Below are 144,179 nucleotides of genomic sequence, written 5' to 3'. Positions count from 1 at the left end.
CAAAGCTCACCCCGACTGATACAGATACTAATTGATATCTCAGTATTTCAAATGAGGAATAATTTACCTAAAATCCTATATTCAGTCAGTGCTGGATATGTGATGTGAATTCTAATGAGGCTGGCTCCAATTTGCACACACTTCCTGCCACACATGGGGTTGAATCTAAAGTGCAATCCTTGGGCAGAAGGAGAAAAACTAGGAGGTAAGAGAGACCTGATTTTTGGCTCCATATAAAGAGATCACAGCCCTAATCAGCTGACAATAGAAGAGACCTCAGGGAGGTTTCTGCTCCCCATCTCCAAAAGTGTTGAAGCAGAAACTTATCACGGCTTTTCTGGGATGTGGTGGGATCTCTGGAAAATGTTTGGGCTGAAAGACTGGTTCGTTTCCTTCTGGCCTAGAAGTCCTAGGAGACTATACCTTTTAAGCAGGAGATATGCCTGGTGGGCACTTCATAAACACGAGCTGACTGCATAAAGCATTCTCCACCAGGGAGGGGAAAGACACGGCTCCTTCTCAGCAGCTAGGTAACTGATAAATTAAATCAACATTGATGGCCCATACAACCCCGCGTAAGTTCGTCAGGGCCTCGCCGAGTCCTCAAATATTAATTGTAGGCAATGATTTGTCTGCCCTAGGTAGTAATACTGCCTACAACCGCAGGTCAATCTTTATTCTCTAAGATCTCCCCAAAGCAAAATACAATTTTATATTTCTCTTTCATCCATGACTCCCCCTTCCCCACCCACCATCCCCACCCCAGCCCAGGTTAATAAACGCCAATGTTCTGTTGTGACCAGCGATTCTTTCTGCATTTTAAACTCCATTTTCCTTTGGTGGAATACTGAGACCCGTACTCCCCCAGCCTGAAACTCTCAGCCACATATATCATAAAGCAAGGAGATTTTTATGCAAAATAAAGCACTTTCCATGCTTTTTCCCTTGCAATGATTACATGATTTTCCCCTGAAACTGAACAATATATGTTTCATAAATAGATCCCTCTCTCTGTAAGCAAACCTTGGAAATGGATTATTTGTTTGGTTTGCATTTTGTCTTTCGGGGTTGCAGCTACGAGAAGCCAGCTCTCATAGGCTCACCACAAAGAGGAGGGATTGGGAGGGCTGAGAGTCATCATGGAGACTGCCCTTTTCACTGGGGCTTGCTCACTAGATCAAGAGATACACAGAAAGCCTTGAAAACAGTCAATTTCTAATCTCAGAGGGGATGGTTCTCAAATTATCGGGGGGGGGGGGTAGGAAAAAAAAGAATGGTAGGGAAAAATGAAGAACAAATAATGCGTTCTAACATCTGAAAGTTCGTAGCCTTTCTAAGCAGACGTTTATTTTTAGTAGCCTCTTGTCACTTCTGAAAAAAGGAGAGAGTTCAATATTTGAGAGAAGTTACCATTCCCTGCTGAAGGTACCAAACTGTAGGAAGTCAGCAGCTTTCTTTACAGGGTGATGTGTGTTAGATACACAGTCAGCTGGGGCGGCGGGGGGGATGATACCGGCGATTACTTTAAGAGAAAGGGCTCATTTAATACCCGGGTTGTGAGTGCTCAGTTTCAAAACACTCCTGAAAGATAGTTATCCCCCATTTCACGGAGAACGCCTGCAGGACAGAATGACCCCCACCCTGAGAGTGGGGATGGTGTTGGGGTCTCCGGGCTCTCTGACTTCACATGTCCAGAGGCCACGTGAGAGCTAGGGCTCCCTGCCCAGCCCGTCTGAAGAGACCGAGTCATTTGATTCCTAGGACAAAGGGGCCTCATCAGAGTGGATGTGGCCCCGCAGGGAAATCCTGACATCACACAAAATAGAGACAACCTCATTATTCTGGAATGTGAAGGGTTTAAGGGAGAGCAGAGTTGAAAAGTGCCTTTGTACCTTACCTAAATCTGAACGAGCCCGTGAGTTGTCAAGTTATCGTTGAGGTTCCGGTGAATAATTTCATCACCCTCCAACACACGCAGCCTCTGACTCAAAGGATCGGTTTGTCCAGCTCAAGTTAGCCTTCTGTCTCTTCAGAAGGTAATACAGCCTAGTAGCTTCAGAGCAGGGGCCCCTGGTGTCAGGCTGCCCACGCTGAGCTTACTTGTTCTCGTTACCCAGAGATGACCTTGCACAGGAACTTTTTCAGACCCCTTCATTCATCTGTAAAATGGGATAAGAACGGATTGTCGTCGGGGTGTGTGCAGTTCCCGGGCACAAAGTGACGTTATATTCACCACGATCACACCACCGTGATTGTTGTAAGGAGAGATTTCCTAAATATCTCAACTGACCACCCCGTTGCAACTGTAAGGATCCTGATAAGAAAATCCATACATGTTGAAAAGCGCAAAGATCCTAGACACTGGGATTTAAAAAAAAAAAAAAAAAAAAAAAAACCGCCAGGGTGTTGAAAGCCCGAGATCTTTATATTCAAATGCTTCAGTGGGCGTGTTAAAACTGAGTGAATCTCGGTTTCTACCTTAACAAAGCAATAATTATATTATATATTTTGTATTGTATAATTATATTATAGCCTGGGACCAGGTAGGGTGTAAAATAAACAGAGCCGTCTATGTAAATGGCAAGTCCATTCACTCGCAGACAGCATGGTCAGCAAGGTCCTGTCTCCCTGCCCAGCCTTGTCGTGAACTCATATCCAGGATTCGTGTCTTGACAGCCTTTGAGAGTGTGGGAAGGGGGCCCAGGGGCGGCTCACCCCACCTGGCTCTTCCAGAGAAGGGGGCTTTGGAGTGGGGGCCTAACGCCGATATCTGTACCCTCATAACGCTCCATGCCATACTGTGGCTGCCTCTGAGCCTAGCATTAAGGCCTGTCTCCCTTCACCTACTGGACTACAGGCTTTTAGGAGCAGCTAAAGGGCTCATGCTTTTACCCTCACACGCAGCATTCAGAACACAAGCAGTGTGTACACATGCACGGGGATCATTCATTAGGTGCTTGTTGGAGGAATGAATAATAGAACACTGCCTTCCCCCGTCATTGAGCATAGCAAGCCATATTCTATTTGCTGACTTCGTGTCATGTCTTTCCAAGCAGCACCTATATCCTGGTTTTATTTGGTGACATGTCCCCAGGCAGAACACAGTGCCTGGCACACCCTGGGTGCTTAATAAATGTTTGTTTTGTGAATGAATGAAGGAATGAATAAATGAGTAAACCACAGAGTGGCTCAATGAATATTTAATGGTTCAGGCTAAATAAAACATTTGCCATCTGATGACTTGGGTAAATTGGGATATATGCATCAGCTCATTAAGTATATGGCAAAGAATCAGTCATTGAACTTGTCTCTTTGTAAAATATGATTTGGGGGCTGTAATAAACCCAGGATTATGCATGCATGAAATAAAACTTTGGTTGTAGACTTTCCATAATGATTCTGTTCCTCTATGTTCCATTCTGACTTGAAGGTCCTTTTCCTTAAAGCCCGTTGTCTTCATTCCCTATCTTCTCATCTCACCCCTCCTCAGGGACAGACCTATAAATGCCAGCAGACTTTGTTGTCGATTTTTTTTCTGGAGGAAAAAAAAAAAAACAACAAACAAACATTAAATGGCATGTGATTCATTTCAGAGACACAATTTAGCCTTTCTTTTATAAAGTGGAAAAAGCATAAGGGGTTCATCAGAAATAAATGTCTGAACATTACTACGTGCTGGCCAGGATGTGAAAGGAGCTCTCACACCGTGTTGGTGAAGATCTGCGATAGTAAGGCTCCTTTGGAAATGCATTGCAGTTTCTATGAAAACAGAGCACACACCTGCCCTATAATCCAGGATCTATATTCCTAGGAATATTACCCAATAAAAATGGCAGCATATGTTCAAAGCAGACATACACAGAATGTTTCTAGAAGATGTACTCACCTTAGTGAGAAGATAAGTGGGTGTGTTTTCTCCATTCGATGGAATACTATATAGTGGTTAAAAAGAACAAATGACGGGTACAATAGTACTATTCATTTCAAATGCATCTGGAAGGATCTCAGAGATATTTTGGTGAGTGAGAAAAAGTGGACACAAAAGGGCACAAACTATATAATTCCAGTTACAGAAAGATGAAAAACAGACAACACTAATCAATGATAGTGGAAGTGAGAAGAGTGATTGGGACAGGAGACTGTGTTGAGAAGGAACATGGGGAGCCCTCTGGAGACCTGGAGATGCATCGTATCTGGTTGCCAATGGTGAGTGCTTAAGTAGTACCTGCCATCAAAGCCATGGACACGAGATTAGTGAACTTGACGTTCTTGGCTATATGTATATTATTCTTCATTTAAAAAAATTAAATGGCAGCAAATGTCAGGATTCTTTAACTATATACATATTTATTACTTTTTAATGAAAGTTTGTATCCCTCTTTATTCATTAGCACAGTCTTCTTACTTCTTTTAAACTATCAGCAAGCATCTTTGGGTGGGTTTTCGAGGTATTATATTAATAGAGTCAGTTCAGCTACCATGGTGTTTGTCATGTGGACCTCTCGGCTCAGAGGACAATTGCCATAGAGCAGTGTGAGCTTAAACTCGGGAGCCATGAGAACTGGCTTTGCTGTGAATTAGCTGGGAGACACAGTGCTGGACACATTATCTTAACCTCTTCGAGTTTCAGTCTACTTACCTAGGAAGTGGGAATAATACTGGTATGGCCTCACAGGGATCGAATGAGAAAAATGTATGTGGGTAGCTCAGTGCTTGGCACAGTGTAAGGGTAACTAGTCATCATATCAGTAGTATTAGAAGTAGTGGTCGTAATAGTATGAACAGCAATCACAAAGGGAGTAACATTATAGCTGGAGCCACACTGGCCTGTCCAGACCAGAACTTAGATTGCTGGGTTTTGAGGGGAAGACATCGAGGAGGGGCAGGGGGGAAATATGAGTGCTGTGAGTAGTAATGATACTGTGGCCATATCCACATCAGAATGGAAACCTCTGAGCTTGGCTTGGAAAAAGGAGAACACAGCCTACAAGACATTTGTTCCTGGATCTGGAATACCCCATACTTAAAGCAGGACATTTATCCATGTTCCTGGTGTCACCAGAGCCCAAAGTAAAGCCAGATGTGCCTTGCCCCAGTCTGAACCCCAGCCTGTGGTTCGATGGGCAGATGGATCACATAATTCTCTGTAATGATTCTCCCTCAGTGTGCTGCCATGGGACAGTGCATGATTATTGTGTAGAAAAGGAAACCAGGGGTTAAACCTTGGTGGAATCCATGTCTGGTTAGATCATTTACATTCATAATTGCTTTCCATCACCACAGTGGAGTGTGTCTGGTTGTTCATAATGGGAAAAGTGATTTGCTGCGGTGTCCACATGGAGAAGGCTGTGTGACTCACACGTCCAGGCCCAGCTTCGGGAACGCAGTGTGGCTGAGTCCCTGCTTAGACTGATTTAGCCTGAGATGTTGCCACTCTTCCTTGCAAGGCCTTTAACACTCAGAGACAAGAAGGGCCATGTATTCATTCAGAATGTAAAAGATAGGTTGATAATGCTCATGGCAACTCTTGCCTTTGTCAACAGCTGTGGAAGCTGTCACGTGTTTAGCCTCCACTATGAGCTAAGTGCTTTAAGTGCAGTGTTTCGCTATGACCTCACACCTACTCTGACTGTCTAGACTTGATCATCCCCATTTTAGAGAGGAAGAAAAGAAGGCTTATAGCACTGAAGTCAACTTTGTGAGTGACAGAGCTGGAAATCACATTCTTCCATGCCTCACTCCCAAGTCTGGGCTTCCCCAGTGGAATCTGGTAGAGTATTTGAGAGTTGGACTTCAGTTGGCTACGACTGGGCTCTATGCTCAGGCTCTCCTTAACAATGATCTGAGTTCCTTCCTCAAAGGGCTGTGTCAGGATCAAACCAGAGACCCTCCTTGCCAGCTCCCAGTCCCCAGCCCACATATCATATCCATTTGGAAAGCACTGTAAGTTCATGGTGGCCCTTCTTTTTTCCAAGGAATCTGATCCCATGAGGAGTTATCCTCAGGAAAACTTGGGAGTGAGAATAACTCAGTTTTCCCAGGGTAAGTCTCACACATGCTATCAGATTCCTAGAAGACCCCAAGATGAAAAGAAAAGATGTGAAATCTTATATTGTCTCCACCAAAATGTGAAAACAAGTTCCAGTTCACTAGGGTGCCATATTGGTGGAAGCTCGATAACAGAGGCCGATAAATGAGATTAGCTGCTATTGGCTGTCATGCTAGACATATAGGGTATATTTAGTGAACTACAGTAGTTGTTTTTATTCTCATTCTGTAAAAGATGAGCATTAGTTTTCATCTCTTATAGATGAGTTGAGAGACTGCTTACAAGGATTCAGTTTCCGAACAAGACCATAACCCCCAAAGGCATCCCAAATGTCACTGTTTTGCATGAAGGGGAGATTCTACCATTGCCCATGGGCTGCTAGTTCTCTCGGACCAAGTGGAGGACCAGATCTCCCATGGAATCTTGGGAGTAATGTGTCTTCGTCTCACAGGATGGAATCGAGATCTTGATAATAGAGAAGAATACTGAAAAAAATTGGACCCCTGTGTAGGCATTTGCTTATGAGAAGCTAACACCTCTCCTGCAGTTGAATTGATTTTTGTCTGCCCACTCTGGGGCTGCCAGGAGCCATGGTGCCTGGCTGATGCTGGGTGTTCTCCACCAAACCATCTCCAGGTGCATCAGAAGTGCACATACACAACAAACTGTTTGTATGGGGTACTGTGGTTGCCTGGAGTTGTGGCAATGGTGCACTGGGACACACTTGAAGCAGAACGAATGAGAAGCTGGGTGTGTTTCAGTCACATCTCCCAGATTTACATCTGCTTAGAATATTTTTAGCTCAACACATTTCTTGTTACTGAAACTGAGCCGGAGCTGTCACATACAATTCAAGATAGAGCCAGGCTTGACTCTGTTTCCTATTTTCCAACAGCCAAAGGCCCACACTTCAGAACTCATTTGAGTGATTATGGAAAAGATGAAGTCGCTGTAGATTTCATCACCACTAAGGCCTGCCATGTCTTGTAAGTGACTTGATATTTACATAGATCAGGCTTTGAAAATAATGAACTCCCAGGAAATATATAGTGGACGTGCCTCCCTAAGTCACAAAGAAGAAAATGCCTGGTATAAGAGAAGTAGCCAGGGTAGTAGTAGCCAGAGTGTGCACTGTGGAACCCTCCATGAAAAGAGGGCTCTTTTACCAAATAATGGATGTATATTATTGCCCCTTCTTAGAGGTTCCTTAATTATGTGAGCAAACTAAACTTTCTAAAGTCACAAAACCTTTATCTCAGGGTTTTCTGAAAGTCTTTGCTCATGGAAACATTTTCCCCCCACAAGGATCACCTATTGCCTAGAATGTCTTCTAGGAAATAACCAGTCAGCAAAAAAGCATCCACTGTTGCAGAGGTCCAGGAGCACATTTCTTCTTGATCTCCAGGTCCTCAGAGAGATCTCCCAAACAGAAGTCCTGCTAAATAGAATCTAGTTGGCCATAATTATTTAACACTGATCAGATTTTCAGAGAAGGAGCTGAGAGGCTGGAGAAGAATCACCTTCACAAATACAAAAGAAGTTCTGGACTTTTCTTCATGGCCATCTGTCTTGGTCCATTTGAGCAGCTATAACAAAATGCCACAGACTGGAGGGCTTAACCAGCAAATGTTTATTCCTCACAGTTCAGGAGGCTAAGTAGTCCAAGATCAAGGTGCCGGCAGATTTGGTGTCTGGTGGGGGCTCACTTGTTAGTTCTTACATGGTCATCTTCTTGTTGTGTCCTCACAAGGCAGAAGGAGTGTGAAAGCTATCTGGGGTGTCTTCTATAAGGGCATTGATCCCATTCATGAGGTCTGCTCCCTCATGCCTAATCACTTCCCAAAGTCCCCAACCACCTAAAACCATCACCTCGGGGATTAGGTTTCAACATGTGAATTTTAAGGGAACACATACATGCAGTCCATTGCACCATCTAAGTTAATCTCTTGCAAACTAAGTCAAAAGTTCAGGAGGGAAACCAATATTGACCTTGATAAAGTCATAGGCAGGACTTTGGTTCTTGATCTGAGCTCTGGAGTCCTTAGAATAACATCTAAGTCCCTCTTCCTTATTAACTATGGTGTGATGTTAGGCAACTCTCTTCACTTCTTACACCCTCAAAATCTTGATCTTTAAAGTGAGGACAATATAATAATAACAGTAGCATCTGCCTGTATGAATCTCCTGAGGATGAAATGGTGTAAACCCTGGACCTGTTAGAAGCCTCCAATAAATGTTGGCCATTAGATCTCTTTGCTATTTTTCTGATTCTCTTGTCTTCTCATAGTGATGAACACTGAAGCCCTTAGACAGTAAAATCATCTTATTCCAAGGCAATGAATACAGAGCAACCCCACCCCCAACTGAGGGGAATAGGGACCCTGCAATGCAGAGTCAGTGGTGGCCGCCCTGGAATGGAAAGGAAGCAGGCCAAGGGGCTGGGACTTGTGCCAAGACGAAGAAAGAAGAGCACAGAAGCAGCCCTGAGGCCGAACAGTCACATACAAAAGGAAGGGACCTGATTGCCGCCAAAACAAACTTGTAAAACATGGCCACAAAATGCCACTGAGCTACCTATGAAATGTTGGCCATACCTTCAGGGAAAAGTAGAAACAGCTATGCGATTTGGTTGCTTCATTTTTCTCTTGCATGTCTGGTTTAGTTGTGCGGGTTTTTTCTTTTAACAGAACTTTGCTATTGTCTGGGCCTACAAGTTTTTCAAGGATAGGCAGTCCTCTCCATTATTTACATTACACAAAACCTTGGCACGCAGGCCTGAAAAAATGGGTGCTTGCCATCTGTCAGGAGTCTTCAAGAGTGTGTATGGGGCAGTGGGTGATGAAGTCAGGGCTGGACTCCTGCATTTGTTTCCTGAGGCTGCCATGACAAATTACTGCCAACTGGGGACCTTACAACGAGAGCTGGCAGTCAAGAGTCAGCAGGCTGTGCTCCTTTAGAAGGCTCTGGGGAGGGTCCTTCCTTGCCAGTTCTGGTGGCTTCTGGTGCTCCTGGTGGCTTCTGGTGCTCCTGGGACCTTTTGGCTTGTGGCCACATAACTTCAGTCTCTGCCCCCATCTTTACATGGCCTCCTCCCTATGTGTGTCCTCTCTTCTTTGATCAGGATACCTTCATTGGCTACAGGGCCCATTCTTATCAAGTCTGATCTCATCTCAAGACCCTAGATGAATTACATCTGCAAAGACCCTGTTTTCAAATAAGGTCACATGCTGAGGTTTCAGGTGGACGTGAATGTGGGGGAACATCCATATTCAACACACTCCCACTTGGGACCCTGCGGCAGAAGTTACTGAGGGACATGGTGATGGGCTAAGGGAGGAACTGCACTCAGTAGGAAAAGGAATATTGAAATAGTAAGTGGAGCCCCTGGGTGCCCCTTGTGCTGTGTTCATGTATTATCTCACTGGGGGCTCACAATAAACACGTGGGGTGAGTGTTGTTGCTATACCTGCTCTGCAGGGGAGAGGGAGTGAGGGCTCGGTGATGCTGTGGGACTTGCCCCTGCTCACACATCTAATGAGTGGCTGTCAGCACTAGAGCACAGGTCCGTGTGCCTTTGGCACCCATGCTCTGTGACTTTGTGCAGAGAAAAGCCAGACAACACAGTTCTTTGTGGTTGTGGCCTGTTGCAAATAATGCAGAAGACCCAATGCTAAATATTTGGTCAATGTTTGGTTAACTGTGTAAGACTGTGTGATGCTCACCTATAAAGCATTTTCTTTATGCTGCTCAAAAGCTCCCCACCCCTTCTTCCACACCATCGCCAACAAACATTTCCTCTACATCCTCCATAGGCCTAGCACAGAATTTATGTTTTCCAGAACATTCTCTAATTTGAGATGAGCCCTTGAAAGTCTGTGTGAGTAGCACCAAGGCAAAAAAAGAAAAGGAAAAAAAGAAGGGAAGCAAACAAACAAAGAAGCAAATATGCTGTTTGGGACAGGCCATCTGGGCACCAGACTTGGGGCTGTCCCTGAGGTGTGATGCAAATTCTTCCAGGTCTCGGGGTTTCTGTGTCCTCAGGTAAAAACCAGCGGCTTAGACAAGAGTTTTCCTGAAGTCTGGCCCAGCTCCAACCTGCTGTGGCTACCTCTGCTCTCACGGCTGTGGTATCTCCAACAGGAAGCAATCTGGTGTCTCAGAATGAAACTGGCTCCCAATTCTGTCTGGCCCTGCTGGCCACAGGCCTTTCTTCTTTGCTTTTCTCCTCCCTATAGACCTCTCAGTATCCAAAGAAAACTCACAGTCACGTTGATAGAGAACTTCCCTTTTCAGTAGGATATGGACTTTCTCTATATTTAAGATGATTCTGTATTACAGTGTTCTCACCCTGCTGTCCCATGCTTCACATGCCTGGCCTTACCAGACCTCAACAAGTGGCAGGAACCAGGGATAGAGCTGGCTACCAGGAACTGTCTCAGCCTTGATCATGATGATTTAGTGCACAATGGATTCTATTCCAGATATTCTGCTAAGACTTCAGTCCACTTGTAGCTCCCCTGGTCTGAGCTCAGGTGCAGGTCTCTGAGCTGCTGTGAGGGAACAACAGCACATTCGTTCCTGGACCAAGCTCAAGGCCCTCTGACGGCGACAAGTGATTCTTCCAGCAGGTGCCACATGCTGCCTCATCTCCACCTCGGACTTTCTATTTTATTTTTAGTTGAAAAATGATTCATACCCCCACCTCCCCCATCTCCTGTGGATCTGATGCCCCTCAATCATTAGGAGTTGGTAGACTGTCCACTCTGTATACAGAATTGGCCACCTAGAATAAGCAGAGTGATCCCTGGAAGTGGAAGTGGAACAAAGAAGGGCCCTGTGAAGGTGAAGGTCAAGTCTGGAAGGCAGTCACTATAACTGTTCTTGCCATGCACAGCACCACCCTCCTAGGCAAGGTACACTGGGAAGGCAAGGGCTGGGTGGGCAAGCCTGGGAAAAATTTCTTGGATGCCTGATTCCAGCTACCTCTTGGTATTTGCTTAGAAGAGAAAATGGGGGAAAGGAAGCAGGTAATAGTAGCTGAGCCTCCTTGACATCTCTTTGGCCTGAGTGTTCTCTGCCATTTTGTGGACTGAAGCACAAGGGGCCAGGGTGACTAGAACCCGCATGGATTTGAGAGGAAGGCATTTAGAGAAGACAGTCTGTCCAGTAGTAATTGAGTCATAATCTATCCACTGATGGACTGACCCGTCTATCTAAAATACTTATCAGTAGGTCATATGCTGAATTCTGAGGTCATTGTATAGGTGAGAGATACACAAATATTTTCTGTAAAAGTCTGGAATGTGAGTATTTTGGTCTGTGGGTCATAAGATCTCCATTACAACTCCTCAACTCTGCCATGTAGTGCAAAAGCATTCAGAAAGGATGCGCACAGATGAAGGTGACTGTGTTCCAATAAAGCTTTATTTATAATTATACATAGCAAACTGGATTTGGCCATGCGCCATAATTTGCTATCCCTGATGTACATGAGTAGGCTAGGGCCCATATTAATTGGGGAAGACATCCTATTTTCTGGCCATAATTTGTTGTGTGCTGAAGTAGGTAGAAAAATGAGGGAGTTAAGAAGCAAGAGGAGCAGCGACAGCTTCTCAAAAGAGGACATACTTTAGCTGGGTTTTGAACAATGAATAGTAAATCACCAGGCTAAGGAAAGGATACATTTGAGACACACAAAAAAACATTAAATGAGAGTCTAAATGTGTGAAAGAGCATGACCTCTTCTAGGGGCCAGATGAAGCTCTTGATGCACTTGGAAAGACGGCAGAAAAGAAAGAGGTATTTCTGTAGCAAGTGCATTTCTGTAACAAGACTGATGAAGTTCTTGTCTTTCCCTATTGTGTCAAAAAGGATAAAACCATCCTAAATCCAGGGGTAGGAACCCCATGCTCAAGCTATCAGGACAAAGGTCTCAGCATTGATAATGATAATTTGATGCACAGTTAATCCTGATGGAGATACCATATAAGACTATAATCCATTTTTAACGTTCAATCCCTCTGAGGACACTATGAAGATAGTATTATCAGACCCATTTTACAAGTAAGGAAACTGAGGCCCATATTGATTATATAATTCATGAAAATTCACATAGGTCTTCAGTGGCAGAAGATGGGTTTAAATTCAAGTCTGAGCAACTTCAAAGGTTATGCTCTTATGAACTAGCTCAGCTACTCTCAAACTTAAATACGCATAATAAGAACCTGGGGGTTGTCCATCAAATGCAAATTCTTAGACCAGCCTCCAGATGGTTTTAAACCACAGGTGTGGAGCAGAGCCTGGGAATTTGCGTTTTAGCCAGCTCATCCAGGTGATCTCAATGCAAGTGGTTCTTGGGAATGACACTCTATACCATAAGTTACTCTACCTCCTGAGCTCACATCCAAGATAGGATGGCCAACTGTCTGGGTTTGCACATACAGAGTCCCTCATACCCCAGGAACTCAGGACAGCTGATGAGCCTACATGCCTCACTCAGTCCACACACATCATTCCTACCTCGATTCCTGGCACGTGGTCGACGCTTGGAAAATATTTGTGGAGTGAATGAATGAACACAGCTCACAGCAGAAGCCCAGGGTTGATTGGCAGGGCTTTCCTGCAGCTGGGAATTTGAGGGAATCATCCAGGGCTAACTCAGAGGGACAGCTTCTCCCGCTCCCCTGAGGAGTTAGTCACAGCCCTGGAAAAAGTGATGCCTCATCATATTCCTATTTGTGCTTACGTGTTCAGGCGACGCTTGTCCTTAATGCGAGAAGAAAGGAGAAGGAGGCAGGCGTAAATCTTTTCTGTCATGACTACTCTTTCTGCCTTTCTTTTGTCCTCTCCCAAACTCACAACGGTCCCTTTCCCCTCCTGAGAGAGACCTACCCACTGGGCTCTGGGGTCTGTAGGAGACACCATGATGGTGAAAAACCAGATTGTGACATTTCGCCCAAGGCCTGCTTCCCAACTGTTGATAGCACTCCTTGGCAAGATGATGACACCCTTAGGACCTGAAAAAGGCACATAAAGTTGGGGGTACCAAGACCGTTTCTTGGGAATCTCATTGGGCTGGCCTGCGGTGCCTGCATGTGGACAGGGCTATGCAGAACAGAGGCAGCAAGGCTCAGATAATAAAATATATTTTTATCATAAATATCTGTCCATTCATCACTCGCCTACTTAGTGGGTATCCTGCGCTCCTGTTCAGAGGCAAGAATGGCCACAGGCTTCGGGGATCTCACTAGTTTAGAACTTAAGGGGTGTGTGGGGGTGAGTCAGGCATGTATTGAAAAATCACATTCATAGGGATAGAACTGCAGTCATTACAGTCATGAGAGAACTCACAAAGGAAAGAACAGGGCTTTGTCAGATCCCATAACATGGGGATGTGGCCCAGTCTTGGGGTTCATGGAAGGTATCCCTGAAGGAATAGCACTTAGGCTGAGGTCCAAAGGTGGAGTCAGAGTTAGCCGGATGAAGAAAGGGAGGAACGGCATTCTAAAGCAAGAGAACAACATGGGCAAACACGTGTTTACAAAGGGCAGCAGAACTTTCTAGCATAACCTTTCTTGTCTTCCTTTCTCACTCTCCTCTCTTCCTCCTCTGCTCTTTTTCCCCCCTTCTCCTTCATCTCCTCCTAATACTTGTCTGATCTTCCTTCTAATGTGGTCGCTGTGTGTATCGATCTACGTGCTGCTGTTATGGAATAGGTATCATTCCCCAGGCTAGAAACAGGCTCCCAAACCCCCCAAGGGCTGTATGCTTTCCTTCCAGACTTCCGTCTCTTGCTGGCCCCACACAAATGCAGGGGTTCCGTGGTGTGAAAGAAAAGCAAAAGCCCCCGGGGAACTCCTCACTCTGTTGCAAATCGCCCTAGAACAGGACTGACGCCCTGCCCTTGCACAGCCCCAAGCCCTCTCTGGGCTCCTGGTGGGCCCTGGGGTCTCCAGGTGGGCCTTGCAGCCACCGTGGATCTGGCTCAGGCTGCACATTGGGTGAGAGTTTGGAAGACGATTCCCCAAATGCAGAGACAAGTGGCATCTTCAGGGAGAAGCCAAGCTCTTTTCACATAGTTCGCTCTGATTTGTGCTACATTAAAGCAAACCTTCCGAGTCAGCTTCTGGTGCGAGCCCTAGGACTCTTCTAAATGTATTGTTTTCACAAAGACGTTTTCATTGTTAATCAACGGGGCGCCATGGATTTGACGCTCTGGAAGTGGAGGACAGGTTTTGCAGCTATTTATTTACCGAGAGGGAAACAGAACAGTGGTTGCATTTGCCACTCCTGAATTTATTGTCAGTCCTTCTGTGTGGTGTAAAATTTGTCCTCGTCTTCAACAGCCCTCAGAAATAAGCATTCCAAATATATTCGCCTACTGTACAGAGATGTGCTGATGCCTCTCCTTGCGATTTTGCAAGAGAGGATGGGAAATAGTAGATCTAAGTAGTAGGAAATGATTCTTGGGAAGAAAAAAAAAAAAAAAAAAAAAAAAAACCTGGGGCCTTTATAAAGCCTAGGAAATGCCAGGAATCACAAAGCTGCCACCTGGGGTAGCCCCTTCCGAAGGACCTGGGTTAATACTGCAGGCCAGGGGGACCAGGAAGGAGGGTGTCCCAGGACTATAGTGAACCGGTCATAGGACACACTTTCTCTGCAGGATAATCACAACCGACGGTCAGGTGATGGGCCCATCGGGTCTTCCAACCACACCTACTACCTGGCAGCTCACGCCTTTCTCCCTCCTCTGCCAACACAAAGGGAAATATTGGGACTTAGGCTGGAGAATGAGGATTGTGTCAACTTATGCAATCTGGAAGTCCCCAAATCTTCGTGCCCAGATGCAAGAAGCTTCCTGAAAACAAACAGGAAATGAATCTGGTTTCCAACCACTTTACCCGCGGGCCAAAGGTACACTGGAGCTGGAAGGCCCCGCCCCCTGCTGCGGGTGGAGCGCATCTCTCCCCAACTCCATGTGAAGTCAGCCGTGGAGGGAACATTTTCACCAGGAAACTGCTCATGGCTACAAATCAGGACTTCTTCTTCTTCTAAATTTTTTTTTCAGTTTGTCAGCACAGGGATGCCGAATACCACGCTATTATCCATTCTCTCTCCCCAAATGGCACACCCATTAATTTATTTATTCACCCAAGCCATATTTATTGAGCGATTATGTCCCAGCACTCCGGAGTAGGAAATCCAGTTTCCTTTTTATCGGTGTGAAAACTGAAGGTCAGAGAAGTGAGCCGATTCAGGCAGAAAGACTCTGTGCCAGCTCTCTGCCCAGCACCGGGCATGAGGGACCAACAGAGAGGCAAGTCCCTGCCCTCGCAGACTTCATATTCTTTCCACTTTTTACTCTGCGTGTATTATATAATTACTCATTTACAACTTTTATAAAAGACGTAAAGGCATGCGAAACTGTATCAAAGCTTCAGATCAGTGGAAAGAAGCAGTGCGGTTCCGATGAACTAACGGCCCCTCCCCCGAAGCAAACGCATTCCGTAGGACACTGGGAGGAGGAAGTGTCTTATTGTAGGTTTGCTTTCCACTCATATCACTGATGATCAGAAAGCATCATAAGTCAACGCCTGGAGTCGGAGTTCTGGCTCCCCTTCATGCAGGAGGAACCTGTAGAGGCGAACTGGAGGAGGCAAGGTTACTTCTTCAGGAAACGGCGTAGGAGTAGACCTTGCTGCCCAGAACCCCAAATGGGACTATGTAGTCCCAGGTGCTTTGTAAATAGGGAGGTGCTTTCCAAAAGCCGGCCTTAACCTCCATGATTGTTAAGTCTTTAGTGTTACTATTACTATTATATTTAAAAATGAAAGCATATGACCTTGTAATACCTAACACAATCCTGGACTTGCCTTTCTGGGAGAAAGAGCTCCTGTAACCTTTCAGGTGTCCCCTTCCCTTTCTGCCCTTCTGACAGTCTCCCAGGGGAGCGGCGTGGGGCCAGAGGGGATTTCCTACTCCAGGGGGCCAGAGAGCCCGAGTCTGCAGCTAGTACCACGGCGAGGCAGTGGCTGGCATGATAAGCCGGAGAAGATTTCATCGGTTCCCCGAATCCAGTCATTAGGCTTTAGCCAAATCAGAGCTATCACGGGACCCTGAACAAGAGATGAGGCACATCTGCTAGAAATCGAGGCTTCTCGCCCTGTCCACACAGTAAACCACTCTCCCTAGCAAAACAAAATGTTCCCGTTTATAATTATCTATTTTATTTATTTATTTTTTTTCTTTTTTAAAGAAAGTCATGCGAGGCACTAGCGTGGTGCCGAAGCCGGTTGCGTTCAAAAACTCCAAAAATGATAACAAATGTTTTTATTTTATTTTCCAAACCATATGGACTTGCCAGCTCAATGCATCACTGCTTGTTTATTCTAGAGCAGCTGTCGGCACCCTGATAATGCTCTAGTATCGTTCGAGTGCAGACTGCCAAGCCACAGTATATGGAAGTCATCTCACAAATTGAAGGAAAGAAAAAATAATAAAACCCCACTTCAGATTCCAACGGCGAACTGCTGCGAGGAAGAGGGTCGGGTAAGGGGTGTGGAATCCTATAAATAGTCTCAAAACCCAGCATTGTTTTCAGTAGGATAAAGTGTGACTCGTCTGGTTCATCGCAGCTAGCATTTGACCTTTACAAAGGTACAACTTGTGTGTCATTGCCAAGTGCAACTTGGTGTTTTCTTCTTTTAATTACTAAACTGTGATTCGAAAGTCAGCAGGCCACAAGAACACAGTTTAGAAACTTGATTCCCTATAGGTTTCAGGCACTTTTTATGTATTTATTTGTTTTGACCATGATAAAACAACCACTCATGACAGGGGTAGACAGCCAAACACACATCTCGGCCTTGTGTCCTAGGATCACCCGAAAGTTTTATTAGAGTCAGTTGATGGAGTCTGGCCCCTGTGTCCTGCATAGAGGAGAGTAAGTTGAGCAGAGAAGTCCTAACTCTCAGCGGGGAGGAAGTGGCTCTGCCAGGATGCATAGTGTTGTGCCTTCATTGGTACTGTGGACCCAAATTCTACCTACTAGGACTTCCTTCATTGTTCACATATGACACTGGAGGCAGCTGGCTAGAAAGGAAGAGAAAGACAGGTCCTAGGTAAGCCTGGGGCGTACAAGGCACTGAGCCTTACCTCACCTAATCCCCAGCAGACCTCAGTGAGGTAGGCAAGATTATCCCCCTTTTACAGATGCAGAAGCTGAGCCTCTAAGTCAGGGAGCAGCTAGTCCAAGACCATAGTGGGTTGAACTGTGTCTCCAAAAGGGATGTGGACTCCAAAAGTCCTCACTCCGGTACCTGAGAATGTGACCTCATTTGGAAAAAGGATTTTTGCAGACATAATTAAGATGCAGGTTAGGATGAAGTCACAGTGGAGTAGAGTTGGCCCTTCCTCTGACAAGACTGGTGTCCTCACAAGAAAAAGGAGAAGAGGCACAGAGACAGACACACAGACAAGTGCCACCTGAAGACATAGACCCTCAGAGGGGAGATGACGTGAAAACCCGCGGGGAGAATGCCAGGGGACCGCGGAGGCAGAAATGAACAAGGGAAACCAGGGATGCCTGGTCAGCCACAGCAGAAGCCACGACAAAGCCACAGAACGGATCCTGCCCTGGAGCCTTCAGAGAGAGCAGGACCCTGCCAGCACCTTGCTTTCAGACTTCGAGCTCCCAGCACTGGGAGAGAATAGATTTCTGTTGTTTTAAGCCACTTTGCGGGAGTTTGCTTTGGCAGCTTCGGGGTACGAATACGAAGGGTTCGTATGGTTTAGACACCTTCCTGTGGCTGGTTATCCTTTACAGTAAGTGATAAAGAGGAATGCATTTCGAAGAATCCCAAAGATAAATGGGAAACACGACATGGGGATGGGACAGGTGAGGAAATCCCCGCCTACATCCAATTCCCCCTCACAGACTGAATGTTTCCTCCACACCATGCATTCTACCAGGTGCCCGGCATTCAGAGATGAGTCAGCCATGGTCCCTGCCTCGGGGAGCAATGATCCAGCGATGTTAGCATTATTATCCCCAACGTACAGACAAAGTCCCTAAAAATGGAGATCGAATCATGAAGGAGATCAATAGAACTTGGATGCCCAACTTTTTTTTTTTTTTTTTTTTTTAGAATAAGGCAGTGTTGAAAGCAGTGTGCGATGGCCATCTGGGGTTATATCAGGGAGAGGAAGGGGTGGCAACTGAGAAACTGCTCCAAATAAGGATCTCTGGCAGTGATGTCCTCGCTGGGGAAGTCGGAGGGCACTGATGAGAAAGGCTAGCTGCTGCAGAAGCCATGCATTGGCAAGGACGTCAAGCCTTGAGACTCCCTGTAGGAAGGCCTTGAACAGCACTATGAGTAGTTCTGCGGGGTTCTGGTAGTCCACCGCAGGTTTTGCAGAGGGGAAAGACATGCAGGGTGTCCTGGCTGGTTCTAAATGACTAACCCCACGGGAGAGGAGTTCCAGCAGCCCACAGCTATGCCCAGACTCTCACATGGGCAGCGGCTTTCTCATATCAGTTAATTCCTCTAGAACCGGTCTAGACAGTCTGGGTCCTGGGTCTCCACTACCATGTGGCTAAACCTGTGGGCCCCCAAGTCTTGATATATCTATTCTCTTATGGGACATGACACCACCTAAGCACCAGCACAGATCATTTTGATCACGTGCTCCAATATCTCATTTGGCAAGAAAAATCCAGCTAAGGAGAAACCATACCCCTGCCTGTGGGGACCTCTGGGTAGTGAGTTTCAGGAATGAAGAACCATTTTTCTCATGTAAAAAAAATTCTTTGGGGTTCTCCAAAGTCTTAATATTTACCTAACAAATAAAGCGCATTCCTCAGTGCGTGTTGCACTTCTGATTTATTCCGGATTTAAGTCTTGCACCAATTAGTGTAAATAGTTAAATCTCCATGTTTTTCAACATGCTTATTAAGTGTCTGGCTTATGTCATTTCATGAAATATTTATTTTGTCAGACACTTAGACTTTTACACATTTTGCACATTTGTATCTCATCTTGTTTAATCCGAATAGTGTCCAGGATTATGATCCCCAGTTTGCAGATAAGGAAACTTAAGGCCCAGTGAAGGCAGAGGACTCCTGCAAAGTCAACTAACTGGTTGGTCTCCAATACTGGCATCTTGATTCCAACACCTGTTTTGTGACCCACTACGTTACTCTTCCAAAAATCAAAAAGGTCAATGATGTCCTTTTTTTCCAGGACCATAAAGGAACAGACCCATACTCAGTTCATTTGTTGGCTTAGAGAGGGAGAAATCTCCCTCAAAACATCCTGGTCCTCTGACCCCCACCTTTGCCAAACACATATCTACACACAAACACCCACAACTGAACCTATAATAACATCCTCGCCCTCGAAAAGGGCCCCAGACACAGCTTGAAATGAAGATTGCCGGTCCCTCAATGCTTTGATCTAAGAACATGTGGTGGGTAGAATCTTTGCAAGGCATTCCATGTAGTGACCCTGCAGGTAGCTCTTGCTCTAAGTAGTGATCACTTTGCTGAAAAGTTGCATGTAATTGATTATTGGTAAATCTATGTGATTTAAAATTCAGTTGCAGAACTTCTATTGAAAGTTGTTCTGGGGATGCCTGGGTGGCTCAGTTGGTTATGTGTCTGCCTTTGGCTCAGATCATAATCTCAATGTCCTGGGGTCCAGTTTCCTGCATCGGGCTCCCTGCTCAATAGGGAGTCTGCTTCTCCCTCTCCCTCTGCTCCTCCATCTAACTTGTGCTTTCTCATGTACTTGCTCTCTTTCTCTCAAATAAATAAAATCTTAAAAAAGAAAAATAAAGTAGTTCTGCAGCATCTTGGTTTATATAATGAATCGTCCTTTTGTAACTTATCCATTTACAAATTACAATTTGTTAAAACCTTAGTTGCAGGGAAGTTGTGACTACCCATCTACCAAAAGGGGTTGATCATTTTTTTCCTTCCCCTCCTAAGATGCATCTCTGATTTGAGGTTTATCAATTCCCAAAGATTAAGAGATGTAAAGCTTCTAAATCTATCAAACATTTAACATAAACTCTCTAAAAAATTCACCTCCATGGGGTGCGCGGGTGGCTCAGTCAGTTAAGCATCTGCCATCAGCTCAGGTCATAGTCCCGAGGTCCTGGGATCAAGCCTCACACTGGGCTCCCTGCTCAGCAGGGAATCTGCTTTTCCCTACCCCTCTTCCTCTGCCCACCACCCCCTGCTCACGGGCTCTCTCTTATGCTTTCTCTCATATGCACACTCTCTCTCTCTCTCAAGTAAATAAATAAAATCTTTAAAAAAAAAAAAAAAAAGCTAAAAAATTCACCTTCAGTTAGGTCTGTGCATTCCAAATGTTTGAGTCTCAGTTTTCTCATGTAAACAAACTGAACTAAATGCTCTATGCCTTCTGCTTCTGAAAATCAAACACTCTCCCATCTCCCAGGCTCTCTAAGACAGAGTTTGTGGATTGTGGAAGGCTAGCATTAAGCTAGAAATGATGAAGAGAGTCCCTCTTTCCAAACACATGAAAACAATGAATTCTAGCAGGAAAGAGAAAAGAAAATAAACAGATTACTGACCAGTATGTCAAGCTGTATGGGTGTCATTCTCTGGAGTCCTCACTAAGAACTTCAGCTACACCCAGAGAGGGACAATGAATCCATGCAAATAGCAGCCATTAAAAGATAATCCCCTTTCTGTACTTGACCTGACTCCGGATGGAGGTGGTGGACAACTTGAAGGAGCGGTTTTTGGGGGAGGAAAGAGTGGTCTTCCCAAAGACAGATTAGACCACACCCAGGGGAGTGTTAGCTTACAAGCAGCTCCACACTGACCACTGACTTCCCAGATGCTGGTAGCTTACCACCAGGAACCAAACACAGGGCAAAACACATGAAATTTCAGACTTGGTTAGGATTGCTGGATGAGACTCCAAAGACTGATCAGCTCCACCAAAGACTGACCCAGAGAGTGAAGGCTTGAGTTTTATTTAATTCTTTAGCTGTGCTCAATTTTTATGTATTTGTCTTCTCTGAAATAGTTAAAATTAATGGTAAAAGGAAAATTCCATGCTTTAGTAAATATATGTCTTTCAGAAAATTTCTAGAATTCTCTAAACCTCCCTTTTCTCATCTGAAGAAAACAAATTGTTGTATGAGGATTAAATAAATACACATCAAATACTACATCTGGTCCACAGAAAGCCCACCATAATTTGGATGCCCTTGTGGTCTTGGTTGTAGCAATGCTGAGGGTGGTGCTGATGGCGCTAATGGTGGTGGTGATAATGATGGTGATGGCAGTGATGGTGATGATGGTGATGATGGCAGTGGTGATGATGAGGGTGATGATGATGGTCATGGTGATGATGTTGATGGTTATGGTGGTGGTGGTGATGATGGTGGTGATGGTGGTGGTAGTCATGGTGACAGAAGCTGTTGCTGTGACTAGCATTCGAACTAAGATATTTTCTCACTCCTTGAATCTCACTGACTCCTTGATTCGGTATTCACTCTCCCATTAGTCTTTAGATCCACTCAATCTCTAACCATCATTCTTTTCTTGGTGTCTGCATATGTCTATTCACCTAATACGTCTATCTTGCCATCTCTCTTTCTGCCTATTTTCTTCCCAAGTTGAGTTCTCCAATCCCAGTCCCTCTCTACATGCCCCACTAAGCCCAGACATTATACTAGTAGCTCTATTTCTCTGCCATGTGTCATTTTTCTACTCCTTTTCCTCTTTTAGAGCCACTATGGCTCTTTTCATTTCTAATCAAATCATGCCACTGACTCCTAGGAGATAGCTGGTATGACAGAGGTAGTTCTAGCTATGCCCTTATGGTGTCTCACAATGTACTATGACCCACTACATCCTGGTATGGGCCACCTTCATGATGACCCCTGGGTGTCCTACATCAGCATTTTACATTTCCACGGGGTCTCTAGCCCAACTAGAATAGTAACAATCAATATCTGCTGGTGGCAGTCATTTCATTTTGGTTCCTATCACATTGATAAGCATCCTATGAACTTAGGACCCCTGGCTGAGAGCAGCCAATGGTATTTAGAACAATACCATATATGACAGTACAAGCTTTGAAGTCAGGCCAAGAGTTCCATTCTGATCCTGATGCTATGGGATGACCTTGACCTTGACTAGTTTTAAACTCTAAGGAACAGTTTCCTCATCTATATGGTAGAGATACCAGAACCAACCTCTCAGGGTCAACTGAAAATTAAATGAAACAATATGTTTAAAATGCTGACATTAGCACCTAGCATATAACAAATGTCCAGCAAATACTGCCCACAGTTATTTCTCCTTGGCTTAAAAATTGAAAGTATAATCCAGCAATACCTCATTAAAGGTCATTCTTCTTGTCTAACTTCACAAAGATGCTGAAGGCCAAGGTGACTTCAGATGACAGTCCCAGCAGTGGAGGTCCCAAATGAAGATCCTGAGGCCTCTGTGATAAGCAAAGGCAAGGAAATGTACAGTACATGGAGATGAGATCTAGAAAAATAAGAAAATTAGGCCCCGTTTAAATTACCTTTACCCAGCATTAATCACGATGAATGCAGCATCTGGTCTATTTTTATACCAACATTAGAGGTCAAAGCCAGTGGAGATTTTGAATTTTTTTCTCCTTCTCAAATTACTCAGGTCTCAAAGTGGAAAAGATGACCTGTTGGTTTGCTGACTAGATATTTTAGACAAAGTCATGAGGCACTGACTTTTCTCTCCCTGGGACGGAATAAGGTGATGCTTTGTCAACCACCTGGCTAATTTCATTGCTGTTGACAGTTGATCCTAATAATGTGGTCAGCAGAGTAGGCTGGGGGCTCCTATATGATCTACTCTGGCTCCTGGATTTTCCATACAGGCTGTCTCCATTGATCAGATATAATCGAATAATGGCTGAAATTCTGCTTCTCGATGGGCCCTATAGGCCATTTCTTTATGACATGACCAAATTGGCCATAGCGCATTCAATTTGTTTTAATGGCCAACACAGAGGCAATTAAGGGGATTGACCGTGCAGCGATCCAAATTGTCCATTAAGAAGGTGGCCAAAACAACTGGACCAAAGGCGTACGCCCCATCCACTTACTTGGGGATGTCTAGACTTGGCTGCACCTTTCATTTTCTTAAAACCCCTGTTAACTAGTTCTCCTAAATGTTGACACTACAGTTCTCTAGAATGAAGCAAAGCAGTTTGGGAAAATAAAGAGGGATTTCTTAGGATGATCCTGAGCCTTCTGATCTGAGAGAGGTAATGGGAAGTAAGCACCTCATTCGAGCTCTGAAGATTTACAAGGATATGCAAAATTAAATGCACTGGTGCAGATTGCTACTAATACTCATTTTATGAGGAGGGATTTATCTTTCCACTTAAGCAGCCCCCAAGGTTGTGATCCGTCTCTGTAATATGTACCTGCATTTGATCCATTGACAATTGACTTCATCTGTTCCTACTTTGCTAATTCACACAGCAAAGGAAAACTACTCTTGCAGGAATTTTAAAGATGAGAAACACACTCATTATTATTGAATACAATTGATCTTTGAGTATGCTTGCATTTAGATATACGCATTTGATTCCTTTGTACGAATATCAGAGACACCCCATGCCGGAAGGCATGTGCACTAGGCAAGGGTAAGAACATGTCTGCTAAGATGTTTTCACCAAGAAGTTTAGCAGTGGAGGACAAGTTTAATTACCAGCAGAAACAGGCAAAGATAGTGGGATCACCCAGAACAATCCTCGACTTCCATACTGCATACTGTGCCTGTCAAAAGTTCCTATCTTCCATTTCAGTTGGCACTTCTCTTTTATATATTCATCATCAGTAGTCACTGGGCAAAATCAAAAGAGAGCGTGTCAAAGTAGAATAAGCAGCGAATGAATAAATACATTTCAATTTTATTCGAAACAATAAATTTCTCCCATTTGCTAAAATTAAGAGTATCTTAAATGGATGTTGTGTATTTTGGCTTTCAATACACATTTTCATTACAGTTTCATTTTATTTTCCAAGGCTCCTCCCCAGTCAAGGGGGGCCCTCTCTATTTGGCTAATAGTGCTTTACTAAGGTAGGATGGTTTTTAGTGGCAAACAGAAGAACCCAGGCTGTTGGCTCAGAGCCTGGCGTTTACCTGGGTCCTCTGGCTTGGTAGCTATCTGACTGATGTTAAGGAATGACTATAGTCACACTGACCATCTATGCCAAGTACTCACAGTCTTAGAGGATGGCAGCTCATCTCAGCCACCACACCCCAGTGTGTCAGTTCCTCTGAGCCCACACAATTTTCTCAGAGGCAATATGGTGTCAAGGTTGAAAGTGAAAAATACTTGAATCTGAATCCAGTCTTTGCCATTCGTGAGCCACATCTCAGTCCCTCCTTTCCCTTAGCTATAAACTGAAGATAACAACAGTATCTGCTTCGTGGTTGTTGTATGTTACCTCCTGACCGGGTTTGTGATATCTCTCCTGTTGGATAGTGATTGGACCACCGTGAATACCCAGCCCTCAGTAAATGTTTGTTGAATGAATGAATGAGGCATAAATGAGATAAAAATGTCAAGTGACTGGCATATGGTCATAAATACTCAATACACATTCATTATTAGTAACAAGACTTTTAGTAATAGATTATATCAGAGTGATAGAGAGACCTAGTGTCTGCATTTCTAAAACGGACAGAAAGGTATTGCTCTCTGAGGTTTGTTGGGAATATTGTAGACAAATCTGTGAAGGATTTCTCTCATGGTATTTATTCTTGGTGTTACTGTAGGCTCTGATTATGATTATTATTTATATGTTCTGGGATCCCTTGAGACTTTGCATATGAGCAGAAAAATGGAAGAATCTGATAGTATCCCTAAATGTTCACCATATGCCATAAGTTTAACCTACAAGCAATAACTAGCCTATGTAAAGAGCATTGACATTCCCATTTGCCAGTCATTGAAACTGAGGCTTAGACCTCTACAAGGTCATGGCCAGTGGGACAGGGGTGCCAGTCTGCTTTTCTCTAGTGTTTTCGCTTTTTTAAGACCACATGTCAGCTCAGCTAGTTGCTTCTGTCCCTTACCACTTTGCTGCATCCTTTTTCTCTAGAATCAAAGGGAGAGAGAATTCTGAGTGCCAAGGCCCATGTGAGGACAAATCTAGTGGCTTCCCCATTGGTTTGAGGAAATGGCCGGAACTAGCATCCTAAACCAGCAAACAGCAGGAACTCACTAAGTGTCTCTTGATTGAGTGGGTAGAGCCTTCCTCAGAGGCAGTGTCAGAGGCTCAGAGTCTTAAGGCCTGGTCACATTCCTTGGTCCCCACACAAACTCTCAGAGGCTCCATAAGAAACCAGCAAAGTAGATCCTTGTTACGCTATTGCTACCGTAAATACTTTTGAGGAGTTATCTCATATTTCTTATCAATTTAGAGAGAAAGATCAGTTTTGTGGCCCAAAGTTAACACTGTCCTTGGTCCATTCGACATTCGAACAGCCCCCTGGTTGGTCCCCATTTATAGTCTACAGCAAATCTAATAATACCTGTGAAACACGAACCACTTTATCTACCCCTCTCTTTTCTGTGATAGCACAATTAGCCAGATGATAAAGCTCTTTAAAATGAAAGAAAACACTAAAAAATATTGATTTTCCTCAGAGCCATAATATTAAATGTATCATTCCAAACTGAAGTGGGCACTAATTTAGAAGGGATGCATAAATCTAAAACTATCTTGGTGCAGTGACATTTTTTTAAAAAGTGTAGCAAAAAATTATATATATGGAAGCTTGTCTATCATTAAATTACTCAGTTTGAATTTCCACTAATAAAATATAAGGACTTGTTACTATATTAGGCAAGTCACTCCCATTATTAATTTGCTAGATAAATGGCTTCTATATCTTGGAACTTTAAATGAAATTGAATTCACTAATCCGAATTGCTTTGCCTTCTACCAGAGGTTTTTTTTCCCCCATTAGTTCAGCATAGTTGTGTGTGTGTGTGTGTGTGTGTGTGTGTGTTGTTATTGTTGTTTTTTCTCCTCGCTCCCCCTTTTCCACTTGAAGACAGGAGCCTTCTTCAACTTAACGCCTTAGGGTGTACTTCATGGGTTTATTAATTATCAGGTATTCATTCAGAGGGGTTAATTAAGCAATAACTTTCTGTTGACTACCGTATACAACAGACAAAAGGGTTGGCTTTGCCCGCTGACGAAGCCCCAAGTGATTGTGCCTTCGTGTCCCTCCCTGTGGTCGGACGGAATGCAGATCTTTGACCAGTTCTGGTCTTGGGTTGCCAAGCCGCTCAGGAGGCCAGTTAAAACCAGTTTATGTTTATAGTTCAAGCCACCTTGACATCATCCCAAAAGGAGTCAGGCCTCCTATTCCTTGGGGTTTCCGAGGGGAACTTTCATTCCCGGAGTCTTCTGCAATAACCACTATTCTTTCCGTTTCAGCCCCAAACTTAACCATTCGCAGATTCCCTCCTTTCAGCTAATTACTCAAGACACTTTTTTTTTTTTTTTTTTTTTTTGGCATAGCTTCAAATAATCTGTGGCATACCTTTGAGCAGCAGGAGGTAAAGAATGAGTATCTTCCCTCTCCCTAGGGAGTTTGGTGGAATCAAATGAGTCAACAGGATAACTCCACAAACCAGGCAGTGGTGGTAGTATTTTGGAATTTTTATCTATAATTTTAATTTCAGAGTACATCTACTAAGGTGTATGCTCAGTGGTTGTAGTTCCCAAAAGCAAAAGCAAAGTAGTGACAGAGGCACCCCACAGAGGCAGGGACAGTGGGCTCCTTAAAGGCTGACCAACAGATCACCAAGCAAAAGAAAGACATGAGTGTCCACTCCTATAGCTCGATTCATCCAGCCTTTAGTAGGGAAGAAAAGGAAGCACTACTGTCATTGCCAGGGTCTTGGAATGTTCTACAGTGTTCCTTTGGGAAGGCACAAAAAGTGCATGAAAACCCTATTCAGTAGAGGCTTCTAATGCTCTAAGGAACACTACCTGTGTATTAGCTGGCCACGGGAGATGGGAAAAGCCGCACCTCTTCTGTCTTCCAGAATAATTCAGACCAGATGACACCTTATCTGGAAAGACAGAGAGCATATAGGTTAGTGGTCACAAACATGGATTTGGCATGGTTTGCACATGGATTCATGCCATGGTTCTGCCGTTTATTAGCTGAGTAACTGTGGGCAAGTCCTGAAGCTCAGAGACCCACACACATATGATCTCATTTCTTCCATGTACTATCTGATGACATAGGTATTTCTCCATACAATAGAGGAGGAAAAGGAGGCACACAGAGGTTAAGTAAATTATCAGAAGACACAGAGGTATCTGAAAGGTTGATATGAAATCAAGTAAGAAGTTGGTAAAATCCTTGGTATGGGACTGAACCAGTCTGAACAGCTGAATGTGTCCGTGGGTGCTGTCATTGTTCATGATGCTTGTCAATTTAGCCAACGTGTCCCTAGCTCATACTCTCTCTTTCTAGAGAGAGAGGGAGAGAGAAGAAAAAAAAAAAGCCTATATATGGTAACTACACCTTTTTGTTAAGCTACAGAAATAAATCTATTAAGTTTTCCTTGTGTAAAATTCTGACCTCCCAACATATACACACACACACTTCAAAATCCTTCTCATAACATTCTCTGTGTTTTACCCAACTTACAGAGCAGCAGAGTAGTCAAACGAGGCATCTGTCCTCTGTGTGTGGAGCTGTACATGCCGAGAACCACCAAACTATTGCTGCCATATACACCCTCCAGAAAGGACTTCACCACACCCATGTTGGAGAACAACAATAGAGATGCCAGAGGGACTCTCTAGTTCTCAAGAGTGCCATATGGCAAGAAGGGCACAAGTCAGTGTGGGGGGGACCCTGACAAACACAATGTCAGCCAGGTTGTCGACGGCGGTGTGAGCAGACATAAGTCATGTGCCTTCGGTGTGATACGATGTGCTGAAAATGGCACTTCGCCTCTGGGGTCTTCCTCCCCCTAATCCATGGCCCCAGTGTAATCATGAAAAAAACATCAGACTAATCCCCACCAAGGGACATTCTACAAAATACCTGAGCAGCACTCCTCAAAACTGTTCAGGTCATCGAAAACAAAGAAAGGTCTGAGAAATGGTCCACAGCCAAGAAGAGCCCAAGGAGAGTGATACTTAAATATAACAGGGGATCTTGGAACAGAAAAAGAAGGTTAGGTAAAAACTAAGGAAATGTGAATAAATTATGGATTTTACTTAATAATAATGCATAGATAACAGTTCATTGATTGTAACAGATGGGTTATTCTGGTGTGCAGTGCTAATAGGGAAACTGCATGCAAGAGACAAGGAAAAAGGTCATCTGGAAGTTCTGTCCTGTCTGCTCAATTGTTCTGTATTTCTGAAATCGTTCTTAGAGTCTATTAATAAGGATATATTAAAATAAATTTATAATGTTGAAAATGTATATAACAAATAGCCCTGCCTTGCTGACTATGTGGCACGCTCTCGCCACCATGCCTATACCAAGGGGGTGGGGGACCACAGTCACACAAACACAGGAGGATGAGCATTCGAGCTGACGGTCCGCTGCATGTTCACTCCTCGATCTGTCCACATTCTACCCCTCGAGCCCATTTTGCCAATGAGAACATCCATAGCTTTAGGGTCCCCAGAGCAAATCTGGCTTTTTTGGAAGAAAAGAGTCAACCTTCTCTCCAGGTGTGTGTCCTTCTGCCGTGCCTCTCGACTCTAGCACTGGGTTAGAGAGGCTGAGAAAAGAGGCCTTGCTCATCTATGAAGTATTATAACAATAGTTGTTAAGTGGTTACTCTGTGCCGGGCTCTATGTTTGGAGCAACTGACAACTTCAGGAAGCTTCCAGTCTCCTGGAGAAGACAAGGAGGCTGCTGCAGTACTAGTGAACACCAAAGCCTTAATCTGTAAGGAAGGCCAAGAGACTGAGCAGGGAAGGGCAGGAGGGAAATATACATCCCCTTAAGGACCAAGGAGAAGGGTCTAGAAGAACAGTTCCCATTTGGGGTCATTGTGATACACAGAGCTGGGGTCCCTCCCGGGAGCCCACAGCCCTTCTTCAGATGCCTCATTCCAGGCCGATGGGGAAAAAGCAAGCCTCAGTTCAGCGTTTAGGAGAGAACAAAGGAGAAGCAGTGGTGACCCAGAGACTACAAATGTTTTTGTTAAGCAACCACAAGGGACAGCCTCTTTGGTGAGTGCACTTACCAGATGGCTGGGGCTTGTCAGCTGCTTCCAATCAAATCTTGCACCACTGAGTTGGTGCATCCCACACACTCAGCAAGATTCTGCTGAGTGGAGGAATTAAAAAAACAAACAAAAAAAACACTTATTTTGCTCCATACCTAGAAAGTGTGCTCTTGGGGTTTTGGGGGACAGAATCCAAAACCAACAAGAAAGTATCAGAAGAAAGCAATAGAAACTGAAGACAGCACCTTGTCCTGGGCCATGTGTTTTAAGTTTCCAGTGTTGGAGTAAAGGCGAGGAGAGAAATTGGCTCTTCCAGTCTAAGTTGGTGTGGGCAGAGCCAGGCAGGAAAGAGCTGGAACAGGCCATTAAGGCCCTGCTTGAGGAGACACAAAGGAGGAAGAGAGGGAAGGAGAGAAGTGAGGACCATACAAGACATTCACGAGGTTGACAAGGCGCAAAACTTCAATTTATTATTGCTATTTTGCAAATTACAACTCCTCCTGCCTAACTGGAAGTATGAAGAAAAGCAGGGACTGAATTCATTCAGTTACATATATATGAATGTCATAGTTAGGGTTATACATCCATATCGGTGTATGACACACACAAATATACATATAAATAATATATAAATTATATAAAGACACGTCTATAAAATCAGTGCTCACCATAGGAACTTCGGAATATACACTTTAGTGGAAATTTTCTAAATCCTACATATGCTACCTCCCTAAAAAGAAAGTGGTTTCCCTGTAAAGAAAGTGCTGGAACAACTGTTTTTCCAAAAAGGGAAGGAGGGCCTGTGAGGGATGAGACAATTTCTTGTGAGATGGTTGAATATGGTGCTGTTGGGTTTTTTTGTTTTGTTTTGTTTTTGTTTTTTAAGATTTTATTTATTTATTTGACAGAGATCACAAGCAGGCAGAGAGGCAGGCAGAGAGAGAGAGGAGGAAGCAGGCTCCCTGCCCAGCAGAGAGCCCGACGCAGGACTCGATCCCAGGACCCTGAGATCATGACCTGAGCCGAAGGCAGAGGCTTTAACCCACTGAGCCACCCAGGCGCCCCCGCTGTGGGGTTTTCACGCCTCCCTGCTCCCCCCACCCCCCAGCCCACATGCAATAAAACACAGCTCCTGGATTTGAAATGCTCCCTCTCCTTCTCGGTCTCAATGACCTGTTTTACTTTCTTCCTAGAAACAGAACATCCTTTGGGAACTAGGACTGCGCATGCTGAGTGAGACGACGCCCCCCCCCCCCCCCAAATAAAACAGTGCACAGGCCCTTGTGAACTGGGTTCTGCAAAACTGTCCAAACTTGCTGGGGGCGACCCGTGTCCTCCAGCTCTGCGCAACTAGCCGCGTCCCGCAGCCGCCAGCCTGGTCACACTTGCTTCTCCTATGGACACAGAGCAGGCATGTCTGTCCCTACAAGACACTCAGGGAAAAGGAAAGGCAAAGAAAGCTCCGCTCTGGAAACCAGTCTTGGCCCCACGCCCAGCCGTTCCTGCCCACCACATCACACACACCCGAAAGTGAACCCCAATAATCCTCTACGAATGCAAGAAAAACTGATTACTTAGATTGGCCGCCTCCTGTCCTTCAAAGCTCTCTCGCAGACCCTGAGACGGAAATCCCTGAAGTTTCCGCATCTGTAAAATGGGAGGCAGGATCCCGGCTCGGAGAGCGGCAGGAGGCCCGAGGCCCAGGTGAGCCGCGCAGGACGCCCGGAGCTCGCGCTCGCCCCGAGTGCGGTGCGCAGCCCTGGTCCCGCAATGTGGCTCAGGTAGAACAGAGTTGGGGGAGGTGGGGCTGTGACATTCCCAAGGTCTGCACTTGGGTCCTGTCGGGGGAGAAAATTAAATGGCGTGCATCTGAGGTGAAACCCAGAGCTCAGGAATGATCTGGCAAAGAGAAGCTTGGTTTGGAAAAGGGCTTCTTAGTTCTTCCAGCTAGCCGGCGTAGAGGCGCCCCCAGAAAGGATCAGACGCGGGACATGCTGAGGTTGAACACGACTATTTGGGGAGCAAGTGGCAACTTCAGGAAGCTTCCAGTCTCCCGGAGAAGACAGGGAGGCTGCCCTAGGAGGTAACGCAAATCTCCGTAAGGACCAAGGGGAGAAGTCTGAAACCATCCGGAGCCAAGTAGAAGCGCTGGACCTTGGGAGCACACACTTTTGGAGGACAGACGAAGGTGGGGCCCAGGAGAGCCAGAGGTAAGCCTTGCTCTTTCTGGGAGCTGGAATGGAACCGCGCCTTCCAAATCCCGCAAACTTCTCTGTCCCTGGGGCGGGGGGACTTTGGGTCCTGCGCATTCTCACATCCAGTGGGCAGCTAGAAATCCATCCGCATAATGTGACCAGAAAGCTGTAATTTTCCCTCGGGGAAGATTGCCCCCATTGTGTTGAGATTTTGCTTGTTTGTTTGTTTGTTTGTTTTTATTCTAGTAAGATGCTAAAAATAGCATGCTGCCGGTTGACAAGTGTAGAGAAATGTTTCTAAATCGGGATTTCAATGAATATTGCTACCCTTATATGTGAGCTTTTTCTTGAGAAAGAATAAGTGGGGTAAAAAGGGCCAGGACGCAAATATCCTATCTTGTTTATTTCAGTTCAGTTCAGTCAAGACCTCCCCCAGTCGTTTCAGCCTGCCAAATTTGCATTTTAAAATATTACAAGAGCCCAGTGTATCTATATTATTATTCTTCTTCACGGGGTCCCCAGCGCCTTTAGGAGTGGGGTCCTGGTTTGTGATATATGGCCAAGTGTGGAAAAGGATAAAGGAATGTCTGCATGTGGGGATGATGGAATTAGCGGGAAGTGGTTCCAAGGTTCTAGCAGTTTCTCTCTTCATCCCACGACTCAAAATGGCTTCCTAGAAAATACTCAAAAGTGACAGGTGAGCCTGGTTTTAGGCAACCGCTAGGCTAACACTGGTTTCTCTCCACAGTGCTCCCTGCCCCTTTCTCCTACAGAGTTTTCAAACCCCTCTGATCATAAGAATCACCTGGGGTGCTTACTAAGCACACAGCCTCCCAGGTTCTTCCTGTGGATCTCAGCCTTGGTTGCACATTAGAATCAGCTGGGGAGCTCTTAAAACGGCTGATGACCAAGCTGTCTTCCAGACCAGTTCTATCAGAAGCTCGGGGTGTGGGATCCAGGCATCCGTAGCTTGAAAGCTCCCTGGGAGATTCCTGTGTGCAGTCAGGGTTGAGTACCACTGTCAAGGTAGTAATTCAGCAGGTCTGCTTTGGGGCCATGGGGAATGTATGCCAAGCGCTCTGGGTGATCGTCTCCATCGTGGAGGGATTTGGGAAATACTGGGTTATAGTCTAGGGGCTGGATCAAGCACTGTTTCCAAAAGGCCAGTCCATTTCTCATACTAGTGGTCAGTTGAAACTCACTCCCCTGTGCACGGTGTCAAACACCTGCCTAAAATCGCCGGCCCAATCACATTCTCCCACCTGGTATACTGGAAGGTGAGGCACTCGGCAGCAGGTGGTATCCTTTGTAAGAAAAACATGTAAAGTAGATTCGGGATGGCCATGTTTTGCCCGTTGCATGGTAACACTGGCAGAAGAAAGGAATGAAAACATGGGCAGACCCACTGGGGGAAGAGAAGATACCATGAGAAGAAATAGGGATGGAGAAGGAGAAAGAGAGAGAGAAAGAGGTCTCCTTAGATCCTGAAAGCTTTCTTTCCATTCCTGGTTCCTGATCCTCATGAGGCCCAGGCACCTGCTCTACTCATAGGTTCCTGAAATACTCATTTTTTTTAGTGTGTTCTATGTGTCTCCATCTATTTCTTTATATTTTTAGATTAGGTGGGGGTTTTCTTTCCACAACCACAAGATGCCTGGGACACCAATTGCCTGATAAGCGAGATTCACCAGTAGCAGAGTCCAGTTTGAAAATGCAGGACCAGGAAGAAGTGCATGTCCCAGAAATGTCCCCTGTGCTTTCCACAGCCACTTCCAGTCCTGTTTTTGCTAAGTCTTTCCTGTTTGATCATTTACAAAGCTTCGAAGGTCAGACATTGGAGATAGATGACTCACGAGCTGTATAGACTCGAACACATTACTTGGTGTCTCTAAGTCTCCATTTCTTCTAAAAATAGTGGAGTCTACCTCATCTCATCATGGAAAAGATGGAACAGGATAATAAATAGGAAGTGGTGAAAGCAGGCCTCAGTTTACAGCAGATCTTCCTCAGATGTTACTCTGTTCCCTTCTGCAAAGTGAGTCAGAAGCAGTTTCCCAGAGGTTAACCTGCAGTATAATAATAGTTTTATGTGAGAAAGTCAAATAAGTGAGGGGAATGGTAGATTAAAGGAAGCAGAAACAGGTTTCTTTCCTGCAGTCCTTTTCAGAGCACTTAGATGCTAGTGTGCATTGGGGATCTCCAAGACGGGGATGTGATAGGTAGAGTTGCCGCATGTTACTTAGCATTACAGAACCTTCTCACCCATGGAACAGTTCAGGGCCTGGTATCCCACAGGTCACCCTCTGGGGTAGTCTCAGCTAGGCCTGGCATTTTCAGACTGTGCTCCATGGAGCTTAGAAATCCTAAAGAGTAACATGGAGGAGGTTTTCAAGGAGCATGTGGATGGCAGCGATGACCGTGTTGAATAAAGCTCTAATGCGTGTACTTCCACTGGGAAATATTCCCACCCCACATCAGGAATGTAGCTTGCAAGTTTGTAAAAATTTGAAGGAAAAGATATGCTTATGTTTAAAAATCATTGACCTTCACCGGAGCTTTCCAATTCAGAAACAATTGCGATGAGACACAGTCACCTTTCTTCCCAAGGTCAAATGAACAGTGTTTCCTTGTGTATCTTCAAGCTCCTTTCTCCTAATCACCAAGGCTTTGTTTTGATTTTTTTTTTTTCCCAGTCAGGCTTACCGAGCTGTAATTTATAAGCAATAAAATTAACGTTTTGTGTTCCTTTTATGCACTTTCACAAATATGTGCAGTCATGTCGCTACCCTTATACCCAAAACATAGACTATTTCCATCGCTCGAAACCGTTCTCTTGTGCCCTCTTTCTATCCCTAGCTTTTGGCATTCACTGGTATGTTTCTCTGTTGCTTTAATATTGTTTTTCCTTTCCAGAAGGTCATGTAATTGGATTCATACAGCAGGTTTGCTTTTGAGTCTAGCTTCCTCTGCTTAATGCAGCAGAGACCTCGTTCGTATTGTTGGCTGTGTCAGAAGCGCGTTTCTTTTTGCCGCTGGGTTGCGTTTCGTCACATGGATAGACCGTAATTTGTTTATTCCTCCTGCAGCTGAATGACATTTGTGTGTTCTGTTTTCTGGCGATTATGTATAAATCCACCATAAACATTTGGATGCAGGCTTTCGTCTAAAAGCCTACGTTCCTTCCTCTTGGGTAAATACCGAGGGATGGAGTTACTGGATCGTATGTAAGTTTATGTTTAAATTTATAAGGAAGTGCCAACTTCTTTCCAAAGTGGCTGCATCATTTTGCAATGCATGAGAGTTTCTGCTGTTGCCGGTCTTGCCAGCACTTGGCATTGCCAATTTGATTTTTTTAAATTATCCCAGGCATTGTGATAGGCAGTGTTGTCTCGTGGTTGTAACTTGAATTGTCCTAAGGACTAATGAGGTTAAACGTCTTTTCATGTACTTACTTATTATCTCTGCCTTCCTTGGTAAAGTGTCTTTCAAATAGTTTGCCCATTTTTAAAATAATGTTGTTTTCTTATTATGGAGTTTGGAGGGTTCTTTGTAGATTCTTAATGGAAATCCTTTATCAGACACTTCCTTTGCAAATATTTTCTCATACCTTGTGGCTGGCTGTGTCTTCTGAAAGGAAAGACATTTCTAATTTTGATGGCATCCAACTTATAAAAATAGATTGTACTTGTGTTGTATCAAAAAAAAATCTCTGCCTAACCCATCCTTTCTTCAGATGGTTTGCATTGAGGTCTATACTCCATTTAGAGGTAATTTTTTTTATGTGGTGTAAGGTATGGACAAATATTCATTAATTTTACATATGGATTCCCCATTATTTTCCAAAACCATTTTTTGAAAAGACTGTCCTCAATATTAACTCATTATTTATACTTACTTAACTATTTTTAGTTTACTGTATACATCTTAAAATTATGATAGTCAACCTACAAATAACATTTTAACCCTACATGTATAGTGAAAGAACCTTATAAAAATAAACTTCCATTTCTTCTCTAAGGTAGGCCTGTGTGCCTGGGCCTCGAGGGTGGGTTTGCTGGATGTCCCTGCTTCCCTTACCCATGGTAGCCAAACACCACCTTGAGTCTATGGTAGGCAGTAAACTGTCCCTCACCCAACAACAGATCACTATTATGCCCTGTTGGTAGAGGGTGTGGATCCCAGAGCTCTTCCACTGCCCAGATATAGAAGGATTTTCTCTTTATCCTTCCCCAGTCTTAATGGGTCTTCACCTCTGCTCTGAATATTACAGGGCTTGCTAGTCTTCTCCAAGCAGCTTAAGAGGGTCCTCAGGGCATTCCTGCCTTCCGTGGTGGCAGGCCGCCCCCCCTCCAGGCCTACACCACCAAAGGAGGCCCATTCGGTCTAGTGTTTGCCCCCAGTCTTACTTGTGAGCATCTGGTGGAGGTCTATATTGAAAATCCTGCAAGCATGTGAGAGCTCGCATTAGGTCTACAGCTTCTGTGTCTCTGGTCCCACACTCTCATGCTAGCCTACGCTTAATCTCTAGCAAGCCATTAAACATTTTAAGATGCTCTTGGTGTTGCATCTTCCCATGGCCTGTCCTATGGAAAACTTGTGCTCCTGTCCCAACTACCCCCAGAGAGGCCTGTCTTTACTTGGGAATTGCCCGGTAACCTCAACTCTCTCATGGACTCAAGGAAAGTCTGTTCATCTGCATTTTTCTTTTCTTTTTTTTTTTAATAAGATTTTAAAAACTTATTTATTTGAGAGAGAGAGAGAGAGGGAGCATGAGTGAGGTGGAGGGGCAGAGGGAGTAGGAGAAGCTGACTCCCTGCTGAATGGGCCCAACACGGGGAGCCCAACACGGGGCTCAATCTCAGGACACCAAAATCATGACCTGAGCTAAAGGCACACTCTTAGCCATCTGAGCCACCCAGGTGCCCCTGGGTTTTTCTTTGTTAGGTTAAGAGCAAAACTCTGTCCAGTTTTCTGTACCCAAGGTTAAAATGGGATCCCTCCTTCTTTACACAAAGATTTTGAGCTTCTATCAAATAACCCCTTCTATCTTAGACACATACAGAATATAGACCAGGTCAGCAAGTTTCTTCAATATCCAGTCAGCCATTCACAAGCTAATCAAATTAAGCTAAATCTTTCTGAATTATGTACACAACTACTGATGGGTTGACCCTCATGAACTATTTGTTGATAAACAGATATACAAATCTCATTTTCGATATTTCTTCGAATACATTTCTAGACAGACAATTTCAGCTTAGAATTCTTCTAATGCTCTTTTAATGCTTTTGTCAATTGTTTCAAGTATGGTAAAATAATTTAGGACTTGTATTCATTTCTTAGGGCCAGGATAAATCTTCATGAACTAACTTGGCCTCGAACAACAGAAATTTATTCTTCCACGGTTCCAGAGAAAAGCAGTGCAAATGAGGTGTGGGGAGGGTTGGTTGCTTTTGGAGGACCCGGAGGGGAGATTCAATTCCCTGCATCTCTCCTAGTGTCTGGTGCCGGCCAATGATCATCGGCATTCCTTGGCTTGTGGGTGCCCCGCTCTGGTCTGCGCCTCTACCTTCCCACCACCTCCTTCACTCTGCCTCCGAATCCTCTCTCCTAATAAGGACACCTGTCATTGGATTTAAGGGCCACCTTGAATCCAGGATCATCTCATTTTGAGGTCTTTACCTTGTTTACATCTACAAAGACCCTTTTTCTAGATAAAGTCACCTTCACAGGTTCTGGGGGTTGCAACTTGGTCGTGTCATTTTGGGGGCCCTACGGATTTGAGTTTACCAGTTTGCACACGTGTTGTTTTTACAGTTGTAAGTTTTGTGTTTCCCTGAGTCACTCTAGCTTGATGAGCAGGGGAAGGCTGGAGGAGGTACTGGCTGTGATGATGGCTGTCCAATATTTGCCAGTTTCACCTAGAATTAAATGCTTGACTCAGTGAGGCCATGTGCCAGTAAATGTTTTCTCTGAAACATCAAGCAAATCATTAGACTTATATTTTGCCTGGACTGAGCTTTTCAGTCCTCCTCAAATGAGCTTCAGGTTGGTCTGTAGCTTCAAAATGAAAGGGGCCCATCATCACCAGAGAGCCCACCAAAAATTGAAACAAAACTGAATTAAGAATAATTAATAACCCAAAGTTAGTTGAATCATGACCACAATAGACAACTTCTGTTTGGAAGGTATAGATTCATTTCTTTAATTTTTCACTGTCATTGAAACAAACCTCCATGGGACCATGACGATTTGAGTAATTTAATTCTTCCACTCAGGAATTAGGAAGAACTGAATTCATATCTTGGCTACTCCATTTACAAGCTGAGAGACCCTGGGCAAGGGATACCACAACTCTGTGCCTCACTTTTCCCATCTGTTCAATGAAAATAACATCCCCTCCCTTCTTTCAGTGTTGTCCTGAAGGTTCCATTAATTGAGACCATGTAGGCAAATCTGGGGCAAACGCCAAGCCCTGCCAAATGTTAGTGACCCCTTTAACCCCATATTGCTATTCATTAAATTAACAACCTCTCCCCACTTAAACTGGTGATATAATGCTTCATACAAAAATAAAAGCAAGGAGGAGGCCTGGAATGGAAGTCAGGAGAAGTAGGTTCTGACCTAAATATCACTGCCCCCCAGCTGCTTAAACTGAAGTAAGCAGGCTTAGTTCTCTGGGCCTCAGTTTCTTTAAAAACAAAGTACTCCACTGTCACTGGCTGTCTCAAAAGCCCTTCCATCCCCTACAGTGCATGATTTGCATCTTGGTTGGCAAAATAAGTGTCAGGGACACATCCAGACTCCCTTCTCATTTACTCCAGACTTTCACACCATTGGTGATTCATGGATAATCTCTTAACTCAGAGAGTAAAATCAGCACAATCCAGAGAATAAAAACCAGGCCTCTCCTTGACAGGAAAGAAGACTTGGATTTGGGAAGGAAACAGATGCAAGAGTATGTGGTTTTTCTGTCAGGCCCAGTGGAGAGTGCATTCAAAGCTTGTCCCCTCCCGGAGGACTTGGCACCACACCAACCTCACTCTCACACAGACCAGCGTTTACGGCCACTCTAAAACCTCCCAAGTATGTATTTCATAAAAGCAGGGCCTGGTTCAAATCCCCTGTAATGTCTCCAAAGGGAAAGAATCGAGTCAATAATCAAGGCTGTGTCTGTGTGTCGTAAATTCCCCAATCCCCTATTCCCTGGCCCGGCTAGCACACACAGGCGCACGCACACACATAAACACAGCCATAAATATATACACTCCCATTTAATAGACCAGGGATTCAAATTACAGTTACAGTGTAATAAAACTGACTAATCTGCAGGGTGTGTGCAGAAGTTTAAGTGTGTGTGTGTGTGTGTGAGAGAGAGGGAGAGAGAGAGAGAGAGAGAGAGAGACTTACAAGCTTCTTCCTATACTTGAAGTCTAAATCCCCCTAATGTGAAATTCCTCCGAGACATTTAAATAAGCTGTCTTCACAGAACTATCCTAGACACCCTTATATCTGGATTCAGGGCTGGCTACGTAATTTGCAGGCCCAGTGCAAAAAGCAAACAGAGTTTCTTTTTCAAAACTCATTAAGAACGTCCAAACAGCCACCAGAGAGCATGAAACCAAGTGTGAGGACTTCTGAGCGCAAGGCGCCTTGTGACTGTGCTGGTCACACGCCCATCAAGCCCGCCCAGGCTTGGTCACAAGCAGGCTGTTCCGATCAGCCCCCTGCCACATCTCCGTTTCTGTAGGACCCATCCTGGTGAAACGTGCCTGGGGAGGCTGTGACAGCGTGGAAAGGGGTGCTCTGGACCAGCCTGGGTTTGAATGGTGCTAGACCCGTACTAACAGTCTCCTGGGGGACCCTTCCGTTTGTCATTTTGACCTTCAACTTCCAATCTGTTAAAAAGAGACAGGGAGACCCGAGATCATTTCCTGGACTCAACAGGAGACCAGCACCCCCTCCCCCTAGGGATAAAACCCTGGCACACGACAGGCGTTCCTACAGCCCTTCCTTTGGGCACAGATCTTACAGATCTGTTCCAGCGAAACACACTATATGCTAAGAGTGGAGCTGCTGTGGCTGAGGATCGCGAGTGGTCGCTGGTGGTGAGGTCCGAATGGGACCTGAAAGTTTGTCCTCTTTTTCCTCTAATGAGAGCCCCCCCGCTCCCCCCCACACACCCCTGCCCTTGTGTGGGAAGAGCCGGCCTTCGGGAAAGGGGGCTGAGGCCAGCATCAGCGGAGAGAGAAGCTGCCCCGGGAAGGGGCTGGGGGAGGGAGAGAAAGAACGCGAAGTCCGAGCTGGAGTTTGGAGTCCCGGGTCTGTTTTTTTGGCAGGCGCAGGCAACTTCTTGGCAGCCAAGTGGCCCGAGCGGGCGGAGGCTGCGCTGCCCTTATTGGTCCACCCGCGGCTGTTGCTACGCGGATGGACCAATGGCGTGCGAGGAGGAGTTGGGGCTCCTCCTCCCCCCGGGCCTGGTGGGAGAGCCCCGGGCCGCTCCTCCTCTTCTGCCCTGGCCGGTGGCTCCCCTGTCTTTCTTTTTTTTTTTATTATTCTTTTCTTTTCTTTTTTTCTTTTTCCTTTTCTTTTTCTCTCTTTCTTTCTTTCTTTCTTTCTTTCTTTCTTTCTTTCTTTCTTTCTTTCTTTTTTTTAAGGAGGGGTGGGGAGTGAAGTGGGGGCACAGCCCGGGGCGGGACAGTCGCCTCCCGGCCTCACCCCGGGAGGTTGGGCGCCCTGGGGTGGCTCACCTGTCAGACTCGTTCCTCCTCTCCCCGCTCCCTCGCCCTCCTGGCTTTGCACAGCCTGGAGGTAAAGGGCTGGACGCGCCGGGTTGCTTGATTTTATGCATTTTTCCCCCCCGGCCTGGTGCATGTGTGTGTTTTATGTTTTAATAACTTTATCAACTCGGTGAACTTCCGCCAGTGCTGTTGCTGCTTCTCTTGCCTCCCTCCTTCCGCGTGTGTAACTGGCTGCCGGGACACCTCCCAAGGTTGAATCCCTCTATCCTGCGTGCACCCTCTCTCGTGGGATAGAGCGGTTGGCACTGAAGGGCTCCCTAGCTGCAAAGCAGGGCCTCCGTTGAGAAAATGGGCATCGTCCAGGAGAAAAGAGAACTGAGAGATAGGCGCAGCTCTGGGTGCTTTAGGTCCATAATAACAGTTAATAAAGTATTAAGAAGAAGAGCTATCATTTGCTGCACCAGACGCTGTACTAAGCAGTTACAGTTCTTCACGCTGTTTAAAGCTGGGTAAGACCAGTGCACTGAAGCAAGGGCAGCGCAACACTGCTGAGTCAGGTGGCAAGGCCCAGGCAGGGCTTGATCCTGAGTCTGTCTCTGGCTCCAGAACCCTAGGTTCTACCTACTTGCTGGTCTTGGTGCCTAAATCTAGGACAGCGCAGGTGGTGTGGAGATCCTTAGGTCCCCCAGTTGGGCGTGTGTCTCAGTAGAGTCCCATGGGCAGCTAGCAGGGCTCCCAATAGGGACTTCTTCACCCTAGGCCTGTCCCTAATTTTAGTGTTTGCATGTTACGTGGATCTTTCTTAAGAATTCAAGAATCTAGTAGAAAAGACGTATTCTCTCTCTTGTAGAGAATGTCTTATCTTCATGCCACTGGACACATCTGTCTATGCAACTTCTCTTTAACTGGCTCAGGAACTACCGCTCAGAGAGGGAAAGTGACTTGATCAAGGCTACGCAGCTTGTAACTCAGCATGTCCATCGCACATCAAAGCCAGCTGTCTGCACAGGAAAGAAAGCCTGTAAGAGTGCTGCTCTGAGAAAGGGCTGCAGATTTACATAAACTCAACTGCATGCCGAGAGCCACTATTTTCAAATTTTGTGGACCACCATCTAGTTGGGCATATGTAAAAAATATGTTTGTTTTTCCAAAAGAGTTTCCTTTTGTTGTTGTTGTTGGGTTTTTTGTTTGTTTTTTTGTTTTTTCAAGGCACTTCCAGCTCATCTTTCATGGCTTCACCATTGTAGTGATGGGTACAGCGTGCAAAATTAACCCTATTTGTAGGTGAGGGCACTGAGGCACAGAAGCAGTGCCTGTAGTAGCAAATCCAAGGCTGGGTGTAGATTTCCCCTTTTCTCCCTGAGAGGGAGCTGTCTTCTCTGCTTTCCAAGAATGCCTGTGATTCAATTATGAATTTGAAACAACAAAAATGGGGCAACTGGGTGGCTCAATCAGTTGAGCATCAGACTCTTGACTTCGGCTTGGGCCATGATCTCAGAGTCTGGAGTCGAGCCCCATGTAGTGCTCCATTCTTGGTGGGGAGGCTAATTTTCCTGCCCCTACCTCCGCTCACATGTGTGCTCTCTCTTTCTCTCTCTAAAATAAATGAATAAATCTCTAAAAACAACAACAACATGTAGGGACTGAGAATTTTAAAAGGAAGGGAGCGAGGGAATAAGAAAAAGAAGAGAAAAGAAGAGGAAAAGAAAAGAGAAAAGAAAAGAAAAAAGCCTGAGTGAGTCAGTGAGAAATGCAATCGGTTCTACTTTTCTGTTGAAAACTGCCTGGAAGTGGCCCCCCAGCTGGGAGCAGGATTGACCGGCGGAGGAGCATCTGCTGGCAAGGCTGGTTTCTACCTGGCAGACGGCTGCCTACCACCCTAGCCCTTGTTCTGAGCCTGGCACCAGAGGGAAGCGTGTCTGTACTCAGTCTGCTGTTGCCTAATAGACTCAGCAGAAAGGCCCCAACTAGCCTTCCCTCTTCTCTTTCCAGAGGGAGAGGGACCTGGGCATGCTTAACTCACTCTCTCTCTCGAATACAGAAGGAGCCTAAGGGGTGTTTCTTTTCTGATGACTGAAAAGGCGATGTGTTTGAACCTCTATACCCAGTATTACCCAGCCGGTGGGAGCCTTTCCAGTTCCACCCATCCCCAGAGACTTTCTTGGTCCCAGAAAGATAGTACTGTCTCCTTCCTTAAATCCCCCTAGCTTAAAAAGCCTAGCCAAAACCCTCCTCATAATCTTTTGCCATAAAGTTTATCTGCTAAAACTTTTCTTTAAAACCTATGGAAAATAAAAATTGGGATTGGAGCAGAACAGATTATTATGTTTGCAGAGGCTGATATAATTGTTGGCTGTTTTCCATGGTACCCACTGTAACGCTTTAGGCAGCCCTGAATTTGAGAGACTGTTTACAAAGCAGCTTTCTTCCTGAGCACTAACCGAAATCCCTCCTGTTGCAACCTCTACTCCCTCAAGCTTTGCCCAGTACAGCCAGCCACCTCCCCACCCGGTGCTTTGTCTCTCCTGCTTCTGCATTCTTTCAGCCAAGAGCCACGCAAGCTGTCCTTTGTTTCTTGCACAGTGCTTCTTGGAGTGTGCTCTGCCTCTGAGCTAGGCACTGGGGACTCCCACCCCCGTGCTTACAGTCAAGTGGGAGAAGCGCTATGACTCAAACCCCGCCACAAACCCAGATTTACACCATCAGCTCTGTCACAGAGGGGACATACGTGCGTGATGCAATCACAGGGAATGATAAAGGAACTTAAAGTCATTTGGAGCAATCAAGACAGCCCTAATGGACAGCTGTCCTCTCCTGGGTTCTGGCATCTGCATATCCACTGAGAACAGTTAGCTGAGCCTGTGGCAATCCAATCCACTTTCCATGGACGGGACATTACTTTTTATTGAAACTGGTAAAAATTAACTTCTCTAAGAACATTGGTCTTTCCCCTAAGACAAGAAATTGGGACCATATGTTTAGGCCTGGTTTTGTTAGGTGGGCGTACAGCTCACCAAAGGGATAAAATCAACACATTTTTCACTGCTTCCATAATCAGGGAGTGGGAACATTCGAGTCCTACTGATTTCTGCCTGGGCCCGGTGTAACTTATATTAAGAAATGTTTGAACTTGCAGTGCCGTTGAACTGAAAGGGTTCAGATTCAAATGACACCAAGATTTATTAAGGACTGAGTGCAGCCTGGTATTTGCTAAATAAGACCCGGGGACCCTTACAGCAGTAACTCTGGCACTTCATCTGCTGAAGGGGCACTTTTCAGCCCCTTCAGCAGATGAGACAGAACAAGGCCCAGAAAACCCTTAGGCGCAGACTCCAAGTGTGTTTCTCAGACACAGGATAGAATCAAGTATTCACAGATAGGATGAACATTTCACATCACAGGCTCATGGAAGATCTGTTTTGGGCAGTACTTCAGAGCCACCATTTTCTTCTTGAATTATGACCCAGAGTGAGATAGAGATAGATGTAGGTATAGATTGACATGTCCAAATTCCATGTGTATCTCTCCTCTAATGGAGACTTCTCTGGCTTTTTGACGAAGCCTGGCTGACTTTCAGATGTCGGATTATTCAAAAAAGCTTCCAACTTCAAGATTTACAACTGGACCAAATAGAAAATATGACCTTTTCCAGGAAGGTATCGATGGAATGTTTAAGCGAAGTCAATGGGCATAAACAGAATCAGGTGTACTAACAGCAAAGCTCCGTACCTGGCAATGACACCAACCCTGCAAATGAAGGAAGAAAGCAGAATACCTTCTTAAAGACCCTAATGGAGGTGTCCAAGAGTCCTTGGGGGCGACTGCATTGTTGTTTATGACCTCTCCTGCATTCTTAGGAGATGATGCTATGATACTATGATGCTAAAATAACTGAATCTAACGTTCTTCTCAGTGATCTTTTAATGGAAACCCTTCTGGAGTAATTCCACCAAAGGGAGGCTCTGAGTTTCACCTTTTCAGGCTTCTGTGCCTGGTTAGTGAGAAAGACAATGGGGTTGCCATTTTCAGAACACCTAGACTCAGTTTCCCCCCTCAACAGGTATCCTGTACTCTACTTCTTGACTCTCCACTTGGCTACTTCCCTGATTAATACCAGTTAGCTTGTACCTCTCCTCCTCAGTTAGAGCCTTTCTTCATCCATCCATGCAACCATCCCACAATGTTTACTGAGCGCCTACTATGTGCTTTCCTTGCTTTCATGACATTTATAGTCTAGTGGGAGGGAAAACTATAATGTCTAAAGGACCGACCCACAATGAAATGTGAAATGCCAATGATTACACATGGTCATTTTTTTTTCCCCCTCAAAAAAATCTCTATGGCTCCCATGAGCAGAAGAGGAGATAGGAAAGAGGACCTTTCCTAAGTCAGTTGCGAATACTGCTAGTGCTTGTAATCACTTTTCCTGGTTCTTTCCTGCAAGAACCACTCATGCCCTGACTTTGTTTCCTTCTGGACCAGTTGACAGTCTGTCTCTGATGGAAGTTCCATCAAGGCAGGAACTTTCCCTGGCTTGCTCACGTCTGAATCCCCAGCACCTAGCCGAATTCCTGTAACTCAAGGAGAGCCTATCAGGTTTTTTGAGCCGGCGAACAACTTTTTCCTCAAGCCTGAGTGAGGCAGGAATGCTAGAAGCACCAAGAGAAGGTGAGCAGGGTCTTCGGCGGGCAGCCAGGCCCACTCCCACCAATAGGGAATGCCTTGCTCTTTGTGCTATCCTCACTCAAAGACGCTGAAGTCTGCCCTCCTTGGAATCCTGTGGGGGGTTGAAAAAGAACCCTCTTCTTTGTTTTAATAATGTGATTTCTGATTAACAATTAAATCCAAGTTCAGAGCTAACTTCTTGTTTTTTGCAACTGAGGAAATTTTTTTTTCTCTTACTCCACCCACCACCCACCCCTCTCTCTTCCCAGAAATAGGTGCCCAGCATAAAGCCCGGGTACTTAGCAGCTGGCTGTGGAACCGTATGAATAATCTCTCACCTTAATCGAGGAAGAGAGAAATGGAAAACCTGATCCCCAGGTGGCTTCATAAGAACTAGAAAGAAAAAAAAAAAATGGAGATGCTGGCATTGTCCAGTGCTTACAATATTTTCCTTTTTTAAAACAATCATTACTTTTGTGCTTGCACCATGCTTTGTAATCACTTCTGATCATTCTCTACATCAGCACAACATTTATCCATTTTGAGGAAGCTGCAGTTGAGGCCTGGAGGGGAGGGCCTCCTTCTTAAGGCCCAGCACAGACAGCTCAAGCCCCAGAATTATTTGACATTCGGAAGAGTCTTTGTGCCCTTGCTAACATTTCCTCTGAAGGGTAAATCTCGCATGCGATGAACTGCAAAGTGGCACATCACTGTGTCCGTGGATCTTACCCACCAAGAAAGAAGCAGCATCTCCGGGAAGTGTTGTCCGGTCTAGAAGAGAGGGCGGTACTCAGACCACCAGCACCCCCCACCCCCGTCTCTGTGGCGTGGCACTAGCAATTAAGGATGTCGTCTCTCATCCCCAAATCACAGACAAGGAGGGGGCCCGGTTAGATGTCACTAGGCAGAAGACAGATAGCCTTAGGAGGTTCCTCTGTCCTATTGATGCAGACACACCCGTCTCTGTCTTACTGCTTATATCACCTGCAATTTGGCCAGATGGACATCATGGGGGGAAATTTCGTCTGGACCAGGAGTCTTAAAACACTAGCAGAAAGCGCTGGCTCTTGGGAGACATGAGAATGGGGCCATTAGAAGTTGGGAGTTGGGGCCATTAGGAAGCAGCCAGGCTGTGTGGATGCACAGGGGGATTTCTGCTCGATAACGGGAAATGTGAACACAGGTTAGTGCTGTGATTACAGCATCCTGGAGGGGGGGCCCTGAGATGCCAAGAATAGATTAAGACTCACTCAAGCAAAGGTTGGGGGAAGAGACGAAGGTCATCTCTTCAGATTCTGGGGAAGGTTACCCAGGTGTTCAGAGACCTCCTACTCCACCGTGCACACAGGAAGGATCCTGTTGGAATGTCACACTGGGGAGTGGCCCATGTCATGTCCCCAGACCTGGGAGAACTGGACCCTTCCAGTTCTAATTTGGTTTCCAGTCTCTAATAGGTTAGGCCAAATTAAAAGCAAACCCAGCACAGAATTCTTGAGAGAGTTTAGTAAAGAACTGTTACTACACCCTGATGTGGCTAGATGGCTGAGTCTCCGTCCAGCTCCTGGGGGGCAATTTAGCAACGTCCATCAAGAACCTCAGAGAACAGGGGTGCTGGGGGGCTCAGTCGATTAAGTATTTGACTGAGTTTGGGCTCAGGTCATGGTCTCAGGATCATGAGATTGGGCCCCGAGAGGGCTCTGCACTCAGCAGGAAGTCTGCTTGGGATTCTTTCTTCCTCTGTCCCTCTCCCCCACCCCATACTCTCTCTCTAAAATAATAATAAATTTAAAAAAAAAAAAAAAAGAAAAAGAAGAAGGAGAACCTGAGAGAACAGACTCAAAAACACACAAATTTGTTCTGAAAAAAAAAAAAAAAAAAACAGAACGTATTTATCCACAAAGGTTTATGGATAAGAAAGAACATCGGTGTGATATTTACACTGGTACAAAACGGAAAGTGATCTAAAGGACTAACGACAGAGGAAATCGCTAAATCAATGGCAGTGCATTCTTACAATGGCACTTAGCAAACCTTTAAATATAAAATCATGCTAATGACACGAGAGAATGATTATGTCATAGTCAGTGGGGGAAAAAATGCAGGTTGCAATATGAAAGCAGGTGCGGCGGGATCCCAATTCAATACGGAGCAAAATGTACAAAAGAAAATAGGCCGGGGAGTGATTATCTCTGTGTAGTAGGGTTATGGGTGATAATTCGTATTCTTTTTAATAGTGTTCAATGTTTGTGAAGGTAGCTACACACTAACATATCTATTGATATATACGCATAGGTATGACTAACCTATAGATTAGTTCCTTCCGGCTCCCTTCCTTCCTTACCCTGCTTGCTGCTTCTCCACGCTAGCGTTTGCTGTCTGATGCCCAAGGCTCTCAGTTATTTGTTTGCTGTCTGTCGCTGTGGCTCCGTCCCCTAGAATATAAGCTTCCTAAGGACTGGGCCTTTTTGTCTTATTCAGTGCCAAGACCCACTCCCCTCTGCTACCTGGCACATGGCCTTAGACAGAGTCTAACACGTATTCAACTGAGGGAAGTGATACTCAGTTTTGATCATCATAAAAAGAGAATATGATTAAAAATAGAAAAAATAAAATTGTAATTGCACTCTCCTTCATTTTCATGACCCTGACAAAATCAAGACTGGGGGTATAGGATGTACCAAGCGTCTCCTCTGTCATAGCAGCTAATCAATAGTAGTCATCGATGGATCCCAATTCAGGAAGGGGAGTAAGAGGTAATCCCAACAGTAGAAAGCTTGCATTGATGACCCCAGAGTACCTGAGACTCTCCTAAGAAGAGATTCCGTTCTCAGAGTTGAGATTTCCCAAGTAAGGTCAGTATTCACTGAAGGCTGACTTTAGCTGTTTGAATTTGAACAAGCCATCTGTAATGTCCAGCTTTCCCCCTGAATGACCGTTGCTCCAATCACAGTAAACCCATGTAATACCTGAAGACAAAGGGTTAGAAGTCACGTGGCATAACGAAAGGAGTAAATATAGACTGACTTAGAATCCTGACTCCAACACTTCTTAGAAGTATGATCCCATTTGAGATATTTAAACCTTCCTCACCCTTGGTTCCCTTGCCTGCAAAATAATATTAGTCTCACAAAAGTATCTGAAGTATGAAATGAGACTATACTAAAGGTCTCCCATAGTACTGAGTATGTATGACTTTCTCCAAGTTCACATGCGACCACCATCACGAAAGCAGATTTTCTGAGGACACTACGTGATACGACCTACATACCACCGATACCAATCTCCACATGTGTATAGATTCAGGGCAGAGGGTCCTCTCACTTGAGCTGCAAATTCCACTATCCCACCGTGGTCTGCAGACCCCTGACATCCCCGCCACGGGACGTGCTTATTAAAACAGGACCCAGGTTAACAATGCAGATTCCCTGGTCTCACTGGCCTTCTGGGTGACAGTGTCTGGGAATGAGTCTGAGAATCTCTACTTTCAAAGGGTCACCAGAGGGTTTACTCACATTCATATGTGAGTTCCACTTGAAGCGGCTTTTCTACGCACGCGCAGAGGAGCTTTAGTTAACCACGCAGTAAACCTGAAGGCCCAGTTCTCAACATGGACTCAAACAGCCTTCGTTTCCCTTTTTAATTTGCACAAATGATCTAATGGAAATCTAAATCAAAGACAGAAAAGATCTGCCCCTATTTTCACACCACCCCGCAAATTAATCTCTTTTTCTCTGTTCCCCCATATTTCTCCTTTCCAGTCTTTGAATACTTAAGTTTTACAAATTCATAATCATTACACTGATATGCTTCCAAGATACAGTTCTTTTAATTTCATGATCGATATCTTTCCCACTTTCCCTTTTCTGCTGTTCCTCCCACACTATAGAATTTCTTTCTTTGTAATAATTAATTCTTAACCTTTATGTGAGGCTGTGCAGCTCTCAAAAGCATTTTCATGCCCATTATCTTATTAACAGAACCAGATTCATTTATTCAAATGATAGCTTTGTTCTTTCTTATGAAAAGTATCTCAGCGGAGACTCATCTAGAAGAATGCTTAGAAGCATGGGGGAGATCCAAGTTCAATTCCTGACACTTGATAACAGCGAATTCAGACAAGTCGTGTCGTCTCCCACTGCCCAGTTCTCTTGTCTGTTCAGCGTGGATAATCACAGTGCCTGGTCCGTAGAGTAGCCATGAGGAGGAAATGACATAATCACTTATAAAATGCTCAGCATGGTGCCAGGATAGAGTAAGGTTTCCATTAACGGTCAGTTTTTATTGTCATAATCATTTTTATTAAATATATTAGATAAAGGCTTTTAATGACTGTAGGAAGTGAGAGGAGGCCAGCTTGATTTGGCCTGACCTGACCGCCGAATCTAATTCAATCCAATTCACGGTTTTTAACCCAGAATAGGAAGGAGAGGACCACATTCTGTGCTCTGCTCTTCACTGATTTTCTGTTGAATTGGGAGAGTGTGACTCCATATTATGGAACATCCTTGCGTGAGACGGAGACAAAATTTTTGAGGTCTCATCCTTCCCTCCCCCCAAAAGAAGCAGATACCTGGGCATGTCTAGTTCAACTGAAAACAAACACATAGCTTAGAAATGTTTGGAAACTACTTTTCATAATCGTCAGATGGGATCCTTTCAGCCTGGAGTGAGGATGGCGGGGGGGGGGGGGTTCTCATTGCAAAACTTCTCGTGGGGATGCGTGTTCTTGCAGGTCTCAGCAAACTTAGTTGGTTCCAAGAGTTCAGACTCAGGTAAGCTTTGGACAAACACCTGGGGCTCTGAGAGGCTTAATTGAAATGAGCCCAAACTTAAATGTTTTATGAGGTACGCCCATCGCTAATTTTCTTGGCCAAGTTTGAGTCTGTCTCGTTGGGAACACGCTCCTGTTAGCACCTAAGAAACGCATCTTCCCTCTGGAGCTTTTGGTTTGGTTTTACTTCACCACCTTCTCCAAGAGAGCTGTAGACCATCTGTGTGTGTCGCTGCGCATGGCAGGACCACACCGGGAGCCATCGTTTTGGCCTGGGGGCCATTTCTCCCTTGGTACAGCTTGTCTTGAAGTTCCAGAAAAGCCAGGCCTCACCTCCTCCTCAGCCAAGTCCCCAGGCAGGGACCAAATTCTCCCTCGAACATAACAAGCCTCGTGAACAAGGGAACACCTAATCCAAGCATCTTGCCAAGCTCCCGTGTGAACTGCAAGTAAAACAGAACCTGTCTTGGGAAAGGAGATGTAAATACCCCGGCCTAATGGGGCGATCTGAGAGAGGAACCAGCGATTCTAGCAAGCTTGGCCATCTTTTAAAATTTGAGCAGGCTTCTCTCCACCCAAGTTCGGAATCTTCTTAGAAACTTGTCCTCAGTTACCCCCCAACCTCCAGGCTGTAAATACCTCAGGATCTTATTTAGTTTTTATTCATACTGAGGATCACTACATGCATATACCAAAACTATTACTAGGAAACGCATACCCTGAGAGTTTGAGCGGAACGATATCCAAGAGTCCACGTAATTTCCAGAGTGTTCTCCAAGCCAGCAGGAAAGGAACTGAAAAGGCACAAGTCAGAAAGTGGCACATGGAAGTTCCAAATTGCACATTCGTGTCCCCCTTCAGAATGTCCTGGATCAGCCACACTCCAGGCAGAAGGAAGAGTCGAAACCAGGGAATCCAATGGCAAAAATTGAACACTGGGACACCCTATTGCAAAGTACAAAGATATTGATGAAAGGTAAACAGGGTATGAGGAGGCAACCCAGGGATTCGTAATGATTGGGACCTATTGCCAACCCCCAGGGCTGGAGAGACCAAAGAAGGCTGTGGTTTTATCAGCACTCCAAGGCCAGAGCTGTGGGACTTCCTGGGTGGAACTGGACCTGTGGAGGAAGAAGCTTTGCTGCACGCGCTCCTCAGAGCACCCAGAGAGAGGGAGAGAGAGACTCCGGCTTCTCCGTTCCGCCTGCCTCCCGAACCCCAACCAGGGCCTCCCAACTGGCGGAAATGAACCAGAAGCCAGGTCCCAGGGAATCTGGGAAATACAGTTTTTAGGACTTGATGCCTCCAGGGAATGGGTCAAAGAGAAAGTCAGTGTCAAAGCAACTCACGTACGACCGAGGCCGCTTCATGTCATTTTATGCGTGTTGCATCAGAGCAACCTGGAAATTCCCAAAGCTACAGTTCCTCGGCCGTCCCTCCCGCTGTGTCCCACCTGTCCTAGCGACGTCATAGGCTGTCCTAGACACTGTATGTTCCCATGGCCGTATCCACTGCGTGTAGTCAAGTCTCCCTACATGGTTTTGATTCGAGAAGGAAAGAAGGCCAAGTGTGTCGGGAGCACCTTTCTAATGAAAAGGAAGGGTGACGGGAGCCTGGGAGGTGAGGAGGTTCCTTCACGGACAGACGTGGGGATTCCCCGAGGTATCGGGTCCGAGGAGCCTTGTCCGTGTGAGGCTGAGGCGAACTCACACTCCCATCGTCGGCTCTCTGTGCCCTGTGTGCCAGCGACACGGCTCAACAACTCTTTCCAGGGTGATGTTGACGCATGTCAAATACATTAACATTCCTGCCGCGGTGACTCATCTGCAGGGAGCAGTCGGCTCGGGAAGATGGGAGCCGAGGGCTGCGAGAAGCAGGTTACAGTTGTGCAAGGCATCGGGACCCGCTCATCTTTATTTGGCTTTTGTTTTTTAAAGAGAGCAATCCCGGTGTGACAGTGGTGGTGTCCTTGGTCGGTAGCTGTCAGAGTTGAAATGCGGATGTGCGCTTGCTTCACCCATTCAGAAGTTAGAAGGGGGTCCCTGAGCCCATGAGTGGACATGACAAGGCCTCCCCTGCTGGCCACTGTCTCCCCGCCACCCTTACTTTCCCCCTCGGGCAGCGTATCAGGAGCGGAGCCCTCCCCCACCCCCCCACCGCCCCATGCCTTCGGCGTCTGCTGTGGCCACAGTCTCAGCCTCCTCTCTCATTCCTCTGCTTTTCCCAGACCTGGGTTCGTGCCCCTTAGGCAGATGCTAAAACTAAAACTACCTACCATGCACGAGTTCAGGGGCACAGACTCCCTTCCCCTCAGAGTCTTCCTTCCTCAGGGTTGGAACTTGGTTTTCACTGCTACCGCTGCTTGCCTTGCTTTGTTTGGGTCTTAGGAAGATTTGCCTGTGGTTTCAGCCATCCGTGAACCAAGAATCCATCAACTACAACAGCATGGGAACCTCTTTAGAACCTCAGGTGTAGACTCTTCCTTGTGAGGCCTCCACAGAGCTGCCTGCTGTGTGCCTGTCCAACCTCTCTGTGCAGGGAGAGCAGCTTCTCCATCTAGGGAACAGCCTCGAGTGTGTCTCAGGTGTCCATGCTTGACCAACCTGGGACCCCAGAGGGAGGAAACTACATGCTGTGCACCCATTTTTACACCCCCACCTTCCACCTCTGCCCTCGTGCTGGCCTTGTCTGAGTTAGAGGGACCATGGGGTTTCCGTTCCCTTCACGAGCATGTGTCTCTGTCCCTATGCTCTCACTTACACATATACACAGAACTCCAAAGACATGATTAGGATGCAGTTGTCTGATGCCCAGACAATTCTCCAGGCCCGGGCCATGGCCTACGCAAGGACGCTTCCCACAGGTTGTCAGCATGGTGCTGCAGGGCGCTCTGTGCCCCGGGGGTCGTCGGTCATGGCGGCTGTCAGGGCGGCTCTGTCAACATGAGATCAGAACGCACCCCACAGTCCTCTTCTGTGTCCTGTCCTGTAACAGAAATGCGCTTCTATCAACGAGGACTAGCCAGAGCTCCTGGGCACAATGTGGACTTCATCTCAGGGGAGAAAAGAACCTACCAGCCCCTGCTCCCCAACTAAAATACTAAAATGGAAACAGAACTATGGTTTGGCCAAGCCTTCTGCTTTAAATTACCAAACTTTTTCTCCTAAAATGTCCGCATTCAGCGTCCTGGTTCTTCCCAGGTTTTCCTGGAGAGCACTGGGTGATACCAGTTTAATACATGAAGCATTAAAGGGAGCCTCCAGCTGATCTTTCTCACATGAGGGAAGGGCATGGGGATGCTACCCCGAAGAGGCAGTCTTTACTAGAGAAAGACTTACAGATTTGAAAAATAGATTCTCCAGCTTTGACAAAACCTACAAAGAATGCCAAAAGCAGGGCTTTAGTCATGCCATGTATTACGTGATGATGTCCACGTTTGGTGGTTTTTCCAACACTGCTCTGGAGCGAGGCATCACGGCCATACACCCTCTCTCCACAGCCCCCTGTTCCCACCCCCGGCGCACACCCAGAGGCACACCCCCATCAAGGAAGGCCTCTGCAGGCAAGAATTAATTTAGACCAGCTGCCTTCCCCGTGTTGCTCCAGATAAACATGCTCCATGTAATCCCCCATGTGAGAAGAAATTACAAATCAGCCTCTCAAGGCTGGAACATTCTTTCTTGTGACATTTGATATGACTCCCAAACTTGAAATCGTTGGGTTTTCTGTTGTTGCTGCTTGTTTTGTTGGGTTTACAGCATTCCCCATACCCATGGCATCTCTCCGGGCGGGAGGTCACAGGGACTTTCCCTGACCTTCAGTTTCAGCTCCTCTGGGTTGGGGGGCGGGGGGTGTCACTGTCTGCTGCTTGGGAGCGACTGGCAATCTCGCACGTTTAGTCATGTTGTCAACTGTCTTTACGTGACGCAGTGCCAGCGAGGAGGCTTTTGCTGCTGTCGTCGTTGTTGTTTTCAGTGGCTGTATGGTAGAAAGTAAAGGGAGAAGCTCTTACTGGAAACCGTAACTCCCCCTTACAGACTCCTCGTCTCGGCAGCCTACTCTGTTCTGACATCTCATTTCCTTGGGATTTCAGGCAGGCCTATCTGATCTCGGGGCCTCCGCTCTTTCCACGGGACCAGGCTGCCCGCCCGTCAGCGGAGCACCTGTCAGACACCCCGACTTCTGCGATGTGTCACTCCAGGCAGCGTTTTGAATTCGACCATCTGTTCATTGAGGAAGACGGCAGAGAACAGACAGAACTAACTTTCCCCTCCCCCAGTCCCTCAGTCCCTCCCCTCTCTCTTTCCTTTCTTTTTTCTTTCTTTCTTTTTTTTTTTTTTTTTTTTTTTTTTACTTTTCCCCCTTTCTTTCATCAGTATTGGCAATTATCTGGGCATTTCTCATTCCTACAGAAACTGAATCAACTATCACCCTTTACCCAAGATCACAAGAATTGATCTTTTTGTGAGAGGAAGTTACCCGCCACTCACTTCCTGAGCTTCTCTTCCAGGTGCTGTCAGATGGCTCTCACTCTTTCTTTGTCCTTTGCAACCTGAGCCTAGTTTAGGGGAAACTTCTGAACCAGCTCCACAATATGACCTCCCTTTCCTACGGACTAAAGAGAGCTAAGGCCTTTCTAGAATGGTCTGTTCCCCTGTAAGTGCCCAATGTCCTTGCCTATTCCAAATGTGCCTTTCATTCTGAAAAATGTCCTGGTCTTCTGATAAATTATGCCGTTCTTGTGTTCCCAAGGGATCTTTAAACTTGGTTTAGACTCCAATTTCAGGGCTTCTGACAGGCCATCTCAATCCCTCTCCAAGGTTTTCCAGAAATCTCTGAGTTCCTGAGGGTTTTTTCCTTGTGCTTCTCTATAGCTTCTTGGATTCCCTGTTTTTCTCAGGCATCCCCCTTGATGTAGAATCCAGTTTTCATTGCTTGACTCAAAACTTTCACTACCCTTAATTATATGAACATTTTGGTAGACTTCACTTAAACATACAGCCCCATAATTCATGAGCTAGGGGGAGATTGCTGGGCGCAGCCATATTGTTTTGTCCCCACACCTGTGCCTCCTGCTCTCTTATCTCCTGCCTCTGTGAAGAGTAACAAACACATTCCTCTCTCTGCCCCCTGCAGAGTCTTGCTGTTCAGATCAAGCTCCCTGGAGGCCTCAGCTTGGGTCCCTAGTCCTTGCCAAGGAAATTTGCTAAAGAAATATTTTGTTCTTCATGGAAGAAAAACTGAAGAATACACTTCCCTTCCGGTACTTAAATCTAACTGTCCTACTATATTCCTCTTAATTGCCCTTATCTTGATTCTCACAGGCATGAGGACAAAAGTAAACTTTGGCAAAAAAAAGGGGGGGAGAAAAGAGAGAAGATGAAAGCATAAAAGAAATGAAAGTCATGAAACAGGAATTTAAAAAAAAAGAGGGGGAGATGTAGAGAAGGAGAAAAAAAGGGAGAGGGACCAGATTTTAAGACTTTCTCCTCCTGAACAGTGGTTTTAAAAACTTGCCAGCAAATGGGTGTTCAACAGTTTAGATTTGTGGGCCACACTTTGAAAACTCTTCTAGAACATTCCTAAGCTTAAGGGAAATAGTAAGATTATATAAAACTGATGTAGCTAAATCAGGGAGGATTATGATTATTTTTCCTTACCGATTTATTTGAACTGTTTGGAGATCATGTTGTCAGCTTTGACATCACATTTTGGCCGCGAATTGAAGGCATCTTAGGTGGCAAAGTATCGAAGCCTTAGAATGTTCTGGTATTTTTCAAACCCAGGCTTGGTTTAAGCAGTATTCACGTTAGCCTCATCTGGTATCTTTGCCCACAGCTGCATAGTCAGATCATCCAGGAGAGAGTTGGCTAAGTTGCTGGAACCTTTGTTGAGCTTCGTTTAGAAAGCATGTCAGAAAAATAATAACATGGAAAGTGCCTAGTACCTTTCCTGGTACTGAGTGTTATCGTAATGAAAGAGACAGCAGTTTATCCATTGGAGACGTAGAATGGTGAGCTACCCAGCATGTGTCGTTCAAGGTAGTCAGTGCCTTGGTGATGATGAGAATGCTTGATCTGAGCTTGATCTGAAAACAGGATAGCGTTATCAAAACCAACTTTATCTGTTTGAAAGCTGCAATCTCAAATGCTCTTTGTGATCCTGGGTCTACTTTCATTCCTTCTACACCTGCCATTCATGCAGTCGTCCCCAGCTCCTTCATGCGTTTTCCATTTCTGACCACCTCCCTCTTTCATTGACAGAACAGGGCCTGACTGGGGCCGGCCATTTAGGCAATCAGCGCTCCCCAGTGAAATATTAGCAACATAAGACAATGCCTCTCATCTGACTTCATTTGGGCTGATATAACAAAAATTAGCATAGACAGGATGGCCTAAACAACAAACGTTTATTTCTCTCAGCTCTGGAGGTGTGAAGTTCCAGATTAGGGAACCAGCAGATCTGGTGTCTGGTCAGGACCTGCTTCCTGCTCTATACACAGCCAGCCATCTTCTCACTATGTCTTCACATGGCAGAAAGGTCAAGCAACTGTCCAGGTCTCTTTTATAAGGTTACCAATGCCTTCCAAGAGGTCTCCACTTCCCAAAGGCCCCCTCTCCAAATGCAATCACACTGGGAATTAGGTTTCAACACATGAATTTTAGAGGGACATACATTCAGTCTATAGCACCTTAAAACTCTAAAGGCCCATACTTGGCCAACAGAGTAGGACTAAGGAAAGAAACCTCACAATAAAGAGACTATATGAAAGCAGTTCAAGGCATAGTATACACATCCTGAAGGATCCCCTTCCAGCTGACAATTCTTGGTCTGCCATCTTGCTGAGCGATTGTGATTATAGCTCCAAATCCATGTCTGCTCATGACGTCTGCATTCTTGGTTACCCCATCTTGGTTTTCTCTTTAGAGCTGACTGCGGCCCCATTTTCTTCAACATATGTGCCCGGAAGGGTGGGGGGGGGAGTAATTTGCATCCATCAACCAGAGAACTATACATTTTTCGCCCCCACAGAAGTCCAAAGACCTCCATCGTACTGTGAAAGTCTTTCCACCGTACTTTCTTCTTCACGCCTCCATCAAGGCCCTGGCAGGTCGATCAGCTTCATTCCCCAGGGATTAGAAAGCCTCCTAAGACCTTCAGGAAGTTCCTCAAGCAAAGCCTCTCTCACTTCTCACAGGATAAAACGAAAGAGATCGTCAGCTTTCATCCTTCTTTTAAGTTAATGAACGCAGCTATTGTTCTTCCTATGAAGGAGAAGTTGAGTGTCTTACTTGGGGCCAGCCAATGACTTTGCGTGAGATCAGATCCACACAGACAGTTCTGTGAAGGACTCAAATGAAGGCTCTTTCTCTTTGTATCCACTCCTGGCCTGCTGGCACTGAAAACAAGTTTAGGCAAGATCTACTTCACAGGATCTTGCTAGTTCAGAGGCCACTGGGCTGATGACTTCATCATCTTCCATACAGATATTAACTTTCAAAATCCCTGGGCATTTGTAGGAGAATACGTATTTCCAGGCCCATAATTCATTGCATTTACATTGATAATCCCAGGGGGAAATAAAAAGTCTCTTGGTGTGAATCTAGCTCGATGTGTTTTGAGCACTGTCTGATTCATGGGAGTTACTTAAAACAGATGACAACAGAACAATGTGCCTTTTACAGAGATTGTCACACTCGTTTGCTCTGTAGCTGGTTAATACATGTGTTTTAACCTGTTTCAGCATTTTTGAGATCATATTGAGAAGGCCTGAATTATATGTTTCCTCAGGACGTGGACTTCCCCCTTGGCCAGGGATGTGAAAAACACACAACAGCCTCCACCATATTGTTTAACTCGCCTTGGGATCCTCTCTTGAATATTGGTGGTAGCCTAACATGACATATCTGCAATTAGAGGGTGATGTCAGTTGACACAAAGCCACAGAGGCCAGTGAAACATTGTTCCTTAGAAAATAAGAGCAGGATTCAACCCTGAAAATGTTGGTAGTGGTCCAGGGACTGAGTCATTTGGCTCTCTCAGAGCGTCTAAGCTAGCTGGAACATGTCAAGAAGTGCAAGTTCCCTTCACACCATGGAAGCAGGAAAGCAAGAAGCAGGAAAATGTAATTTTAAAATAATGCACTGCTCAAGGGATCTACTATTTCCCTCACAGTTTGGGTCTAACCTTATTCATGGATATTAACCCCTTGTACTGAAGTTCACCAGCTGTGCTGGGTGGGGAAAACAAGAGCAGCACATCCATATTATTTCAATATTCAACACACTTTTAGGAGCTCATTTTTTTTCTTCTTTGCTTCTTGCAAAAGAGCTGGGAATTGAAAGATTAAATCTAATTTAATTTATGGGCACCTCCCATTTTGATGGGAATACTTGGAATGTATTACACATGTATAAAAAAAAGTCTTCCTGAAAACCCAATGATAGACCCAAGTGACTCTGTACTCATGTTTGCACAATTGAAATGTCACACAAAAATTAAAATATCTGGTATAGGAGAGAGACAGTATGGCTGCCCCTCTAGGAGAGCATGGTTCCATTTCTACATTAGTTTTCTGTTGCTGCAGTGACAAATCATCACAGACGTGGTGGCTTACAACAGCACGAATTTATTATTGTAGAGTTCTGTAAGTCACGGCTTTGACACACGTCTCATTGGGCTAAATCGAAGACAGCAGGGAAGTGGCCATCAGCAGGATTGCATTCCTTGGGAGGTTCTAGGGGAGAATCTATTTCCTTCCCTGCATTCTTTGGCTTGTGGACCCTCCATCTTCCAAGGCCATCGGGGTGGGCAAGTCCTCCTATCTCTGCTCAGCCTCCCTCTTTCATTTTAAAAGACCTTTATGATTACATGGAGCCCACCCAGATAATCCAAGGTAATCTCTGTATTTTAAGGTCCACTGATTAGCAACCTTATTTCCATTTGCAGCCCCAATTCTTGTTCCCATAGAAGGTACACAGGTTCCAGGGATTAGGACATGGACATCTTTGGGGAGGGCAGTTATTCTGCCTACCACAATTTCTGATTTATTCTCTAAAATGTATGCAAATGAGTCCTTCTCCATCTGTTTCTTTACCAAAGGAAAGCAACTGGAATTGACTTCATACCACAAGTACATAAGTGAGCGTGGAGTTATAAATTTGTAGTAGAAGGAGAAAGGTGGGGTTTTTTTTTTTAATGCATTTTGGTTAAGAGCCAAAGATTCTTAACTAAAAAATTGCAGAAAGCACTGCTATAAACAGATGACTATTAAACTTAAATAGTCATCAAGTTAAGTTAAATTCAGTTTAACTTAAATATTTATTATATATATTCAGTTTAACTTAAATATTTATTTATTAAATGCTGAAAACTCAAATCCTTACTTCTCAACTGTCTTCTCATTTTCCCACAATGTATATCTGGCTGTTTGGAGGTAATTTCCTAGATTTTATTAACCTGTAACAGAAGGGCTTTACAGCTAAATCTATTCCAGAGAATAATTCATTTGTAACCCGATTTTGCAGCTTCAGAACCAAAGGGGTTAAGGGGGAAAAAGCACAAACTCAGAAAACCTTGTTGCCTGAGGGCTGAAATAAGTTGGAGGAAGGTGGTCACCTCCGGAGATGTAGGTGACCTGACCCATTAACAAGATGTCAGCTTCCTGGATGAAAATCTTCACATAAATGGAATCTACACATTCAAAAATATTTGTAAGAACCTATTCTATACTGAACATGGTTTTAGGCACTGAGGATACAGTCATGAACAAAGCAAGCAGGATGTCTCCCTTTGTGAAGTTTGCATTCTTACACGAAGAGGAGAAAACAGAAATGTAGATACTTAAAATAATTTTAGAGAATGTGGAATAATGCGCTGGCACGTGCGCACGCACACACACACACACATCAGACTGCACAAACTGAATAATTAAGGAGAATGTCATAAAGGGCTATTTACAACGGTGTGGGCAGGTTCGAGGTGAACCAAGGAACCCAGTAGGGAAGGCGCTGGGGAAATCAATGCTCTGAATCACAGTCCTCTGACCCCTATGCCTGTGAGGACTTCCTATGGCCAAGTCCACATCACAGCCTGAGGCCCAGAGAGCCCCTACTGTCCTCCATAAAGACCAGCTTCTCAGAGCACAGAAGATGGTGGAGAAAAGCAGAGACTGGACCTAGAAGAGCAAACTCAAACCTTCCAGCACCTTCTCGTATGTATCAGTGCTTTGGAATGGTGAAATGGGGTATGATAAGGCATTGGGATCTAGTTTAGATAGAGTTCAAGGAAGACCTTTCTTGGGTTGTCAGGAGAGAACATTTGAGCTATGGCTACAAAGCAGAAAGAATTCACCCACGTGTGGAATGGGGGCAGATGGTTCTTGGCGGAAAGAACCAAGTGCGAGTGCAAAGGACCTGAGGTATATGAATCAACTCTGTGTCCTGAAAAAGGGACAGCTCAGTGCAGGTAACAGAGTTGGGTAAGAGAAAAGTGGTAGCAGATGAAGGCAGAGAGACAGGTGGTGGTTACCTCAGTGAAAGGCTTGTCTTAGGTCAAGTTTTCTCAGAAGAAAACCCTGAGATAAAGATCTGAATGCAAACCAATCAGGAGGCACAGAAAGGGGAAATGAGAAGGAAAGGGAAGGATTCCAGTCCAGGGGATGCCCTGTGGGCAAGTGGGGGTCCCGGGGGACTGGGACCTTATGTGAGACCCACAGAGGAAAGCTCTGGAGGGGAGGAAGCAGGGTGCTTGTGCTTCAGCTCCCAGCCATGGCCTTCTAGGGGCAGCTCCCAGGAGACCGTGGATGACCCTTTTGGACAGGAGAAAATGGTCAGGTGAGGAGTTCCAGTCGTTCCCAGGAAGCTGTGGGCAGTGGTGCGCGGGAAGGGTCAATGCCAGGCCATCGTGCTGCATTGCCCTCAGAGTCTGCTAACGGCTGAAAGTCATTTGGACTTCTTCTAAGTGTGATGGGAAGCCATCAGAGGTGATAAATTATTCACATTTTCTCTAACCGGGCTGAGATGGGAGAGGGTAAGAGTGCAAATGAGTTCTTAAAAAAAAAAAAAAATTAGATATAATTCACATACCATAAAATGTACCCTTTAAAATGTACAGTTCAGGGGATTTTAGTAAATTCACAGAATTCTGCTTCCCTCACAACTACTAATTCCAGGGCATTGCCCCAAAGAGAAACCTGAGCCCATTAGCAGTCATCCCCCATGGGCTGGCAAGAGCACTGGCTTCTGAGTCAAATCCCCTAACTTTGACTACTGGACCTCTTCCCAGTCCCATATCCACAGGAGAGACATCTTGGTGTTTTACCTCTAAAACAGATGCAGCAGTACCTGCCTTGTGTTGTTTTCCTGATGATCAGAGGAAGCGGCCTCGTGTGGCCCTTTCCCTACTGCAATCGTCATGTGTTCCATGTACCTGTGGGTCCATTGAATGCGCCCCTTGGACAGGAACGATGCTCATGGGGGGGGCGGGGTGCAAACCTCTGTGTTTGGGAAGAACACCAGAGTTGAAAACACAAGCAGAACATGAACTTAGAAGGAACATTTTGGTGACTTGAGCAGAAAGTAAAGATTTCTGAGAAGGGCTAGTTGGGAGTGTTGTCTTCCAACTGAGCAGCCAAGAGACAGACAGAACTACAGAGATAGAGAGTGACAGACAACAGCAGCCCGAGGCAGTTTGCCGCTCATACACCTGAAGGCCAGGATGGGCTGGTGACCAGCCATGGGTGATCTGGCTTTCTTGCAGGCCAGGCCAGCATAGGCAGAGAGCACTGACCTAAGGGCAGAATGATCAGGTCTTAGGAAGAGGAACATTCAGACAATCTGCGGCAGGCTCTGGGCTGTGCAGCTGCTGTTTGCAAACCTGCACACTTCCCTTCGGTGGGTCTAAATGGCCAAGAGTGGCCAGAAGTGATGTTCCAGGTGAACTGACACAGAAGAAAAGGAAAAACCCCAAACAAAATGACAAACGGCTGTTTTTTGTTTTGTTTTGTTTTGTTTTTTGTAAGAAACAAAGGAAGAAAAAAATATAGTCAGGCACCTAAAAGTTAAAGTAGTAATAAACTTTGATTTTCAAAGATCAAATTAATTTCCTATAGTCCTGGAGGCTGGAAATTCTGAGATCTGGGTGCCGGCATGTCTAGATTCTTGGTGAAAGCCGTCTTCCAGACTGCAGACCACCAATTCTCATTGTATCTTCTCACAATGGGGAAGAGCAGAGGAAGCAAGGTCTCTGATGAGTCTCAAAGGGCACTAACCCCACTCCCGAGGGCTCTACGGGCATGAGCTCATTTCATCCTAATTACCTCCCAGAGGCCCCACCTCCAAATACCATCACACTGGTGAATAGAGTTTCAACATACGAACTTGGGGAGGACACATTTGTCTGTAAGTCTTGTCTTTTTCACTTTCTTTGTTGAGGATTTTCTGCATCCATATTCACAAGGGTTATCAATCTGCAATCTTCTTTCCTTGCAATGTCTTTTGACTTTGGTATCATAGACACTCTGGAAGGTTTAGGAAGTGGTCTCTACTCTTCCTCTTTTTGGAAGAGTTTGAGAAGCATTGGTGCTAATTATTCTTTAAACATTTGGTAAGATCCACTAGTGAAGCCATGTGGTCCTGGGTTTTCTTGGTTGAAAGTTTATTTTATTTAATGACTGACTCGGTATCTTTCTTTTTCTCCTTGAGCTTTGGCAGTCTGGGTTTCTAGGAATCCGTTCATTTCATTTAGGTTGTCTCATCCGTTGGCATACAGCTGCTTGTACTATTCTCTTACCATCTGTTTTATTTCTGTCAAGTTGGTAGTCATGCCCCTGCTCCCGTTTCTGATATTAGTAATTCGAGTCTTCTCTCTTTTTCTTCTTGGTTGTTGTAGCTAAAGGCGTCCATTCTGTTGATCTTTTCAAAGCAACAACTCTTGGTTTCATCGGTCAATGTTTATTTTTGAAGAGAGATTTTCATTTCATGTTATTTGCTTCCAGTTTGGGGAAGTTTATACTGGTTTCTGTAAGCACAGATGTACTTCACTCTCTGGGGCGCAGTGTTTTAAAAGTGATGGCTCTGTTTGTATTTGATGAATGGAGTTATGCATGTATTGACTTACACAGAAAATTCTCTCCCTTTTGGTTAAACAGAGTTGGCTACATTCTGACAGATGCAGCCTTAGGTTGGTAATAAGGGAAAATCATTGCTAAGGACACTGAAATTTGTTACAATCATTTTAGTGCTTATCTTCTCTGCCAAAAACAAGTTAAACCAAATATAAATCTTCAAGTGTAAACATTTTCTTTATGTTGTTGCCCTCTTCTGAAATTCTTTCTCAACTTTTTAGCCTCTGCATACAAAGGATATACACGCATATCCTTTTTTTCCTACAAAACCCATTGTTGTCTCACTCTCTAACCCTATGGAAGTGACTGTCTGAGGTATAACCAGAAAAGAAATCTTGCTGGATAACGATGCAACTGTTCTTTTTCCCATATCTCGGACTTGATGTAATCTGTTTCCTGTCCCTTTTCTGCTCACCCTACCCTCTGGCCAGCTCCCAGCCACCGTCTAACATTTCAGAGTAAAGAAGAATCAAAACTGTTAGACTTGTTTGTGTCAGAAGAGTCATTACAAAGGGCAGGAGGGGGGGTGGACCTTGATCCGCTAATTGGGGAAAAGACATGGTCTTGTGCACAAGGCAGGTGGGTCGTGCATGAGGCGTGTCTGGGCAAAGGTTTAGGGGAGGAAAAGGTGGGACTAGAGCAAGGCATCGCAGGACAGCCCAAGATACGAATTTAGAGTCTAAAATAACGTCCATCTCACTTCCAGATACATACTGCTGTGTGAGTCAACATGTACACACTTGGGTCCCACAGAAGCACATTTATACATTTGACCTCAGGCCCTTTTCTATTGTATTTTCCTCCGATGGAAATGAAAATGAAGTGAAATGGAAGGACTTGAGGTCTCAGTTCTTGGGGATCCAGTGGGCACCTGTGGCAGAAACCAGAGGTGACTGATACTCATCCTGAGCTTTGCGTTACCTACCTTTTATGACTGACCTGTGTGTGTGTGTGTGTGTGTGTGTGTGTGTGTGTGTGTGAGAGAGAGAGAGAGGTCATCTACGTGACAGACACCAACAATTCCTCACATTCCTGTACACATGTGACCATACTTCAGTCAGGCAGAGGAGTCCCCTTGTCTTGAAACTCAGATGTCCTTCTGACTTGTAATGACCAACAGAATGCAACAGAAATGGTCCACAGGGACCAAACCATCACGTAAAGAAGACTGGGCTACACTACTGAAAAATGAGAAACCATGAGAGTGGGAGGAGTTTGTTTGTTTAAAAAGTCTTGTTAGAAAACAGCTTTCATTTTGCAATGGAAGTGGAATGGCTGTGTTTGTGACTGTCAGGGATGTGAGCGAATGGTGGCCTGCAAAGTCACGTGTGTACAGCCTGCACATAAGATTCCAGAAACACTTGGGGACCTGGGAGGCTCAGTTAGGTGTCCGACATAAATCTTAAACAAACCCGAGTCTAGAAATACTCTTTCAAGACCTTGCTCACGATGCCCTCAAACTGTCTCTTTGTTTTCAAGAAGAGAAACATGATGCTTCTTGGAGAAAAGGCAAGTTGGGTCGTGGGTCATGTGGTCATCACCAACGGTCTTGAACACTTCTTGGTGGGGGCAATGCTGTCAGGGCAGAAGTTATACTTAGAGACATCTCATGTCCTGCAGTCAGCGTTCTACCAGGATGCCATCAGAGCCACCACGTGAGTGTAGGTCTCATCCACAGTCCATTTTCCTCTCACACTAATGCCTCCACAGGTGCGAATTTAGGGATGGGGTGTGTCCCTTAACTTTCCAAAGTTCCCAGGTAAATGCCAACAGGCTGTGAAGTGGGACCCTGGTGAAGAGAGAATGGGACCCTCTAGAACCTGACTGATCCCAGCTAAAAGGATGAAACTTTTAGGGAGGACCCAAACTCACTGATTCACTGATTTAGATTTATTTCATTCATTCTCACCCCTCACTCACTGAATAAACCTGGATCAGTTACCAAGCGGGCACAGACATTGGAAAATATCTTTATAGACATTAATCTTCACAAAATACCTTGTGAGGTAAGTAATTTTGCGCCCATTTTAGAGTCATATGCAGAGAAAACTTGCCATCGGTCACACATTCAGTCACTGTCAGATCTAGCCAAGTCTTCATATTTCAAAGATCACGTTGATTATGCTGCCCGGGTGTTCCCAAAATGTAAATGGGCTGCCATGTCCAGGTTTTACATATCTTATAATTTACTTAATATTTTTTAAATTTAATCACTCTTTAAATACACTTAAGAAAGTTTGCCTGAAAATAAGCTAGCAGAGAAAAACCAACATTATTTGCTACCGATATCAAGGAGCAACGAAAATAAAGCCCATTTGTGGGATTCCGGCTGCACAAGAGGACCTTTCCAAGAGCTTGAACCGAACCTAGAGCCTGAGTTCTCTTTTGAAAAGGGAAATTGGCAAGTATTACCCAGTGATGTCAGAATATGGACAGAGTGACAGCTAGCTTAGACCATCGCCTGTGTGAACTGGAATTTAAAAGGGCACAAGCCCGTGTTTTGGGTTGTCCTTCTTTGATGTACCATTTGAAACCAACTCCTCTGCCGCCTCTGGACAGTACCACACTGTACAGCATTCCTTCCCTCGGGAGTTTCCTGGGAGGAGGTCTCAGAGGAGACAGACAGAAACACATAGGACACTGTGTGATGAGTATTACGGCAGTATGTGCCCCAGACTTTTCTGAACGTGTGCACATATGAATTCATTGCCTGTACTTCCCTGTACATTTATATTCCTTTTGAAATTAGTATAGGTGCAATGGTATGCTAACATTTTGTGGATACCATAAAACATTCAGAAGTAAGAATTTAAAAAATAACGTGTTCATATTTTTCCCCAAATGCCCAAAAGAAGGCCCTGCTTTGCCCCACTTTGGAGACTCTGGTTTTAGCTGAAAGTGCAGGGAGCACAAAGAGAGGGCGCCCGACTGACCCACAAAGACAACATGGGGGCTGTTTGGAGGGACTGTCCCATGAAATGGTCCTGGTGTCAGCGAGGCACAGAAAATGAGGCTAAGGAGCCAAGCCTCACGGCATGGAAACACATCACATGTTCTTTAGAGGGAGTGGGAAAATGGGGTAAGATATGTCTCTGAAGGAGGAAAGCAGGGCAATTCACAAAGCACCTTATAAACTAAGTGGAGTTAGGACTCTGTCCACGGGGCACTGGGGAGCCACGGAAGGGATTTAGCGAGAGCAGTCTAAGCTCCCAGAGATTCTCCTTCCATTCACATACACACATTACCTTACTCCCCGATGTGAACGCGGTAGAAAACCACAAGCCTACCACACGACTCCCTTTCTGCACTCTCTTATTCATTCTTTCAACACAGTGTAGTGTGACCCTACTTCATGTCAGGCTCAGTATGCTTTTGGGGTATCCAGTGGTGAGAAAGATAGACTCAAGTCATCAGAGAGCTTTCAGTCATGAGGAGGGGACAGACTAAACCAAGTAAATGAGCAAATTCATTCATAATCTCAACTTATGGAGATGGATAATGGGAATGCTACAGAATAAAGGCAGCTGGAGTAGTTGCATCCTTAGGTCAACTTGTTGGGGAAGGCCTCTGGAAAGGGGACACATACGGTGAGATGTGAACAAAGAAATAATCATGAATTACATAAAAATGTTGCAGAAGAGTTGTCTAGGCTATGGGAAGGTCGTAGATGAAGACCATGAATACATAAAATCCCGGCATGTTTGGAACCAACGACAACAAAAGGTCCAGAAACGTAAATTAGATGGAGGGAGGGTGATGAGGAGCCGGGGGGTTTCACAAGATGAGCAGGCAGCTCAGGGAGCAGTGGGAAGCCCAGTGAGGGCTTGATAGCTGTTGCAAGGGCCACACTTCCCATCACAGTCTTCAGACCTCATTTGGGCTTCTGGGAAATGCAGTGACTGCTAAGGCTGGTCTCTCCAGGGAGTTGGCCCAGACTAGTGTGGACAGGATAAATAAAGAAACGCAGACATTTGAGTGACACTATTGTCAGAACTTGGTGATTTGGGGAAAGACGCCAAGACCAAGTTCGTCATGTCCTGGGGAAAGTCTGATTGCATAGGACAGGGAGACATTCAGCCCCCCGGGGCAGTACAGGGAGACAGCTCATGTCAGGCAGCAGTAGCGCTCCTCACAGCTTCTGGAGGGAGAGGACCCCTCAGAGGATCAGGGTGTCCTCAAGTCCAAACTCAAAGTGTGGCCTCTTAACATTTCTCTTTGTCTCCAAAAAGTTATGCCTGCCCAATGCTGCCTTCCAAAACAGCATCGAGCTATTAAAAACTAATGAAATCTGGAAATGTGGTATTGATCAAGGGTGTTTTCTTCCAGTTACCACTGGGCTGTGGAGTGACTCAGAGGGAACTCAATGCAGACATGAATAATCTTTTACATCATCCCCGTCCCCTTCAAAGAAGCCATGTCTGTAGGGCCACTCACCAAGAACTTTGGGGACCACCTTGGAAAGGGGTGGGGTGGACTTCAGTTGGTTACTCAAGCCAGACCACCCCTTGGTGGGAACTGAGAATCAGAGACTTGTTGGCTGGCCCCATGAAGCTGATCTTCAGCTAAATCCAGTCACAAAGTTGGTTTGTTTCTTTGTTTCCTTCTTCTAGTTCCTTCCATTGACCCCAAGTCATATTGCTTTGAGCTGCCTTGAACAAAGGGAAAGGGAACTGACCTGTATTCAGCCAGAAAACACCTGCTATGACCAAGTGCCTGCGTTAGCAGCTTTATGTGGCTTATCTCATCAGAGGCTCATAGCAAAGTTTCAACACGGAGAGTATTACCTCTCTTTTATTAACAGGAAAGATGAAGTTTGGTGATGTCAAGAGATTTCTCTTGAAGTCAAGAGTCTCACGGCTAACAGGTTCTTATCTCAGATAAGGAAATCCTCAGTGTACGTTTATGCAACACGGCATATGCCGAGCAGGACCCTACTGATGATGGGACCCACACCCTGAGTCCCCAGTCAGGAAGCAGAAAAGCCAGAGCAACCCCTCTTAGGGAGATGTTCTTATTATTCCTCGTAGCCCGAGGCCATGTGGATATGAAGACCTGGGATTTGAACTCAGACATTCCAGCCCTTCTCCCTGCCCAAGATTTGCCCAAATGTATATCCTTTTCATTGTAAAACTTTGAACACAGAATCACTTAGAAGACAGTGATTCTAAAGCCAGCGCAAGGACCCTCATTGAGGGTGAGGAATGAGAAATAATCAAACAGACGTTTTCTATAATGAATGTCACACGGGCCTAGCCGACTGGGTTCACATGTGCTCACATATGTCATCCATGTGTGGGTATTTCAAAGGGCAGATAGCATGGAGTCTTGGAGACCTGTCACACAATTGTGTGTGATCTACACCACATGGCTTCAGCTTTCTGAGCCTCCGTGTCCTCATTGTTAAATCGAGGCTAATCGCTTCTCCATGAGCTCCATCCGTGGAAGATGTTGTAATACCTAACTCAACAGATGTCAGTCCCTGTCATCCTTCCATGGAGTCGGCATAAGAAAATGAGCTAGAGGAGAGGAAGGTGAAGGAGAAAGAGAAGTGGCATGCAGAGGTTTTCCTTCTGTTCAAAGAGGAGGTCCTTACTGAGGACAGAGTTGCTAAATGGAAATCTAGAGAATGGAGGAGAATCTAGAGATGGAAGAGAATCCAGAGGAAGCAGGCGGTGCACAGGAGAAGAACAGGACGGCAGAAGGAATGCTGCCGTGGAATAGTCCCTTGTCGGTCAGAGAGTAGGAGGAAGAAAACGTTGGTTTGCCATTTTGTTTTTGGTTTTGTTTGTTTGTTTGTTTGTTTGTTTGTTGTTGTTTTGGGGGTTTGGGGGTTTTTAGTTTTTTTGCTTTTTTTTTACTTTTGTTTTTGTTTTTTATGACCCGCATGTGCCCCCATTCAGACACACTGCAGGCCCTACGCAGGGACCATAGTCTGTCAGGCTAGTTAGAGTCCCTTCTCAGGGGTGGGGGTGTGGAGTTGGACACCCAGACACATCCACTTATCTAGAGTAGAGAGAGATGGAGACATGGAAAGAGAATGTTCCCCACCCGCCACTGGGAAGATCGGCCAACAAGCCGCAGAGACGGGATGAGGGGAACGTATCCAAGTGTAACATGAGAAAGAAGATGTTGCAGGACAGAAAGCCAGGAGGGAAGAGTGCGGAAGTAGAGATCTCATCCTAATGAGGGAAGAGAAGGAGGGGCAGAGGACTCAAGGTAGCTTTGGGGTGTTACAGTTTATAAAAGAAGCAGCAGCAAAGAAAAAAAAAAAACACACAAACCAGAATTTGAAATTCTTGAGAGGTCTCTCTTTCAGGCAAAATGAGAGTGGTAGGGAGCACGGCTTTGTATGAGGTCTGCGGTAACTGGCTAGTGCAGGATGACCTTGACCATAAAGACCTGTGTTTGGTTTATCTGCTGCCCAGTATGGCACCTGGCACATAGTAAGGGTTCAGGTTGTGTTGAATGAAACCATAGCTGTGACCCGAGGGTAGTCATCTTGATCCCCATGGCCCCTGCTCTCCTGTACCATGAATGGAGCCCAGAACCCTAGCAGCGAGGTGGGGATAGAAGACTGGGTGGGGAGGCAGGAAGCACCCAAGTACTGAAAGGAGATGCTCCAGGGCCCAAGAGAAAAAACCCTCCATCTCTTTGCACTGCCTGCAGACACCCAAGCAGCCTGAGTGAAGGGGAGGGCTCTGTGCCATGGCAGGAGAAAGAGAAACGGGAGGAAAGTCGTGGTGGGAAGCTTTCTTTTGAGGGCTCAGGAAGGGTCTCATGACTTAGGTCTCTGATTGGTCCCCCAGCAAACTGGTTTTTTTTTAAGTGATTTTTTTTTCATATTTAAGATTCTTTGGGGGGCGCCTGGGTGGCTCAGTGGGTTAAAGCCTCTGCCTTCGGCTCAGGTCATGATCCCAGGGTCCTGGGATCGAGCCCCGCATCGGGCTCTCTGCTCAGCAGGGAGCCTGCTTCCTCCTCTCTCTGACTGCCTCTCTGCCTACTTGTAATCTCTGTCTGTCAAATAAATAAATAAAAATTTTAAAAAAAAGATTCTTTGGTTATTTATTTGACAGAGAGAGAAATCACAAGTAGGCAGAGAGAGAGAGAGAGAGAGAGAGAGAAGCAGGCTCCCCACTGAGCAGAGAGCCCGATGTGGCACTCAATCCCAGGCCCCTGAGGCCATGACCTAAGCTGAAGGCAGAGGCTCAACCCACTGAGCCACCCAGGCGCCCCCCCCCCCGCAAACTTTTTTAAAGATTATCCACTTATTTATTTGAATGACAGAGAGAGAGAGAGAGAGAGGAAGAGAGAGAGAGAGGGCGAGCACATGCATACAAGCAGAAGGAGGAGCCGAGGGGAAAGAAGAGGGAGGGGGAAAGAATCTCAGGCAGACTCTGCACTGAGCACAGAGCCTGACGTGGGGCTCGATCCCATGACCCTGAGATCATGACCTGAGCTGAAACCGAGACTCAGACGCTCAAATGACTGAACCACCCAGGCGCCCCTCCCTCCCCAGGCAGAACTTTTTAGGCTAAAATATTGGTTATCCCAGATTGACAACTCAGGGTCCACCTTCAGAGATGGACAAAAAGGATCCATCCGAGGGAGTGAGGGCAGGTGGAAAGCTACACTGTCTGGTGGGGAACAGGACTGAAAGAGATGCCGGCAGGCTTAACACCCTTACATGCCTTGCTCATGCTAAGTGTTTCACCTGCCTCCTCAAGTAACCAGAAGAGATGCTGTCCTGTGTCTGTGAGGGCTTACGTGATGATCAGAGAAGATTCACAACTCACTCGAGACCAGCCAGCTAATCAGTTACAGTCTCTGTGACCCTTAAACAACACCCCCAAAGCCACAGGGGCCTTCAGCCATATCAGTATTAATTGCTGAGCTGATGATGGTGGTACTGGCAGTGATGAGGAAGATGGCACTGATTACATGCTACTCCATCACAACAATGATGACCTATTTTTAGGTAAGGACCCTGAGATGGAGAGGGTGAGAAGTTTGCCCAAGAGTGCCAGTTGGTAGAGGAAGCTCTTAAATTTACTAGAAAACTCTAAAAAGCAGTCAACTGCTGATGCATGACATAAATGAGATTGGAGAGTGGGGGTGGGGTCATGCGTTGATGTTCTCCCTTCACGCAATTAGTTGCATTCAGTCAAATTGGCCCTGGCCATGGTAACCCGTAACCGGAGCAGTGAGACATGACTTATGGCTCTTCTGGTACCATCTTGCAGGAGTCTGTTTGCCAGCCCATTTCTCTTATGCCTTCGCATCCCATCGCAGATGGCAAGAAGGGAATGCGCAAGCCTGACCAGAGAATCAGCTTGGCAAAGAGCACCTGGAAGCAGGGAGTAAATCTCAGCCATTTAATATCAGTTTCGTCTCTTATTGATCCATTTTCTTTTCCTTTTCCAGAATAGGCGCGTCCCTGCAGTCTAGCTCATCAGTGGCCTTTAAAGGTTTCTTATTGATCTGTGCAACTATTGTCTCGGTTTGCATTATCCCATCTGGAGACATCCTTTGCTTTTCGGTCATGTTCTGTTTTTGGTTTGCATCCCAAGCATGACTTCTTTTCTGGGAGCAAGGAGCAGACATCATGGGCCCAAGGTGGCAGATGGATTTGACTCCATTCTGCTTCTGGCACCTTTCTGGGGCTCCAGGAGGTCTCCACCTCCAAAGAGGGATGTTGGCAGAGGGGTGAGGGTCTAGCAAAAGTCTGAGGTCCTCATTCCAAAGAGCAAAGAAAGAGTGACAATAAGAACTTCCATTTCTTGAGCACTTTCTCCATGATTCCGCCTCACAACAGCCCTGAAATGTAGTTTTACAGGTGAACAAACTGAGTCCAGACACACTCAGATTTGGATCCTGGATTCATTGGCAACTGCCTGCACGTTGAAATAATCCGGGCAAAGTATAACAGCTTTACTTTCCCCATCTCCAAGATGAGGATCATGATAGAACATTCTAGGTTTGCTGTTAGATTCCCATGAAGTATGTGAGGCCCTTAGCAGAGTGTCTATCACAGAGAGGGTAACCCGTGGATACTTGGTAAGTGAGTGGGGGGTTTTCCATCAACCCATTTCCTTATAAGATCTGCCTGTCTGCTCTGTTCCCCATTATTAAAGGAAAACCTGTTTCTTCTTTCTAAAGGAAAACCTGCTTCTTTCTAGAGTTAAAATTTCATGTGAAGTTTCGGTTTCAAATGCAGAGAAAATGTATTTGAAAATGGCTGGTGTAGTGCCTTACTTGCAGTAGGTGCTCAATAAATGTTGGCTGATTCATTTATCCATCCATCCCTGGCCCCTGAGGAGCTATGTCTCCAACATCCCAACATCTTCACATTTCTTTCTCCTCTGACTTCAAACACAATTGTCCCCCTAAACACTCCTTTATATATGAAAGGGGACATATATATATATATATACACACACATATATATATATGTTTTTAGTTTTTGGTTTGTTTGATTTGTTTTTGCTGAGCAGCTGGAACCTTCATCAGAATTGTTCATTCCCCACTGCCTACTCTTTTCTTCTCAACTCCTGAAAGCTACCCTTAGACTTTTCCAAAGCTTGGATCTTCCCAAAGTTCCAGTGACCTGCTCTTTCTCTGTGGTCATCCTTGTCTGTCTCAGCCTCCCTCTGACTTTCAACAATGTACATCATCCTCTCTTCCTCCAGGAAACACTTTCGTCCCTTGGCTTCTAAGTCACTTCATTATTTCCTGCATTCATTCACTTGCTTACCAGCTTCTGGTAAGCCGCGTGCCTCTGCGAGCTGGATGAAGGCACTGGATTCTGAGATGACTTCTGCTCCAGGCGTGTTCAGACACAGTAGTAGTTTCTGGTTCTTTCCTGTCTTGTCCACACTTACCTATTGGCTCACCCTGATTAATTCTTTTAACCCCTGCTTAGATGTCATCTTCTCTGGGGAGACAGCCTGACTACCCTTCAACAGGGACAATTATTTATTTTTCTCAGCACTGTTTTGCTTTCTTCACTTTACTTCCGTGATTGCCCATATCCCCTTGGTTTGAATTATTTTCACGTTGCACCTGAAGGCACTGTGAGTTTCTCGGGGACATGAAGTAGGCAAGGCTCAATAAATACCTATTGAGTTGAATGGAAGATCTGTAGTAATTCCTTCACTCTCTCACTTGCTTCCTCTCTTATGCTGGCCCATAAATGGGTTCAGACCTTCAGAAGCTCACCAGTTGTCTGTCCATGCTCCTTTGGCCTGTTAATCATGAAACAAGCTTGAGAAGATGCTATTTCTTCTACCAGGGTCTTCAACCATCATCTTGCATGCAGCCATATGAAATTACATTTATTCTTTCTTACCTGGGCCCTCGAGCCCTAAGTCAAGACTCATACATCCTTCAGGCTGGTGATCTCCTTGACTCCAGTGTGTTATCTATTCTAGTTCCCTACATCTCCTGTAGAGAGTCCTAAGTCTCCTGACTCCAGTTCCTTATCTGTACTAGTTTCCTATGTCTCCTGTAACAAACCACCACAAATGGGATGATTTAGGACAATGGCAATTTATTTTCTCACAGCCGTGGATGCTGGGAGTCTGAAAGCAATGAGTTAGCAGGGTCTTGTTCCCTTTGAAGGCTCTAGGGGAGACTCTTCCGCACTTCTCTCCTAGCGTCTGGTGACAGCTAGCAATCCTTGGGGCTCCTTAGCTTTTAGCTGTGTCACTCCCATCTCTGCCTCTGATGTCACATGCCCTTCTTCCCTGTGTATGTCTGTATATTCACAAGGTCTACTTAAAAATGTTCAAGTCACTTATAAGTATTTGTTTATGCTCTCACCTCAATTCAATATGACCTCATCTTAACTTCTTTTATCTACACAGATTTTATTTCCAGATAAGGTCACATGCTGAAGTTCTGGGTAGACATGTGTTGGGGAGCGGAGGCACTTTTCAACCCAGTACATTGTTCCATCCATCTTGTCTACCACCACCAAAATCAGATTCCCAAACCACTACCTGGTTATATCCCTCCAGTTCTCAAAAATCTGAAGTTTAAATTTCCTCACTTCCTTAACCACCCTAAGCCTTGAAAATAGCCTGCTATCCCATTAAAATACACATTACCTTTATTTTCAGTACATTTAAAAAAATTGTGACCCTGATAGACTATAAACACATGGGATGATAGTCTAACCTGCGTGCTTTATCCCCATTTCCCAGAATACTGCACAGTTCATGCAAGGGTGTCCAGTGGCTAACTGTCAAGTGAATGCGTGGTGAGCTGAGTATCAGTTTCACATCCTCTGACTTTGAAGAGTCCTCCATTACCTCTCACTGCACCATCCTCTCCAGTCAGCATTTGCTGAGTAAAAATGAGGTGCTCTCAATAAATACTTGTTGGTTGATTGATTAATCCATCAACTAGGTTTCCTGCTCTGAAGCATTTTTAATGTGGGTCTCCAGGGGGCTAGAGTGGGGGCCTCAGAGAGTCCGGGGATGGCAGTGGAGACACTTGATCAGCACTCCCACCTTTGAATTTCTGGGTCCTGCCCAAGGTTTCCATTTGCCCAAGAACCTACTTTCTAGGCCTTCTAGAAGAAATAGTAACAGTAACTTTGGGAACTATAGATGGTGGGGTTCAGGTCACAGAAATTAAGATTCAGATTAAGAGCAGGTAACAAAGTTCCTTTTGTGTGCAGAAAGTGTCCCAGAAAGGCTGGGGACTGACCCTAAATTGGAGAGACACCAGGTGCCTGTCCTCTCTCCTGGATCACCGATGGGTCTGTATCAGTGAATAGTTTGTAAGAGCAACACTGCGCGGTCACATATCTTCCAACATACCCCAACTGGGTGCAACCTGCACCCACATGTCTAGACAAAAGGGGTTCTAAAATTCAATATGAGAGGCGCCTGGGTGGCTCAGTGAGTTAAAGCCTCTGCCTTCAGCTCAGGTCATGATCCCAGGGTCCTGGGATCGAGCCCCGCATCGCGCTCTCTGCTCAGCAAGGAGCCTGCTTCCTCCTCTCTCTCTGCCTGCCTCTCTGCCTACTTGTGATCTCTGTCTGTTAAATAAATTTATTTTCATATAACAGTATTCATTGTTTTTGTACCACACCCAGTGCTCCATGCAATCCGTGCCCTCTATAATATCCACCACCTGGTACCCCAACCTCCCACCCCCTGCCCCTTCAAAACCCTCAGATTGTTTTGCAGAGTCCGTAGTCTCTCATGGTTCACCTCCCCTTCCAATTTCCTCCAACTCCCTTCTCCTCTCTATCAATAAAATCTTAAAAAAAAAAATAAATAAAATAAAAAATAAAATTCAAGATGAGGTGGCCCCTAGAATGAAGGTTGGACTGCAGGAAGCAGTTGTTTCTGATGTAGCGAACCATTCTGTGGACTAACTCTGGTAGTAGAATGTTCGTGGCTAGACAGGATCTTGACAGCAACAAGCACTGTAGGGAGGTTGGGGAATCAATCACTTTACTATGGAATTGGTCATAGGCCCTTGTAATTGCTACCCACACCTGAGTCAGCATCTCATCAGTACCTCCATCCCAAACTGATGTGATCTGAAGCAATGAGGGTCAGTCATCTAATAAGTAAAAAGCCACATGCATCTACCATTTTATTTTTCTGTGTTCTTATTCTTTTCTAAGTGTCCTAAGTCACCCATCCTTTTCGTATGTATTCCTTTGGGGATTCCAGAACTAAAGCAGGTCTTGATTTTGTTTCAATTCCCTTGTATCCGTTTCAGTGGAATCCCTAATACCACTCATTTTCAGATTTGGTGTGCTTAATAGATTGGGAATATGAGGTCATATGTCCAAAAAGATAATTATCATTCTGGGCACTGACTGAATGGTTTCATTGTCCTCAAAATATATGAAAGGCAAAAGGACTTTTGTTATGGCTTCACCTGGGTGTGTGTGTGTTTCCTGAAACTTCACATGACTTAATTTGCCATTCCAAAATAACAGAAATTTAACTTGGCTATAGGGAAGGTAGAAATGTGGTAGCAGATCAGTTATATTGTTAGGACTCCAAGCCATGCAAAAGTTGTGTTGAGCTTTTTTAATCTGTTGGAGAGTTTATCATACTGTCACCTAAACATAGCTGTTCCCCAAAGTCTGGACACGTAGAGCATGAAAGATGAGCAGCATATTTCTATGATTTTCCACAATAAGAACAGTGGTCAACAACATTTCTTCCATGGACTCTCTTCATTCCTGGAGCCAGAGGGCCCCAGATCTGCGCCCTCCCATCAGAATGTGGATGTGTCTTGAGGGTCACCATTTCCATAACTCTGCAAAGACCCAAAAGGACTGGCATGAAGAACTCAGAGAAGGAATATCCAGCCACAGACTCAAAGTAGGAATCAGCAGATGCCTGGAATGAGGATTATAGATCATATAATTAGGACACCCCAGAACTTTCCTTTCATGCGTTTCAGATCTTCATGGATTGATTGCTTCTAAGCCAGATGTGGGGATGCCAGCAGTAACCCCACCTGGAAGTGTGCCTGGAGAGCACCTTCGAGGAGAGCCTCATCTGTATGGCTACCTGGCTTCCGTATGGCTCCAAACTCCCCACTGCTCTTGAGCTAACCACTACTGCACCCAAGGCCACCATGGACTGTTTAGGTCACCGTCTCTGGCTGTTTTTATCTTCCCTCAACACCCCCACCCCAGCCCCTCATCACCAGTATGCATGAATTTAGCATTATTCACTCAGTAACACTCAAAGAGTAGTTCACTCTAATCAGAAGGCTGCATGTGGAGGGGTGCCTGGTTGGCTCAGTCAGTAGAGTATATGATTCTTGATCTCAGGGTTGTCAGTGAAAAAACTCACACTGGGGGTAGAGTTTACCTTAATTAAAAAAAAAAAAAAAGACTGGACATGGAAACACACAGGCTTGGGTCTGAGTCTCACTACACTACTTACTAGATATGTGAACCTTGGCAGGTGAGTGAACCCCCCCTGCCCCCTAGCCTCAACGTCCTCATGGAGCAACCTGAAACCCAAGCTGTTGAGATTACAGGGGGCTATGCCATGTGCCATGTGACAGTGGCGGGGTAGGAAAACCACCTTCTCTGCCCCAATTTTTGAATACTGTGTTTTTGTTCAAACGTAAAATTGATAAAGCATCATCTGCATAGTCTTTATAGTTAACAACTGCTACTGCATTTTTAAAAACAATCCTAAGTTTATTTACTTATTTATTTTAGTAATCTCTATACGCAGCATGGGGCCTGGACTCACAACCCCTAGATCCTGAGTTGTAAGCTCTCCCAGCAGAGCCAGCTGGGCGCCCCGCTACCTTGTTTTAATGTCAGTGATTGCAAACAAATTGTTACTTATAATACTAATTTGATTGGCTCTACAAATGAGAAAAGAATTAAGGGTACATAAGTTCAATATCATGCATTACTATCAGACTAAGCTACTTCACAGTTTCCAGTATAAATGAGGAACCCTATGTATGAAACTCTACATAAAAAATGGCCCACAGAAGGTGCTGTTTCTTTTGGGTGTGTGTGTGTGTGTGTGTGTGAGAGAGAGAGAGAGAGAGAGAGAGAGAGATGGGGGTATATTTTCAGCATAGTGGAAGATATAAGATATAAGAATAGGAGAATAATTAATCATTAATCTATTTATTCATCACTTCCTGTGTGTGCCCAGTTACATGCTAAAGATGTTGCATATATTATCTTTCTAAACTTCCAGGGATTTTTTTAAAAGATATTTTGAAGTAATCTCTACACCCAACATGGGGCTCAGACTCACAACCCTGAAATCAAGAGTCATGTGCCCCACTGACTGAGCCAGCCAGTGCCCCCTGCACCTTCATGTATTTTAAACCATAGGACATGCTTTATACTACCTTCCTGCCCTCAAAGATTTGACAGTCTACTCAGGAAATGATTCAGGTCAAACATATAAAGAATTAATACAAACTTAAGAGTGTCAAATGCTAAAATAAAGTCATGTGTGAGTTCCAAGGAGGATGTTTCATGAGTAAGGATCAGGTTTGGATTTACAGTGTTGTTGCAATGTTCCAAGTGTCCCTCAGATTCACTGTCCTCCTCCTGAACACTGCTGGGGACCCCCCCGCCCCCCAAGGAGGTGACAACAACAGCTTCTCTTGCCATCTGATTTCCTTTTGGGTTCCACAGAATGGCGCCATCTTGGTCCAAAGAAACTTGGGAAGAATCCTTCTTCTGAAAGTCATCTGCTTCTGGAAGTCTTTCAGTGAGTTTCATGGTATGATCACCAGTGGGACTAGATATGCAGGATGTAGAGTCCTCTAATGGTGCTTCACAGATCAGTCTTAAAATAAATTTCACATTTAGTACATTCAGGCTCTAGGTTGTATATCATGCATTGATGTAGCCATGGGTGTCCCTTTGGAAACGCGGCCTTTATCTCTTGAGCATGTAACTGTGCACAGAAGATAGCCACCCAGGAAGGTCAGGAAATATCCCGATGAAGTCAGTCAGAAGAGAAACCACGCCTAGACCTGGCAAAGGCATGAGCAGGCTTAGAAGGGTAGGAACAGAGAGGTCGGGTTTATTCCCTAGCCTCCCCCTCCTTAGCGACTTGGCTTCTCTGCCTCCTCCCCCACCATAAAGGCCAGAGCCCTGCCCCAGTCAGGCAACCTTCCCCATAACATTACCCGCTCTGGGTTCTTGTACTGCTTCTTCCCCTTGGCCTTTCAAGCTGTGGGGAGAGCTGAGAACCCCTATCTCCACTCCTGTTGCTACCCCTGGGACCTTGTTTTTTCCTTTATGGACTTCCTAAACCCTGCCCTCACCCCGGTGAAAAGTCCTTTTATTAAACTCTCCTCTTATTACCCTGTCTGAGTACACATCTGTTTCTCCCCAACATATTTGAATGGATGTGGTGTTGGGGGCAATTCACGGGGACTGCAGGTTCTTCTAGGCAGTACAAGGTGTGTGTTATGATGATAGGACAATGAGTACTGAATACAAAGCATAACAATTATTAGCCTGGGCATTAGCGAGCCTGCTTTGTGCCTGACCAGAGGCCAGGATCTCTTTAGCTCCTTAATTATTAGCCATTGCATTTCTATTCCCATCGCCCACAGGCAGAAACAGAGCCATGTCTCCAGTCTAAGGCAGTTTAGCTATTAAATGGCAAGGTTAGAATTCAACCCATGTTCTGTCTCTCTGTGCTCATTCTGACTCTGCCAACCTCTCAGTGACTGGGCCAGACTGATGAGGATGAGATATTGGGCTCACACACCCAATTTTCTTTTTGGGGGAGCACGGGGGCTGCTGCTCAAAAGGAAGAAAAGGTCTTATGCCCACCCATCCTTAGATCCTATGGGGGTCTTTTTTTCATCCTGCTCCTTAGAGAATCCCAGTGGATCTGCTGCTTTTGTAGGATAAACTTTCTTCAGCTCTTTCCAACTCCAGAGAATACCCTGTCGTGTTTGCTGGAATGCCTTCTCCACATGCAGCCAGAATCGGACTTCAGAACTCTCTGGGCTCCTCTAAGTTAAGAGCTGTCCATCTTGCACCTGGCTGGTTTGCATGCCCCTAGGCCCTGAACCCAGGCCAGCTGCTGTATCCGAGCTGGAACCCACCTGCTCCTCAGAAAGCTGAAGCCTACAGAATGAGCATGTGCTAATGTGATTTCCTTGTGGTTAGGCTGCTGAAAAGGTCTAGTGTGGCTATAGGAAAAAACCAGAGCATCAGGCATGTAGACCTGGCAAGGAATGTGCTGGAAAACCTGGCCGTGTGACAAGAAGCAAGGGGAGGGAAGATCGTTCTGTATTGATAAAATTTATTGCATTTTTTAATGTTTTCTTTACATGTCCATTATTACATTTTTGAGAAAGATTGAACGTTTTAGTGAGGGGGGAGAGAAACCACTCAAAGTCCCTCATTAAAGATGACTGTTCCTGAGGGTAGTCTGGGAAGGCTTTCCATATAGAAGTATATATACGCATACTTTTGCATTACAAAAGTGTATATCCTGTTTACTCGAAGTGGGGTCCATGAACCACAGCTCTGGAATCATTTGGAAGTCAGGTAGAAATGCAGAACCTTGGGCCGCACCACAGACTTAAGAAATCAGAAGCCGTGTTTTCACACACTCTCCAGATGATTCAAGGACATGTGGATTATGGACCTGCATGGGACTCAATGATACAGATGCACCATGAATCATTTCATTAATCCCCTTTTAGTTCAAAATCATGCTCTACGCTTCCATGATTATATACTGCAACGTCATGAAATGTGCTGCAAAAATCCTTTTGTATTTATCTTTGAGCAAATGATAAAGACGATTATCATCACTGTTCGTATCACTTTTTGAGGGCTAATTATGTGCTAGGCCCTGTGTTGAATGCTCTATGAGATACACCCCATCTCATCCTTATGAAGGCCTCCGAAGGAGGGGCTCATCTCATGTTAGAAGGGCATTTTTTTTAAGCAAAATACTTCAGATAACGCTGACGTCCCTCCAATGACTGATGGTAACTGTGATATGACACTTACTGGGCACTCCTCTATCCTAGAGCCTGTGTTAACTGCTTCACATTCATTTTTTATATTTGAAGCTCAAACAACACTAAGAGACAAGTGTATAGCATTAATCATCTCAAAATCCAAGGTAATCAGGTCTGCAGGTTAAATATCTTGTCCAAGGTCACGTATGAAGACCACGGAATCCCAGGCTGGACTCAGTTCTGAACGATTTCATTGTGCACATGCTCAACACTGTGCCCAAAGAGGAATGTGCTAATTTGCTTCCAGTTCTCCAGTCTACCCTTGGGGCCTCACCTCCCTGTCACTGCTGGGCTCTTAAGCAGACCATTCTTTCCCCAGAGCCTATTGTGTGAATAGGCAGAGGGGATTCACAGCACTGCCTCCTCCGCGGGGTTGGGCTTAGGGGAACAGAGGATTTGTCCCTAATCACAGCTCTACACAGCAGAACTGCAGGCAGTGGGATCCTCAGACATTCAGACTCTCGGCCGTGGCAAACATCCCAGGACTTTGCAGGGAACAATGGCCACTGAACTGCAGGTGACCCGACCTGCTAATCGCTGCCTGATTACCAGCTAATCAGTGCCTTGTTTGGGACGCTGAATCCCAAATCCCTTTGGACTGGGCTGGGTCCTGGCAGGCAGTCACCTGGTTAATGTGCCAGGGGCGAGGCAGGGGGTCATGTGTTCCAGCACAGAGTGGCCAAAGGCCGCCTTCGGGGAAACAGTCATGGGGTCTGTCTCTCCTAAGCTAGTCCTGGACAACTACAGCTCTTGTCAACAGCATGGGAGTGAATGGAGGCAGAGGAATTAAACGCCAGCCTATGGAGACAAAGCTCCTCAACCCTTCCCGGCACAGAGAACAGAGAAGACTGTTTTTCTCAGACACTCTCCAGAGGGGGTCTGCATAAACTACCACCACCAGTATACCTCATGGCTGCCATGCCTGTCACAGCCACCATGGTCACTACAGTTAGGAACAGCACCAGCACAACCACTGTCAGGGCTCCGGCCCCGATCGCCATCATGACCATCGGCAAGACCACAGGCACTTCCCTCCTCAGTGCCATCATCGCCACCATCATTCCCATCATGACCTGTGTTATTACCACCACCATCACTCCCATGAGCACCTCCACCACCACTACCTCCATCACCGTCATAACTCCTATCATCTCCTCCACCACCACCAACAGGATCACCACCACTCTATCAATGCCGTCACCCGCTTCATGATGTACACCACCAACCCCATCACCACCAGGACCATCGCTACCACCACCATCACCACCATCACCACCATCACCACCATCCCATCCTTATCCACACTGCCGCCTCCGTTAACATCATCATACCGCTACCACCAGCCCAAGAACACCACCACTACCACCCTCACCCCTTAGGCCACCATAACACTACCACTTTAGCTGCCCTTGCTACCCCTGCCGCACACGGCCATATACTAGGAAAACAGTTTTGAGCAGTGCTTTCAAAACACTGGTTTCAGAGTCAGATTTAGGATCTACTCCTAGTGTTAGAGGTTTCAGTTCAGACAATTAATTAAACTTTGAAATTTAGTTTCCCAAACAGAAAATAGAACTAATAATATAACCAGCTCTTAGGATAGTGGCTCGTGCAGACCACCTGTCACAGTATTTGGCACATGGTAGGAACTCAAAAGCTCACTGTCATTATTATCATTCCTTCTTCCCCAGTTGTGTTTCGGTACACAGCTCCCCCTCTAGCATCCTTGCTTGAAAATGGGTGGGGAGAGGCATGTTACCCCTTCAACCCTGCTATCATGGGGTCCTTTATGGGATCCTCTAGGGATTCCTGATGTCTTTTAGAGGTGCGGTTGTGGGTTGAAGAAAGTTCCGATCTGGAATCAGCTGTCTAGGTTTGAATCCACATCTTTTTCTAAACCGTTTGACCTTGAGAACCTCTCTAACCTCCCAGAGACTCTCTTTCCTCTTGTGAAGAATGGAGAATGATAATCTCTTCCCTGAAGGATTGTGAGAGGTTTCATAAGATAAGATAGGGAAAAGCCCCTGCACATCAGCAGGCACACAGTAGGCTTTCAATATATTGAGTTGACTTAATTTGCTCAGTGTGTTAACTTCAAATAAAGAATTACCAGGAGGTAGGGACATGCCTTGCTCTAGACAATCTCCAAATGAGGGGGAATAAAACCAAGTCTTCCAGATAGAGCGGAGCCTTCTACTCTGACCAGTGCTCAGGGTGTACTGCTAAGGTCTAATAAAAGCTTACCTTTGCCCGGTTGTTTCAGTTCTAGGAAGCTGTTCAATGTTTGACTATATTTCTCAAACCGATTTAAAAACAGTCCATCAGGTTAGTTCCGTTGAGTTATTGCTCCTTGGGAGTTTTCCAAACCCTGAACTTCCTTCAGAGAGAGCTGGATTCTGTTCCATTCTTGGAATTCAGCTCGTTGCCCCTCTCTGTGACCCCTAATCACAAATACAGTGTAAATAACCTGCTGTCTCCTCACTCAGAAAGAACTCCCTGGCCTCCCGCTTGCAGAATGGAATCTCTTCTCTTAGGCTTCCTGGAGCAAGCTTATGCATTTCCCTTCTTCACTTCTATGCCATCAATTACTGACTTTTGAGGAGTGCACATTAATGTAATCAACATGCCTTATGGTATTTGCATGGTACAGGGTATGGGGGAGAGGAAAAATCGGTTCCTCCACATCCTATGTGAAAGAACTCTCAGCAGAACTTCTGTCTGTGACCATGAGACACTGGCTGTGCATGGAAGGTCAAGAGAGGCACTGATGAATTAGGAAATAGCTAAGAATTAGCTTTGGCCAATGGGGCACCTGGCTGGGGCAACAGGGGAACCTCCCCCCAACACTGGGGCAGGGGGCTATCTGCCCAGTATGTCATTCTCCATGTTCAGAGCTTCTCTCCTTGCAGAAGCCCTGATCCGGCTACCAAGTCAGACAGTCCAGAAATTCAATATGGAATAATTTTAGATACCAACCCCTCTCCTACAGTCCTGAATCTTTTCTCAGGATGGCTTGACCCTTCCGATTTTCCACCTACCTGTTGATTGAATCAAATACCTTCTTTGGGCCGGTCACCATGTTGAGTGTTTTATTACCACTGGATCCTTTTAAGGAACCTCAATGGTGGTTTTCCTCATTTGCGTGCAGCACAGCGTTCTTAAGAACCTCACGTGCTGCTCATGGGGAATTCTGGCTAGTTTCTCCTGACCACCATACAAAGTATCCCATGACAGGCCCCACAGCATTTTACTTCCCCATTTCCTCCACTGCGGACCTCTTAGTTGCTCACCTGGCCCGACATCCACAGGTCTCAACTCTACGGTAAACTTCTGTATTCTCTCTCATGAGCCCAACTGAGCATTCTGTGGGATATTCCAGAAGTGGACCTGTTGACTCATGGACACGGTTACTCCATGTGAAGAGATGATTCTTTAGGATGGCTTCACTAACCTACAATCTCCAGAGCAGGGCACGAGGAACCGTGCGTGCCCACATCTCAGAGCAACCCTTGCCAATCTGATGGGTGCAGAGCTCGTCTCTCACTAGTTTTGATGTGTGTTTATCCGAAAACCAAAGACGTTTAGTCTCTTCATATTGTGTGAGCTGTTTGGATTTCTGCCTCTTTGAGTTCCTGTCATATCCTTTTCTCTTGGATGTTATCATCTTTTTCTTGTTAACTTACAAGTGTCCCTCACGTACCCGAGGTCGGTTCTCAGTCAGTTTTGGATATTGCAAATATTCTGTTCCTGTGTGTGTGTGTGTATGTGTGTGTGTTTTAACTTTCTTCCTTGCTATCCTTTGTTAAAAAGAAATACTCAGTTTTGGAACAAACAAAACCATTCCCGTTTTCCCCCTAACAGTTTGTGAGTTTAGTCCTTATATAGGAAGTTGTCTCTGACTCTAACCCGCAAAAACATCCTTCTAAGTTTCCTTCTGTTAATCTTATAATTTCGCCACTGATAGTATCTCTTCTTCATCTGGAGTCCACCTTTGCATAATATAGGGATATAGATCTTATTATTTTCCATATGGGGAGTTTCTCAATAGCATCTACTAAATAATCTAACTATTCCCCATGATTTATAAACTGCGTTAATCATATTTCAAGTGCTCATTTATAAATAGGCCTGCTCTACTCATGGGTCTCTGTTCTTGAGCCAGTACCATACTGATTTTATTATTACGGTTTTGTAGTATGTCAGTATTTTCTAGGGTTAACCCCTCTTCCATATTTTCCTTTTTCATGCTTGACCTAGATCTCCGGGGAACTCTATTCTTCTGTATCCATTTTAGCAGAATACCTCTGTGCTTCACAACAATACATTAAAAAAAAAAATAAAGAAATGCAGCTGGCGTTTTGACTGTTACTACAATGGACTCGCTTTCCCTTCTTTAAATGAAGCAACTCGCATGTGCCTCTCAGGTGCAGACCCCGAGCTGTGGAGAAGCAGTCTCCTTGCATTTCTTGAGTTCGAGATGAAGACAAGGGGTGTGGCTCTCTCTGGACCCAACCCACGCGGCCCTGGGGAGCCCAGAGTGGCCGTAGATTTGGTTTGGGTACAGCTGTTAATGCCTGATCCTTTCTTGAGTAATGACTCTGCTCAGGAAACTGTGCCTCAGGGTTCAGATTTCCCCCATTTAAGCTTGTGGCTTCTTGGCCCAGGGCCTGTTCCCTTCCCAAAATGTTTGTTAGTGTAGTGGCTTTTTATGGCACTTTATGGAAAAATTAAAGAGTGGGGGGAGGCAACTGTGTTTTGTAAACCAGCCTGTCTTTAACCTTTTTTTACTGGAATTTGAGTCCTCTGCATACCTTGTTAGCAGAAAAAACTTCGAATATATTTTTTTCCATCCAGGCTCACAATTGGAATGTTCTTTACTTCTTAACTCGGGCCAGGACAAATGTGGCCCAGGCTCTGAAACACAACCAGAGCTGGGCAGCAAACAGCCTTTGCACATTTCAACTGCAGATTCATCTGCGTGCGGATGGGGAGAGGCCCAGCCTGTTGAAAAGGTGGGGGCCTGCTGTCACTGCAGAGCTAATCCCGGTACAGTGTCAGGGGGCCCGCCCCTCACTTCCCCAAAACCCTGCTTCACCTTCAAAGTCACACGGAGAAGGCAGTCTCTGCTTCGAGAAGAGGGATCCAGCAAGCTTAAGGTACCACCTGTCTCTGTTAAGCGCAGGAAGCCGGTCAGAGATGTTGGCCATGGAACCGCCAGAGGAAGAGGGACCCAAACCGGGTCTTCCAGAAATGTCATGTTTTTCTTAGAACTAGGGCCTCTATTACACACAAATTTGAGATTATCTGCAACAATTATCTAAAATTAACTGTGGTTTTCAAATGAAAAACATTGAGGGGCGGATCAGATAAGAAGGAGGCCTATTTATAATACTTGCCACAGGGGGGAAAAAGAGAAAAAGCAAAAACAAGACGGAGGGAGAGTGCCGCACAAAATCATACCAAATGTTCTTCAAGCACCGCTAGCCATGCCGCTGACTCTTGCTCTCTGACCCTCATTAATAACAGAAAGGAGAACTTTTATTTTGATTCTCTGTTCACCCATGGTTTCTTGGAGAAAATTCTGTTTCATAGAGGAATGCCGGCTTTCCATCTCGTTCCGGGTACAGAATTAAGTGGCTGGAGTTCTGAACCCTTGAGTTCAGCACAAGTCAAAAATGTTTGCTCATAGGGTTCGAAATATTAACCGTTGATTTCTGGCTCTGAAGTGGTTATTCACAGGCTGGAACTACCTGGAACAGTTACTAGAATTAGGAATGAGACCCCGGGCAGAAGCCAGTTGAAGGAGCCCCAGAAGAGACCACGTGACGTCTCCGGCGTCCTGTGGATGCACAAAGGAAGTAGCAGGTGCCCCTCCACACCTGTGCCCTGCACTTGAGCAGGGCAACTCAGCGAAGCCTACGCTGTTCTTGCTCCCATTTGTCAGGTGAGGAAACTGAGGCTCAAAGACTTCACTTGGCTGGAATGGCAACAGGATGGATTCTGAAGCAGGCCTCGGTTCAGATCTCATGCTCTTAACACCCACACCGAATGACTTGGACACAACTGTTTTTGTTTCTGTCCCGGTTGGCGTGGTTCCGCTGCAGGCACAGTGTGTAGGGAGAGCTGTTCCAAGGGCGAAGAGAAGGATCTGGGCGCGCACGTGGAGAGGAGGGATGTATTCAAAGAGGAAACTGCTTCAGAAAAGTAAGAACAGAAGTTGAGATCAAAGTGCCCATAAACTGCCTATCCACTGTGGGACAGACGCTGCGTAGGGTTCCCGCAGGGTCTTCATAGCTGCCATGCCTACAAGTCTGTCCCGAATCAGAAGCGGCAAGCAAGCACCGAGCTCGCTGGGTGCTGAATGGGACACAGTTTCCATGCGCCATGACACCTCCTCACCCCTGAGACATGTCAACCGTCAGGGACCTCTTGGGGCTTTGGGCTGCATTGGCATCATTGGTTAGGTTACCCCCACCTAGACACAGGTCGGCAAAGAACAAAAAATCCCAAACACCAAAAACAGCCCCGTGGGAAGTATTTAACCCACCTACCTCCAGACTTTCTGGCATGGACCAGCTCCTCGCCCCATCTTTGTTCCTAGCCAGAAAGAAATGGCACGAAGCAGAGGACAGTTTTCCTAACCCCTCTGTGCTCTAAGGCATGTTTCCTGTGCACTTAGCAGGTCTTAATGGAAACCAAACAGTTCTCTCCTCATCTATATTCTTAACGCCCTGCGTCAAGTATCCACGTGGTTAAGAAAACGGCACCAAGAGAAACATTTTTTAAAAATATCAGAGCACGACATGAAGTGACCATCACTAATTCAAAGAGGCAGACGTATGTCTGAAAGGTTGAAAGAAGGTGAGTCTTTCACAGGACTCTGGCTCAAGGCCGCATTTGCTAATGTAGAATGGCTCCCCTAGCAATGTTTTGTTTATCCGGCCATCAAAAAAAAAAAGTGGGGTGGGGGAGTAAAAGTAAAAGAAAAAGTCAAACAACTTTTACTTTCAGCTCTCAGAGTAAGAACTGTTTTTCCAGCTGTGTAGTTGGAGGAGGTTATAAGAAGCTGATTTGGTTCCCTCTCCCTCAGTCTCTCTCTCGCTTTCTCTCTCTCTCTCTATGTGTAATGTGTGTGTGTATATATATACACACATACACATATATATATAATATACATATGTATATATGTATTTTTTTATCAGAGTGGTAAGAAAGTTTCTTACACAATTTTGCTCAGGCTGAACTGCCTGGAGACTAGTTTATTTATACTGCTTTATCACACACCTGTTTGGATATGGGCTGTTTTGTGGTATTTAAACATACCATCTCCTGCCAATTGCTTTATCTGCAGACTCTCATGCTTTTGCTGCAAATGTTTCTTATTAACTCAGGAAAAAAAAAAAAAAACACCAATTGCTCCGTGAACATTATTAGTGAGAACTAAAATAACCCGATTGTTACTTACTGCTAACATGTCATCATTGGAGAACTGGATCTCAGGAATCCGTCTAAAGTATGGTAAAGGCCATTTCACTGTACGCGGTTGGGGGGGGAGGATAATAGAGACTTTTTGGATGAAATCCTTGAATAAAAATATTTTTAAAAGCCACCTGCTTATTTTGAGCTGGTATTTTAGGGAGAAAGGGAAACATTGCCATTTTAGACTGCAGTGGGCTATTTTACCCACTATAGACGTTCTGGAATACACAGATGGCAGCGTTAGAATTTGCATGGAAGACCTAAGGCCATTCATAGGACCCTCTCTGAATCATTTAGGCCCTAGGCCCCTCTCTCAGTAAAATAGCTTAATATAGCTTAATAGCTGACCAATGGTGAGAGAATTTAATTCAACACATAGCTACAGAATCACCCTTGGGAGATAAACCTTGGTGCTAGACCTTGGGATGCAGAGATGCATGCAACATTACCAGCGATCCATCCACAGGTATGGCACATGGTATGTCTCCACTCAATGTTAGGGAAATTTGAATATTTGTGTGTAGATTCATAAATAGCAAAATACAAGCCAAAGCCACCTGTAGACTTGAGATCTGAGTGTTTATGAGAGGAATTTGATGTTATCCTGCTGCTGAGAAAAAGGTTGGAATACTTGCTTAACAGACTCTATCAGATGCCTTTTGCCATGTGACGAGTTGCCCCCAATGTCTAGTGATTGGAAACAATACGCATCTATCACCTCAGTTTCTGTGGGTTAGGAACGCAGGGTACCCGAGCTGGGTGCCTTTGCCTTGAGGTCAGTCTTGAGACCGCAGTGAGGGTGTTGGCCTGTGCTGTGGTCTCAATCTGAAGGCTCAGTTGAAGGGAGAGCTTCCAGCTTCAATCACATCGCTACTGTCACCATTCGGCCATTGCAGGCACGCTGGTGTACCACGGACCGCTGTTGATCAGCATGTAGGCCTCTCCACAAGGTAGCATGTGAAGTGGCAGCTGACTTCCCCGAGAGGAAGTCAGAGAACGACAGAGAGTGAGCAAGACAAGAGCCTCATTATCTTTGTGACTTAACCTTAGAAGTGGCATCCGATCACTTGCGCCGTAATCTCTTTGCTAGGTGTGAGCCAGTAGGTTCAGCCACACTTGTGGCGAGTGGGTCACAAGAACATGGATGTCAAGAGGCAGGGATCCTTGCGGGCTGTCTGCGTGAGAAACTTCTGCTTCATCGACAGGGCGACTCGAGTGGGACTTAGCCACAGTGACCCTCTGCTCAGACCATGTCATGCAAGCGTCTTCGCAGGGGAGCCATCGTGGTATCGGGAGCTTCTGTAGTATCCCAAGGAGACAGTTGAGATAACGCAGCCCTATGACTTGAAGTCTGGGGATTTTCTCTTTCTCCCTTCTTTTCAGCATGGATTTCCTTTTTTTTTTCCTTTTCTCTTCCTTCCTTCCTTCCTTCCTCCCTTCCTTTATTTTGCCTGGTTATAAAATAAGTATAATAAGCAACTCTTCCTCATGAAGTTGTGGGGATTACACGCCATAAGTGGTTGACACAGGGCTGTGCATCTGGTAGTCCCAGGCCCCTTGATTCCAACACTTGTCTCGTTTCTGGAGGTTCACATGCAGTGATATGATTATTAGACAGATACTCATAATGGGAACTATGTGCATGGGCTAGATGGATCAGTGAGAACTAACTGATTCCAAGCAGAGCTGGCTGTGAACCCAGTTCACAGTTCTGGAAGTCCTCTGCAGTATGAGCCAACAAACCTTCAGCAGCTCACTTACATAGACGTGGGGAGTGGGCAGTGGGGAGCAGTGTCCCAGGGAGAGCCACGGCTTCCGGGCTTGGCTTTGGGGGCTCAGAGCAATAGCTACCTATCAGCAGTTAGGAGAGTGTTTTGGTGTTTGAACTGGTATAGATACAGTGGTATGCACAGGTTTACCACTGCCATTGGCCCTGAGAATGAACACTATGGAAAAGTAGGGTTAAAATACCTGAGCTTGTTTGGAGGGGTTAGGAGAGACTTCTCTAAGGAAGAGACTTTAGGGAAGACCTGAAGATAAGCAGAGGTTATACACATACAAGAGAAGAGAAAAGCTTTTTCATGTCAAGGGAACAGCATGTACAAAAACTCAGGCTCGAGAAGGCTCATCTATGTGGAGAGCCAAGGAAGAGAATGGTGATTCTAAAAGGGAAGAGAATAAAGGTGACACTGGGGTCACTTTGAATCATGTGAAGATTCATATTTTGACTTGATAGGTTCAAAAGAAACCACTAAAGGTACTGAAGTAAAGGTGTGATATTATCATATTTGCATTCTAAAAGATCATTCTGCCTGGAGATACTAGCATAATCAAGCAGAAACATTGTGATCACTTTTCTGGCGGTTCTCCATTGTCATTGCAAACCCAAAGACACAGATGGTTAAAAAACACCCAGGTTCTTGCTGCCTTCCCTGGTAGGGAAACACAACATACACACTCACAACAATAGAAGTGCACGTGCTGAGAAGTGGTCAAGGATGGCTCGGGCAGGGTTGTTGGGTCTTCAAGGAGGAAAGGAATGAGCCTCCTTGGAGATCCAAGGAAAGCTTCTCAGAGGTGGTGGCACAGGAGGAATCAGTAGAAACCTGCCAAATGGGCTAGGAAGATCCCAGGGATTCCAGGCAGCGGGAAGGCCATGGGAAAAAGAGAGGCCCGGCGGGCAGTCCACATGGACATCTACCTGTGGCTGGGGCCATTGTGAATTTTGTGAACAGGGACATCTTCTCCAGGAGAACATGCCACAGCTGCAGGTGGACACCGGCTGACCTTGCCATCCTATCAGAGCCAGCAGGATGGCATGGAGGCGGGGCCAGGAGGCTGCCCCTCCCTTCCACGCTTCCAGGGTCTCCATTGGAAGCCCTGGAGTTCAGCGCCTACAGGGAAGAGTGAGCAGGGGAAGTCCTGGCCCTGTTTGGTGACTCACCCCTGACCCTGGGAGCTCCAGGCTGTGCCGAGAAGCCTGGAGTTGCTCCCAGAAGCTGCTGGGAAGGGAACTCTGGCCAAGCGAGGGCCCCCCACGCTCCTTTCCCCATGCTGAGCCCCCACACAGGCAGCAGGCCCACCCTGCTGGGGCTGTCAGATGCCATCTGATGGAGGAGAAAGTAAGAAGGTCAACTGAGTTGACAGACCCATGAGAGGTCAACTGATACAAGGTGGGGAATTCAGTCCTACTGAAGGGAAGGACTTGCCAAGGCCACACAGGGAGATGAGAGCAGAGCTCGCGATCAGACCCGTCCTCCCAACATGTAGCCCAGTGAGTGTCATGGACAGTCTCCTTCTGTCAAATGAGCATAGAAGCCAACTTCCTCAGGGAAGGATTCATATTCTTTCGGTTGACCTCTTCTGAGGTCAGCAAAGTGGCTCGCAGGCCAAATCCAGCCATGCCCATTTATGTATATTGATGACTGTGTTCACGTCACAGTGCCCAGTGGAGTCACTAAAACAGAGATTATATGGCCCTTTAAAGAAAATAATCTGCTGGCCCTGGTCTAGCCCACTGCTGCTCCAATGTCAGCATGCCTGAGAATCTGCTGGGGAATGTTTATGAAATAGTTGGTCCATTTGGGGTGGGGTCCAGGAATCCAAAAGTTAGAAGAGTCTCAGGGGTCTTGATGCAGGTGGCTCAAGACCACACTTGAAGAGACTTTGATCAGTCTCCAGCTCATGGGAGAGAGGGCTGACTCTGTGGGCTGCAGTGACCAGGGGCAGGGAAGCAGGCCTGTGTCTAGGCTTCTGCTGGGCAGAGCTTGCGGGCTTCTGCATACAAGTCACTGTGGTCCAGAGCTCTGCCAGCTGTCCTAGAGCAAGTCCCATGAGGCCTCTGTAGGATTTCTCCCTGGTTTATGGTAGGGATAGCACAGCTGCCACAGAGGCAGTGGCCCTCTCTTACTGGCCATGTGCCTGACAGGTCGGGGGATTTAAAAATTCACGGAGTCATTTCCCTTCTGGGTCTCAGTGTTCTTATCTGTAAAATGAGCCATTAGGTCTCCGTGTCTGCACAGATGCCCTTCTGTTCCGTGACTGCTGATGAGCATAGTAATGATACATCAACACCAACATCCCCGAAATCCCCAGGATGTTGGCAGAACACCACGGAAGCAATGAAGTGGCTTGACATCTGCTTCCTAAGCACCAGTCCTCATAGCCAACAAAGTTCACAAAAAGAGACGAGAGGAAGCAGAAGACCGAGTGTTGGTGAGACAAACCTGGGAATCCTCCCCTACTGGCAGACATTTACGAACATCATGAACCACTGTACGGGAGCTGTTTTTCTGGAGAACTAGCTATGCCCCAGGCTGTCTGATGCAAAGAACCATACGGGCCCTGCTTCTGAGGAACCCACACCTACTGCAGAGCCATGGGCCTCTGGCATGTACCATAGTCACTGCTTTAATTTGGTTCAGTGTTTATAGGAAAAGAGAGGAATATTATCATGCTAATTCGAAACACATGAGCATGTTTCAGCGCTATTTGTATTAGGTTAAAAAATCAAAATAAATATCCAACAACAGAGGACTGGTGTTAAAATAAATAAAAGGCTCTCAAAAAACAAGGCAATATGTGACATCAAATATTCTATCTATACCATCAAAACTGCAGTGAGATATCACCTCACACCTGTCCGATTGGCTAATATCAAGAAGACAAGACATAACCAGGGTTGGCGAGGGTGTGCAGAGAAGAGAACTCGTGTGTGGACTGTTGGCGGGAATGCAAAAGGAGGCCACCACTATGGAAAATACTATGGACTTTCCTTAAGAAGTTCAAAATAGAACTACCTCATGATCCAGCAATTCCACTTCTGGGTATTTATCCAAAGAAGAGAAAAACACTAACTCAGGAAACTACCTGCACCCCCTATGTTTTTGCAGCATTATTTACAATAGCCAAACTGTGGAAGCAGCCCAAGTGTCCATCCACAGATGAATGGATAAAGAAGATGTCAGATATGTTCATCTATCTCACACATGCACATGTACACACATACACACACACACACACAATGAAATACAACTCAGCCATAAAAAAGAATAAAATCAGGGCACTCGGCTGGCTCAGTGGGTTGAGCTTCCAGCTGTTGGTTTCGGTTCAAGTCGTGATCTCAGGGTCATGGGATCAGACTCTGTGCTGGGCTTCTCTGTCTCCCTCTGCTCCTCCTCCCACTCGCTCTCTGTCTCTCAAATGAATAAATACAATCTTTAAAAAAAAAAAAGCTTGCCATTTGCAGCAACATGAATGGACCTAGAGGGTATCATACTAAGTGAAATAAGTCAGACAGAGAAAGACAAATACTATAAAGTCTTACATATAGAATCTTTTTAAAGAAAAATGAACAAACAAAACAGAAACAGACTCAGACACAGAAAACAACCTGGTAGTTTCTAGAAGGGAGGAAATGGAGAGAGGCAGGGGTGAAATGGGGAAGGAAGGGAGATTAAACGGTATAAATTTCCAGTTATAAAATAAGGAAGACATAGGGATGCAATGTACGGCATAGGGAATACAGTCAATAATATTGTAACAACTTAGTGTGGTGACAGATGGTAGCTAGATTTACCATGGTGATCACTCCGTAATGTATATAAATGTTGAATCACTATGTTATACACCTGAAACTAGTATAATATATGTCAATGATGTTTCAATTTAAAAAAATATGTACCTACAACAGGATTTCTCAGCATCGACTCTTTGTTGACATTGGAAATTGGGTACTTTGTTGTGGGCAACTGCCCTGTTCGTTGTAGTAGGATGTTGAAGACCAACTCCCCCCACGCTTACCCAATTAAGACAACTAAAAATGTCCCTAGACATTGCTGAATGCTCACTACGAGACCAAACCACTCCCTCTGCACATTGAGAAGTCTTGGTTCATAACAAATTTTCAGTAATCTTAGAAATCACATATGCTGTATTAAGCAAGAAAAACAGAAAAGTAAAAAGTCAAACAGTATGATCTTATCTGTGCAGAACAATAGCAGAAGGAAAAGAAGGAAGAGAAAGGAAGGAAGAAAGAAGAAAATAGAGAAATAAAAAGAAAAGAGCCCAAAAGTTTAAATCAGCTGCTTTTGAATAGTGAGACCATAATTATTTCAATTTTGCTATCATATCCTGCATTTTCCACAAAGACTGAACATTATTTCAACAACCAAGGAATGCATGTCAGGAAAACAACTTAAAACACCCAGAAAATGCATAAGAATAAACACTGTTTCTGACTGATTTAGGTGGCTATTTAGGACAAAGCACATTTTCTTCAACTTCACATTTCTGAAAATTGCGTCTGCTTTCAGGTTCATCTTGGGCACTTAGACATGGGCCGTGTTTCTGAGCTGCCTGGTCTGTGGCTAGCCGCCAGGATGTCTTAGCAGTTCAGCTCAAAGGGGATTTTCCCCAACCCTCCACGAACGGTTGGTTCAAATGGAGCCACGTTAATATTGATACAAACTTCTGCTGACTCATCTCCATTGGCATATCATACAAACCCTCAGATCTCTCTAGAATTGGCCCCAACCATTGCTGAGGTGTTTCAGGGAAGGTCATATGGGATCTTAAACTGCCTTCCTTGGGACTGCTTGTGACTGTCCAAATGCCACTGGAAGATGACGTTTCACGCACAACCCTCCTGCCTCCGGATACCCTGGCATCAGAACCCCGCAGGTCATCCTGAGAAGCCATGCTCCTTCCCCCCCGAATCTCCCTGCCTGACCATCTAGGTGAACAGATTCAAAAAGCTCCTCTAATTTATCATCTCCATTCATAGCTCTCAAGATTCAGGTCAAAGGTTGACAAACTTTCAGAATGAAGGGTCAGACCGTGCGTGATCTCATCTCTGTTGTCCATACCATGCAACTCTGCCACTGTGGCAAAAAACAAACAAACAAACAAAAACTTGCAGAGGCATGATGTAAACAAATGGCTGTGGTTGTGCTCCAATAAAACTTTATTTATAGTCCCCAAACTCTGAATTTCATAGACTCTTCAAGTGCCATAAAATAGTTTTTTTCAAAAAACTTTCTTCCAGCCATGTATAAAAACAATTCATGGGCCACACGAAGTATTTAGGTGCTATGTGTCTGGCTGGATTTGGCCTACACCCTGTAGTTTGTCAGCCCCTGCTGTAGGGCAAGGGGAAAGGCCAGAAGGAAGACCAGGAGGACAATGTGCGCTGGGCTCCGTGGGAAGACTGGAATGGGAACACACCTGGATCAAGGTCTCACAAGGCTGCAGTCATTGGCCGGGTCATGTTCTCATCTGGAAGCTAAAATGGGGAAACACGCACTTTCAAGATTATTCAAGTTATTGGCAGAATTAATTTCCCTGTGGTTATATGACGGAGGGGTCTAGACTTTCGGTGGTAATCGCTGGAGGTCACCCTGAGGGCCTCAAGTCAGTCCACAGATCCTTGCCATGAAGACTTCCGCACCCAGCTATGGCCGCCTCTTTTATCAAACCCAACAAGAAAAGTCCCATCTCAGGAAAAAGCTCCCCTCTTTTAAGGGCCTCACCTGATTAAGCTGGGCCCCAAAAGGCAAGAGAATCTCCTTTTTATTAACTCAAAATCAACTGATTTGGTTCCTTAATTACATTTGCAAAATGCCTTCACTTTTGCCATATTCAGTTGGCCAGAGGCAAGTCAAAGCTTCATCTGCCTCAAGAAGGAGCAGAACACAGAGGATGTGAACACGGGGGCAAGACTCCCGGGGACCATGCACAGGTCTGCTTGTAGGAGGAGTGGGCTTCTCATTGAAAGAAATGTCTCACTGAATAGAGGAGTTCCACTCAATTAGTTGAAGCCTACAGGGAAGAGACTTCTAGGAAGAAGAGACAACGTGTGTGAAGGCCCTGAAAAAGGACGGCAATTTTGTGAGGCTGAAAATACTCAGTTTGGTGGAATGGTGGTTTTCGTCCCTGGCTAGGCATCAGCTGGAGAACTCAAAAGGCTAGTTGTTTTCTAAGAACCATTGTAAACCAAATAATTCCAAAATATACTCGGGGCTGGGCAAGCACATTTTTTGTTTGTCTGTTTTCCCTAGAATTTCTCAAGTTATCTCCGGGTAGGACTGGAGTTAGGGGTTGCCTGGATGCTGCTGGAAGCAGACAGATAAGCCGTACCTACGTTAGCTCAGATCAAAAGATGCTTGGTTAAGGGAGGCAAGGAACAGCTTATTGCTGTTTTCAAAGTGTAGACATCATTTAAGTGTTCCTTTTAGGAAATCAAACCCATGTCCTTTAATTTTTTTAAAAGATTTTATTTATTTATTTGACAGACAGAGATCACAAGTAGGCAGAGAAGCAGGCAGAGAGAGAGGGGAGGAAGCAGGCTCCCCGCTGAGCAGAGAGCCCGATGCGGGGCTCAATCCCCAGACCCTGGGACCACAACCCGAGCCGAAGGAGAGGCTTCAACCCACTGAGCCACCAGGTGCCCCAAACCCATGTCCTTTAAAAAGTAGTATGTGGAGCATAACAAATAGCATGGAGGACATGGGGAGTTAGACAGGAGAAGGGAGATGAGGGAAATTGGAAGGGGAGGTGAACCATGAGAGAGTATGGACTCTGGAAAACAATCTGAGGGTTTTGAAGGGGCAGGGGGTGGGAGGTCGGGGTACCAGGTGGTGGGTATTAGAGAGGGCACGGATTGCATGGAGCACTGGGTGCGGTGCTAAAATAATGAATACTGTTATGCTGAAAATAAATAAAAAATAAATTAAAAAAAAAAGTAGTATGTCCTTTGACCAAACATGTTAGATTTTAGAGTCAACCAGCATAAGATTTGGCCAGACTTGGTGAAAATGCTATTCTTTATGGCTATATCTCTTTTAAAAATATCTGATCAAATGTCTGCATTTGACCCAAGAAGCGGTGTTGGAGACAGAGGATTTTAAAGCACCTTCAAGATGATGCTTTGATTTCGAAACAGTGATCCCATATCACTCTCTGGCCCTGGGTCAGCAGCTTCCTCAGGCATCGTCGTGTTAAATACTGCATTTTACATACCCAACAGCAGAACAAGAGCACGGAGAAAGACATAGAAGCCCAGAAGGCCACTGGCCCCAGACAAGGTGGCAGATCGGATAGTGTGGGAGCTTTGGACATGGACAAGGATGACTTCTTTCAAGTCCCGCCCTCTTCCTCATGACCTATGTGAAACCAGGGCGGGGGTGGGGGTGGGGTGTTTAACTCACTTCCTTGACGCCAAAGACCACCCTAGTATCAGCCTTCCAGGGCAGCTGTGGACAAAACAAGGCCCCCAGCACAGTATGGGGAAGTATGTTCTGCCTGTTCTCCTGACTTCCACCAGGCTGTGATGGACAGATTCACGGTTCCAAGCCTGAGATTCCAACTCCAAGTCCGATGGACTCTGCATGGAGTCAGAGGAGAAGCAGGTACTTTTCAGCAGTTTGCTAGAAGATTCTTGCCTTGCAATATGGAAGATGATTAGTCAAGTGCCTTCAGGAGTGGAAATATGTTTAATTTTTCATCTTTAAACATTCCGTTTAGAAATCAGGCTGTCTCACAGACTTCAGATTAAGAACTGGCTAGATCTCCACCACCTCCTCCCCAACCGCCAGGAGAAACCACTCTTCTCAGAAACTCAGTTTCTTCACAGGGAACGAAGGTGGAAGATAGCCATCCCTCCTTCCAGATGTTGCTGTGGGTCCCTACGGCGCCGTGTCTGCACTGCTCTGACCCAGCACGCTAGCTGGCTCTTTGTCATCACTCAGTGAAAGGTCTCTATTACTACCTGGACCAAGAAAAGAAGAGTAGATGGAGAAAATAGGTGCAGGTTTCCCCTAAATTATCCCGTATTCACGGAGCAGTTATGTCCACCAGTCCTCACACCACTGACTATTTGGATCCTCCTTCCCAGGATCCCCTACGTGACATGAAGCGATGTGACATATAGGGCGACCCTGTGCCGTGTCAATGACAGAAGCTCTGACGTCTCTGTCTACCGTTCACGTCCACCTGTAACACAGGTACTTGGTGTCTCGTGTCTGGCATGTGGCCAGCCTGCTCCAGAAGCAGCTCCCCTTCCGGGGGCCACTGTCCCCTCATTATGAGGCTGGAAGGATGTGGTGTCGGGGAAGGCTGTTGGCAGATCTGGTATTAAATTGTGCATCCACTCAAACCTGGAGCACATTGTGAGCTTGGAAGTCACCAGCCCGTGGACAAGGACAGCCAACTGGACCCACCTTGGCCCCTTGCCTGCCCCCAAAGATTCATAGTCCTGCAATTTAAGAGACTTGGGCCTCCCACCACTACGAGGGCTGAGTGTGTGACTGTGATTCCTCCTTTTGACACCAAAGCTATGTCAGGAAAGTTATCTTTTAGAAAAGCAAAGAAGAAGGCCCTTCAACTCCTAAGGGCTGCTTCTGAATGCATGTCTGCTGCTCCAAGAGCAACAGAAACAAGCTCTGGGACAGTAGCCCCTGCCGCAAGAAGCAAAGGGGATACCATGGGGCCTGCACGGACTGCCCCCAGCGGCCGGGTGTCTCAGAGGGACTTCTGCTCTTCCACGACAAGATAGGGCATGTGTCTCTCATTTTGGGTTTTCCCATGCCATCCACCGTGCCCACATAAGGCCTGAATATCTAAACACTAAAGGAAAACGGAGTACACACTGAGGTTGAGCCGGTGTCAGGGATGATTGCTAAAGGATCTTTCTGGCCCTTCATAAGGACAGGTAGTATGTAGGTAGCACTGAAAAGGGGGGAAAGAAAAAGAAAGTATAAGCTATGTATAATAAGTTAATTAACAAAAAAAAAAAAAGCCTGTTAGGATTCCAGGAAAAATGTGTATTCACGGTTCGATTTCCATTTTTGTAAGGAAAATGAAGAAAATGTCTTATTTGTTTCTTCTTAGGACAGAAATGATTATAAGCAAGATACAGGAGAAACTGAAAACTTGTTTTCCTTAGTATGCCAAGTCTGGGCAGCAAAGGAGAAAAAACTCGAAAGTGATACAGAGAGAGAAGGAGGAAGGGAGGAAGGAAGGGGCTGATTTCTCGGTCAGGTACGGGACACCCAATATCCAGGACCCACAGTCCTTTTCAGGACTCACAGAAAGGTTTTCATTTTAATTTCTTTTAAAGTCAGAAGAAAAAAAGTGAATTTAATTATAATGAGCATATAATACTGAATCCTGCCTCTGTGATATTCATCTTTACATCAATGCAGTCGTAAAATGTAATATTTAGATTTTTTTTTTTTTTTTTTTTTTTAATGGAGGAAGGCGCCCGTGAAGGCAAACACGCAGATGCATGGGGTCTAGAGCGAGGGAGAGAGGAGGTGGGGAGGGGCAGAGGAGGAGGGGACAGAGAAAGGGAGACAGAGGTCTACAGACACAATTGTGAGGCCTTGTGGGTGGCGATAGGCTTTGATAAAGATTCTTCCGGAGGTAGCTTCTACCTGTGTTATCTGGCTAGACCGCCTGGCTTGTGACTTGGGTGCAATTACTACGAGTTGTATTTTAACACTGCTGTGATCATGAATGCACTGGAAGATTTACAAAGGCAATAAGTTACTTTGTCTCGCCCCAGGTTTCCTCCCTTGTCTCTGCTGCGGCACATGTGTGGTTTCAGATCACTTAAATCCTTTCAAGTCCTACTTATCATTATTAAACTTTAGGAAGACTGAAGACAAAGGCCAAATTTTCACCTTTGATAGATGAGCTTCCTTTTTCTAGCAGTGTAATTGCTGGGTCTCATTCTTGCTAGCTCAGGAACCTAGAAAAGCCCGACTTTCCTGGGCACCATTTATCCTTTCAAACTTGGGTTTTCATCTTCAGGATCCTGCATCCAGCCAACTGATTGCCATCCTGGCTTGCAAGCATCCATGGGGAACCCAGGGAGCTACATTCCCACTGGATAATCCTTCTGAAGCTAACCAAGGTTCTGCCCAGAGATAAGGGCAAACAGCCCTGTCAGTGATGAACTAACCCTCTAAAGCAAAATTTACAAGAAAGCATCTTTCTCAGTTTGCCTAAGAAAACAGTATAGTACCATGAAACCCAGCTCGACTATTTAGTGGGTGGGTAACTATGGAAGCAAGTTGATCTGTGCCTCAGTATAAAAATGTGACAACAATATCTTCTATTGTTGTTGTCAGGATTAAAATTAAATTATGTGTCTGAAACACTTAGCACAGGTTTGACAAGTATAGATGTTAATCAAAAGATGGCCTTTAGGGGCAACTGGCTGGCTCAGTCAGAAGAACATGTGACTCTTGATCTCAGGGTTCTGAGTTCGAGCCCCACATTGAGAGTGGAGATTACTTAATTTTTTTTTTTATTTTTAAAAAATTTAAAAGAAGACTTTTATTGACACTATGGTTATTTAACTTTCTGTCTTTCTCCTAATTACTAAGGAGATGATACCTATTATACAAAAATTTAAAGTATTGAAAAGTATAAAGAAGCAAGAAGAAATCACACTCATGATCACCTCACCTAGAAGCAGCTAATTGGTCATTTAGACATGCTCCTACCTCACTTATGTTTAAAAGCATTTCAGATACAGAATATTGAAACTGGTAAGAGAGTTCACCAAAGTTGCTAGATTCAACCCCATCCATCCACAGTAGCCCAAGCCTATTCATCAATACTACCTCATTACTAAATGCATTATCAAATCCATATTATTTACAAAGGCACCTAAATAATAAATACTTACAGAAAAAAAAATCTAACAAAAATACATGTACTCTATGATAAGAGAAAAAAAGTAGAAAATGTTATCTTAAGTCATTAAAGAATATCTCAGTATAGGAAGATATAGATCATGGTCATATAGAGCAGATTATAAACTGGGAATTCTTCCCAATGACTCTATGTTGAAATTCAAAGTAATTCTATTCAAAACCATAACAGGGAACTGAGAAGACAATACAAAAATTTCACATGGGAAATGAAAGAAGAAAGTAGAGTCAAGATCATTTTGAATAAATAGAACAAAGTAAGAGACTTACTGGTCATAAAGTTTTATTATAAATCTCTAGCAACTGTGGCAGTGTTACATGGAGAGAAAAATCATTAGAAAGCTCCAAAACAGAGCCAGGCATTTGTGGAAACTTGACATAGAATATAATGGGCACAGAAATCAGTTGGTTTGGGGGGTTGACTGTGTAATCAAGAGTCCTGGGGGCACCTGGTGGCTCAGTCAGTTAAGTATCTGACTCTTGATTTCAGCTCAGGTCATGGTCTCGGGGTCATGAGCTGAGCCTGAGTGGGAAGTATGTGCTCAGCAGGGAGCCCTCCTGGAGATTCTCTCTCCCTCTGCCCCTCCCCACGCATGCTTGCCCTCTCTCTCTCTCATAAATAGATCTTTTATTTTAAAAAGTGCATGTATCAAAAGGAATTAGTCAATCTCCCAAACATACTAGAAAATGAAAAAAGAAAGTTGCAGAAGGTTGCTGATTACATAACACTTAAAATATAAATATATCGCTATTACGTTGTGCACAGGCACTTATATATTTAGTAAAAGTATAAACCCATGAGACAGAAGGATAGTCACCACAATCAGGATAATTAGTTATTTCTGGTAAGAGAAGGATGAAAGGGGGTAGATACAGTGGCTTTTAACTGTGTTTGTAAGAATGCATTGTTTAGGGAAAAAATTAAAAGTGAGCATGATCAAATAAAAAGTTAAGATTTCACAAAGTTGAGTGAGGATGGCACTAGCTAAGTTATATTATTCTCTGTATTTGCCTATATACTTTAAATATTTCATAATCTGGCAAATATGTATATTTTCAATCATATGACAAATGTCTATTACAATTGTAATTAAAGGAATAAAATCCAATCGTTCACAAATAAGTCCAGAGAAAGGCATATTGTTAGGGAAATAAAGGTCTGGGAGAGGAAAAACTTCCCAAGGAGGGAACCTCTAAATTAGAAAGGAGAAGTTTTGTTTTTTTGTTTTTTTCTTGATTGACTGATACCGTCTGGGATTTTCTCCTACTACATTGCTAGTCATTTGTACCAAGTATGGCAGCCTACAGAGGACGTAGGACATCGAATCACAATCGGGCCTCTTCCCCCCAGGCATCTATTTCCTGGAAAACAGGGAGGCCTATCACAGAACCTGCGGGGACTTTTCACACTTCGCTGCTACCAGTAACCACAAAACAGAAACATGGAACTTGGATCTTTAATTTACATTTGCTAAAGGTGATTTGGCTCTGAACTTCCAGGAGACCAAAACAAGGAAGGAAACAAAATCAATCCCAAGCTTTTCGCTATCCAAAAAGCAAAATCAAAAAAAGGTTTTCAGGGGAAGAACCACAATTTCAGGAGCTTGGGGTCCGAAAGAAAACTTTTCCCCATTATACTACAAATACATAAAAAATAGAGCTTTCCCCCACACACACACACCGCTTAGGCACTGAAAAATGAAACTGTTATCATGACATTATTATCCCGTCACTTTCATTAATGGCTTCCCTCTTCGAGGAGACAGTTGCCCATGCAGTGATTCTTCATTGCAGGCGTTTCCCCCAAGACCCACCATGGAGAAAGCATCAACAGAGGAGTGATGACCAAAGAGTCTCTGAATCCTTACTGTCGTGGGTGGTCGCTACCCATCGAGTCCCCACATTAAAGGAACTACCTGAAACCAAACTTCCAATTCTCAATGAATTCTAATCTCGTCTCGTTTTCTCTCAGATGTTGCCAGATCTGTCGGGATGGTATTCTCGCTTACCATGGCAGGCAATAAACTCGGCTTTGCCTTATCAACAAGTAGTATGGTGATATTCAGGGAGCTGGCAACAGACAATCATTTAAATTAAAAAACAAACAAGGGGCATCCGGGTGGCTTAGTGGGTTAAGCCTTTGCCTTCGGCTCAGGTCGTGATCTCAGGGTCCTGGGATCAAGCCCCGCATCAGGCTCTCTGGTCAGCAGGGAGCCTGCTTCCCACCCCCTCTCTGCCTGCCTTTCTGCCTACTTGTGATCTCTCTCTGTCAAATAAATAAAACATTTTTTTTAATTTTTTTATTTATTTTCAGCGTAACAGTATTCATTGTTTTTGTACCACACCCAGTGCTCCATGCAATCCGTGCCCTCTCTAATACCTACCACCTGGTACCCGGACCCCCCCCCCCCCCCCCCGCCCCTTCAAAACCCTCAGATTGTTTTTCAGAGTCCATAGTCTCTCATGGAAAAATAATTAATTAATTAATTAAAAAACAAACAAAAAACCTCTACAGGAGATTGAAAGCCCTCCACCTTTTCTAGGACCCTTGGAAAGTCTTGCTAACACCAAGGATCCCATCACCTGGGCATGCAGACCTCCAAGGCGCATTCCTTCTGCCCACCAGCCCTCCAGTTTCCAGTCCTTGCCCGGTTGGGTTCCTGGGAGCTCGCTGGAGGCCTACAGAACAGTCTGGGCATGTCTGTGACTCTGCATTTTTCTGGCATTCTTGCTGGCAATAATCAGGGTAATTATAGACTGTTCCCTCATTTTCCTGACTCTTAGGAGCTCTTTAGCACCAGAGAAAGATAAATTCAGAAAGCCTTCCACCCGGGATTGCCCTGGTGGGAAGCTGGAGAAGGCCTCCAGCACGGTCTCTTGGCATCCCTTTCCAAGGAGGAGGAGGAAGAGAAAAGGAGGAAGAAGGAGGGAAGGGGGACAAATGGGAACGGACGTCGTGGCCTGGCAAAGAAGCGTGGGAAGAGCTACTTTTAAGTAAAGTTGGACACTTCTTATTGGCGTATCTTAGATCCCTTCCATATTGTAGCTCTGACCTGGACCATATATTTGGATTACCTGACGGGAATGGGGGAGGGGAGAAGACCATTAAAAATTAAGATGCCAAACCCACACCCCAAGAGATGCAGATTTCAGTGGTCTAAGATAGGGGCTGGCTGGTTGTGGGTATTTATTTGTAATTCTTCAGGTGATTCTAATGTGCGGCCATGACAAACCTCATGACTTCTTTGTACCAATGTGCTCTGAGATTTATAGACCCCTTTTCTATGTTTATTTGACTATATTTATCTGCATCTTTTGTACCTTGTAGAACTGCATCTTTTGTACCTTGTAGAACTGGTTATTTGACTATATTTATCTGCATCTTTTGTACCTTGTAGAACTTGTACCTTGAAAACTTGTAGTTTTCAGTAGAAAACACATTTGGAACTTGGGATTTTTCTTTTCTTTTCTTTTCTTTTTTTTTAAGATTTTGTTTATTCATTTGACAGACGGAGATCACAACTAGGCAGAGAGGCAGGCAGAGAGAGAGGAAGGGAAAAGCAGGCTCCCCACTGAGCAGAGAGCCTGATGTGGGGCTCCATCCCAGGGCCCTGAGATCATGACATGAGCCGAAGGCAGAGGCTTTAACCCACTGAGCCACCCAGGCGCCCCACTTGGGATTTTTCTATCACAGATGTTTTCCCTTTAAGTGGAAAGAGGACACAGTACGGATACTAGCACCCAATACTAAAAAGTGAATGTCTTTCTCAACTTCAAATTATATTAATACCAACCATTGGTGTTAAGTGAATTCTAAAACTTGTGCATTTGTTATATCATTTAATCATTAAAACATCTCTAAATAATTGGTAGTGCTATTACTCCCATTTTACAGATAAGAAAACTGAGGATCATAGAGAAACAGTGACATGCCCAATGTCCTACAGAATCTGGGTTTGAATTAGATCTGAGGGACTTAGTGCCTGAGATCTACAACCAGTATGCTCTACTGTCTCTTAGAAAAGATGTGGTCCAGTCAGAACTGGGGAATCTGGGTGGTTCAGTCAGATAAGCATCTGCTGTTGGCTCAGGTCATGATTCCAGTGTTCTTGGATTGAGCCCCACATCAGGCTCCCTGCTCAATGGGAACCCTGCTTCTCCCTCTTTTACTCCCCTGCCACTGCTTTTGTGCACTCTCTAGCTCACTCTTCCTCAAATAAAATCTGAAAGAAAGGAAGAAAGAAAGAAAGAGGGAAGGAAGGAAGGAAGGAAGAAAGAAAGAAAAGAAAAGATGGAAAACGAACATGTGGTGGTTCATATTTCCACCAAATTATTGGTTCTCGATTCCTAAGATTCATCTAGTTCTCCACCAAGAGCAGGGTCTGGGATGTTTCTCTGTCTCTGAAATGAGTTCCACAAAATAGCTATTCTGAACCTGACTCTGTAGTTTTGTGGGGCCTGTGATTAGCCAATATTCCTCTTCGACCCACTTCCCTTTCTTCCACTTCACCCAAAGTAGAAGGGATGGCCATAGTGCGCCCAAGCTCCTGGAGCCCCCACAAAGAAGGCAGCGTGGCGACCACAGAGCCTGGGACCATTTGGCAGTCTTGGCCACGTGGTCCAGGGCCAAGGCTCACACAGGCCGTGCAGAGTGATTTGCAATCAGTCGCAAGTGATTACACATTGTTTCTCATCGATAGGCATGAGGGAGCCCTGAAGGGATAATGAGATGCAGCTGATGGAAAATCACAGCTGACTGTCAACAGCGAGTGGGGTTTTGCCCAGCCCTCCAGTGCTACAATCAAATCCTCCCCACTGCAAAGGCCGGGAGCAAATCTGAAGAATTTTAATGCTGAGCCACCTCACGGTCCCAAGGGAAATTGACTGGAGGGCCCGTCGGTTCAGTGTTGGATAACTGGCCTTCCAGACTGGGGTTCCAAATAACCTTCCCACAAGGGGAGCACATGGCCCAGACAGCAGGCCGGAAGAGCACTGGAAACCGAGCCAACCGAGGATAGGGTCCCTTTATTTTGTCAGACTCCCAGAAAAACCAGTTTCTTTGACTCTGCGCATTACCTGTGCAGGGCTGGGGAGTGAGGCTGAGTGTTTTCCTTACTGTGCTCAATGAGAGAATCTGTTTAAACTATCTTTCCATGGATCGGTTCACTAAGGGCCAACTTGAGCCCTGTTTACCCTTCTGTTGTCAAGGAAAAACAGCTGTTTGCTTAAATTGAGGTCTCCTTCTTCCATGACGGTCATTACCACCTCCCCAGTAAGAGATAATGGGCTCGAATTTCCCAACTAGATGGGAGCTGCCCAAGTCTTGACTCTCCTGGTAAAGTCCATCCGTAACCCAGAGTGGCCTTCCTGAGGAAGGTACTACCCGACTTAATCTTCATGCTTAATTACCCTTCCCAATTGAGGTGCCATGAGGTCCCTAATAAACGAACTCCTTAAGGGCACAGCTGTGTTTCCAGATCTTTAACCCAGTTTCCTCACATAGCATTTCCATCTACTGCCTTCGGACTGCATTGCTCCTGAACAACTTGTTGGAATCGTTTGTAATGAACGAGAGTCAACTTGGCCAATCGATGTTTGACCAATGAATGTCTAAAAGAAAAAAAGATGTGCAGTTGCAATGGGTCAAAACTTTAAACAGTTTTTCTTGTTTTGTGGACAACTTAACAATGTTATGCTATTTAGATTAAACTTTTTGTTTTGAGAAAACAGTAGGTTCACAGGCAGTTGCAAGAAATAATGCAGACATCTCATGTAGACCCACCCCTTTTCCCCCAGTGATAATGTCTTGCAAAATTGTAGTAGAATATCACAGCCAGGATATTGACATGGATACGGTCTGCTCGTTCTCAGGTATCCCCCTTTTATGCTTCAGTTCTATGCAGTGTTATCATGACTGCCTATGTTCAGCACCACCCTCATGACTCAGAGTAGGTCCATCAGGACAAAGATCCCTCCTATTGCCTTTTTAAAACCTCCCCTGTGTCCTTGTCCATAGCCCCAGGCAGCGTCTCATCTGTCCTCCATTTCCATAATTTCTTCACTTTAAGAGTGCTGTATAAATGGAATCCTATGGTATGTGACCTTTCGAGGTTGGCTTCTTTCACTCAGCGTAAAATCATCTGGATTCCTCCAAGTTGTTGCATGAATCAATAGCTCATTCCCTTTTATTGCCGAGCAATATTGCATGGTATGGATTCAGTTTGACTCTTCACCCGCTCAAGGACATCTGGGTTGCTTCCAGTTTGGGGCTATTATGAATAAAGCTGCTCTGAATATTCATAGGCAGGTTTTTATATATTTTCATTTGGGGGGAATCCGTGTCCTAGAGTGAGTATAATGAATAGATCACATGACCATTGCATATTTAGTGGTATAAGAGCTTGCAAACTGTTTTCCAAAGTGGCTGTACTGTTTGTTGTTTTATATTCCCACCTGCAACATATGAGTGATCCATTTCTCTGCCTCCTCACTGGCATTTGGGGGCCTCACTACTTTTTACTTAAGTCATTCTGATAGGTGTGTGGTAATACCTCATTGTGGTTTTAAGTTGCACTGAGCAAATGGTTAATAGTATGGAGCATCTTTCCTTGTGTTTCTTTGCCATCATTATGTCTTCATCAGTATTTATGCCCATTCATGCTTTCTGTCTAGTTTTTATTCGATTGCTTGTTTTTTTTTTTATTGTTGAGTTTTGAGTTCTTTGTATATTCTAGATACTAATCCTTTCTCAGATACATGGCAAAAGTTTTTTTCTCTCAATCGATCACTTGCCTTTTTATCTTACTGGGACCTTTCACAGAACAAAAGGTTGTAATTTTGATGAAGTCCAGTTGATCGATTTTTTTCCTTTTGTGGATATTTTGGTTTCAAGTCTAGATTGGAGATCCCTTTGACTTGACCTAGATCCCTAAGATTTTTCTCATGTGATTTTTCTAGAAGTTTTATAGTTCTGTATTTTCCCTTTGCAACCATGATCCATTTTAAGTTTATTTTTGAATAAGGTATGCACTTTATGCTGAGATTTCTATTTTTTGTTGGGATGTCCGATTGCTTTAGGATCATTTATTGAAAATTGCTCTCCTTCCTCCACCGAATTACTTTTGCATCTTCGGCAAAAATCAGTTGGGTATATTTGTATGGGTAAATAACTCCTAAAGTTGAAGTACAATAGCAAGTTTGAGATCAATAGGTAGAGTATGATCCCATTTTTATTTAAGAACATAAACATATATATTTCCACAGAGCCATACATATTCATAGTGATGTAATTATTTATTATGATTATTTTAGTATTACTTACTGTGGTTATCTCTGGAGGTTGTGATTGGAATATTTTCACCTTATATACTCAAAATAATAGCTAGTTTGTTGAACATTTATTATGTGACAGGTGCTATTCAACATTTTACAATTAATTAAGGTGCTATTGTAATAAAAGAGTGATGATATAATGATTCTGATTGCTGAGTTTACTGGCTCTCATATAGTCAGGTACTATATTTAAATGCTATACATAGATAGATATCCTCTCTCTCACTCAGTTATCACAACATTAGTTAATTTCTGTTGTTTGTATGTTATGGTAAATTAACAGAGGCTAGAAGAAGCTGTGTGCCCAGGGCCACAGAATAAGAAAAGTACAAAGATATAAACTCAGGTACTCTGACACTACAACAAGCTCGCTGAACCCCTGAATTATACTGTTTGTTATATGAATTATTTGACAAAATAAGTCCTATCTTTTGCAGCTGCAAAGGGCAAAAGATGGCTTAGAAAAAATAGAATCCCTAGGGCGCCTGGGTGGCTCAGTCTGGCAAGCATCTGACTCGTGATTTCATCTCAGGTCATGATCTCAGTGTCCTTAGATCGAAGCCTGTGGTGAGCCTCTGGGCCAGGTGTGAAGCCTGCTTAAGATTTTCCTTCTCCCTCTACCCCTCCCCTCCGGTTCTTGCTCTCTCTCCCTCAAAATAAAAATACAATAAAATAATGCAATCTGATTTGCAAAAGAACAGACCTGCCCTCTCTTTGGCAGGTTTAGCTGCAGTATCAATTTGTAAGTTGTCTTGAGTCCATGGGATATGTACGGTCTCTGAGAATGTTCTCTTTAGAATTACTTCACCCTAAACAAACTTTAAATGCTTCTGGAATATTCTAATACATTAGGATTTCAAAAAAAATCATTTTTTCAAAGAATGTATTTCTTTCTTAAGAATTATGCTTGGCTGGTTTCAGATGGCTCCTGAGAATTAAGTGGTCTCTACAATGTCTCCTCTATATTCCAAATAAACAAGACAAAGCCAGAAAACTCTGTGACAGGACATGACCCAAACACTCAAGTCTTTATGGCCTAAAGTCACCTCGCCAGAATGCACTCGAAGGCAAACAGAGAGGATTCTTTAAATATTTCTGGTTAAAAAAAAAAAAAAAGAAAACAAGACTTTATTTCATTCCTTTTATTAGGTAGCCCCTAGGAAGGAAATAGTGAATAAGTGTTACAATGTACATTAATTAAAAAATATATATGTATTCGTGGGAGTAAAAACTCTCAGTCACCCCAAATCCTCTGAATGAAGATACACAAGGGCTTGGTGTAAGAATCCCTGAGTGCTCTTAGCACCTCCGTCTCTTTATTTCACACTTTTCTCATTCATTGACACCTCCCCACATTCTCCAACCTCCATGAAAAGCAAAACTTACAGATTAAAGGATTTTAAAAATAAAGAGTTATCTAAAGTATAATTCCTTTTGAGAGTGCTGTCACTTCTTCTGGATCTATTTCTTCCATTACTCATATCCCTTCTGTTCCAATGGCCACTGCCTTAGTTTGGGCTCGTGTTACCTGTTTTCATCTGGATTCTTAAAGCAACATTCTGACTTCTAACTTCAATCTTTCTTCTCCAGTCCTACCCAGGCTGCTAGGTCAATTGTAAGAAAACACAGCTCTAGGTGTGCCACTCCCTGACTCAAAGATCTTCGCTGGCTCCCTACAGACTGCTCTTGCAAGTACAAACTCCACAATTAGGAATTCAAGGGTATTCACAAAATGAAGTCAGTCCAACTTTCCCTGCCTTTCCCCACCATGAGCCTTGACCCAGTGTCATGTGGTCCTATCTAGAGGGAGGACCACTCCCAAGATTGGTTTCCTGTCTTCGTGATTTTCCACAGGCTGAGCCCTTAGCCTGGGTTATCCTCATGGGGCCCATGGCCTCTCCTCCTCCTGCAAAGCCATCAGAGCTGCTCCCCCACAAAGCTTTCCCTTCATTTTCTCCAAATTCAAGGCCAAGACCTTGACTATGAGCTAATGGAAATCCAGCGACATTCAAGCAGTGTTTAACAATCGATGCTCAGGGTAGAGAGAGAAAGTGGAGATATCTATACATAAATAGACATTTATTACAAATGTTGCTGATATAAGGAATATAAAGCCTAGCATTTAAAATAATAAGGAACTATTCAGTGCTCTTGTTTTAATAAATTCCATACAGCCCATTAATTCTCACAAAATGCTTTTGTTGATATTTTTGTTACACACTTATATCTGAGCTTCATCTATGGTTGTGATAGAGAGTGAAGATAGTTCCCACGTGAATGTTTGTTGATATTTGTGTTTACATTAATGGGTGAGATGAAAGCGAAATGAAGCATCTATTTATTAATGATGTGTGTGACTTCTTTGCTGATTTGGGTAATTCTCAAATACTGAGAGAAGTTTTCTTCAAACATGTGTGCTGTTTACAGTGTCATAGTGGCAGACACAACACAATTTTAAGGTTAATCTGCATCGCTAACATTGTTCCCAATACATTCTTAACTCTGGAGAATCAAAATAATAACACATGAAGCTCTGATTTGCTGTGCTGCCTATTTCCATGGTATAAATATTCCCCTCACGGCTGGTTTCCGGCTGCCAACCTGATGTCCGTGGACACTGAGTTTGGAAAGAAATGTACAGTCATGAATCATGAAATAGTGTTTCTGCCATACAGGTGCAAATAAATGAAAGAACATAGTTAAATGTCAAATAATTAGAAATAATCAATTAATTTTTGACAAAGGGACCAAAGCAAATCACTGGAAGAAAGGAATATATCTATATGGAACAAAAAAATGAACCTTGACTCATATCTTGTACCATATACAAAAATCAATTTGAGATGGCTCATAGGCCTGAAGGTAAAGGACAAAACTACAAAGGTTCTATAATGAAACTGGGAGAAAATCTTCACAACATTTAAGTAAGGAAAGAGTTTCTTAGAATGCAAAATGTACTAACCATGAAGGAAAAAATTAAGAAAAATGGACTTCATCAAAATTAAGCACATGCCCTTCAAAAGAGACCTTTAAAAAGTGAATAGGTGAGTCACAGAGTTAGAGAAAAACCATCACAATGCATGTATCTGATTAGGACTCATATTCAAAATATAAAAATATATATGCAACCTCTAAAACTCAATATAAAAGATGAATGGCATCATTTAAAATGAGCTGGACAAAAGACTCAAACAGGAACTTTAGAAAGAAAAACATCAAATGGCCAATAATCACATGAAAAAATGTCCAACATTAGTCATCGGGAAAATACAAATTAAAACCATGAGATAATATTATACACCCACCAGGACAGCTAAAAAAAGAGATTGACAACACCAGATGTTGATGTAGAACTGGAATGAAAAATGGCAAAATCACTTTGAGAATCAGTTTGGTGATGGTATTAAAGTCAATGCACTCCTACCCCATGACCCAGTGGTACCACCCCTAGATGTTTACCCAAAGGAAATGAACGCATATATACACAAGAAGACCTATACAGGAATATTTATTAAAAATTCATTAATAATATAAGTAACTACATCGAGCTCAGATGTCTATCAAATGAAATGGATTAACAATTTGTGATATACCCGTATGATGGAGTACTACACAGCAATAAAAAGTAGCAAATTACTAATACACACCACAGCATGGGTGACCCTCCAGAACTATTGTGAGCAGAAGAAGCCAGGTTCAAGAGAAAGCACTACCATATGATAACACTCAACCAAAACATCCAAAGAAGCAAAACTTATCTCTGATGAAAATAAAATGTCTTAAAGGTTTTTCTTCTTACCACCAAGAATACCAGCCAGTGTAAAACCTTAAATGAGCATGTGCGCACGCGCGCGCGCACACACACACACACACACACACACACACCTTCCCTTCCGACAGATGATACCAAAACTGACTTAGTCTTCTCCTTCACTGAGATTCAGAAATTGGATTTTTTTTTTTTTTTTTTCTAGTACAGAATCCTGTGTACTCAAGAATGCGAACTGGAAATCAATACCCACGTCTTAAAGGTGACATTTCAACAACTGTACATCCTGGAGCCTTCCAGGGTCTCAGGATCGTTTTGTTCCTGTCAACTGTCTCACTTTTTAAATAATTTATGAGCATCCAACTCCACATTTTGTGATCTAAGATGAACTGTTTTCATTTCGCATGTGTATGTCTTCATTCAAATAGCCCGTCATTCATTTGCTAAATGTTATTGAACACCTACTATGTGCCGGGCATTGTACTGTGCAGTATGAACAGTAGTGGTGGAGATGGCAGTCACAGTCTGAGCCTGGAATTTTCATGGAAGGGAAGAGAGGGTAGACATCAAACACCTAAGTGCCAGGCACTTATTTTTAAATTTTGATTCAGAATCCGTGACTGAGAGCTCATTCTGCCTCAAAACTGTACCGAGTGCTTTATACCTATGCCAGGTTATTCTCACTTCTATCTACAAGGCAGGTAGTGTCTTAAATATTTTCTTTTTTTTTTTTAAAGATTTTATTTATTTATTTGACAGAGAGAGATCACAGTAGACAGAGAGGCAGGCAGAGAGAGAGAGAGGGAAGCAGGCTCCCTGCTGAGCAGAGAGCCCGATGCGGGACTCGATCCCAGGACCCTGAGATCATGACCTGAGCCGAAGGCAGCGGCTTAACCCACTGAGCCACCCAGGCGCCCTTAAATATTTTCTTATTACAAAAAGAGACCTGGAGGTTTAGAGAGGTAGAGTAGCCTACTCAAGGTCACACTGTGTGTATGAGGCAGAACGTGAACCCGGGACTCTCTAATGCAACGCTGGTACCTCACCACCTCCTTCCCCTGTCCTCCATCCCCGTTCTATTTGGGAACAACATCAGGTTTTTCTGTGCTTCAGTATAAATACATAGAACATTCGTTCTAAAAGGGTCTTCGAAATCTGATAAGTGAATCCTCTTACTTGACAGGGGAAAAACATGAGACAGACACACTGGGGGTCCAGCCATGGTCCCCCAGCAAATAATGCGCAAGGGAGATACGGACCCCCTAGTCTTGCAGTAACCCATGCTGCTTGTGCAGCCCATCCACTCTCTTTACAGATTTGGGACTTTGCAATGACAGAGTTGTGCTGAGTCTGTGGCCCAGCTCGGTGGAGGGGGCAGTTCTTAAACACCGGTCTGTGAACAGAGTAATCGTCAAAATGAGTTTGAGGAAAGAGGAACTAAATCTAGTTAATTATTTTGTCTAGCCCCTGCCTTCTCCAATGGGAGGAAGAAATGTTACTTAACATGTATTAAATGTTGAACATTTTAGAACTTGCAGCTGTGCTTGTTGCTTAATTATTCGCAGATTGCTTAGGGCCAAACGCTGTCTGCTGGGGCATGAATGATTCTTTGGTTCCCTACAACTCCAGTGCAGATAGGACAACTTATCTCACAAGCAGCAAAGCACTAGCCTCCATGAGCTGTACCAGTGGACTGGCTAGGATTTCCAAAAGGGCAGATTACATTACTTATACTTCAGATCATGCACTGGTAGCTAAAATGAATTACGAAGTACCTAGAAGGTATTTGATGACCTCGTCTTGCATAATGAAATGCAATTAATAGGGAGCTACTCTGGATCCTGGAACTAACTAGTCTCTCAGCAACTACTGTTAGCAGAGAAGCAACCACACCAATCCCAACTGGGCATGGTCTCTTCTGGGTAGGAGCAACCCAGATTTGGCCACAGCTAGCTTTAAGACCCAAGAGAGACTCTTCATGTTACCATCAGAAGACTTGGGGACTGTCTTTGTGAGGAGCAGAACCAACCAGTCTGGAAGTTTGGGGGCTCTCAGAATGCCGATGCATGATTATTTTAAGAGAATCCCTCCCTCTCAGAGATGCAGTCACTCATCTTTGGGTGCGCCTAGAAGGAAATTTTACGTTCTGTGCTGTAATTGAATTGATACTATATTTTTCAAATACAGAACATTAGCTTTCACAACTCAAAAGAAAATCTCTGCAGGTCATTTCCCCCACATCTCTGTCAGAATCCTCCCCTCCCTCTTTAAGGAGGAGTAGATATTATTTCATTTCTGGCCCAACAAATGTCATCTCAACCTATAGAGAGACAGGAAGCTTTTGGCTTCCTTCTGGACTACCACTATGACTTTTCCCTGACTATATTCTCTACCATGGAAAAATGCACACAGAGTTGTAACTAGGAAACAAAATCACGGAGGTATTTTTAAACAATGGTATTTAAAAAAAAAAAAAAAAGGACAAGGTAATGCAATGTGTGGAATTTGGATTAGGCTCTAAAAGGTTTTTAATTCCATCTCCACTGATGACTATTTGTGTGACCTTAGACAAGCTCGGTTACTTCTCCAAACCTCAGTTTCTTCATGGAGGGAACATCTCTTTTCAGGTGGTGATGATGATAAAAATGGTACTTACTCCGATATAGTAAGGATCTTGTACAGTTCTTGACGACAAATTAAATCCCACAATTATTCTCTCTTCTAAAAAACAATGGGAGGCCAGGCTCAGGTATCGTTTTATGTGTCCAGAACAGTTTCCCTTATTTGGAACAAGACACTGTGCAATCTTGAAGGGAAAAGCAGACAGGACAGAGGTTGAGAAAGATTCTGAACGAAGAGACAAAACACCAATCACAGGATTTGTCATAATCATTTCTGAAGATCCTTCCTGAGTAACACGGAGCTCTTGCACCATGGCCAACCATGAGTTTGACAAACAGAATGATTGTTTTGGTCTGTGGTAGGTCAGAGAACAAGAGTAGGCCAGAAGGCCATGGGAGGGCTTGAAATCAGTAAATCTTTCAACCTTTTCTGACAAGTTAAGTGTTGTCAGCTTTGACAAAAGCTGCCAGTGGAGACTTCTGGGTTTCCAAGGACCCCCACACGGGTTGACACCCTGGACGTTCATAGGCATCCCTGTGTTTGTTTTGGATGCGGTAACAAGTGTGGATAGAATGAGCCCTTCCCTGGATTTGTACACATAATCACTTCTTGGATTTCACTAAATTGAAAAATGAGGTTTCTTATTGAGACTGCAAGACTAGAGAATGAGGTCATAGCCCCTTTTCAGTAGCTGCTTTGGGCCAGAGACCAAAGTCAGACTTTCAGCTTAGATCTAACACATTCAGAAGAAGAAGGGAAAAAATCCTTTAGTGCATAATCTATACTATGCATTTATTAGAGTGAGTGAGACTTCTGTGCTTAGTTTCTTCCTCTCTCCGGGCATACCCTCAAAACGCCTGCCACCAACACCCTTGTAATTGGTGATGGACCCAGATGAGATCTCAGGGAGGCTGGCATTTCTGTTAGCCGATGACGAGAAGGAAAACATGACACGGGAGACCGTCTGTTTCCCACCACCCCCATGATGTCAAGAGGAGGAGATGGCATCCAGAAAAATCCAGGGAAAAACAGGAGTGGAAAATGCCAAGAGGAAGTCTGAAGAGGGAGTCCTGCTAATAGTAGCAGCGGTGATGATGGTAAGAATGACAGGAGCTGAACTATTCCCGGGGCGCACGTGAAGCCCCGGGGGGTGACAGTTTGGCATACGTTCTCTCTGGTTTTTCTCAGCATAACCCAACTGTCTTCACCATTTTCCACATGAAGAGGATGAGGCTTCAGAAGATCAAATAACTTGCCACCAGGCCCACAGCTGGAGGTTGATGGTGGAGGGATTTGAACCCGTCTCCATGAAATCCATTACCCACTTCATGGGCTGAGGTTAAGGATAAACTGTGTAAACTAGCTGTACCCCTTGGCCATTCACTCGGTCAAGCATCACTTTTGCCTGTTGACGTGTGGCCAACTGGGAAAGACAAAGAGAGGAAGATGTGTTCGGCTCACGGACGCTCCCTCAAGAAGTGATGGAGGTCCCAGTATGAACGAGTCTCTGCGCCCCGTGTGGTGATTGAAATGAAAGATTCTCTCCTGGCTTGAGTGGAAACACATTGCAGGGAGAAGAACCCGGTGACTAAAACCACAGAGGCAAGAAGGAGTGAGTGAGGTTCTGGTGAGTGGCGGCCAGCAGCTGTGTGGCGAGGGAGGCAAGGGGGTAGCACAGGGTGGGTGGGAACACTGAAAGGGTGGGCCAGGTTAGATCAGGGAGGATCTTGTGACCTCAGCTATGGAAGTTAGCCTGTGTCCTCCACACATGTCAGGAGGTTGAGTCACAGTGTTGCAGAGTAGGATTTCAGTTCTAAAACTGTCTCGCTGACCCCAGAGCGTAGGTTAGTCTGGAGAGGAAGGGCAGGCTTGGAGACAGGAAGCCTGTTTAGGGAAGGACTGGAACAGTCCAGGCCAGAGAGGATGAGGGCTTGAGCTGTAACCGCTATAACTGAGACTGAGTGAATTCATTAGGCGTTTGTGAGGTCAGCCAGCAGAACTTGGGGACTCACTGGGGATGGGTTCAATGTGGAGGGAGAAGGAGCGGAAGGATCTCGGGGGAGTCTGGCTACATCATTTGCGGGACATGGGCTTATCCTGAGACCATCCCACTGAGAAGCAGTCACTGGAAAGGAATGCCTTGTTCTCTGCAAGTACCTTAATTTCCGGAACACTCCCAAAGTCCTACTTCCTCATGACCCCCATCCCATACACGTCCAGAACTTCATGGATTGAAATAGAGACTTCTCTCTCAATGTTTGTGGCTGGTCCACAAGAGATGGTCAGACTAGTCAGTGTTTAGACCCCGGTCCAGCTCTAGAGCCAAACCACAACCTCATCCTCTGGCAAATCAGGGCTGGGAAGCCACAGAATCTGTCTCCTGCAGAGCCCCCTGGCTGCTCGCATCTTCCAGGTGTCATGATCTATGGATCCTGAGTCATATTTTCCTAGGACAGGAGATTGCAATGAACACTTCGGTTTTAATTGGCAGTTTTGATCTGCGTGTGTTGATTCTGCCTTGCCATTCATAACAAAATGTACAGCTTTCATTTGGGGTTTACCCTTACCCATAACAGACTCACTAGTTGACTCCTGGTTAGCCAAAGAGAAGCCTTCTTTTCATGGGATTTGGAGGGGGACTTGGGAGATTTTATGGCTCCAGTTCTTTTCTCTTCATAGACTTTGAGGACCCTCAGCTTTTCAGTCCACAGGGTCCTGTCCAGTTGTTCCCAGGAATGGAGAATTGCCTTGGGATCGTGTCTGACGCAGGTGGCCCAGAAGTCTGATCAGAACACCCTCACTCCCGTCCTCTAGCCCAGCGGCAGCTCACGTGATTCTGCTGGACTCTGTGCGCAATCTCTCATTCTCTGCTATTCCCTCCTCCTCAGAAGCATGTCCAAACTTTACAAAAGAAGGGCCACTCTGTGATGTCCAGCAGCAGAAAATAGACCATTATCATGAGCTGTGGGAGCAAAACCTAGTGAACTGCTCTCACCCAGAACGGCTACAGCCTGCAGCTACAGGATGTAGAGAATCACCCCACACGCGCAGAGAACATACACAACCATTCGGAAAGAAACTTGGGCAAATTGGTATTATTATGGCTGCCTTGCTCAGTGGTCCGCAGGTGTGAGGACTTACGAACTTCTGCAGACCTCTAGGCATGAGCCCCCAGGGATGACTATCACTTCACTCCCTAAGGACTCCAAGCTCTCCTTCTCCCCCAGACCTGTGCAAACACTGCCTCCTTTGGAGGCTAACCCTTCCCATCCTTTTCATGGAAGCTTAGGAGTACTCCCTGAGACCTCCAGATTGAATGAGGTGCTCCTACCTGAGTTTCCACTGCATGGCTCTGTGTTAGCGTTTGTCCTGTTTTATAATTATCATTTTACCCTTCGGTATGCTTCAACGCCATGCCTAGGGGTCACAACGTTCACCTCTGTGCCCCTGGCAGTTTTTACAGTCTACTACCTACAGAATATACTCAGTCAATGTTGGATATTGTCTTTAAGAATGGGAGGGTGGTTCTGCCCACCCCCTCACTTCTCAATCAGTGTGAAACCAGGAAGAGAATATGACCCCCTCTTTGGCAGGCCTCATTCTGTGGGATTTTTCTAATGAGATGGCTCTAGCCAGAGCAGAGAAAGAAACTGTTAACTGACCTTATCCTGCACTTCCTCAGCCAGGGTGGGCTCATCACTGTGTTTCAAGAACTACCGCCATCCAAGGGCCTAAGAGGACACTGGCTTCCCAGAGGAGATGAAGCTCAGGTTTGGATATTGGTGGGCCATCCCTCAAGGAAGACCCAAACATCTCTCCTTCAGACACTGGACATACTTTCTGGGTGGAGACCTTGGAGAGAATGTCCAGCCACCACCTCCTCCTCTTGATACTCTACACTCAACAACGGTGATGCCTCTGCCCAGTGTAGTCTCACGGATACCATCCCGTCACCATGATCCTTCTACCCATTGGTCTGGCTCCTAATCTCCACTAATCACTGCACATGTGCCCAGTCTCATGGGTGCCCGGTACCTGCCAAGTTGGGAAGTTAGGGAAGCATAGCCAGGTTTCCACCTCCTGCTTGCTTCTTTCCTGCTGCTTCTAGTGTTGTTTTACGTACGGATTTTCAAAAATGTCTCTCTCTCCCTCCCTAATTGATATGGTGGGAATTACTTTTTTCCTAGGTAGGCCCCTCAAAACACTTGTCTCTTCCATTGGGGCACAGCCTCCTAGGTGACATTGCCACAACCATATAATATTTTTGGTATTGGCTTCTGCCTCTTCTGTAATGCCCTTGAGGGCACAAATTCAGTCCTACTTTTCCATCTTTTTGTTTTGTTTTAATTAATGTCATATATTAATATAATATATTAATATATTAATATAATGTATTATTATTTAATATAATGTATTATTTGTTTCAGGGGTACAGGTCTGTGAGTCATCAGTCTTACACAATTCACAAGACTCACCATAGCACATGCCCTCCCCAGTGTCCATGACCAGCCACCCCATCCCTCCTTCCCTACGCCCCTCCCACAACCCTCAGTTCATTTCCTGAGGAAACAAACTCTTTCCATAAGACTCTTTCCATAAGAGTCTCTTATGGTTTGTCTCCCTCTCTGGTTTCACCGTTTCATTTTTCCCCTCCCTTCCTCTAGGATCCTCTGTCTTGTTTCTCAAATTCCTCCTATCAGTGAGATCATATGATAATTGTCTTTCTCTGAGTGACTAATTTTGCTTAGCATAATACCCTCTAGTTCCATCCACGTCGTTGCAAATGGCAAGATTTTGGTTTTATGATGGCTGCATAATATTCCTGTGTGTGTGTGTGTGTGTGTGTGTGTGTGTGACAGCTTCTTTATCCATTCACCTTTTGATGGACATTTTTCCATAGTCTGGCTATTATGGACATTGCTGCTTTAAACATTGGGGTACACATACTTTTCTTTACCATCTTGATAGGAGTCTAGGACCAGAGGCTTATACATATTTGGCAAATGATACATATTTGTGAAGAGAAATGGAATGGAAACAGTCAGTGAATGAGGCATATGCTTTGGCATACCAGCCAGCTACAAAAGAATGTGGACATTTAACAATCATTTTTGCAGTATCTTTGATTCTTCAACATGGTCCTGATAATAATTTGCTTTTGGCTCAGAGTAAAAGGAAGCAAAAAAACCACAAAAGTATTAAAGATCATTGCAAGCTATGATATACTCCCTAGAATGACTGAGAAGGTCAACATCAAGTGTTGGAGAGGAGGTGGGGCAACCAGAACTCTCCTATAGGGTTGGTGGGAGGATAAAAAGGTTAAAAAAAACACTTTGGAAAACTGTTTAACAGTTTCCTACAAAGTTAAACTCGTATCTATCTAATGACACAGCAATTCTACTCTTAGATATTTATCCAAGAGAAATTAACATGTAAACCCTCAAAAAGCCTCTTGTATGAACATTCAAGCACCTTTACTTGTAACAGTCAAACACTGGAAAAAGACCAAATGTCCACCAATCGGAACATGGATTTATAAACTATTGTATATTCATATAATAGATTATTACTCAGCCAAAACAGCAGGAAGGGATGATAAACTACATAGACAATGTGGGTGAATCTCAAAAGTAATGTGTGGTGTGAAAGAAGCTGGACACAGAAACACATAGTGTACCATTCCATTTACAGAAACCCTAGAATATGCAAAACTAACCTACAGTGATAGAAATCAGATCCACAGTTGCCTCTGGGGTAGAGAATTGACTGGAAAATAGCACAAGGGAACTTCTTGTGGGGATGGAAACATTCTGTGTCCTGGTTGGGGGCAGTGAGATTACCCAGTATATGTATTTGTCAAAACCAAGTCAACAGTACAGTGAAAAGGATTTCACTGTATGTAAATTATACTTCAATTTAAGAAAACCATTTTGGATGTTTTCTCAAATCTCAAACAAAGAAAAGTCTAGGATTGGAGAGGGCGGCAAAAAGACTGGGACGGATCATGTGTTCCTACTCACGGTCTAGTTGGAAAAACTAAGAGAAGGAGAAAAGGAGACGTGATCTGTTCAAAATCACACAGACTTGGGGGCCAAGGCAGGAACAGAACTCAAGGCCCTAACATACAGGAGGGTTGGGAGCCTCTCTGAGTGACCGCAGCCAAGGGGAACGCTACTTGCTCTAATGTCATCAATTAACCACTGGACTTTTGTCAGCCTCCAGTGACCTTCTGCACCTCCACACCCTGCCCCATGCCTCTCGACCATCTCTTTTGATGCTACTTCTCCAAGGGGGTGATTGTCCAAGCATCAACCACATGAACATCAATGCAGAGCCAGGCTAGCTAAAAGGAACTAACATTGCATTATCTCTGGGTACAGACACTCTGGTTTTCAGGTCATCTTTAGTCTACTGGAGAGTGTCTAAAAGAGATTCCACAGATTAGAAGGTATGAAGAGGAAACCCTAGTAGGGAGAAATCAGGAGATATCCCAGGACCAGACAGAGGAGAAACTCAAGCTGCTACCAAGACTGGGGAGAGGTCACTGAGTCAGGCAAAAACTGAAATATGGAGAACTATCTCATATCACCTCTACAGACAAGGCCAGCTGATTTTCTCTGTTCTAAACTCTCTCTTTCAGGGTCTGGGTGACTCAGTCGTTTGAGTATTCACCTCCTGATCTCGGCTCAGGGCATAACTCACCTTTTCTCTCTCTCTCTCTCTCTTATTCTCTCAAATAAATGATCCTTAAAAATAAATCAATTGTAGGTAGATAGGTAAACTTTCTCCTTCATTTCTCAGACTGTCTCTCCTCCTGGAGACCTCCATCGCCACTGCCAACTCTTTTCCCTTTCCTTTAACCAAATATCACGTAGATCCCCATGACAGCGGTGAAGAGGATCAACCAGATGACATGTGGTTTCCAGCTCCAGCACCTCTAAAGAAGGCAGGAGAAGGACCCTATTAAACCATAGCATTACTGTGAGCTGAAACCTAACTTCTTCATTATAAAAATAACATGATGGAGTTCTCCCTGTAGGATCTGGACACTTTGCATATCAACTTAGATGGAATGCATTTGGTCCTGGCTGATTTTGTTCCTCAACGGCTGCTTTGTACAGCCAGTAAAGCCCTCTGTAGGGTATCCACCCCGTCTCCTTCAACGAGGATTTCTGTATCTCCACTTTTACTGAAAGAGTATATCCTGGGAAGGCTGGCCATGAGTTCCCAGCTGAAGGTTCTCTCCTGAGGAGAGGAAAGCCAGCTATGCAAAACTTTTTGTAAGCTCCAAGGCACCATTTCTTATTTCAATGCCAGTCACTTAGTAGGGGCTTTAAAAAAAAAATACTGATTGTTTAAAGAATGAGTGAAAATGTGTATTCTGGGGGAAGAAACCCACTTGAGCTTTGGAGTTCCGACCGTCTGTATTTAAGGGTATAAATCACCATGCTGTGCATAGGCATAGCACATAACTTCTCTGTGTCTCAGTTTGCTCATTTCCTATATAGGGAAAATAATAACCCTCAATTTAACAGTAGGTACTTTTAGCCTGGAGTCCTTAAACCCTTAAGGAGCCTTTAAAACTGAATATAATTTTTGGGGGGTGCCAGGGTAGCAGAGTTGGTTGAGTGTCTGACTCTTGGTTTTGGCTTGGGTCGTGATCTCACGGACATGGGATCAGACCTCACATATGGCTCTGTGCTCATGGCAGAGTCTGCTTCAGACTCTCCCTCTCCCTCTACACTGTGTGCCCCCCTCAAGCCCCTCCTCTTCTCTCTAAAGTAGATAAATAAATCTGTTTTTTAAAAAGTGAATATAATTTTTGGTATATGCATATTTTTATGAAAGAAAGAATTTTATATTTTATCAGATTCTTTAAGTAGGTCAGTAACGTCTTAAAAAAAAGAAAGAAAAGAAAGGAAACTACTGTGGCCTTAGACTTCTTTGTGAAGATGGAAATAACATTTATAAAGTACCTGGGAATGTAAGAATCCGTTTTAGCTTCCAAGTACAGTCGCTGACTTGGTGGAGTGAGCCTTCTGAGCTTTGTACCAGGATGTCCTTACCCCTTATGTGTCCACAGCCCTCCAGATATGCCCCTTTAGCAGCCAACTAGGTCGTCTTAGGCAAATCCCTTCCTTTGGCCTCAGTTTCTTGTCTGTAACATGAAAATGTTGGACTTGGTGTTCACCCAGAGCTTACAGATGTTAACACCCTGACTCTGTGGAGAGGAACACCAACACGATTAGCAATGTACTTTGTTTTCCAGAGGGCTAGGGAGCATGGTCTCTGCTCTTGACCTCCAAGAATGTCTCAGTTAGTGAATGGAAGTCAGTTTCAGTAAAAGACAAGTAGGATCTTGGAAGAGGGTGGAGGCTAATCTCATGACTGGCCAACGAGCCAAGTAGACTGGGGCCTGCAGCCCCCTCTATTGGAAAATGGTGGGCTCAAGGTATCAAGGTTTCAGAGAAGCCAATGGGTTCAGAGGGGCAGAGTTCATATGGGGGTCACAACCTCAGAGCTTTCTTCCAATCGCTCCATCAGCTGCAAAGGGAAACTGAGATAAACAATCATGTTTAGAGGACAAACCACTGATCTGCATAAATTTAGGCAGAAAAGAGCTCCCTTGGTTCTCTAACTCTTTAGCTTGCTTCCAGGGGCTCTTAATGATCTCTTCTGAGAAAAGCACACCTCCTGTAGACCCCTAAATTAGAGTAGACTTTCCCACTCACCCTCTAGATGGCTTCAGGGAGAGAAGATGGGAGTCTAAATCACCCCTTCCCAATGCTTGATGGCTACATTGAAGGCCCGACATAAGCATCCAAGGGAAATGTCCAGAAAGCTCAGTCTTCCTTGGCTACTTCTTCCATGGACACATTACTAGTCCAGGGAGAGTTTCATATGAGAGGAGTCTGTGGGCAACCCCAAGGTAAGAGTTCTCCATATGGGGACTTCAGCCAAATACTCTGCTTCCCACATTAATCCACAGGAAGTTGCACTCTTCCCCAAGTAGGGGCTGGACTTTGTCCACGTGGCTCATCCCATGCAATGTGAGTCACTTCCACCATGTCTGGGCTGAATCCTGGCTCTTCTCCTTACCAGCTCATGATGCTGGTCAAGATGCAATTTTACAGAGCCTCAGCTTTAGCATCTTTAAAATGGGAGAATAATAGTACTGATGTCAAAGGATCAAAGAAGTTTATATGCAAAATATATCAAGTACAGTGTCTGCTGGCCTGCAGCTGATATTAGGCTATTACATTAGTTATCTCTTTTTTTTTTTAAGATTTTATTTATTCACTTGACAGAGAGAGATCACAAGTAAGCAGAGAGGAAGGCAGAGAGAGAGGAAGGGAAGCAGGCTCCCTGCTGAGCAGAAAGCCTGATGCGGGACTTGATCCCAGGACCCCGAGACCATGACCTGAGCCGAAGGCAGCGGCTCAACCCACTGAGCCACCCAGGTGCCCACATTAGTTATCTCTTACTGCAAAAGAAATTACCCCTAAACATTCCAACTGCAAACAACACCACCAGTTTCTCAGGAACCAACATGGCTTCACTGGGTCGTCTAGTTCAGGACCTCTCAGAAGGCTATTAATCAAGATGTCAGCTGGGGCTGTAGTTCTCCCAACACACAGCTAGGGCTGGAGTCACTTCCAACTCACTTATATGGCTTTTGGCAGGACTCAGTTCCTGGTGGGTTGTTGGCCAGAAGCCACCCTCAGTTCCTTGCCGTGTGGGCCTCTCCATGGGACGGCTCCCTACATGGCAGCTGGCTTCATTAGGTCAAGCGAAAGACAGAGTAAGAGAGAGAGAGAGTGCCAGATGGAAACTGTGGTCTTCTGAAATCTCCTAAGTGAAAACCAATCACTTTTGCTAGATTCTGTTCATTCAAATCTAAGCCCAGACCATCCTCGAGGGGGAGAGAATTACAAGAAGGTTCGAATGCGAGGAGGTAGGGACCATGGGGTAAACTGGAGAAGGCTGGGATAGAGTCGGTTGCAATTTTTTTTTTAATCCTTCCAAGGTATTTTTATTTTTTATTATTTTTAAGTTTTTTAATTCCAATATAGTTAACATATGGTGTCACCTTAGTTTCAGGTGTACAATATAGTGATTCGACACTTCCATACGTCACCCAGTGCTGATTTTGACAAGTGACCCTATTAATCCCCATCACCCCTTCCCCCCATCTCCCCACCCACCTCCCCTCTGGGAGCCATTGGTTTGTTGTCTAGAGTTAAGGGTCTGTTTTTTAGTTTGTGTCTTTCTCTCTCTCTCTCTCTCTCTCTCTCTCCTTTTTTTTTTTTAACCCCCCTTGCTCATTTGTTTTGTTTCTTAAATTCCACATATGGACTGAGATCATATGGGTAGTGATTTTAAATAAGATGGACAGGGTGAGCATGAGAAGGTGACATCTGGGTCAACCGGTGAAGGACAACTGCGAGGAACTGTATTTAGGTAGAGGAAACAGAGAGCACCAGGACCCTTGGTCAGAAGGTGCCTGCATGAAGGCCGATGCCTCCCTCATCCCTGCACTGATGTGGGGGTGACTAGGACGATGCGGTGTAAGCCTTAGGGTGCCAGCCCAGCCCAGCTTCCCTCTGATCCCTGACCCACTGGTATATTCAAATTAAATAGGGATCTCAAGAGTGTTTCTGGTATCCCCTAGCCCCTGCCTAAGTGTACATAGCTCTAACCACCTATACAATAAATTAATATATTCTTGTAGCAGACAGACACCCAATCCAGTGATGTCCACTCCTAAACCCAGAACCTGTGAATATGCCATCTTACATGGCAGAAGGGACTTTGCAGATATTGTTTCTCGATTATCCATGTGGATCCAATGTAAGCACAAGGGTCTTTATCAGAGGTAGGCAAGAGGGTCAGAGTCAAAGATGTGACAAAGGAGGCAGAGGTCAGAGTGACACAGAGCAGCAAGCAAAGGCATGCAGGCAGCATCTAGAAGCTGAAGGAGGAAAGGGACTGATTCTTCCTGAAGGCCTTCAGGATACAGCCCTGTGGACACCTTGACTTTAACCCCATAGACCCCTTTCAAACTTCCAAAACTTCTGGAACTTCTGACCACCAGATCTTCAAGGTAACAAATGTGTATTGTTTTAAGCTGCTAAGTCTTTGGTAAGTCATTACTGTGGCAAAAAGAAATTAATACAGTTACTTACTCCATTAAGGCAGACTTAGTCTTAGGTAGCGCAAGACCCTGCTCCTGCCCTTTACAAATAACAATTTATTATTTAATCCCCTTAGAATTCCTTAGAGCAGGTCCTATCAGTGTCTTCAGTTTCTAGATGAGGTAATCCAAGCACAGAAGGCTTCCTTCTGTGAATTTGTCTGGGGTCACAGGGCTCTGGGTGTAATGGTCAGGATTTGAATCCAAGCCATCTAGCATTAGGCTAGATTTCTTCTCTGATTGGATTTCTCACATTAGCCTTTGTGGCCTCAGCATGACGGTTGCTTTCTCGAGCCTAGCTGATCATCTCTGCTCTTCGGCATTCTTACCTCAAGGGGACCTTCCCCCCTGCGCTGTGGACCCGTGGACCGTGCTCAGAGAGGACCTCAGAGACTACCAAATCAGTGTCAAAACTAACACTTGGTGTCAATTTCTGGAAAAAAGAGACATAATAACAGAAATAAATAATAGAAACATTATTTCTGGTGTCCATTTCTGGGAAATACAGAGACATAATATTTGTTATAATATTTATAACAAATAAATAATAGAAACATTATTCACATATCATAAAATTTGCTCTTTAAAATATACAATTCATGCTGGTTAGTATATTCACAAGGTTGAGACGCTATAACCACTAATTAATTTCAGAAAATTTTCATCATTCCCCCAAAAGAAATTCCATATTTGCAAACAGTAACTCCTTATTTCCCTACCCCCAGACGTGGCACTAATACACTTCCTTTCTCTCTGAATTTGCCTATTCTGGACACTTTATATAACTGGAATCAGGCAAAGTGTGACTTTTCCTCTGGCTTCCTTCACTTAGCATGTTTTCAAGGCTGTTCCACATTGTCACACGTATGATCACTTCAGTCTTTCCTGTGTCTGAATAATGCTCCACTGTGCAGATACAACACAAATGTGTTTGCCTGTTTACCAACTGATTGATATTTCAGTTGTTTAAACCTTTTGGTAATTATGAATAATGCTGCTATGGACATTCACGCAATCAATTTTATCATGCCTAATCAGAGGGACTTCCAGATGGAGCCCTGTAGCATCCAGAGCCCTGTTGACAGAGCCTTACGGGAAGACACAACTCTTGTAGTCCATGACCCTGCCGTGAGATGCCAGCCCACCCTGGGAACATACCTCAGGAACCAGGGAACAGTGGGTCCACCTGGAAGAATTGTGACACTCCTTGTCCTAAAGAGGAGCGGGAGAAGGTCCAGGAGCACATTGTTCCCACCCTGCTTGTCTCTTACAAGCCATGCGACCTTGAACATGCCCTTCCCCAATCTGGGCCTCAGTTTCCCCATCTGTAAAAGGAAGGGCTTCAAAACATGGGGGACTTTAAACTCAAAGAGGGGGCAACTCTATGGCACTGAGTCCCAAGCTGTTTTGCTTTGCTAGGCCCACTGAAATGCAGCATGTTACCTGGGCTTATATTCCGTAATTCATATGGGTTGTGCACACTGAATAGAACACCGTATCTTTTAATGCAACACGGTACAGAGTTATTGATGATACTTTTTAGTTTTCAGTGTTCATTTCAAATAGAATTATACAGTGCCTCTTAGGGTAGTTTGGGGAGAAGGAAAAAATTTTTCTGTCCAAAAGCTCCAGTAACCAAAGGTTGTAGGTACATGCCTTTGTCGATAACAAAGGCAACTGACAACTTTTAAGATAATAGCAAGAAGAAGGGGCTTGCATCACTATGAACTCTTCCAAGTTCACCCCTATACCAACTTCTTGTGGCCTTGGAGGAGGCATGTATCCCATGCCCTGAAGTGAAGCCAAGAGTCCCAGGGCTGTGGCCACACCCCCCCCACTTGTCCAAGTGCACCCCAAAGGACATGTCACCCGGCAGCATTGCGGGGACAGCAACATAATAACATCCATTTTGGTAACACATGGAATAAATGCTGTTTTCATCCCAAATACACTGGGAGGAATCAGTACGGCATTGGCCTTTTCCTGCCCTGACGCAAGTTAAAAATATTGCCTGCTTCTTTGCTAACTCCCATCTTAGCCCTGCACATTTAAAAATACACCCGTCAGTGGCTCTGCATTTGAAAATGTATTTTGCATCTGATAATTATGATGCATTTAAAAGGGCAAAATTAGAAAGCACAAAATTAGGCTGGCAGGCTTAATTAGCCCATTCTTTTTTTTAATGGGTGGAATTTGGGCAACTGTCTGCTGGAGGGGCACAAAGACCCCTAATGGGGTTGGTGGAAATTCACCGGCTCCTCTGTCAACCCAGTCACTCAGCGAGCCGGATGGGGATTAACTGTTCACCGAGAAATGTGAGACCCACGAAGCTGGAAGATTACACCCTCTTGTCCTGAAGAAAACGACATGAGTGTGATTACAAAGTAATCTATCAACAGATAATAGAGGGCCGCGCACATGGCTTCCCAGAGGCCTGATGTAATCGCAGTGGCGACATGGGTTTATGTGTAAAGGGATGAACTCCGCAGCTTGGCGCGCTCGCCAGGATAATTACTACCCGTATCTGCACCTGAAGATCCATTTCCCCCGAGCCCTGGTCTTGCTAACAGTTTATTGAATGCCTTCCTCTATACACGGTGGCTGACCACTGCTCCCAAGCTGGTGAGCTATTCATGGAGAGGCACACAGAGCTGGCCAGGACAGGTTTGGAAACTTCTGAGGACCTTCCAAGCGGGGCATGCTGGATTCTCTGTAATTGGATTCCCCATCCCTGATAAAGCTATCTTGACGGCTGCCCTGAGCTCTCTCTGCACCGAGCCGGGTGGGTCCGTCCCCGGCAGGCAAGAGGGAGTTAGCTTTTTTCAAGTCCCCGTGGTCCTTCACAAGCTGGGACAGGCCTCGGGAAGCTGAGTAGAGGTGAAGCGATCCCAGGTATGAGTCATCCTGATGAATCAGACGTGTCCCTGCTTTTTTTTTTTTTTTTTTCAAGCTGTGGGTTTCTTTGTAACAGAGACTGTGTTGTTCTTGTTGCTGCCCGATCTAGAAGCCCGCTGGAAACTGAGAACGGAAGCTCCACCGTGCTGTGCCCATCAGACGGAACACAGGGTGGGCCACCCCCACTCAGGCCACATGGAATTTTCTGAACAATCCATGGGGCAGCTGCCCAGCTATGGAAAGAGCCTGAGAAGTGAATTTAAACCCAGGCTCTTAAGACCTGGGTGGTCTCAGGCAAGACAGTTCTCCCTGAAGTGAAACGTTGAACATGTCGAATTGCTGCAAAAAGTCATTCGGTGAAGAGGGCGGTTCTCAACCAGGGGCCACCGTGCCCCCAGGAGACATCTGGCAACGTTTGGGGACAGATTTAATTATCACAACAATTGCCATCGTTACCACCATCTATGTGGTGCTCCAGAGAAAAGTCCTTTGAGTCTCTAACAATGGGTCAAAATTCAGGCATTCATTTTCAGTGTTTCAGAAATCTTTGTAAAGAAAATGTGTATAACCCCAAATTACATAGAGAGTTGGGGAACAGAGCAGGGAAATCATGCTCCTGTTCTATTCATATTCTCCAGGTCATATACATATATATGTGTGTGTATATATATATATATATTTTTTTAATTTGGTTTGTTAACATATCTTCATGACAATATTTGACCATTTCTTCCTAAAGAGTCAAAACGGAAAAGAGAAAGAGAGAGAGGTGAAAGAAGTGAGGGTGACAGAGAGAAAGGGAGGCAGAGAGGAAGAATAGGTCACTAGAAAAGGTATAAGATATTTCTGTTGCTAAAGGCTGGTAGTTGGAATTTCACTGGTTCTGAGCAGAATGGCTTTACTCAGAGTCCAGTTGAATGACAAAATTCTACCTTCCACCGGGTTTCCCGAAAGCAAGAGAGGTTCAGGACACAAACACACAACCACACAACCTGGCAGACCCTCAGAAGGAGGAGAGAAATCAGGAAGGTCTCCCTCAGAATCCCCTGGGGCCTCTTCCCTCCTTCTCCTACAGCAACCCCTCACCCCTTGTGTGAGCAAGACGGAGGCTAGCAGAAGAAGGCCGAGTGGTGCTCTGATGGCCTCTGAGGGAGGAAGGAGACATCCGGCAAAACCGCACCGTGGGATAAAGACAGTCCGAGCAATGCCGAAAGATTTCCACATGCCAGGTTTTTGGGTGCTTGATTTACCATTCAAGTGAGCACAGCTGTGAGGAGGGGACGCGGCTCCGAGCCAAGAAGGGGAGAGGAGGGGAGAGCGTGCACAAGAAGGAAGAGGATTGTTTGCAGACTAGACTATTAAATTGACTTGCAGATAGTTCCCCTCTTTCCTCCCTGGATAACACAGTTGTCTATTTCAGATGGATTACCCCAAGCTCCCTGCTAGAGCCCGTAAGTGCTGTTTATGCAGTGAGCTAATTGCCGTAATAGAGCCCCCCAGTCACTACCCAGCTTCGGTCCAGTTTCCCCTCATGAGCTTCCTTCGTGGAGGCCTGTTTGTGGACCTTTCCCTCAGCCCCCAACAGTGAGCATAGTGGGAAATATGCAATTATTCACTTTATCGCTATTGATGCCGCCAATGCCGATGGCCGTGGGTTCCCCTGGGCTTTTGGAGAGCGGGGACGCTGTCCAAGTGAAGCCGCCGTGTCTGGAGTCAAAATGATCTTTTTTTTGGGACAAGGCCTGAGGTTCACTATCATCGGAGCCTTGCTTGCAGAGCTTCTAGGAGTTTGGGTTTGGGGTTGAGTTCACATTGTCGTAAAAACTGTCGCCTCATTCCCTGGTGGGTCTCACTTTTACCCTAAAATCAGCAGCAGTAATAACAGCTTATGCTTTTCCTTTAGGTAGCTTTCCATAGCTTAGTGGAATGCGTCTGTCACTGCATGAAAGTCAAGGCCAGCCGGACACTCGGTGCACATGCACTGTGGCCACCAACCTCTTTTCAGTTGGAACTTGCTCATTCAACATCCTTCACCTTTATTATGCCTTTAGCTCAAGAAGCTTCCATCCAGATCCCATTCCGATGCAAGAACCGATCTCTCCAGCGCTGAGACCTTGGCTCCTGTATCTCTTGTGGCTCCCGTAACACTTTGCCTTGAACAGCCTTAAGACAACGCATGTTTATCCTCTTACAGTTCTGGAGGCCAGAATTCCAACATGGGTCTCACTGGGCTGCAGTCAAGGTGTGGGCAGGGCTGTCTTCCTTCTGCAGGCTCCAGGGGCAGATCTGTTTCCTTGTCTTTCCCAGTTTTTAATGTGGCCCACATGCTTTGGCTCCTGGCCCCTTCCTCCACCTTCAAAGTGGCCAATCCTGTGCTTCCTGCGTCACATCACCCCAATTCCTTCCTCTTTTGCTTTCCCTTGCACTTTAAAGAACGTGTGTGATTTCACTGACCCCACCCGTATAATCCAGGATAATTTCCCTATCTTAAAGTCAGCTGCTTGGCAACCTGAATTCCATGCACCGCCCAAATTCCTCTTTGTCTTGGAACCTTTGTCTTTGACTCTAGGCAGTAGAAGGTGCCATCTTGGGGGCATCCGCCTACTTTAGTTTGTCTTCTGAAGATCTGTATCTCATCCTCCCCACTTGGCAGTCGCACAGCTAATCATTCAGGGGACATACTTCTAAATGGATCCTGGGACACTCCTGCCCAAAGATAGAATACACTTTTGCATGCATACATGCACGCACACATACCATCCTTCCCAGTCTCCTGAGGTGGACCACAATCCAAGCCCCAGGAGGCAATTTGGGGTTGTAGTCTAAAAGCTCAGAACAACAACTGGTCTATTGCAAACACTCAATAAATATTTCTGGGGTCAATCAATCAATCAGAAGAATAAGTTCCACAACAGGAATGGCATAGCAATGTAACACCTGGGTCCTTGAGTCAGACACCAGATTCATTTCTTGTGTTCATTCTTATTCATTTCTACTTAAGAGTTCTAGAACTCTCTTAGGGAGGCTCAGTGACCCCCACCTCTAGAGAGAGGATCAAGTCCCCTGCCTGCAGACCTGCTGTCTGGGTGGGAGTGTGCCTAGCCGATGGCCTGGGATGCCCTAATTCTGAAAGAGCAGATGCCACTGTGGTCTCCCTTGCCCTAGCCGTTACCATCTTGGACAGAACGCAGACATGCAGACAAATGAGGGCCTCAGACGTTACAGGTTCTTAGGGGGAAATGTCTTTGCATCCGCCGTTGGGAGACAGAGTAGGAAACGCTCAGTTTCAACCTCAAGGAGGCTTCATAGGTGTGTTAACACTTGAACTGAATCTGAAACAATGAGTAAGTGTCAGAGGATGGGAGAAGAGGAGGGGGTGTTCCAGGACAGGGACCGGCATGAGCAGAAGCCCGAGGGCACGGAGCTGGCAGCAGGTTTATAGGAGTGGAGCTAAGGGAATCGTGAGGGTACCAGGCAGGGCCGACAAGGCGGCTGGAGCGGAGGAGGGATGAGTGGGCTGCGGGGGCAGACCCCACGTGCCGTATGAAGGGGATTTGACGTCTAAAGATGGCGGCTGAGAAGCTGGATCTGCCACGGATGTTAGCCCAGAACCACTGTCCCCAACTCTTTTTGTCTCTCACCCATTCACACCCCTGACACACACACCACACACACATATGGTAGTCTCTCAAAAATGACACACACGTGGAACACGCACACGCACTGAATCTACACAGTTTACCTTCTAGAATGACATACGTGTTGAGGTCCTAAACCCCATATACGCACACACCATAGTCCACAGAACTGCGAACAGAGGACACGGACTAGATGCCTCACCGGCCGTGTAGCCAAACATGCACACGCACAGAGGGACACGCATGGAAGCATGCTAACATGCACGGACACGCGTACAGTCACACTTGTGGCCAGGCAGCACACACCGGCGGAACTAAGCACAGGCCTACGAACAAAGGACACACTCACACTACCCACATGTACGTGCAGAAACGGACCCTGCAGAGCTCCCCACACACTCACCCAAACACACACCCCTATGGAACAAGGACTCATACCATTTAATCAAACACACACGTGCACACACGTTGACCATGCACACGCAGATGCCTCATTTCTTTCCGGAATGTGTCTGGGTTCGAAGGCAGGCAGTTGTCTGGCCTGAGGCAGCCTGCGAGTACTCTCCAGCCGCGTCAGGCAGAGCAGCTCTAAGACGTGCTTTGGGTTTCACGGCTTATGTCCACCTCTCTCCCCGTGGGTGAGGGCAGTGGGGACAAGGAGCGCCTTAGTGTTCCCCGAGCACCCCGCTTCTGTCTCTCTGGCAGCCCAACCCCTTTCCATCTCCCTAGCCTGCGACAGCTGGATGTTGTCCAAGAGCATTGCTGGGTCTTTTGCAAGAGTTCCCCATGTACGACTCACTGCCCAGCCTCTTTTCCAAACGGAGTTGGCCGGCGGCCAGGCCACCCTGGGGGAGGGGGCAGAGCCAAGTGCTCAGTGGCTCCCAGCACTGGGGGGCCCTCATCAGCTGCTCTCCCCGGGGCCCTGTTTGGGTGATGAGCCCAGCCAGCGCTCGGGCTGTGCGGAGAGGAGTCCCGCACAACATCTGCTTGGCCTCTCTGGGGCTAGTCAAGCAGAGCTTCCTCTTCTGCCTGCACTCATCTAGGAATTGGGTTCCAATGAGCTGGAACCTTGTGTTTCGCCTGAAGTTTTGACAAGTTGTTGTTTCCTGGCAGCTGCCGGGATGGGGCTGTGACCTCCATCTGGGTTAGTGAGTGGAAGGCTTACCTCGCACCTACCGCACTGTCCCAGTTCACTCGCCCTGCTCCAAGGAGCTAATAAACAGGGTCACGCCTCATATTGGGTGCATGGCCTCCTCCTTGGAGACCATTTCATGCCCTCAATCGGAGCAAGCCTCAGCGAATGGAGCCTGAGCCCCTCCTCTTCGTGAGAGACGGAGAGAAACGTCGGCACCAGTATAGGCTAGCCCAGGACGTTGACAGTGCGACTCAGATGTTACCCACAGCCCCCATGCCTATCAGATTTAGCTAAAATTAGTCCAAACCCTAATTCCACAGATTTTCAAAGCCCAGAGTCGTCCCCACAATTACTGCGAATTCCCCCCAACAGTTATCTCCTCAGCGTTCTGCCAGCCTCTGAGCTCTCCACCCTCATCAAGCTGAACAAGAAGCCCATATTTTAAAGGGATTTCTGAAATAAATCCACTCATCTGAAACACTCTGAGTGCAGGGGCCCGACCGGAAGTTTGATGAGCTTGGAAGGGCGGCGTGTCCGGGACATACGGCGTGCCTGCAGGCACCCCAGCATCATGCTCATTCTGCTTCTCCCTTCCCTTTCCTCTCTGGAGGGACCCACAAGTCCATCCGCATCGCCCTTAGCCTGCTCACATTCAGGGCCGAGACGGGTTCCATCACCCATCCCCAGACAGACCTTGTCGAATATTCTTAACTCCTAAAAGTGGGTGTCGGATCATAAGAAATTTTCAGCACAGCTGCCAAGAAAAGAAAATACTTCCCATGACATTCCATAATCAAGCTGTGTGTTTGGCAAAGAAAGTCCCCCAACAAAGGTGAAGGAACGTCCCAAAAGGAAGCTCCCAGAGAGAGACCGCCTTCGGTATTAGGGAGAGGCCTATTCAGCTCAATGAAGAGAGATTCTGGGAATTACATGCCCAGCCTGACTCTTCGTTTACCCAAGCAGTGGTGAGAGGCGCCCCTTATCGGGGCCCAGGAAATTTCCCTCCAGCTAGGGTCTGAGGCTTTGTTCCAGGCTGACAACAAAGGTCTGACCTTCAAACACCCACCGCCCCCCCACCCCCCGCCCTGCCCCAAGTCACTGTGGTTTCTCCGGGCCAAGAGGGGGAAGAAGGGGCAGGAGCAGGTTACAAGGCCTCCTCCAAAGAGCTGACTGGTGGCCATTCATCACCAGGAGGGCTTCCTTTCAACAAAGTCTGTTTGTTTCCCCCAAGAGCCCTGGGGACTCTTTGCCAAGACAGAATGACTCACTGGCTCCCAGGCCTTGCCTCCCTCGGGGAGACAGTCAGCCAGGGCTCTCCTCCCATCAGAGCAGGAGAGAGCCTTCATCTGCTTCCGCGTTGATGTGGACTCTACAGAGTGAGCTTGGTGAGAACTGCCACCCAGGGAAGGTTCCAGGTGAGGCCTTAAGGCCTCAGTGCTAGCGCGGAATTCCCTTGTCCCTGCTTGCTGGCTCCCTTCGAGGGTTCAGATATCATCACGTTGAACATGAGTCTGTGACGTGACGCCTGGGTGGCTCGGTCGGTTAAGCGGCTGCCTTCGGCTCAGGTCATGATCCCAGCGTCCTGGGATCGAGTCCCACACTGGGCTCCTTGCTCAGCAGGGAGCCTGCTTCTCCCTCTGCCTCTGCTGCCACTCTGCCTGCCTGTGCTCCTGCTCTCTCTCTCCGACAAATAAATAAATAAAATCTTTAAAAATATATATTAAAAAATTAAAACAAACAAACAAACAAACATGAGTCTGTGAGCCCACTCCACTAGAGATCTCTGGAAGTAATAGCCAACCTTGGAGGCAAAAGCATGACTCCTCATGCTGGATGGTTTAAAAAACCTCCTTTTTAATATTTGAGACGCTTTCAGAAAAGCTTTGTTGACGACAGAAATTTCTCTCTTCACATCAGTCAAGATCAGTTAGAGACACCAGCAAGATATTTTCACTGCTGGAAGACTGGATAAAATCCAACCAGCTGGGCCGATTCTGCTTCAGAGTCAACGTCTATTACGTTAGGACCCTACCTTACTTGCTCCTGGCCCCAGACGGTTGCTGTGTGGTCAAGATCAAGACAAGGGGCTTACTCCAGTCCAAACAGTGTGCACAGTCAGCACATTCAGACAGCATCTGGCCTCTCCCCATAGATCCAACACAGGTCTCCGGGAAGTGTTGGTATCTTTATACCCATTTTGAGAAAACTTAAGGCCTACAGAGAGCCCAAGTGAGCCCAAGCTCACACAGCTAATATCAGTTTACTCAACACGTGAGTCAGGCAATAAGGTAGTAGAAGGAGAGTGCTCAGGTAACCTAGAGACCCCGAAATATTTTAGGGTTTTTAAGCACCTAAGAAGCCCATGTATTAAGTAGCAGTGGGTATGCTCATTAGAAAGCAAGTTTGTCTCTCGACTAAAAACAACTTCAATATTTCTTCAACCATATTGGTCCCGGCAAGTTATTTCCTAAAATAGAGAGTTATCCACTTCCAAGTAACGTTGGTTGGCTTTTCTCCTCTTTCCTCCCAGCAAGGGAGGTGTCACTTCTTCATTTGACAAGTCTTGACACAGCGCTTCCTTTGGGCCCCTCATTCTGTTGAGGCTGCAGATAAAGTTGGTGACCAAAAGGGACATGGGACTCACAGTCTAGGACAGGTTTGCCAACCTCAGCACTGTTGACCTTTGGACCTACATGATTCTTTGTTGGGGGGCTTGCTCTGGGCATTCTATGATGTTCAGCAGCATCCCTGACCTCAACCCCCCAGCCCCATTGTGACAACCAAAAATGTTTCCAGACATGGCTTCTGGGGGCACAGCCACAACCATAGGGAATCGGTGCTTCCCAAGAGAAGTCATGCTAGAACACAACACTGACGGCTGTCAGTGCAGGAGACCTCAATGACCAGCCCTGAACCTGATTTTCTCGGTAGAGGTGATCACTAAGTAGAAGTGGGCAGACCTTAGTGGAGCCAGCAGGAAGAGCCCATTGGTAGGTGAAGGAGATGGGCTTTGGAAACATATTTCAGGAGCAGAGGGACGGCATGCCCCTAGGCAGGGAGGGATATGTGATCCTGATCTGAGGCCTGCGTAGTTCAACATTCGCATCAGAGCTCAGATTACAGACGAAAGGCGGTGTTATTCAATGGGCGGCTGACAGGCTGTGGGGAGAAATGACAGAATCTGTACTCTAGAAGGTCTCACCAAGTTAGATCCATGGGCCAATATTATGATGCACGACCAGGAACAAAACCAGACTCCTGCACTAGGATCCCAAATATCCAGCCATTAAGATGGAAAAGGCAGAGGATTTTAGAAGGTGTTGGGTATAAACCAGCACATCTCACATTCATTGGTGCATGAGAATCCCTGGGGAAGCTTGTTAAAGCACAAATTTCTGGGCCCCACCCCCAGAGTTTGTGACTCAAGATTTGGGTCCTGGGTGGAGCCAGAGAATTTGCATTTCAAACTAGTTCCCAGATGATGCTAATGCTGCTGGTCTGGGGATTAACTGGGGAACCACTGGTAGAAGCCTGCTTTCCAAAGATGTTAATAGCAATGGGGTCAAATTAGTAGAGACATGGTGTCTAGTGTGAGGAGGTGAGAACCTCAGAGCTCCAGCTACCGCTGGGATCCCGGGAAGAATGCTGAGCACTGTATTTTCAGGAGATCTTTGGGAAGTTGGAAGATGTCCAGAGAAAAGCAAGAAAAGTAGATGATGAAAAGCGATTGCAGAACGTGGGGTGTTTGGCCGAGGATAGAAGAGTTATGGGAAGAACCCGAGGGCTGCTTCTGATAGTGTGGTGCTGTACCATAAAAATGGATTTGATTCATTCGGAATCCCCACAGTGAACCACATTAGTTCAAGATAAGGCAAACCAGGGTGGGAGCGTCCGGGACACAGCTTTGGCTTCAACATGTGGATTCTTGTAAGCAATGATAGCTCTAGTACAGCACTGTCCATAGAAATATAATGTGAGCCATATATATAATTTAAAATTGTCTAGCAGCTCTAATCTAAAAAGTAAAAAGTGAAGAAGTAGGTGAAGTTAATTTTAATAGTACTTTTTTAATTTAACCTAACTTTTATTTAACCTTTTTTTATTTGCTATTCCAAAGCATCTTTACGCGGACGTGTAATCGATATAAACATTTTTTGTGAGACAGTTTCCATTCTTTCGCTTGTCCCGTGTTCTAAATCTGCGGTGCGCTTTGTACATACAGGTCGTTTCTGTTCCATTCGAACGAGCCAGAGGCAACGATCTCCTTCACCCTATGGGGCTTGGGGGTCCACCCTGGATGGCTCAGCTCTTGTGAGCCGAAATCGGTCATGGTGAAGTGAACACTTCCTAATTTTAATCAGTTTCTTTGCCCTGTAACCGTGTTTTGGATTTAATGACATTTGTATCCCATTCATATATTCCTGTTTTAAGTTAAATGAACTAATTCTAAGATTTTCTATACGTTTTGAGAATTGCATAACATGCTTTAAGTTGTCTGGAGGCAGCCTGGAGAGCTATAAATAGAGATGGTATTGGGACTCTTGCTTATAAGTGACAGGAGACTCAATGCAACTTAGATTATTGGAGGGGGAGACAAACCATGAGAGACTGTGGACTCTGGCAAACAATCTAAGGGTTTTGGAGGGGTGGGGGGTGGACACTGGGTGAACCAGGTGGTGGGTATTATTGCACGTATTGCATAGAGCACTGGGTATGGTGCATAAACAATGAATTCTGGAACACTGAAAAGAAATTTTAAAAAATAAATAAAATTTTTTAAAAAAATGAACATCCCAGAACAATGTATTGGCTTACATTCTGAAAAGTTCAGAGGTGATGTTGGCTTCTGTCATGGATAGACCCAGATATATCAATAGTGTCATCAGGAACTAGTTCCTGATGCTCCCCAACTCGCTCACTCCTGTTGCCTTCATGCTTTACTTGGATCCCCCGGAGGTAGAAATATGGCCACTGGAAACTCCAGGCTTAAATCATCCTTACAGTAAACATTCCCTACAGAATGAGCTTCTTTTTTTCAAATAGTTCTAAATAGTCTGGATTGGAGGCTTTCTTGGCTTGTCTTGGTGGTGTATTGTTCATCCCAGAATCCAGTACTGTGGAGATGTATTTGGTCAGTGCCCTCACCTCTGGAGCCAGGACTCCAGGGAGTCAGCCCTGAGAAAACAAGAATGGGGTTGGGGGTGGGATCCCCAGAGGAAAGGGAAGTGTTTGAGGGACACAAATATCAGATGTCCCCCAGAGATGGGCACTAAGGATAGAAACCAATGGCCATTTTATCCTGGATTTATGAAAATTGCCTTTTAGAAGGGTCCAGTTTCTCTTTACTCTGAAGGCACAGCTTAGGATTTCATAGATGAGGAGCTCAATTTAAGACACTGATCTTGAGTATGAGATCTCCTCTGTGACTCTCGCTGTGCTTTTGACCAATCTACTTTAAGAGGTCCTGTCCTGTAGTTGAATTTAGGCGACACACTGAAATCAGATTGAGGCATGGAGAGGTGAAAGAATAAATTTAAATTTGCACATTCCTAAAGAATTCGGAAGAGCGAAACTTGGTTAAGCCAAGTTAGTCTTTCTCCTTCCCTCTCCCAAACAATGAACTTTCAACCAAAATGGTGACTGATCTCACACCAAAGGTCTCTGTCGTCAAAGATGTGAAAATCTTGCAAGGCTCAAAGTCTAACTGCCTCTGATTCCTGGATATCCAAAACACAATCATATCATCCATATCATATACATATCATCCGAAAACCTACAGTTCTCACTGATGGACATTCTTTGTTTGTGCTAGTTACTCATTCTACCTTTCCCACTAATATGTTTGTTTCCTATTATTAAGAGTCTCTTATGGTTTGCCTTCCTCTCTGATTTCATCTTATTTTTGTTTAATTCCGCATGTGTGTGAAATCATGTGATAATCATCTTTCTCTGATTGACTTATTTTGCTTAGTATAATACCCTTGAGTTCCATCCACATCATTGAAAATGGTAAGATTTCACTTTTGATGGCTGAGTAATATTCCACTGTGTGTATATACCACATCTTCTTTATCCATGCATCTGCCGATGGACATCGGGGTTCTTTCCATAGTTTGGCTATTGTGGACATTGCTGCTATAAACACTGGGGCCCAGGTACTCCTGTAGATCCCTACATTTGTATCCTTTGGGTAAATACTGAGTAACACAATTGTTAGGTCGTAGGGTAGCTCTATTTTTAACTTTCTGAGGAGCCTCCGTACTGCTTTCCTGCTGTCAGCTCTGGCATTTCTTAACCTTGTATCTAGGACACTCTTAAACTTGTCTGGGTCTCAGTTTCTTCATCTGTAAGAAATTATAATCCTGCCTTGCTGGGTTGTTTTTTAGATACATGAAGAAATGTGTATAAGTTCTTTGGTGCATAGGCCTTAATATGGTAACACGGTACTGTACTGTGGCTACCCCTTTCAAAGTCACTAGACTCTTCCCATTAGATTCTGATCTCCTGGAGGGCAGGAACTGTGTCTTAGTAAATTTTATGTCTCAAAAAAAAAAAAAAAAAATTATGTATCAATCTTCCCCATAGACATACATTTTTGTTGAAATAACATAATAAATGAATGAACACATACAGAGGAAGCCAGAAAAGTTAGTCCACAGCCTATCTCTAGGGGACTGTGGCCCTTGAACAATAATATTATACCATATCAAACTCCTTCATTTTCAGCTGAATGATGAGACCTTATTAGACTGAATCACTTGAAATGTTGCTGAAGAAACCATGCCCATGGCCAACATGAACAACCACATATGATTCAAATTGATGAAGAGCTAAGAGTCTTAATTTTCAGTGTCTTTCAAATATCACCATATGATTAATTGTACTAAGTATCGTCCTCATCTTCCTCCTTCTAACCACAGTGACCGATCAGAGACTTAAACTCAAAATAACAGTGTGTGTACATTGAAAATGCCTGCTTGCCAACCAAGCTGTAAGTATCCCAGGTCCTGAAATCTCAAAGTTGACTTTCTGAATAAAACACAACCCCCCACACCCCCATTAACCATGCCCCATTTTGGAACTAGGGAGGATCCCTATGTATTTTCAACTTGAAAAACGCACACGCGCATCTCATTAAAGTCTACCATATAGCATCATCCCGGGTACCTTTAAAACCTAAAATTTCAAGCCAGGAAGTGAGGAAAGGCAGTGGGCACCCAAATCATCTCTAGCCCAACTGACTCAGAAGCAGTTGGGCTGGGTAAACTCCCTTATAAAAAAAAAAAAAAAAAAAAAAAAAGGTCATCCCTTATTTGGATTTGAAAAGCCCTTCAGTCCCTGCTGTTAATCTGGTCCTAACCATATTTTGTAAATACAAAGTCTGGTTCAATGGTCCCACTGAGACCACATTTCCCAATAATGAGGGAAATGGTATTTACAGGAAGGTCTGAAACTTTCCCTCAGTAGCCTGCATTTTTGTAAGTCCCGTATGAAACCTCCATGTGGGCATGACTAATGGATCCTCCTAATTAAATTTTTACAACATTCCAGGGCTGGAGTGTCAAATGTTTGCTTCGAGCTTGTCTCCTTGTAACACTGTCAAATAAGTCTCCTCTCCCCCTCCCCCTCACACCTCTTTGGGGGGCTGTAGGCTGCATTCCAATGTCCTATGAAATCAGAATTTGGTTGATAGGGATGAAGAAATAGATTGTCAAGTAGTTTTTGTAAGCCAACCTACCTTTACCCATCTGGAGAGGTTAAAAGTGAGGGAAAAAAAAACCCCAAAAAACAAAAACAACCCTCCTTCTAGCCAAGGTAGGATTCTGTATGGGAGGTGGAAAAAGTCACTTTCAGTGGATAAAAAGATCATTGCTGTTGTTTATAAACTCTTACTCAAAAGACTAGAGTATGTATTTAGCAAGATGGAATTTTACCTTTGAAAACATACTTAAAGTCAATAGATTCTATGGACTTCAAGAAAAAAAAACTCCTTGATAATCTACAATACATGTTTTCTTGGTCCTTGCTGTGTTAGACCCCTGGCCCATCTCCTTATCAGCCATTGAGGATTGGTCACAAAATAAGTAGATAATGGGCAATGTGTCTGAAGCTGCTCAGTAAAAAGAGGAAATAGAATCTGATTTTAATATTGAATATCGGACTCAAAATTGGACTGCTGGTTCAAGGCGGTGAACTCCCTCAGCACTGCCATGGCAGATGTCAGAGGAACCTTTTTGGAGATGGAGGCTCAGGATGGACACATATCGGTGAATCCCCACATGCCTTCCATGCTGCGGCATCACCAGGACTGGTCTGTGTCATCACCAGGGCTGGTCCGTGTCACGTGCAACTGAACCACCAAGACTATGTTAAAATGCAGATTCTCAAACCCTGTCCCCAAACTTCTGAGTCAGAATCCAGAAGTGGTAACAGGGATGTTTTACATGTTAAAGAGCTCCCAGACAAGGCCTACCAGCCTGAACTTGGAGATCCCCTCCAGAGCTATTAGGGAGGTCAGAACAGAACTCTGCACAAAGCTGTGCTGGAGGTTCCAGGTGACAAACAAGTCATAGAGTAACCAAGAACAGATGGAGACCCTTCCCAGGGAACCACGTTATCAGTGCCAGGAAACTTGTTTTCATCTAGCCAGAAGAGTCCTGTAGACACACTGAGGCTCACTTCACCCCCAAAAGAGCCCGAGATGATTCTTCAAGAATCAGTCAGAGTGGGGACTTGTCATCTGCTGTCTTCCACTATGTCCTCTCTGGTGGGCCCACCCTCCTTGCGAGTGCTCAGAAATACATATGCACAAACACTCAAATGAGTTCATTTCCACTTATGCAGACCAGCAGACCCACTCTTGCAAACAGACATCTGTGTGCATATAATCTGTGCATATACTACTGCACATGTACACCTAAGCACGTCCAGAAGTTTGCCCCACCCCACCTTATCTGAGGTTTCACTTTGTGTGGTTTCAGTGACCTGTAGTCAACTGCAGTCAGAAAGCAGATGATCTGTCTTCTTTCTGACATATCAAAAGATCCATGGTAGCCTAAATGGTAGTCTAACTGTAGATCACAATGCCTATATCATTGGCCTCCTGTCATTCCATCACATGGGCATTTTTTCATCTCATATCATCCAATAAGATACTTTGAGAGAGAGAAAGAGAGACCACCTTTGTGTAACTTCTATCACAGCATATTGCTATAATTGTTCTATACTACTATTATTATTATTAATCTCTTACTGTGCCTAATTTAGATTTTATTTATTTATTTGACAGACAGAGATCACAAGTAGGCAGAGAGGCAGGCAGAGAAGGAAAGCAGGCTCCCCGCTGAGCAGAGAGCCCAATGTGGGGCTCGATTCCAGGACCCTAGGATCATGACCTAAGCTGAAGACAGAGGCTTTAACCCACTGCGCCACCCAGGCGCCCCTACTGTGTATAATTTAAAAATCAAACTTTATCATAATACCTATGGGTAGGGAAAAAACACTCTCTGTAAGATTTGGTACCATCCACGGTTTCAGGCATCCCCTGGGGGTCTTGGAACATATCCCTTGTGGATAAGAAACTGCTATGCCTACTTGTACTACTCCATATCTGCTTGCCCACGTGTTCTAACACAAGGATGCTGTGCCTCCGCTCGCGATGAGCCAAACTAACCTTCCTTCAAAATATTTTTCTTTATAATGCGTTGTAGGAAAATCACTAACCACAAGCTATTCTGGAAACCATGTTCCTCTAAGGGCTCCGTCCTAATGTGGGAATCAGCTAAGTCCACAACACATGGTTGACCTGAGTCATAGTATGATGCGATTGTCAGAAGTTTGTGATGCAACCAAGAAGGATTTCTTGGCATCCATTTCTCCCGGGTCCTGATCCTGGGAGAAGTTCAGCACCATCCTGAACAAAGAAATAGAGGAGTGTGGTGCCTCGGGAGGACTTAGGAATCGGGGGGGCCTCACAATATGTGTCTTTGGCTACCACTGCTGTATGAGCTTGGGTGAGTTATTTGCCATCACATTCCCGAGTCTCAGGTTCTTTTTGAATGACACCATGTATGAAGTCGTACATGTACATGTTCATGTATGAAGTTGGCTTCCTGTACGAAAGTACCTAGTCCCTCAGTAAAAAGAGGTGATCAATCTGTGACTGGCCTGGCAGAGTGCGTGTGTTCCATAGGCTTCAGATTCTAAAAGTTCTTGGTTTGAATCTTAGCTTCTCAACCTATTGGTTGGGATGTTTTGTGCAAGTTTCTTCTCTGAATATCAGGTTTCTCGTCAGAAAAAACTAACGCCCCCACCAAACTCACAGAGCTGTTGGAAGAAGAATTGTGTTTGTGAAGCACGAGAACTCAGCACACCTAGGAAGAATTTTTTCTTTTTCCCTTCTTCTCCAAAAGGAATATCCCATCGGAAGGACGGCTGAAGGCAGTTATTTCCTCCGTCAGGGGATGCTCAAGAAAGGAGACTGTTAGGGAAGGATTCATTCCCGAAAACACAGGCCACCCAGTGATCTTTCAGAAAAAGTGAATCCCTATTTCTTGTGTCACCTAGGCTGAAGGAAATGCCCTTTTGCCTGTAGTCTGTCTTTGGATCAAACTCTCCCCAAAATGGAAAGCATCTTTCTCCTTGAGCTGGGAATGGTTCTTTATGAAGGGCTTTGCTGTCTTAGTCAGGGAATGGATAACCTTTTACATCTGGTGAAATGACTTTAATAGGTCTTCAGACCCAGTGAGGCTCATTATTTCTTATTGGGGTATCCTTGGGTAAGAAGAGTCATCTCTCTGAGTCTCTATTTCTTTGTTTTAAAACATTGGGATAATAATGCCTGCCTTACAGGGTTTTCATGGGATTGAATGCCTAGTGTCATTTTTGAGTGCAAGTTAACTATCCTGGTGATGGAGAAAAAGAGGGCTCCGTGGGGTTATCTCCCCATCTATAGCCTTCTCAGTCCTGGGCAGAAAGCCAACACTAGCTCAGGAGGTGGCCCCAAGCTTGCCTTGGGTGGAAGACATATTAGCTGACTAGAATGGTTGTGAAATGAGGGTTCTAA

The sequence above is a fragment of the Mustela nigripes genome, chromosome 17 (genome assembly GCF_022355385.1).
Source record: "Mustela nigripes isolate SB6536 chromosome 17, MUSNIG.SB6536, whole genome shotgun sequence".
Classification (NCBI taxonomy): domain Eukaryota; kingdom Metazoa; phylum Chordata; class Mammalia; order Carnivora; family Mustelidae; genus Mustela; species Mustela nigripes.
This window is presented reverse-complemented; position numbering follows the sequence as displayed.